This window comes from Caretta caretta, chromosome 18 (assembly GCF_965140235.1).
Source record: "Caretta caretta isolate rCarCar2 chromosome 18, rCarCar1.hap1, whole genome shotgun sequence".
Taxonomy (NCBI): Eukaryota; Metazoa; Chordata; order Testudines; family Cheloniidae; genus Caretta; species Caretta caretta.
The window spans coordinates 2,243,022-2,364,917 of record NC_134223.1 but is presented as its reverse complement, the minus strand read 5'-3'; the positions used below and the strand labels follow the sequence as shown (position 1 = coordinate 2,364,917).

General features: G+C 50.1%; 1 protein-coding gene across 14 annotated transcripts; it reads right to left on the bottom strand.

The window, feature by feature from the left end:
- Positions 1 to 209: 209 nt before the first annotated feature.
- ZNF362 (zinc finger protein 362) lies at positions 210 to 51,431 on the bottom strand. Of its 14 annotated transcripts, XM_075121200.1 has the most exons (11): positions 50,191 to 50,516; positions 48,513 to 48,597; positions 42,638 to 42,856; positions 28,596 to 28,717; positions 12,078 to 12,141; positions 11,001 to 11,247; positions 10,094 to 10,409; positions 8,929 to 9,153; positions 5,849 to 5,927; positions 5,184 to 5,342; positions 210 to 4,623 (listed from the first exon to the last, which is right to left on the bottom strand). In XM_075121200.1, the coding sequence occupies exons 5-11, from the start codon at positions 12,138 to 12,140 to the stop codon at positions 4,507 to 4,509; spliced, it is 1,206 nt and encodes a 401-aa protein (XP_074977301.1). In that variant the 5' UTR covers position 12,141; positions 28,596 to 28,717; positions 42,638 to 42,856; positions 48,513 to 48,597; positions 50,191 to 50,516; the 3' UTR covers positions 210 to 4,506. The 14 variants fall into 14 exon arrangements, with proteins under 14 accessions (XP_074977301.1, XP_074977298.1, XP_074977292.1 ...); XM_075121197.1 differs by lacking the exon at positions 28,596 to 28,717 and having other exon boundaries at positions 50,191 to 50,515; XM_075121190.1 differs by lacking the exons at positions 28,596 to 28,717; positions 42,638 to 42,856 and adding an exon at positions 4,786 to 4,885 and having other exon boundaries at positions 4,499 to 4,623; positions 50,191 to 50,526.
- Positions 51,432 to 121,896: the final 70,465 nt, after the last annotated feature.

Below are 121,896 nucleotides of genomic sequence, written 5' to 3'. Positions count from 1 at the left end.
TTCAGGAGCGGCCCAGTTTCATCATCTCCATTTTACACATGGGGAAATTGATTTGGAGGCAAAATGACTCTGCCAGGGTCATACAGCACAGAGGAGAGAACCCAGGAGCTCTGATTTCCACTGCTGTACTCTGGCCCCAACTGGGTCTCCACCCAGTTACCACCCTGACTATCTCAGAACAAACCAGCCTCACAGCTGCCAGGCCTTCAGAAGTTTGCATGTACAGTTTATTTTGTTTCACAACAGAAATACAAAGAGAAAAATTGTTTTGAATTTTTTTAAACTTTTTTTCTTTTAAACATAATGCAAACTTTCGATATGGAAGCCGCAGCCTCCTCATGTCTTTCTGTTAACCACAATGCGAGACAGAGAGAAGGGGGAGGGAGAATCCTTTTTTTTTTTTCCTTTTTCTTTTTTAATAAGGTAATAACTAGATCTAGAGACACGTGGCCTGGATTTTCATATAGAAAAAAAAAGAAAAAAAAAAAGATGTGTTAACAGTATGTATAAGAGGCATATTTACACAGTATTAACATGCTGACAAAAAGGTTACAATATTGAATATCGTACAACATCAATTCAGAAACAAAGGTCAGGGCAGAGGGCAGGGTAAAAAGAGAATCAAATTAATAAACAGAGTAGGCAATAAACAAACAACCTGGTAAAACAATGATATAGTTAAGGCTTAAAAAGTGTATAAAAATAACACAGTTAATATCCAAAACGGAACCAAAGAGTACATAATATATGAGTTTTTGTCTAGTCTTTTTTGGAGGGCTGAGGGACGTGGGGCATTCTTCCTTCTCTATACATAGGTGTTATGTGTGCACACACACACACGCGCACACACATATAACTCCATGTATCCATCCATCCATCCGCAGGCATGGGCATGGCTTTCCAAACAGGGAGGCTGGCAAGGAGCTGGGCAAGTCCATCTACTTGCTGCTTTAATACCATATTGAATTGGTTTCACCCAACAGGAAGGGATCTGTGGTTTGCTGCTGGGAGGGGAGAGGGATGGGATAGATCCACTCTGCTTTTTTAAATCTCTCGTGGTTGGGAGGGTTTCTGTTCTGGCAGTGAAAGGCTTCAGCGGCCACAGGCGGCTGTATCACCTCCTGCTTGGGAGGATGTTCTCTCTGGCAATGCACAGCGCCTCCTGCTGGGAGAAGCTGGGTTAGTGTGTGAGCAGCCAGCCAGTGCTTCCAGCTGGAGCAGTGGTGAGCTCTCCATCAGTCCCAGCTCCTACCTAGACCCTACCGTGGCCCTGCTGAGCTGAGCTAGCTCCGAGCTCCCGCCCAAGGAACGCTGCCGTCATTGACTCTGGCTGGGCCAGGCCCCTCCAAAGCTGCTGCATTGGAGGTATTTACACATGGTGAATAATTCTTCCTGCTGCATTTGCTTCTTGGTGACAGGTACGTGGGGTTCTGCAGGGCAGAGAGGCAGATCCACAGCACCCTCGGCTAGGGGAATCCCCCTCCAGTCCATCTGGCCAGAGAGCAAGCTCTGCAGCTCCCAAAACAGCTCAGTGCCCCCAAAGGCCAGAGATCAAGCTGGTGCCCCAGCTGTCCCGAGGGAATCACATGGAGGGCAGCGGGATCCATGCCTGCGGTACCTCTCCTGTACCCAGTGGGGTGACCCCAGGGAAGGGAAGGGCCTCATGTCTCACGTTGCTGGATTTCTCCCTCCTAAGCTTGCTCCAAGGTCCCTGCCATGGGACTGCACTGCTGGGGGGCTGATTTCCAGGAGGTGCCAGGGGAGGTGGGGAAGGAACGCCGCTCCGGGAATACAGACCTCTCTGCGTTTCTCCCATCGCTCGTCTGACCAGGCACATGGTCCCAGGACAGAGCGAGCCAACCCCCTCAGGCACTGCCAGTCCCTGCTACTGGGCATAGCCCCCTGGGCACACAGGCTTTCCTCTTCCCCTTTAGTGCTTTAGTTTGCTCGGGAGGGAGCTGGTTTGTTACCTGCATCCCAGGAGGGCTCACGGTCTGATCCTGCCCCACTAACCTCTGGAAGAGCTTTGTCATGGCAGCAGAATCAGACCCCAACAGATCAGAATTTCAGATCCAAGCGGTGCTAATGTCCCAGCTCACCTCTGATGCCAGCAACAGGGAGCAGGGGCAACACAGGCTGTCCCCTGCACTCTCCTGCTCATCTCCCCAGGTCCTGCAGAGCCCTACCGTGCTCAATACAGCCATTTGCAAGTGACCCTCAAATCTAATTCTAACCGGCCCTGTTTCACACAGCACAAGCCAAAGCCCAAACCACGGTGCCGGCTGCGCCCAGGTAGGGTCAGCCAAGTTCAGAACAAGTGACTTGTGCTGACAGGTGCAGCTGGGTCAGAAATGGAGCCAGTCACAGGCCCTCGTGTGCACAGGGCGAATGGGAGCTGTGCCCCGCCAGCAGCTGTTCCAGTGAGCACCAGGCCAGCCCCCAGGCGCATCTGCAGGCTGGCGTGGGAGTCCCTGCCCCAGGCAGCTGTCTCCCAGCTGTTACTGTGCCAGCCAACAGGTGCTCTGCAGGTGGGCTCATTACCATCCTGCAGACACGGCAGGTGCCACAGCAACCGACTGCTCCAAAGCCCCAGGGCACGGAGTCAGCACTAGCCTCGCCGCAGGGTTCAGGGACCCAGCGAGAGGCAGGGACCGGCACCAGACGAGGTTTCTATGTGAACCCTGTGAAGGTGCAGAAAGCGCTTGCCAGTGCCCTGCTGGGAACCTGGAGGGAGGAGCAGAGTTAAGGGAACCCTTAGCTGGGAGGGCCAGAGCTGGCGTGTAGGAGCCCGTTGTACTGCACTGCGCAGGGGATGGTAGCTGGGGGTCTGGAGGGAGCTTTCCCATGGGGCGGACTCCCCTCTCCCACATGCAACACTGCCTGGGGCCCAGCCCCTTGATAAGCAAGCACAGGATCCAGGAGGTGATGGTGAGAGAGGAGACCCCAGGCTGCCGCTACTCTGGAAACCCTGGCAGGCTGTGTGGTGCCCCGGCTTCCGGAGCAGCAGCCCTAGATGCCCACAGTGGGGAAGAGAGATTGAAAAGTAAAATCCATGCCAAAGAGCATAACCTGCAGCAAGCCCCCTGCACCCATCTCTCACACTCGCTCTTCTGTAGCGAACGCCCCTTCATAGCTCAGGACAATCCCTAGTTAGCACCAGATGGACTCGGGGGGAGGTCGCAGATCGTGGGCAGCTGAGGCTCCCAACACCCCCCCCCCCTCCCTCCCCAGATCCTCAGCACCATGACCAAAGTGCTCCTCCACTCCCATACACCATGGCTGGCTTAGCAGAGCTGGAGTCTGGAAAGGGGAGCCCCACAGCTGGGCCTATATCTGAACTAGCCACAGTCTGCCTGACTCCTGCCCCAATCCTATAGACTACAGCTCCCAGCAGGCAATGTGCTTTCCCGATCTGGCGGGATACTGCTTAGCTCACACTAGAGCACGGCATGCTGGGACCCGTGGTCTTCATGGGCTGCATCTCTGGATTCCACAGAGGCATGACCAGCCCTGCTCTCCATGAACTTGGCCAGCCCCAGCTGTGTCCCTGTCGTAGGCTGAGCGCCTCCTCCGGCAGCCACCACACTTACCCCCGCTGGGCACAGCCCCAGCAGCGATGCCTCGCGCCGCCGGGAAATGTGCACGGACCACGGCGTGGCCGCAGGGACAGCCAGTCCTGCGCAGCTCCAGCCGGGACAAATGAAACAAACAAAAGGAAACAACCAAAATGTCCCAACGAGGTTAGACAAAGTGGCAGAGGGACGAGCCCCAGTGGGGAACAGCGACGTCTGTGGAACAAAGGTCTCCCTCTTGCAGCTGCTGCTCCAGCACCTGTCCCTGCACCAGCAGATCCCACCTCTCCAGCCAGCAGGTTAAGCCATTCCCTGCTCAGCCGGCCTCACGCTGGCTCCCAATGGAGAGTCCCGGAGGGGCAGCAGATACCAAGCGCCAGGCTGGGTACGTCCCAGAGTCTCATCCTGAGGCTGAAGGAGCCCGAGCACCAGGCCCTAGATCCTGCCTGCCACGCCATCCAGCGCTTCTCTGTCCAGTTTGGGTTTTCGGTTTTAGCAGCACCAACTTCTTGGCCAATATATATATCTCTCTCTCTCTCTACTTGTATCCAAAAGAGAGCAGAAAGGAGTACGGAGGATGGGGCAGAAAGAAGGGAAAAAAGAAAGAAAATGAAGGAACCAAACAGAGATTCAAAGTGCTCTGAAATAGTCTTTGGATGTCACCAAAACTGTGGACGAGTCCCTGGCTCTCCCGGCAGGGTGCTGGGGGTGGGGCCAGGGCCGAGGGGTGTTTTCCAAACATTAATTCATTCATTAATTTCTCCCAAAAGATGAGGGTCTTCACAGTCGCTCCCCGTGACTCGGCAGGCGCGGGCACTCGGTGGCGGTGCTGGGGGGTGGTGGTCCGTGTGATCGTCTCCAAGCTGCCCCCTGGCGATCCGGAACTGGGGGGAGGAGAGCTGCGCAGGGTAGGGGTGGGCAAGGAAGCCCCAGATTAGATGAGTGAGATCCGCACTGGGATGCTGGGTGACTCCGTCCTTTGAGGCGAGTGCTGGCTCACTAGGTGTTCCACCACGGTGTGTTTGGACATGTGCTTCATCAAATACGTCTCCTGCGGGGAAAGAGAACCGGGAGCAGGGTGAGCGCTGCAGCTAGGAGGGTTGGGCCCACTGCCTGCCTCCAGTGGGGATGGAACTGACCCGTCCCCGGCACCCTCTGTGCCCAGAAGGGAGCCCCCACCCCATGCCCCCACCCGGAATCCATCCTCATTCACCTGACTGGGAGAGCTACAGGACAACTCAGAGGTGACAAGCTGATTGGCTCTCCCAAGGGATCTGCCTCCACCTGGCGGGAAGAAGCCCAGGCTTCAGGCTCTAGCCAATAGAAAACAATTTTCTCTTACCAGGTGGTTTGCGAGTGGCTGAAGCCTGATCCCTGCAGCACCGTAAGAGCCTCCCTCCCAGTGCTGGGATGACTGCTGCGCTAAGGAGCTCCTCACCCAATGAGTACCTGGCTGTGGGCAGAGAGACCCTCCCTTTCTCATCCCGCATGGCTGAGTTGGCGCAGGCTGGGGGCATGAGCCGTCTCTGGAACAAACCCTGCCAGTGGCACCGCAGGCCCCATCCCTGCCTTGGCTGGTGCTTGGCCCCCCACGCCTCCTGCCACACTCACCGAGGTGTAGGCCCTCCCACACATGCTGCAGCAGTAGGCCTTGGCGTGTTTGATAGCGTGTGCGGAGAGGTGGATCTGCAGCGATGCCGAGTCTGAGTACGCCCGGTAGCAGTTCGGACACTTGTAGGGCTTATCCTTGTTGTGCTGTCGCTGGTGTGACTGTGAGGGCGGGGAGGAGGCACGGGCAGCGTTACGTAGCACAATCCATGGCAGCTCTTGGGCCGTGCCCGCCCCCCCATGCCCAGTGGCTGGGGGACCACGAGGTTAGACAAACGCAGCCCTTTGTCACACCAATGGCAGACCAGACACCCCTGTGGGACAGGGGCCAACGACTATCGATCCCCACAGCCCCCTGCCTGGCTCAGGGCATCGGCGCCACCTCCCCCAGTCCTAGGTCCCCAGACACTGAAGCTGTTCCCTGGAATCACATCCATTGGGTTGGAAGAGATGTCTCCCCCTTCACTTCAACTACCCAGCTCCATGACCTAGGCCAGGGGTTTACTCCTCTTCCCCTTCCCCCATCAGCCTCTTAGTTTCTGCTCCCCACCCCCATCAAGAGCTCTCTGCCCCACTCCATCCTGCAACCACTTGTGTCTCCCCACTCCAAGGGCTCGGCCCCCCGTGGGCTGACCCCACTGGGCTGGGCACCCAGCCAGGGCACTGACCTGGAGGTTGGAGAGCTGCGTGAAAGCCTTTTCACAGCCAGGGTGTGGGCACTTGTAGGGTCTGTCGCCAGTGTGAATTCTGCAACACAGCAACAGGCATGTCAACCCAGGCCCTGCCTAGAATGGGATCAACCCCCCTGCCCTACTCTACCGTGGGGATGCACTGGCCCTCTAAGGCCCCAGCACACACAGGGTACCTGGACAGCCCCCTTCTCTCCTGCCCCACTCAGTGAGCAAGGTGGCTCTGTCCCCCAAAAGGGCTGCGTCTGTTAGCATGCTGGATTCCAGCCCTGTGAGAGCCACAAACACAAAAGCAGGAGCCAGCCCCCTCCCGCAATGGGGTGGAGCCGGACCACCCCAGCTGCAGGGCAGTGGGCCCCCAGCATGCTGTCTAGCCAACGCCAGCTTGGGGCAAGCCTCCCCTTGCCTCCCCTGGAGTTAGAACCCGAATGTCCCGTTCGCACAAACTCCCTCACTCAGGTCCAGTGGTGCTTTTAGCTCAAGCTGGCTGGCCCGAGACGTGCACCACTTGTCACCTCCCCTGCTGTGGGGCCACAGACTAGTGCCACTCTGCCACGGCCTTCCCACCATGCTCCCCCGTTCCCGGGGGGCAGATCAGTTCTTCCTCAATCCCCTGGGAAATACCGACAGAGCCGCCCAGCCCCTCAACGTGAACGCCCGGGGCTGTGCCCCCAGAAGTCCTAGCACCTCACACCGGCGCGGGCAGGGCCAGCGCAGGCCTGGCAGCGGGGAGCTCTGACACAGCCTGGCCGTGCCCACTGGAACCGGGCTCTCTCGAGAGGAGGCCCACGCTAACTCCGTGGTGAAGACAGGCGCTGCAAAAGTGTTGGCACCACCTGGCAGTTTAGTTATTTCCTGATCAGCAAGATCATGGCCTCTGACTTGTTCAGCCCGGAGGGAGGGCAGAGCTGCCACCTCTGAGTACAAAAACCCAGGACAACCGGGATGCTCCTGGGCCCATTAGACTGGCCAGGTACTGAGCACCCTGACAGATCTCCCAGTACAGCTACCTCAAAAGAGGGACGATCCTGGGCAAACCTGGACAGGTGGCACCCTTAAGGGAAAGAGGGAGGGAGGTTTATAGGGCCAGTCCAAGGAGGCAGGCAGAGGATGGCTGGCCTGTCCCAAGGGCTCACAGGAGGCAATTGTCCCTCTGGCTTCATTCCACTCAGGCGCCCAGAGTAGAGGGGCCAGCCTGCTCCTTCATGTTTGATGCTAGGGGGCAGTGCAGGAACCCAGGGGCAAAGGGAGAGGAAGCCAAGGGTGGGAATAGGAGTCAAACCCTGTATCATTCTAGGGGTCCTGAGGTGGCCAGAGAAACGCTCTCCCAGTCAGGCCCAATCGGAAAGCCTGGGCTAGATAGCAGCCTTCAACTACCTGAAGGGGGGTTCCAAAGAGGATGAAGCTCGGCTGTTCTCAGTGGTGGCAGATGACAGAACAAGAAGCAGTGGTCTCAAGTTGCAGTAGGGGAGGTCTAGGTTGGATATTAGGAAAAACTATTTCACTAGGAGGGTGGTGAAGCACTGGGATGGGTTACCTAGGGAGGTGGTGGAATCTCCATCCTTAAGAGGTTTTTAAAACCCGGCTTGACAAAGCCCTGGCTGAGATGATTTAGTTGGGGTTGGTCCTGCTTTGAGCAGGGGGTTGGACTTGATGACCTCCTGAGGTCTCTTCCAACCCTAAACTTCTATGATTCTAGATTCCACAGCTCCATGCAACAGGATGGCTGGGCACCTGTTCACAGGCAAAATCTGGCACCTGGCATGAGACACCAGGGGCACGTGCCACACACCCTCTGCATGCAAACACTGGTGCAAGGGGTGCAGACCTATCACCACTGAGCCAGGTCTCATAGGTTCTGGTGAATTTTTACATGGCTCTCGGGGAGCTCAAGGCTGGACACACCTCAGTGGTACAGATGAAGTGGGGGGCTACCAGCAGCTGGCTCCTGACAGGACAGCAGTGGCATACCCAGGCTGTGCTTATCCCAGTGCATTCTGGGACTCCTGAGGCTGCTATCCCATAGTTAGGGCCCTACCAAATTCACAGCCATGAAAAAACGTGTCACGGCTTGTGAAACCTGGTCTCCCCCTGTGAAATCTGGTCTATTGGGTGCTTTCACCCTCTACTCTACAGATTTCACAGGGGAGACCAGAGTTTCTCAAATTGGAGGTCCTGACACAAAAGCAGGGTTGCCAACCTTCCAGGATTGTCCTGGACTCTCCAAGAATTAAAGATAATATCGTGTGATGAAACCTCCAGGAATTCATCCAACCAAAGCTGGTAACCCTACCCAAAAGCGAGCTGCAGGGGGGGTTGCACAGTTATTTTAGAGGGGTCACGGTATTGCCACCCTTACTTCTGTGCTACCAGCCAGAGAGTGGGTGGCTGTTGGCCACGTGCCCAGCTCTGAAGGCAGCGCCCCACCAATACCAAACCACGTCACCTTTTCTTCTGTGCTGCTGCTGGCTCTGCCTTCAGACTGGGCTCCCGGCCAACAGCCACCACTCTCCAGTTGCCCAGCTCTGAAGGCAGCACCAGTGCAGAAGTAAAGGTAACCATATGAACCCCCCCTACAATAACCTTGTGACCCCCCACAACTCCTTTTTGGGTCAGGCCCCTTACAAGTAGAACACCCTGAAATTTCAGGTTTAAATAGCTGAAATCTTGAAATTTACGATTTTTAAAATCCAATGACCGTGAAATTGACCAAAAAGGACCATGAATTTGGTCCCTCCCCTACCCATAGTGCCCGGCGCTGTTGATGGGTGAAGGTGGCTAGGGGTAATCTCCCCATACAAAGCACTGCACTGTGGGACCATCGGGGGGACAGAGGAATGGTGAGGCTACAGCTTCCCAGCTGCTCTGGGACAAAGGCTGTGGGACAAAGCAGTTCAGCCAGACAGGAGTTACAGGCTTGGTCCAGCTGTCAGAGGCCTGTTTGCTCTGGGATGCCACGGGGCAAGCGGGTGGCACCTGCTCAGAGCCAGCCAGGCATTGGCCATTGCAACGCTCCCCAGTCAGCTGGGCCCCGTTCCCTGGGCAGCCCCACCCCTCACCTGGTGTGCTGCTGGAGATGGGAGAGCTGGCGGAAGGATTTCTCACAGTAGGAGCAGTGATACGGCTTCACGCCCAGGTGGATGCGCAGGTGCTGGGCCAGGTAGGAGGCGTTGGCGAAGGATTTGGAGCAGTGCGGGCACTTGTGGGGTTTGGCCTCTGTGTGTGACTTGGAGTGGATCTGCATCTCCGACTTGGTGAAGAAGGTAAGGGGGCAGACTTTACACCTGGGAAGGGACAGCGAGAGGGGCCCAGGGGCATCAGCAAAGGAATGGCAAGCAGCACGCCCCCCCGCCAGGCCCTGCACCTTGGAGACATGCTGCCAGCTCTAGGACGGCATGCCCTGCAGTGCTACAGGGACCGGGGTCTGAGAACAGTGCGGGACATGAGGCCATTGCAGCCCCGGCCTGCCCTGGGAGTAACTCCGGCCTGGCTGCCATGGGCCAGATCCACCGAACAGGCCTGGCTTCCTACCCAAGACTTGTCCCATTCCCTGGTGATGGGCACACACTGTTCTGTAGGCTGCGCGGAGCAAGGGGAAAGTCCATGGGAAGCCAGTGTGGTGGGGCAGGGCAGCCAGTCTCTGATGGGTCCCACAGCAGCATCATGGCTGCAGAAGCTAACAATGCAGAGACTGAGGACAGCTGGAGGGGGAGCACAACTTCCGCTCACCAGCACTGGGTCAGTAGCCAAGGGGACCATCTGACCTTTCAGTCCGCACAACTGTCCCCCACAAGACAGGCAACTGTGAGCGCCACATTCCACGGATGGGGAAACTGAGGCACAGAAAAGGGAAGCGACTTGCCCAAGGTCACCCAGGGAATCAGTGTCAGAACCAGGAACAGAAGGAACCCAGTCACCCTGATTCCCACCCCCCTCCTAAGGATGGGACTAGGACACAGGAGTCCTGGGTGCCAGTCCTGTGCTCATGCCCCACTCTGGCACAGAGGGTGGTGCATGGAGGGTGGGGCCACACCTCAGTAGAGGCCTGGCCAAACGAAGGCCATAGGGTGGCACCCGAACAGAAAGGGGCTGTTCCCATGCCAGGTGCCCCTCCTTCAGCAGAGGGAAGGGAGCAGCCAGCAGAGCCAAGCTGGTGTGGGGGCTGCCCGCCAGCCCAGGGCTCCTGGGGCTGAAGAAGTGGCACTTTGCTGTGTATGTTCCAACCTGTAGGTTTTGCCCTCTTTAGCGGTCTCGCCTGAGGCCAGGATGGGGTAGGGCACCACGAGGACGGGTGGCCCCGACGGGTTCTCCGCCTTGATCTTCTTCCGCCCTCGCTCTGACTTGGGCGCCCCCAGCAGGCTGTGGCCCTGGATTGTCTTGATGGAGTCCAGGAGTGGGGGGCTGGTGATCCCTGAGATGAGGGTGGGCGAGGAAGCGATGAGTCTGCTCTGGCTGGTGGAGGTTGGGGTGGAGGGGGTGCTGGTACCAGTGCTGGATTCCGAGGTGCTGACCGCGGGGGCACGGGAGGCCAGCCCCAGGCCTGAGAGGTAAAGGGGGAGGGTGGGGGGTCACTGGCACGCAGCTCAGCAGGGATGGAGCTCGCCCTTCTCCCCCAGGGGCCAGCCATCTTTCGGATACTAAGCTCCCATCTCAGGGAGCTCCCCGGACAGGCGTGGCTTCCCCGATACAGTTGATCCCACTTAGGGGACCCAAGCCATGGGGGGGGGGGCTGACCCATTGCCCCCCCAAAACTCCCAGCCCCTGATAATGGAGGCAGGAGGGGACCCCCTGCAGCTGCAACATAGCACACGGGGGTTCCATGTGGCAGAAACATAGCACTGAGAGGTTCCGTACCCCGTCGGCAGAAAGGGCAGCGGGTGAAACAGATCGTCCTGCCAAGGGGGTGAGCATGGCCTAAGAGTTGGGGGGCAGAGCCAGCCTCTGCCTAGGGATCCTGCCAGGTAATCTGGGTTCCCTCAAACACAGGGGGCCCCGCTCCTCTGGAGTCCTGTCCCTTCCTGCCTGGGCAGAGATGCACATCCCTACCCCTCTAACCCTGCTCGGAAGCCCCTTCCCTTCCCTTCCCTCCCCCCCCACGCTGCTCCCCACGGTGCTGCTGGGCTGTGGTTACCTGTGACCGTGCTGGTGGCCGGCCGGGCATGCAGGGCCACGTCAGGCTGGGGGACGGCCTGTGGGTGCAGCCCTGGGACCTGCTGCAGTTTGGGGAGGGACATGATGGACTGGCTGCTCTCCGCAGGCGAGGGGGGCACCAGCAGGGGCTGCTGGGAGGACACCGAGGTTGGGGGCAGGTGAGGGGGCCGGATCTTCTCTGCCATCAGCTGCTCCTTGATTTTATTGATCAGAACCAAGTTGTCCAGCTGGGACGAGGAAAGCAAGATGCACATGTCACTGCCAGAGGCACGGGAGCATGGCAGGTACTGGCCTCACAGGGAAACTGCCAGCCCCGGCACAGCACAGGCGAGGGGACACTAGCTCCCACCCCCCAACTGTGCCACTGTTCTGGGGCATGGCCCCCCCTCTGCAAATCCACATGTGGAGAGGGGAAGGGTGCTCCCACCCGCGGCCCCACCTCTGCGACTGCTTGGGGGAAAGAGAGCCAGACTCTTGCTGGAGCTGCATGCGTCCCAACATGCAGTGGGGCCCCCAGCACTGGCAGATCCTACGCCAGCATGTGGCCCTGAGCTTCCACCCACCCACCAAGCTAGCTGGCACACTGTTCTGCGCTGGGATGCCTGCCAAAGGCTGCCCCTCGCCCAGCCAGCCACAGCTGGGGTACCTGCCATAGACGCTGCAGACGGAGCAGAGGCAATAGCTCATCTAATGCACTCTCTCGCGCGCACCCCACCCCCCGGAGCTCAGGGCCGGATGGTCCCTTCTCGTCTACCCCTGAGCCTCGCAAAGGGGCTTCCTTCCCTGGCTCCCCAGCCCAACAGCTCCGTGGGTCCTGAAACATGGTCTCTCATCGCCACTTGCCACAGGACTTTAGCAACCTTAAACTCTCCCCAGGGGTCAGTCCCTCCCGGCCGTGGCCCTGCCCACTGCTCTTCCCGGGGTCTCGGCTGGCCCTGCCACAGCCCCCAACAGCCACTACCTGGGATCGTGCTGCTCTGCAGCCGGACCTCACCCACGACTGCAAAAAGCTGCCCCTCCTCGCTTCTCTTGCTGCAGGGTAGGGAGGGGGTCTTACCTGGCTGGGCATGGTGGGAGGGGGCGGCCAGAAGTAGGGGTTGTTAAAGCGAGGCTCCGCCATTCTGCAAGGAGGCAAACAGAGAGAGGGTCACAGTGTGGCACTTGCTGCTGGGCTCCGTTACCCCCTCCACAGCTCAGTAGGTGCCACACAGCAAGGCCTGGCTAGGTCACGCACCCACCCACTCCCTGCCAGGCCCAGCCTCCTCCCCATGCAGGACAGATGGTGCCAGAGCTGGAACTTTGACATGACATGAGTTTTATCCAGAGCCTGCTCCCGGACACCGCTACGGGCCTGGGACCGACTCCATGGGGCAGGGGCACACGCAGTGGGTTTATTCAACACATCTGTGCATGGTTTATCCTCTCCTGCTCCGCACACCAGGCCCACGCCCCGGCCCATCTCGTCAGGCTCAGTGCATGAAATCAGTGTCGGGGCCTCTGCTTCAGGGCAGCCCCTCTGTCCCCTGTAGGCAGCAGGTGACAATGTGGGGGTCCTGCCCCCAGGTGCCAGCTGACAGCAGCAGAAGGCTGCCCCTCCTGCCCCAGGAAGGGCGATGGCCCGGTTGTGTTGGTCTTTTATGAAAGGGCCTGTGAGGCAGAAGGGTGCCCCTCTCCCCCACCAGCATGGCCCTGGGGTTCAGTGTAGTCGCCATCTCGGGCAGCAGGGCTCCCACAGCCATAAGGATTCCCCCTTCACTCCCTAGAGACCACCCTCTGGTCCCTTCACTGGAGCCATCCACCTCCAGCTCAAGGGCCTGGGAGACAAGGGACGCTGCCTGGCTGGGGTGAGCTGCAGCACCCCCAGGCCTGGCAATCAAACCCAGATCCTGATGGAGCAGGAGGGTGCTAAGGAGCAGCTGCTCTAGGATCCTTTTGGCTGGAAAGATAGTGGCAACAACACAACATTTGAGGGTCGAAGGCAAAGCAGGGCCAGGTGGGAGGAGTCCCCAAGGGGTCAGAGTGGGATGAGGACGGCACCCCTAAGCCCCATGCAGGAAAGCCCTGTGGCTCTCAGGGGGTAACCAAGATGGAGGGTGCCTTCCCCAGACCATCCCTGCACAGAGAGTGTGGGATGATGAAGGATCACAACAGACCTGGAAGACAACGAATCAGTAACAGCCCACACCACCTCATACCCCTTCATGGCTCAGCAGGAACCCACTGCCCCACAGATCTCACCAGCTCCTCTCAGTAGAGAAGCAGAGACTAGTTAGGGCCCATCTAATCCAGCACGGGGGGGGGGGGGTGGGAGGAGGGAGAGAGAGAAGAGTCCCCTGCAATCGGCTCCCTGGGCTTTGTGCAATGGAATGGCAGAGCCCCCAGCGAACAGGTTCCCAGAATGTCCCCAGGGAGACGATGGTGCAGCCGAATAGCTCCGACATGCCCATTTAGGAGGAACACGACCCCTCTCCTCACAGCACAGACCCCTAACGTTCTTCCCACTCCCTCAGCAGGATGGATTTCCATGGGGCTGGCCCTGCACTTCTTCTCTGTCCCGCTGTCTACCCATGGCTAACACAGCTAGCCTAGCCCTGAGGTTACGCGCATCCCATTCCTCAACAGCAACATTCGGGCCCCTAACTCACCTCTGGTCATTGCAACTGAGAGAGCACAAGGGTGGCCACGGCATGTGTTTTTCTTTAATCCTGCACCCCATCTCTGCACTACACTGATCCCCCCGGCAGGGAATGAGGAGCCAGACAGGTGGGCCTACATCCTACCCCAACCACCAGCTGGAACAATCATTCCTTCTCCCTCCTTGGGTTTTACACCCACAAACACCTGTGCAGGGTCACCATGGCCATCTCTCTCCAGGCGATGCTCAGTTGAGTCGTCAAGCAAGAGATCTCTTAGCAGCTCTCCCTCCTTACCAGGGAGTCCCTCTGGGGATACAGGAAGGGAGGATTTCACAGGCCTAGCCCCGAACGCTATCTACGCTCACCCTTGCACATTCTGCCTCAAAACCTCACTGACAGCTCTGTTCGCACGTGACCTCTGCTTTTAGGTGCCTTGACTCGGCATTGCCTGACATGAGACACCCTGAGCCGGATTTCTAGCACTTACAGCTCTCATTGACAACATCTGAAGATGTGGGTGCTCAGCGCACTTGCAAGTCCGGCCATAAGTGTCTCAAGCTGGGACCAGAAATCAAGGCAGGCACCCAAAAATCAGAAGCTACTTGAAAACGTGGTTCTTCACGTCCATACCTTGTAAGGCTGAAGGGCCACAAAGCTGGAGAATTAATGCAAATGCCACTGTCTAATTTGCATAGTTGATGAATATGCATTTCTTCATTTACTTGCAGATCAGAAATTAACTGAGTTATAATTTTTCAGGATCATAACACACCACCCACTGCCTGTCTGCCCTGAGCTATTACTCTCTCTCCCCTTCTCAGTCGTAAGTTCCTCCCTGCAAGGAGGCAGCCATGGGAGTGACCTGATACCCGCATGGAGACGGCTGTGGGCCCAAGCGGCACCTGGACACCTTGTGGCAACTGAAGGTGGATCAAAAAATGACACGAGTAAATAAATAAAATCTGGGCTGTCTGATGAGATGTTTGCATGATTGTTGGCAACATTAACAATAGGATCATGGCCCCTGCTATACATATTTGTTGAGATAACTGGCTCTGTGGATACAGGGAAAGCGGTGGATGTGCTATATCTTGACTTTAGCAAAGCTTTTGATACAGTCTCCCACAGTATTCTTGCCAGCAAGTTAAAGAAGTATGGACTGGATGAATGGACGATAAGGTGGATAGAAAGCTGGCTAGATCGTCGGGCTCAGCAGGTAGTGATCAATGGCCCCATGTCTAGTTGGCAGCCGGTATCAAGCGGAGTGCCCCAAGGGTCGGTCCTGGGGCCGGTTTTGTTCAACATCTTCATTAATGATCTGGATGATGGGATGAATTGCACCCTCAACAAGTTCATGGATGACACTAAGATGGGGGAATACGCTGGAGGGTAGGGATAGGGTCCAGAGTGACCTAGACAAATTGGAGGATTGGGCCAAAAGAAATCTGATGAGGTTCAACAAGGACAAGTGCAGAATCCAATGCACCGCTACAGGCTGGGGATTGACTGGCTAAGCGGCCATTTGGCAGAAAAGGACCTGGGCATTACAGTGGATGAGAAGCTGGATATGAGTCAACAGTGTGCCCTTGCTATCAAGAAGACTAATGGCATACTGGGCTGCATTAGTAGGAGCATTGCCAGTAGATCGAGGAAAGTGATTATTCCCCTCTATTTGGCACTGGGGAGGCCACATCTGGAGTATTGCGTCCAGTTTTGGTCCCCCCACTGCAGAAGGGATGTGGACAAATTGGAGACAGTCCAGCAGAGGGCAATTAAAATGATCAGGGGACTGTGGCACATGATTTATGAGGAGAGGCTGAGGGAACTGGGATTGTTTAGTCTGCGGAAGAGAAGAATGAGGGGGGATTTGATAGCAGCTTTCAATTACCTGAAGAGGGGTACCAAAGAGGATGGAGCTAGGCTGTTCTCAGTGGTGGCAGATGACAGAAAAAGAAGCAGTGGTCTCAAGTTGCAGTAGGGGAGATCTAGGTTGGATATCAGGAAAAACTATTTCACTAGGAGGGTGGTGAAACACTGGAATGGGTTACCTAGGGAGGTGGTGGAATCTCCTTCCTTAGAGGTTTTTAAGGCCCAGCTTGACAAAGCCCTGGCTGGGATGATTTAGTTGGGGATTGGTCCTGGTTTGAGCAGGAGGTTGGACTAGATGACCTCCTGAGGTCTCTTCCATCCCTGATATTCTATGATTCCTGTGAGGACGTGAGAAATCTTGGCTTTCACAAGATTTCAGGGAAGCAAAGTACAGTGAGTGAAACTCCTACGTGCCATGCCCAGGAGACATGGGAAGGGCCACTAAAATACAAGCTCAGAGACCATGAGTTCTAGCCCCAGCTCCTCCGCTGCCTGCTGTTGCAAGTTCTGTGCCCTTTCTTCACCCTTATTCTGAACCCAGCTCTCATAACATCATTCACCCATTTTACAGGCCAGGCTGACACTAAAAAGTTGTGCTTGCAGAGCTACATTGGCTAGTCACACCCCTAGGTGACACATGCTGGCAGAGCCCCCAGTGCAGCTAAGCCAACAGGAGAAAGTGCTTCTGTTGACACATCCTTCGGGGAGGTAGAGTTACTTCCGGGCAGAAAAGCTCCTTCTGTTGACATTGCAGGGGTCATGCTGACATGGGCCCTGTAGTGTAGACATGGCAACAGATAACTGAGCTCAAGGGCTTGTTTTCACTCCCCTTCTGCCCCACTGCCCCGTACACACACAAAACCCCTTCGTGAGTATGAAAGCACTTTTAACTCCAGTTGGCTGGCCCATCAGGGTCTGGGCTATCGCGGGAGTTAGCACAACCGCACTGCTGCTAATCCAATCACTCTGGGCAAGCTGTGTGCGACTTCACAGCGTGGCCTCTCTCCCTTGAGCTCCGTTAACTTGAGCAGCATTAACTCATGTGTAGATCATGCAAGTGAACTGTTAAGACCTGGTGTAAGAACCTGCCCACTTCAGGCAGAGCTAGGAACAGAATCAGGGCTCTTCTGTAACACAGCCAAGTCTCCTCCACTTTGCCACGTAGGATCTGTCTGCTCTGCAGAGTTAGGGCATGTCTACACTACAATTTTAAGTTGACCTACGTTAGGTGATATCCACACTACCCTTCTTCTGTTGGTGGTTCCACTGACTGAAGAGGGGCAGCGTGGGGTGCTGAGCACCAACGCTCCATGCCAGGAGCCCAGCTGCCTCCGAGCTTCTTGCCCCCCACCCCCGGCTTGGAGCGGTGGGGCGTTGTGGAGCTGTGCAATTGACAAGTCAGCCAACAGCTCATGTAGGGAACACAGTGTCTCACCCTAACTACACCAACATAAGCCCTTCGCCTCTCATGGAGGAGGAGTTACTATGTTGGGGTAGGAGCAGCAAAGAGTCCTGTGGCACCTTATAGACTAAGAGATTCATAGATTCACAGATATTTAGGTCAGAAGGGACCATCATGATCATCTAGTCTGACCTCCTGCACAACGCAGGCCACAGAATTTCACCCACCACTCCTGCAAAAAACCTCACACCTATATCTGTGCTATTTAAGTCCTCAAATCATAGTTTAAAGACTTCAAGGAACAGAGAATCCTCCAGCAAGTGACCCGTGCCCCATGCTACAGAGGAAGGCGAAAAACCTCCAGGGCCTCTTCCAATCTGCCCTGGAGGAAAATTCCTTCCCGTCCCCAAATACGGCGATCAGCTAAACCCTGAGCAAGGTTCAGAGATGTATTGGAGCATAAGCTTTCGTGGGTGAATACCCACTTCGTCGGATGCACGGCACAGGATTCTTTGCTGCTTTTACAGATCCAGACTAACACGGCTACCCCTCTGATACTATGTCGGTGTACTAAAGCACTTACATTGGCAGGAGCATGGCTGTAGTGTAGACACTGACATAGTTAGGTTGACATATATATATTGACCTAACTCTGTAGTGCAGACCAAGCCTTATCCTGGCTTCTTACCAAGATGCTTGCCTGCCCCGCCCCACCCCACCCCCCAAATCCCTCTGGCCTGAGTGTGGCATTGCTTTCACCCCAGGCTAGCTGGCCCAGCTTGGGGGAAGGGTTAGAACCCAGGTTCCGCTAACACTGGTAACCTACCCACTTTGTGACGAGGATGCCGCAGAGGTGCTGCCAGTCCTCCAATGCCTTCCCACCATGCCCCTCACATGCCAGGACAGAGAAGTTCTCCCACAACTCACAGGGAAAGAATCACAGAACGGCTCAGGTTGCTGCAGTACAAACCACCATGTGGATGTTCCCCTGACATGCTAGTGACACACACAGGGAGTGCAGCATCCGTGAGGACATGGTAAGCCAGGTAGGGTTTTGCAGCGCAGCTGCTCACACCTGGGCTACGCCAACCCAAGTGCCAATCATATGGGATAATTGCAGTGAAGACAGACCCATAGACTGTTAGAAGGAACATGGCAAATTAGAGGCTTCTGAAACCCACAGTAACAAAGGGCAGCTTCGTGTTACTCTCTAGCCACTTGTCCACGTAGATGTTTGTGACTCCAATACTACATCGCTGCTAGCTTCAGTGGTACAGCTCCCATGTTTGCACTCAGAGCTCCTAAGCTCAGTCCCACAAGTAACCCAGCTGGGGAGTGTTGTGACATTTGGCTCTGCTGTCTGGAATCACTCAACTGCCGTCCGCTCCCAGAGCCAGGAATCCTGCTGCCCACGTGAGCCATTGCCAGCTCACACACCTGTAACCCACCAGCATGTATGGGCCAGTCCACGCAAGGGGAACAACACACCTTCCCAAGCAGTTACTTCTAGAGCTAACGGGAAACAGGTCTGTGCTGTGGATCTGTAGAGTGTGGGTTTAAACCCTGTTGATGACCCACTATGGAGGAGAAAAAATATATTTACCTGGGAAGCTGGCTTAGCTGTGGGAAGAATTTTATATGGCAAAGCACTGCTTTCAGCAGTGAATTTGGATGGTCTATTAAAAGGTGTTTCACTATTGCATTTGTTTGTTATCAGTGGGAGCTGTCCCTTTCAGAACCAGCTGGAGACAGAGCAGAGAGGTGGGAGATGTTTCCTGTGCCCAGAGCGGAGCAGACCCTGCCTGTGACAGGGCCACAAAAGGGCAGAACCTGATTTAATACATTCATCTTCCCACCAAGCAGCCTCATCCCCCAAGGTGTAACGTGGGTGCTTACGGGCACTGGATCCCTCAGGGCTCTAAGAGCCCTGGGCCTGTAGGTCACCAGTGCGAACCCAGGCTGGGCCCAGCCAATGGCTGTTTGGGGAGGATCCGTTCCAGCTCCTACATCCCAAACTCACCATCATGCTTTGCACTGGACTGCAAGCTCTTTGGGGCAGGGTCTGTCTCCTATAAGGTGGCCATTCACCCAGAGACTCCGGTACCTCTGGGAATGGTGTAAGCCTGCCCCTGCCAAGACCCTACCCAGGTGACCACGGATGCACAGTGCGTGCGAGGTCACGCTATGTGGGGGTAGGGCAGCAAACTCTTAAAAATGGCACCCACCTCCTGTGCAGTGGGACCTCACACGCAGGCCACATGGAGGGGAGGGGCATTTTTCACTGCTCCACTCCTGCCAGCGTGACCATGTGTGCAAGGTCCCGCCAGCTGGGGTGGAGAGGCACGCTCTTTAAAATGGCGTCCCCTGTCGGACGCCTCAGGTCCAATTCTGTGCAAGTACTGGACTCTGCAAAAGCAGGACTGCCCGAGAGGCTTGCCTGGCATCTTCCTGTATGTCCGTGCAGTGCCTAGCACAAAGGGCCCAGTCTCAGCAGGGCCGCATGGGAGTGCCTCATTTACTACGAATGTAAGAGAATCGGCAGCCCTGGCCCCGTGGCACACACCCGTTACTCGGTGCCTGGGAGAGCATGCCAGAATCAGGAGCATCCCTGGAAATTGGGCATTGCATGTCACCAAGTCACCCACTGACACTCCCAGAGAGTCACATTTTAGCTCCACCCACAAATAATTCTCTAAGCCCCATCCTCAAGGGATGGCTTCAGCAAGTGGGAGGAAAGAGCAGCAGCCTTTAAACTGGTTGCTGGAGTAAAATGCAGTGTTATTGCAAGTAAACTACATAGGAGAGTAGCTAAGAATCCTGCCTAGCGACCTAAAGGAAAGCTGATGTCCTATCCCGGACCTAAATCCAAGGACACGGAACAATGGCAGCTTGTTCTAAGAACTGGGATCACTTCATAACTTTCCAAGCAGTTAATACTGATATTCCAGCTGGGGTAGGATTAAAAACCATAAACTCAGGGCTTGTCTACACTTAAAACGCTACAGCGGTGCCTCTGTAGTTCTTCAGTGTAGACATACCTACACCGACAGGAGGGATTCTCCCATCGGCATAGGGAATCCACCTCCCCTAGAGGAAGAATTCTTCCACTGACCTATTGCTGTCCTCATGGGGACTTAGGTTGGCTTAACTAAGCCGCTCAGGGTGTGGATTTTTCACTTCCCCGCCTGATGTAGTTAACGAATCTAATTTTCTAGCCTCCGTTTCAAGGCTGTTTGCTGCAAATGCCACGATATCACATATGGGTTGAACGTGACATGATAGGACAGAGGAATCAGCAACACTGGTGATCCATCCAGGACAAAATAAATAAATAAAAATAAATAAATAAAATCAAATCCATTTGCCCTGAATGAAAAGATAAAAATTGAGCTTTGTAAAATGCAAAAGCTTGGGGCTGTACAAAATCCAAATAACCTACATCTCGGGTTCATTCTAGGGCTGTAACTGAAAAGCCAAACATAAGTGCAGATATGCTCTGAGCCGTATGATTTAAATAAAGACATAAATGGAAACGTAATCCACTGAAAACTGTTCAAGGAGCAGCAGCTAAACTCTCTCAAGAAAAAAACGCAACATTCTCAGTATTAGATGCATGATATGCATTTTGGCAAGAGGAGTCAGATGAATCAAGCACTAAGCTAGTGACTTGTAATATGTCATTTGGATATTAGAAGTTGCAGTGAATTCGCCCCGTAGGTATTAGTTCTGCTCCTGTAGTATTTCAAAGTGTTACGGCACAGATTTTTCAAGGATTACAAGGTGCTCAAGTTATAAAGTGAATAATGTTTTAATTTAGTCTGGGCAATGAAAGACTTGGGCAAGTTTGGCAGACAGTGAGGGAGACACACCAAAACTCAAAAACCCTTTCAAAACCCAAAAACCAAAGTCCAACTGAAATTTACCTCAATGGCTGATCCAGATAAACTGAAATGCCTCATCTCTCAATGTCAAGTGGAGGCAAAAATTTATGGGGATGATAAATTATTTGGAAAAATTCATTCCAAATCTATCATTGGCTAATAAAAACCATTTTAGAGGAAGCTCAGAAAAGTGAAAACAACATAATGACTTGACATAAATAGCAGTTTAAAGCCCCACTTCTGTGAAGCTCTTAAACATGGGCTTAACCTTATTAAGCACATGACCAGTCCCACTGAAGTCAATAGGACAATTCACATGGGTAAAAGATAAACATATACATAACCCTTTCCAGGATCAAGGCCTGCATCACTGATTAGTAATCTGCTAGTTTTAAAAGAGCGTTTAATTAAGCCAGTTGCAGCTGCCACTTCTGACAGACCGAATGCAAGCCCCTTATACCAGAACAGTAGCCACTTGCATTTACACTGAGAACCCTAAACAAAGGAGAAGGAAACTGTCCAGATTGAAAAGGAGAGGTTGAGTATTGCGACTGACTGTTTGAAAGTCATGCGCAGATAGGATGGATTAGATTAGCTGCATGGGAAAGGAAACAATACTGTAGAATTGATCACAAGCCATCACAAAGTTTCTTTTGCACTAACTACAATCAAAGACGTGACCTCCATGTGGAATATAAATCAGTCAAGAATTGGATTCCCTTACTAGGGAAGTAAATAGATCAACATCACCTGATGCCAAGACTGATGAACGTGAAAGTCAAGTACGGAGGCATCTGACTATTAGTATTTAAAAAATTAGCAAAAATCTCACATTGAAACAGAATGAGCGTGAATCATCAGTTTGACAAGGAAAGGCCAGCAGCATGAGACCTGAAACTGAAACCACACTGGCCAGTTAGGGAAGGCAACGAAAAAGACTTGACTGTTCCAGAAGCTCTGAGAAAAGATGCTCAGTAAAAAAAACAAACAAAAAACACATTGCCATCATCAAGGTATCGAGAAACGCAAGCGAAGGCCAAGAGAGATTTTGTTCTTGCCTGAAACAATTGCTCAAGTAAGAGACATGCCTGCTTGCTGTAATGCATGTAATCATTTCCCAAGAGCAAAACCAAAACGAGGCAACACAATATCAAAACGCGCCAAAGAGACTGAAGCAAAAGCTGGGGAGAGATTTATTTCAGGTTGGCAAAGTACCCATTTATTCATTACTAGCAAATTCACGGAGACGTCAAACTATCGGACACAAGCAGCACTCAGTGCTTACCCAGATCCCATCACAATCAGCAAGACCTGAAATTACCAACGCCTCTAATTACTGACCCACTCTCAGGCGCAGAATCTCAGGAATTTGCCCTGACCTGCCATCACCTCCTTGCCAGTGTATCCCAGGGTAACGGGACAGCCAAGAGAGTTATCCAGACAGTGAAAATCTCCCTCAAAGAAACTAACCGAGACAGAGGTCTGCGTCCAGCCCTGCTGGAACTCAGAAATATCCAGAGAAAAGGATCTGTTTTACCAGCACACCTGCTATCAGCCAGACAAGGTTTTGCCTCTCATAAGACTGCAGTTGCTCAAAGCTACAAAAAGAACAGACTAGACAAATACGCACTGGAAGGAAAACAAGAGAGACAGAAATTTGCCTAAGACACACACACAAAGCCACTGTCCACACTGCCGTCTGGACATGCAGTCTACCTGGGAACAGCAGGAAGGCAGCAAAAACTGTTACCCTACAGCAGAGACACAATTACAAGCTGTGGAAACAGACTGTCTGTCTGGGCCAGAGAAAGAGAGATTTGTCTGAAATACCCAAGATGTGCAAGATACCTGCTGACACAGGAGAAAAAGGTGATAACTGGATTCCTCAATGATCAGAGGATACAAGAGGCTCTGTATCAGCAACCACAGGAGCACACCAGGTACCGGTATCACCAGGGTTATCACTTGCAAATTATCCAGACTCTCAGGTAGTGCCTCGCTGAAGCCTCACTATTAAAGGGGGCACTCTCAGAAACTGGGTTTGAAAAAAAAAAATACTATCTAGTGAACAGCTTTTCACCTGCACATCTCAGAGCGCTTTCCAAAGGCAGTCAGCATGCCCATCACCACCATTCAGGTGGGGACACTGGCGCACAAAGAGGGGAACTGACTTGCCCAGGTCACCCAGTAAATCAGTGGCAGAGCCAGGACCAGAACCCAGGTCTCTCAAGTCACAATCCTGGGCATTAGCCACGAGGCCATACTGCCTCTCCAGTAGGGGGTGGAAAAAAATCATAGTTGACATTGGGCAACTATCCAGCTGACAGGCTGGATTTTTCCCCAACATTTGCCCCTTGGGTGGAAATCATATCCCCCGACCCCACCCCAGACACTAGGGCCATTAGCTTGTGACTTGGGCACTCCAATCCCACTATGGCTATTTATTGCAAATGGGACTCCCAAGACCCATTATGGATGTTAAAAATGTTGCCAAGAGACCATCCCCGGTAGAAATGACAGTGGGTCACTCCAGCTAATCAGGATGTCTGCCCCCTCTTTCTGAGTGATCTTTCTAATCCATTCACATGGTTTCATTTACCATCTTTACACTGACGACTCAACAGCTGCCTTCCCATTCCTGACTCATCTCCCTCCATCCAGTCCCTGGCTCTTTGACATCTCCGGGATGTCTTGCTGTCAGGTTCAACTTAACATGTCTTTCAGCCCGGCCTCACTCCACTCTCTCCATCACTGTTCAAACCCCACCATCTTCCCTGACTACAGGCCTGAGGGACATCTTCCCCCATCTTCCCCCCAAGCCGTGTCCAAGCCCTGCTGTTTACTGCTCCTCAGCATCTCCATGCTTTCCCACCCAGACAGCCAAACTCAAATTGGAGGATTGGGCCAAAAGAAATCTGATGAGGTTCAACAAGGACAAGTGCAGAGTCCTGCACTAAGAACGGAAGAATCCCATGTACCGCTACAGACTCAGGACCGAATGGCTCGGCAGCAGTTCTGCAGAAACGGACCTAGGGGTGACAGTGGACGAGAAGCTGGATATGAGTCAACAGTGTGGCCTTGTTGCCAGAAAGGCTAATGGCATTTTGGGCTATATAAGTAGGAGCATTGTCAGCAGATCGAGGCACGTGATCATTCCCCTCTATTCAGCATTGGTGAGGCCTCATCTGGAGTACTGTGTCCAGTTTCGAGCCCCATACTACAGCAAGGATGTGGACAAATTGGAGAGAGTCCAGCAGAGGGCAACAAAAATGATTAGGGGACTGGAACACATGACTTATAAGGAGAGGATGAGGGAACTGGGATTATTTAGTCTGTGGAAGAGAAATGGGGGGGGATTTGATAGCTGCTTTCACCTACCTGAAAGGGGGTTCCAAAGAGGATGGATCTAGACTGTTCTCAGTGGTAGCAGATGACAGAATGAGGAGTAATGGTCTCAAGTTGCAGTGGGAGAGGTTTAGGTTGGATATTAGGAAAAACTTTTTCACTAGGAGGATGGTGAAACACTGGAATGCGTTACCTAGGGAGGTGGTGGAATCTCCTTCCTTAGATATTTTTAAGGTCAGGCTTGACAAAACCCTGGCTGGGTTGATTTAGTTGGGGATTGGTCCTGCTTTGAGCAGATGTTGGAATAGATGACCTCCTGAGGTCCCTTCCAACCCTGGTATTCTAGGATTCTATGATAGTCTGAGGCCTCATGGACACCTGTCCTTATCTCCAGTCCATAAAAAATGCTGCTGCTAAAATAACTCTCTTTGCCCATCACACCCCCCATGTCACCCCTTCTGTGAACTCTTCCACTGTGCAGAAGATTCAGGTTTCTTGCCATCATATCAAGGCCCTGCCTAACTCTGCTCTTTTATCTGCCCCCTTCACTCCCCAAGCGATGACAGCCTTGAGTGCCATCTCTCAGCTTTTCCCACCATCTGTTTTTTCACACACTACCCTTATGCCAGAAGTGCCACCCCGATCCATACGACTGTTACCCTCCCCAAAACCCACTTGTGCACAGATGCCTACAATCTCCCAGTAACACTGGCCAGCTTGCAGGGCAGCTGGGCAGAGCTGAAATTAGCTACTTAGTAAGAGAAGGAGAGAAAGTGCTTTCAAATGATTCAGCCCCATTACGGAATGCACAGAGCTCATCCATGGGACCCTTATCACTGTCCTCTGTGCTTCCCTCCTACTGTCTATTAGGAGTCCTGGTTTAAATTAGATTATGTGCCCTTTAGGGCAGGGACTGTGTCTTCATCTGCTTTTGTACCCACACTGCATAATGGGCTTTTGGGTGCTTGGCAATGCAAACAGAAGTGACTGGCCCAAGGCCACACACTGAGCCAGTGGCAGAGGCAGAATTAGAGTACAGGTGCTCCTGGCTCCGAGCCGGGAGAGCTGCAAAGGAGACACCTCTTGTGACATCAAAGGGTGTTCAAATGCTAAGGAAGCCTGGATTTAAAAACACTTTCCAAGAGGTCAATCCCAAGGAAGCAAGGTGCCCTATTTTTGTCCAGCTGGGGACCAACTCTGCATCTTTCCCAGACTCAGTATGCTGCACCCAGCTGGCACAGAACAGATTTCCAGCTGCCCTCATCCATAGCACAAAAGTGCACACCAGAGAGACTGGATCCCAGCATGCATGACTGCCCACAGACCACCCTTCCGGATCACAGACAAGGTGGTTGCAGGCTGCACTGTACAGCTCCCAGGATCTCCGTCTCGGAGCTGCATGTCAGCTATCCCTGTTCTGTTAGGGCACCAAATGCCTGGGATGGCCTGGCGCAGCAGCTTGGCTCTGCGCTGAACTCCGGGAGCAGCTGAGGAACACAATGATTTTCCAGGAATGGCTCAGTAATAAAGCATTCATTTTCCCCAGTGGCTCCTGCATCCTCACTCCAAATCCCAGCCATCAGAGCAACCGTGGCTCTCAACACAGCCCCCTCCAGTCCCATTAATCACTCCCCAGCTCCCACCCGTCTGCTGCGCGACTCACGCATCCAGTCTGTGAGAGATCCTGGCGGACGATGGGGAAGGCTGCGGAGATCCTTTTACTGATTAGCAGATCAGCTGAGGGCACTGCTGAACCTCACGCCAGCAGCCCTGAGAGCTGGGAAATGCGGCTCCTCGTGACAGAGCAGGCACTGGGAGCGGGAAGGGGGAGAGGAACTGGTTGGTGGGGCTATTCGGATTTCATTCCTACAGCACTGTGCTGCCAGGAAAGGTATTTACACTCATCTGCTATTACAACAATGCACCTCTACCGCTACTGACCAGAGCGGCTGGCTCGCGTTTCCTGCAGCCCGGGGGACTCGCGTCTCCACTGCAATGCACTGGTGCCGCCCAGACACCACAGCACCGGGAACACATCTACACAGTCTCAGTGCGGCCAAGAAGAAGTCCACTCCCTCTCTGGGATTTTCCTACGCGGGGTTTTCCCCACTATCATCAAGGATGTCCAAGTAGATTTTGCTCCTGGGCTAGTGAAAGGGCATGGCAGCTCTGCAGGCTGCCTGGTACCTTGCTCCTCCCTGCGCACCTTTCTTCCAAGGATTGAATTAAGTTTCCCAATAAACCCTTAGAAGGTGAGGATAGGCCCATAGGAACTGCCTGAATGGATCCAACCTGGGGTCCATCTAGCCCAGTATCCTGTCTGTGACAGTGTCCACTTCCAGATGCTTCACAGGAAGGTGTAAGAACCCCAGAGGAGCAGACGTGGGATAATCTGCCCCCACGTAACTCTCATCCTGATCTCTAATATTAGAGGTTGGCTTAACCCCTAAAGCATAAGGGTTAATATCTCTTCCACAATTATTGTTGTTGTTGTTGTTAATTATGACAACTCAAGATGTTCTTGTCATCCATATAAATGCCCAATCTCTTGTTTGAATCTTGTTAAGTTCCTGGCCTTTATTTAGTATTACTCTCCTCATTTGAGATGGGGAAACTGAGGCGCAGGGCAGTGAGTCAGTCACACAGTGAGTCAGTAGCGAAGTTAGGAACCCAGGAGCCCTGATTCCTAGTCAGGATGAAATATTATATATACAGAACAACAACTATGGACAATACAACAGCATTTCAAAACAGAAGTTACAAAAAAAAAAAAAAAATTAGTATGAAAACAACATCTCCCTCCAAAGTAATTGTGAAAATAAATATCCAAGAAGAGCCAGATCCTGGGAGGTGCTGAGTCCCCACAGGTGTGCAATATCTGTGTCCTAGCCTGTACCGCACTTAGTCTCAGCTCCTCCACATCAACCTGACTCAAGGCCCAGGGCAGCAGCGGGGGCTGCAGATCTGCTGAGTCACCGCCTACGGTCCCAGAGTCCCTATTTATCGTTGGGAAGAGATTTGTTCCTATGCACGTCTCTTGGCTGCTCTATTCTTACACCGTGCTCCCCGCCGTCGGATCTCAGTGCCAGTGCTAGGGAGAGAAGCCAGCTCTCCGATTTCCCCTCCTGCTTCTCCTCTGCCAAGGACTCCCCAAGCCCGACACATGAGCTGGGGAAGCTGAAAAGCCCAACACAAACCCGGCCAAGAGAGAAAGAAGTAACCCCTGAAATTCAGGCCTGAGAATGCGCCATATCCAGCCTGACTCCACCCCTTCCTAACTGGGGGAGCCCCCTTCTGCCTCTCCAGGCTCTGAAACGATGCGGCTCCCTTGTCCCTCATCCCCCTCAAAGGGGGACCCCTGTATTTTGTAATCAGAAGCAGATCCCTGGCAGGGCATTTAACTAGAGCAGATCCCATTCAGGAGCATGAGGGAGTTCTGAAGTGCCGCACCAACTCAGCCTTGATAGGAAAGCCTTGGGACATGAGCACTTCCTAAAAGGGGGGGGCATGGCCCTGCCCCCTCCATGCCCCGCTCCCCGCAGCTCTCCACAGGTGTCTGGGCTCCCTGGGCCAGGCTCCAGCTTCCAGCCTGGCTGGGGGGCAGGACCTCGGGGGGAAGAGGAAGAGCAGGGGATCAGGCCCGTGGTGAAAAGTGGAAAAGCCATGACCCCTTGGCCCCCTTGTTCCAGCACCCTGGCCCCCAAAGCAAAGAAACATAAAAAGGAGACTCTCAAGAGAAGGACGCAGTCTCCCCGGCTGGCCATGCTTGGGCGAGGGCAGAAGGCAGACAATTAAACTGGGGTGTGCCTTCCCCAGCCCAGGCCTACAGGCTGCTGCAAGTGGTCAGGTTAGCAGGGATCCAGCCTGCTCCCCACAAACCAACAGGCATTCCCCGGGACCAGGATCCAGCCTGCAGGGCACGAGCTGCTTTTCCCCGAGGGACTGGGATCCCATCCACTACCACGCTGGTGGCCAAGACAGGCTTGTTCACCAACTGCAGGGAGCCAAAGCTGGAGTGACAGCCTCTGTGCCCTACCCCCCCAGATGCTGCACAGCTCATCCGGCTGTGGCTTTGCCGACTTCCTCCAGCAACAGAGAGCGACCACATGGGCACTCCAACATCCACGGGTGCCACCTGCTGCCCAAACATCGCGTGGAGAATGAGCAAGAGAGTAAATGTGGCACATACAGGGAAGGGGGAGAACAGATGGATGGATGGATGGATGCACTGAATCAACATGACAAGACTGCCTCAGGTGAGGAGGAGAAGCAGAGAACAGAAGCAGCACAAAGCCCGAGTGAGATGCAGGGCACTGTTTTTAGGGGGTCACAGATGGGAAATCTGGGGGAACATAACTATCTGATTTAATGATGGTTTCTCACACAAGCAAAGAGTGAAAATGTCCCCCAGGTTGGGCCAGGGAGAGGGGGACATTACCAACCTCCAGATCTAATCGCCCCCCTCCAGCCGCTGGAGCTCCCCACTGAAGCCTAGTAAGTGGAAGGCCTATAGCACAGGAAGCTGAAATGTCCCTGGGTCCCTCCTCAGCCCAGGCCGCAGGTTCTGGAAAACAGGAAGTCAGGGCTATGATTAGAAAAGGTTCTTGGAACCAGCCCAGGTTAACAGGGTTGGACAGCAGCTCCTCTCCCCTGAGGAGCAGGTGATGAGCCACACGCCTTTCCTTGTGGCACAAAGAAGCCCTGCACTGCCCCTCACCCAAAGCCAGCCCTCTCCCCTCTCCTGCTACCCAGCCCAGCTTCACAGCTGCTCTGCCCTGTTATTTCTACCATGCTGTGAACATGGTTACACCCATTCCTCTCCAGCACGACTGAAGACACAGATTGGTCATGTGGGGTTTTAATCATGCTCCTGAGCTGTGCTACAGACGTGGGCTGGCAAAATCGCAAGGCTCCTGCATGGCTGATGCAAGGATCACCGGGAAACATGCAAAGGCATCTTTAGCATTTTCATTGCATAAAACACACATCTTTGTATTGGCCAAACTATCCCACACAGCAAAACCACCAACCGCCTCTTGGGGCGCACACACCAGCCCTATTTAAAGGTCAACTGTCAGGTCAAGTTTAGCCCCATAATTTAAGCTTGGTAAGAACAAGCTGCTAAGGAATCCAAGACCTAGAGAAATAGCTCTGCAAAATGGAACAGAAATTCCAATGGATGCAAAGAAAGCTCCCCCTGCAGCACTTGCAACCCAAGCATTGCTGCAGGCTGCTAGCACAGGAAAGCCACAAAGCAAAATCAACTAAACACTGACACTGAACCAAAAGTGACGGAGACCCATCCGTTTTCACTAACTGCCCCACTGAGAGGAGGCACAGAAACACGCACACTAAAAACTACCTGAAGAGTGAAATCCTGGCCCACTGAATTTAATGGGAGTTTTGCCACACACTTCAATGGAACCAGGATTTTACCCTGAACTTTTACATCATTCTTGCAGGTTTGAGAATCTGAAATGCCACCAGCTCAGGGCAGGGAGAGGGCATCCCCTAGGATCCTGTCTGCATGACAACTATAGCCAAAGCAGAGGGATCTGGTTACAACACACAAAATTAGTATAGACGGACCCTATCCACTTCACTGTAACTGGGCTAACACGTTGGGCTGGTTCTGGTTTTAACCCAGTTATGGGTGTCCAGCTACACTGTAACCATCTCCTCTGTCCCACTGGAAAGCTCCTCTCCCTCGATAGTTCCCATGTTCTCAGCCCCATAGTGTTGGGTGACTCCAAGGCACAAACAAATGTTCTCGCTGGGAGGCAGGGAAGGGTTATAGATTCATAGATATTTAGGTCAGAAGGGACCATTATGATCATCTAGTCTGACCTCCTGCACAACGCAGGCCACAGATCATGGTTTTGGTTATCATGGTTTTGCATCTGGAGAGAAGGCACAAAGTGCATTAAGTGACTTGTCCAAGGTCACAGGAAACTTGTGGCTGATCCAGGAACTGGGCTCAGGGGTCCCGAGCGCCAGACAAGTGCTGTAACCACAAGGCAATCCGTCCTTCCCCCACAGTTTTATTCCTGGCATGAGTCCTGCTCCTAGACCAGCAAGTTACAATGGAGTTTAATGGCAAATCCCTCCTGAGAGCTCTCCAGCCCTGGCAGGTCCATGAGGGACAAAGCCAGATTTTGAGCCACAGCCTAAAAGTCCCCTGCGGAGTCCCAGGACACAGAAATCCCAGTGCAAGGAAAGTTCACCCTGAAAATGAAAAGTGGTCGCTGGGCAGCTCCCTCCTTTCCCCTCTGGGCCAGGATATCTGGGCTTGGGCCTGGCACCAGCCCCACAGCGTTGGCAGGAAGCATTGCCCCAGGAGAGAAACAGCGAGTGAGTCCCCTGCCCTGTCCTCTGATAGGCATCCAGGCCCAGCCCTGGAGAGTCTGCCACGAGGCTAGGCCTAGCTCGGAGCCTGGAGCTCACAGGCCCTGCCCTGCCGGGACCTAGCTCAGCCCAGGCCTGGTGCTCTTCATCCACCAAGCAAAACCAACCCGGGAAGTGAGAAGACACAGTCCCCACTCCCTCCGTGGCCCAGTGCCCTGGGCAGGGCCTGCAGGAAACCCGGGAAGGGGGAGTTCAGTCTCCAGGGCTTGGGCAGGCCTCACCCCTTAGTCCCTGTGCAGTGCAGCAAGCCGTACCCAGAGCCAATGCCAGAACCAGCTGCTCCCTACCCACCACCCGCCTGGCGAGTGTCAGCTAGGGCCCCAGCTCCCCAGGGAAAAGGAGTCACGTTCCAAGCAGGATGGGAAAAGCTTCTCAAGCTCCCTTCACCTTGGGTGTTGCCCCACATCCTGTCCCCCGGTTCTCACCATGCCCCCCCCGCTCTTCTCCCCTTTGCACTGCTCTGCACCATGTGCTTCTCCCCACACCCTGCAGCCCCTCCCCACACTGTGCTCCTCCCCCCACTGTCCTGCACCCCACTGCCCTGCACCCTCTCCCCCCCCCACTGTGCTCCTCTCTGCACTGCCCTGCACCCCCTTTCCCCACTGTGCTCCTCTCCCCCCACGGTGCTCCTCCCTATGCTGCCTGCACCCCCCCCCCCATTGTGCTCCTCCCCCCATTGCCCTGCACTCCTTCCCCCCCACTGTGGACCTCCTCCCTCCACTGCCATGCACCCCTCCCTCCACTCTACTTCCCCCTCCCCACTGCTCCAAGCCCCCTCAGCTTGGGGTGTGTCTTGGGCTGTGAGTTCCCTGCACTCTCTGGCCTCCTTTCAAACCATGCCAACTGGCTCCTACCTGCCAAGGGTAGCAGCCTGTCTGCTTCACATCCTGCATTCTTCCCCAGGACCCAGCACACAGAGCCAGTAGCCTGCTGAGCACCTCATTTCACCGCCTGGTGCTGCTTGGGCCACAGGCATCCCAGCAAACCCAGCAGCTGCCAGCCAGCAAGCAAGGTCCCCCCTCCCCGACACTCACAAACCAGGCTAGGGGCAGCTGAGGAGGACAGGGTGACTATTAAACCCCTGTGAGGCAATCACCCAGGAAATGAATTTGGTGGGTCTCAGAAGGTCAGTATGGAACATCTGTCTGCATCCTCGAATCCTACAGCTGTATACAATGCCATGAAACGAGTCACCTGTGTGCTGCAAAGGCCCAGGACCTCTGTAGCTGGGGGCCTGCAGGGCAGGCTTGAGGGCCAGTGTCTCACCATGTGGGGCTCAAAGCAGGACACCTAGGGGGGTCCTGCCCGTTAGAACTGAGGCACACCAGGGGAGCCTTATGTGTGTGGGACTGGAATAGCAGGGGTGCTGCAGATCAGGATGGAGATGCATTGGCTGAGCTTTCTGTGGGGGAGCTATCACAGGGCCTGCTTGTCCTGTCCCTGGCAGCTGTCAGGGTTACTAGACTATCCCTTCCCTGGATCCTACAACTCAGAACCAAGGGAAAGCCCATTTCAGGAACCACCCTCCTAGCCATCAGCTCAGCAGCAAGTCACTGCACCGCCCACCAGTTTCACAAATCTGATTTTTATGAAAGCTTTGGGTGTCCCCCGAGTCAATCAAAAAGATGAGAGATTTACTAGGGCTGCTACTCAGACTGCAGCTGTGCTGTGCAAAATCCCCCACGAGTGAAACATACAAGAACCAAACTGCCTCGTGATCCATTCAGGTTGAGGTACATGGGCTGGATGCCAGGGAAGCGTGTGGACAGAGGGCTGCAGTCTCTAGTGCTGGCACGTCCCACCACCTCTAACCTCACACAATATTGATTTGTAGATGACGTGCCAAGGGCTATCCCAGCTCCACCCAACAAGGCCTGGGAGTTTTCTAGGGCCTGCTGTACTAGTCCTTTAGGGGCAGTGCAAAGGGAGAAGCTTTGGGCTTCTTTATGTATGTCAGCTGGCCAGAGCCCCCTTCAGTTTTCCTCTCCAGCTCATTGGGGCAGGAACTGAGTCCGTTGGTCACTGCCCTTCACCTGGCTCACATCTCCTGGGTTGGGAAATCTCTCTCTTGTTGCCCACCACTTCTCTCTAGGTTGCACTCCACCCACTGGTCACTCCTGGGGGCCCCAATACACCTGTGTACCCCTTGCACAGCAGCAGGCTAATCTCTCCCCACCCCTCATCTCTCCACCCTGGCAGAAGCAGGGATTGGAATCCACAGGGGAAAACAAATGCCCAGTGCTGCCGTACCAGCACCGCAGCAGCCAAACCCTGCTAAAGACACACCCCACAGAGTGGCTGAAGATGAAACCCACTGCTGGGATCCCTTCTCCTTCAGGGGGAAGGGGGTAGAGCAGAGTCGCCCCTACAGCCTACTCTTAAGGCTCTCTCCAGATCAGCTTGAAATTACTCAAGGGATGGGACTCGCATCCCCTCTCTTGGGCAGATGGTTGGGAAGCTTTTCCCAGTAGCCCCCCGGCCCCATGTCCCTTTGCTTGGTTCCCATCTTACCCCTGTTACATCCCCTTTGGGCTGCCTTAAATCAGCCTCCTCCATCATTGGTGCTTGCGCCATCATGGAGCTAGAGGGTCTCACCTCACCTGACATCCCACCTCCAGCCCCACCTGAACCAGCCAGCAAAGATCCACCAAAGAGCCAAACCTGACTCCTCCAGGAAAGAGCAGTTCCAGGCACTCTCACATCCCAGCCACTCAGGGCTAGACCACAGTCCAGCTACCTGGCCCCACAGGACCTCACCATCCCTACACACCCCGGGGGAACGCTGCAGCTGTAAACACTCTGCCCCAGATTATGCCCTTCCTTTTGCTTTATGCACTCGGTCCTGGAACTGCTGAGCACCCACAGAGTGAGGGAGGGATAGCTCAGTGGTTTGAGCATTGGCCTACTAAACCCAGGGTTGTGAGTTCAATCCTTGAGGGGGCCATTTAGGGATCTGGGGTAAAAATTGGGGATTGGTCCCCCTTTGGGCAAGGGGTTGGACCAGATGACCTCCTGAAGTCCCTTCCAACCCTGATATTCTATGACACACTGGAGCCCAAGGGTCCAGCCCTGCTACTGCTGAAATATCAACAGTCCTGAGCTTCTACCGCAGAAGGCAGTAGCAGCTGTGGTTGCTCAGGGCTTCAGAGGCACTTTTCCTAACACTAAGAACATCTGCAAACCTGGCAACATGTGTGGGCCCAGCCCTGCAATCCCAAGTGCAGAGCCCGTACCAAGCCCTGTGCGCTGCTTCACACAGTGCTGAATGCATGTCTGCAGGGTCTGCTCAGCTTCCCCCCATGGCCACCGGGGGCGGCAGGTATCGGGCCCCACAAGGGGGAATCAGTCTTTCTGGGCCAGATCCTGGCTCTGATTTCAATGGCGCTACTCTGAGCTAACACCAGTGTATTTGCACCACTGGGCCTGAGCTTATCAAGTGATTCTCAACAATGCAACAGGAATTGCTTTCAGACCAGGATCACAGAACCAGGCCTACTCATAACTATAATGTTTGCTTGTTGGCCAGGCAACAGCTAAAAATTACTAAGACAAACACCCCCCAACACACACACAGTGTTTTCAGATGCTTAGACATACTGAGTCAGAAATTTTCCCAGGCAATATGATAAACTGCTGCAGAACTTCAGATTCCATTACCAAAATTAATCTTTGTGGTTATGAAGAAAATCTGCCAACTTTGAACCAAATACAACCAATCCAGCCATGTCTGCCTGAGTCTGCAGACAGACTGTCAAGGTTCCTTCCCCACTCTGAACTTTAGGGTACAGATGTGGGGACCTGCATGAAAAACCCCCAAGCTTATTTTTACCAGCTTAGGTTAAAACTTCCCCAAGGTACAAACTATTTTACCTTTTGCCCTTGGACTTTATTGCTGCCACCACCAAGCATCTAACAAATATATAGCAGGGCAAGAGCCCGCTTGGAAACATCTTTCCCCCCAAAATCCTCCCAAACCCTACACCCCCTTTCCTGGGGAAGGCTTGATAAAAATCCTCACTCATTTGCATAGGTGAACACAGACCCAAACCCTTGGATCTTAAAAACAATAAAAAAGCAATCAGGTTCTTAAAAGAAGAATTTTAATTGAAGAAAAAGTAAAAGAATCACCTCTGTAAAATCAGGATGGTAAATACCTTACAGGGTAATCAGATTCAAAACACAGAGAATCCCTCTAGGCAAAACCTTAAGTTACAAAAAGTCACAAAAACAGGAATATATATTCCATTCAGCACAGCTTATTTTATCAGCCATTTAAACAAAATAAAATCTAACGCATATCTAGCTAGATTACTTACTAAGTTCTAAGACTCCATTCCTTTTCTGTTCCTGGCAAAAACAACACACAGACAGAGAAAACCTTTGTTTCTCCCCCCCTCCAGCTTTGAAAGTATCTTGTCTCCTCATTGGTCATTTTGGACAGGTGCCAGCAAGGTTATCCTAGCTTCTTAACCAGTGAAAGGGTTTTTCCTCTGGCCAGGAGGGATTTTAAAGGTGTTTACCCTTCCCTTTATATTTATGACACAGACACAGGGCCATCCTCAGGCATATGCAGCTGCATAGGGCACTGGAAAATTTGGGGCACCATTCCCCTCGCTCGCTGTGGCTGGACTCCTCTGTTCTCCAGCCCCTCCCCCCGCACTGGGTTGGCGGGCTTCTTTCTTCCCCACCCCAACGCCCCCTTTACTCGCTCCTCAGCCAGCCAGCTGAGGGCTCCAGCCTCTGGCTCTGCTGCCCCAGCCCCGGGGAGCCCAGAGCGGCACGGCAGCACGGCCCACTGCTGCCAAAGCAGAGGCCCTCCCTGGACCCTGCCTGCCCCACTTGGTCTCTGGTGGGGACAGCCCAGGGCCAGGACAGGAGGAGAAAAACTTCCCTGTGAGTGGCGGTGGAAAGAGCTGGGCCGAGTGGGGGAGGGAGAAGGGGGGCTTAAAGTGACAGTGCGCTGTCTCTCACACTTCCCTAACACACACTGTCTCTCTCACACACACACACATTCTGCCTCCCACAATCCCCCAACATGGATTGTCCCACAGTCCCCCAACACAGTCACACACACACAGTCTCTCACTGTCTCTATCACGCACTGGCTCTTTCTTACACACACGTACACATACTCTGTCACACACGCACACACTCACTTGTATTATTGTTGTTCTTACTGCTTGGTATTTCCTGCCAAAATGCTCGTGGTGAGCCAGGAGCGGCTAGGGGCTGCAGGAGACCCATGGGCTCTGGCAAGATGCCGCCCCCATGTGACAGCGTGAAGCCGGCCTTGAGCCACCGCTGATGTGTGTCAGCAACGGGGGGGGATTCTGGGGGTCCGCAGGCGGGGCGGTGGCTGTGCCCACTTGACATGCTGGGGTCAGTGCTGCCGGCTGGGGACCGCCTTCCGTGGTACATAGGGCATCAGTTTAATAATACTGCGTAGGGCCCCAAGGACAGCCTGAGGGCCTAGGGCCCCTAAAGATGGCCCTGGACAGATCGCACCAGGGCCTCTACAGTTGCTCAGAACTCTGCCAAGTTACAGCTCAGCGCAAGCTAACCAAAGCTGCAGTTTCCATGCTGCTATTCAGAACTGGGCAGGCAGCTTGGGCAGCTGTGAAACTGACAAAAATCAGGTCAATTTCACCCTGCTTGGGAAGCACAAGGAGTACTAGAGACAGGTAGACACTATACTACCTGCCCTAAGCCACCACCCTATCCTCACAACAGCTAAAAGGGCCTGGAACAGGAGGGTGGCAGGTTAATCCTGTGGCTACTGGGTGTCTGGTAAAATTTCCCAGCCCTCTGCATAAGTGGGCATGAGAGTGGGAGGGAGAGACAGGCAGGATAAATCAGACAGGAGAAGAACAGCAGAGAAACAGTGGGCGTGGGAGGAAAAAAAAAGAGACTTTTAAAAAAAATGAACTGGATCTCACCTTGCTCCCTAGCAGGGGCTAAGTGACCATAATCACTCTGCTTCACTATTGTTTAGCCCACTTGTTTGACTTGTCGTAACTTGAGCGCTGTGGGGCTGGGACCATGTCCTATATTTGCAAACACAGTTAGCCATGGAACTCACTGCTACAAGATATTGTCAAGGTCAGTTGCTTAGAAGGATTCAGAAAGGGATTAGACATTTATAGGGATAAAAGGACAATCAGAGTTAAAACCATAAATACTAAAAGATGCTTTGGAAGGGATACAAACGCTCCTTCCTTGGGGCATGAGCTACTGGGGGTCAGGAGGAAGCTTCCTCTGGGGGTAGGTTAGTCCATAGCTGCTACTGCAGTGTGTCTTCCCTCTGAAGCAGCTGGTGCTGGCCACTCTCAGAGCCAGGCTCCTGGGCTAGGTGGACCCCTGGTCTGACCCAGACTGGTAACTCCAGTGTACCCTGTCTCTGTTCAGCATCCAGCACAATGAGACCTGATCCCAACTGGGCCGCTAGACGCAACCATAACAGAAGCAAGTAAAATTACCGCTAAGGGAGGCAAGAACATGTACAATGTAGAGAAGGGAAAAGGCAGAGGGGGAAACAAGGGAGCAGATCCTGAGTTTCACGAAGGCTGCACAGCCTTTCCTATGCCAACCCCGCTCCTGGGCTCCAGGCAGGAGACATAGCGAAGGAGAGGTAGCCCAGTTACAATTTCCCTATACTTCTGGCAATCTCCAGTTTCCACATTGTCCCCCTGGGGGCACGGGCAGCCAGCGTAATATACAATGGGCAAGCAGAGAGTACTCAGTGGCCACACGATAGGAGCCAGTGCCTCGCTGCTCCGGGCACACCTGGTCAGGGCTCTAAGAAACTGGCCCATAAGGGAGCAGCGGGAGAGAGATGGAAAAGCAGAGAGACCCTGAGGGCACCACTGGAAGATACTCCACAGGAGAGAATGGAGTGAAGCCAGAAGAGGAACAAAGGTGCAAGGGACAAAGGACAGGGGGATGGCCCAGCAGCGCTCTCGTATATTACTCAGCTAATTGCACTGTTATTAGCAAATAATCTACTTGGCAAAATAGGGATTCCATCAGCTCTGCAGCTCATCAATGACATCGCTCATCCCCTGTATTGGGAACACATCGGCCAACTGTTCAACCCGCCCTCCCAGGAGTTATGCTGTGTAACAGGAATTATTAAACAGGGAGCTGATGGCCACTCTTACAGCTCAATGCACAGCCATCCCAAGGCCCGATTCTGCAAACACCTGTGCACCAGAGCAACTAATTACATGAGTTAGCCCCATTTACTTCGATGGGACAGCTCATACAAGGGAAGTTGTGGGATAGACCCTTGTTCCTTTAGCCCTGGTCTACACTATGGGGGGGGCGACCTAAGAGACGCAACTTCAGCTACGCGAAGTTCAGCGTAGGTCGACTAGGTTCAGCTGTGAGGACGGCGGCGAGTCGACCGCTGCCGCCTCTCGCAAGCTGGAGTTCCGGAGTCGAGGGGGAGCGTGTTCGGGGATCGATTTATCGCGTCTAGATGAGACGCGATAAATCAATCCCTGATCGATCGATCACTACCCGCCCATGGCGGGGGGGACAGTGAAGACCTGCCCTTAGGTTGCAGGGTCGTGGCCTCACGGGTACTTTTCACCATGGCTAACAGACTCAGCAGTCAGAGGGGTCATTGCAGCACATGCAGACAGACCTGATCTAGCTAGCCTGGGTACTGACAGCAGCGAAGCCACGGCAGCAGAGGCTGGCTGCCTGGGAAGGTACCCAGGGTCCCACCCTGAAGTCCATGCTGTCACAGCTTCACTGCTATTGGGACTCCCGCGAGCTAGATGAAGGCTGGTTTGGGTATGCCTATACATGCTGCATTCACATCCCCAACTGCAGTGCAGACATACCCTCAGCCTTTGGGTTCATTGGCGGACGTTTTTCAATCCCTGGGCATGACTTTTCAGAAAGGCGTATCAGGAGCTGAAATGGTCTATGCCGTAATTCAGGCAGAAAGACGACATCACCGTTCGGTGGTCAGCAGGGAAGGAAAGCACTGAATGGCATAGTTGATGAATACCTCGCCAGACCCCAAACACATCGCTCACCCTGTCTGCGGAGGGCCCCGATGCACTCCCAGTTATACCAGCATTTAGCTTCACTAACTTGACTCCATATTGTCACACAGAATTAGCCCCAAAATAAGGCACAGAACCACTAGCCCCCCTGTGCTTCATTCCCTATATGTCCTGTCTTATTCCCTGTGCAGGGCTCCTGAGGAATTACCAGCATGCGGTTATGCAATTAAAGCCTGTACCATGATGGGCAGAGTTACAGGAGCAGGGACAACCTTTACAATGACATTTCCTGACTGCTGAGCCCTCACTTTACAACCTTAACATCCCCTGAATAGATTTTCATTCAGTCAATTTCCTAGATCTCAGCCCCCAAAGGACCCTCCTGCCCCAATCCCACCCACCCAAAGAAGTCTACAGTGTGGAAGGATTTGTGAGTGAGCAGCAGGTGATTCTGCTTAGCACAAGATGTGCATTCACCCTCTAAAGACATTTACATTCTGAGAATCGTGGCACAATTCAAAAAGAGGACGATCTTGCTTAAAGTACTAACCTAGGACTCCAAACACCTGGGCACAATTTCTGGCTCTGCCACAGACTGAATGACCTTGGCAAAGTCACTTAGATCCTGATCCATTGAAGTCAATGGGAGCTTTCCCAGGGAGTTCAATGAGCACAGGATCAAGTCTTCAATCTCTTTGGCTTCGCTTTAAACACGAGTTTAAATTCTTTGCGGAATCAGGGCTTTGTGCCTTCACTCCCCATGTACACAATGGGAATAATACTCCTTCCTCTCTCCTTTGCCTATATGGACCATAAACTCATGGGAGCCAAGACCTCCATGTCCTTTATGCAGCACCTAGCACAACAGCGTTTGATCTCAATTGCTGCCTCTAGGTGGCACCGTAATACAAATACGAGCTGCATTTCATTCAGCACACGTTCACATGGTGCTGCCTTATTCCATCCGCACCTTCCAAGAGCGTTCACTCCGCTTTGCAATGCACAGGGCCAAGAGAAGACAACTAAAAAAATTGCCACTCACATGTCATGTGTATTTTCAATGCTTTACAATTGAACTAAATCAAAATGGATTTTCATCACACCTCTGAAAGGCCGAGTCAGACCTAGGAACTCTCCCCCAGTCGAATTTCATTTTTCAATCCCAACCTGCTGATGTGCCAACACTGTTCAGAAATAAACATCATTACAGCCTCTTAAAAATAAGGCTGAAATTGTATAATTTTTCCATGACTCAGAAACAGCTGAACCATTTTTGCCCAAACTTTCAACCACAATAAAAATCACCTTTGGGCAGAGAGTGAATGTCTGAGGACAGCATCAACTCGTCAGAATGGAAAGGCTTACACTACAGGAGCGGCTCTGAATTGCATACTCCCATACTCCCACCGCCATACAATCCCTGCCACACAAGCCTAACATGGAAACTTGTCTCCATCACCAATACCTGCTTCCCCACCTCCACTGATCTATTTCTGTAGGGTGGCTCGGAGGAGTCAAGCTGCAAAAAACTGGCGTGGCTTTGCAGGATCTCTCAAGACAGCTGGTAATGAGCACACCAGTATGTTATCGTGGGGTAACCAGTGAGCTCCAGGCTGCATAGACTGGCTTTTATTATTGTAGGGTTGGTTGTAAACATTGGGGTTGCTGGAAGCTTTTTTTCTTTTTAAGATTAAAATGCAACTTAAAAAAAAATCCACAGAAAGGAAGACACAGCCTTTGCAAACAGAGAAAGACCTTCCAGAAGGGTTGCTGTATGGGCCTGACCCCAGAAGGGGGGTCTCTTTAATAATGCTGCTGCTACGATGGCCAAATCGGTAATGTTTGGAGATCTACAAACCTGCCAAGAAGAATCATCAAAACAGAACAACAATGTCAAGCAATTGATTTCTGTCCCAGCTCTATTTTACAGTATTTCATTTAGAACAGATGGGATTGCCCTCCCTCCCGCCACAGGCTGAAAAGATTGAGACTCAGCTTAGATTTGGGGGGCGGGAGGGGGGGGAGGGAGATGTATATGTGTGTATGTGGGGGGGGGGTCTAGAAGTAAATAAAACAGACGGAAGATATATGAATTCCCTCTCTATATTTCCAGCTAAATATGAAAAATGGAAGCTGACACACAGCAAAAAAAGCCATTAAAATGGAAATGATAAAGGGTGGGAAGCACTGCGGGAGATACCTCCCCCAGGCCGGCGGGAGATGCTGCAGCTCACAGCACCCCCTCGGCCTCTCTCGCCCACACCCAGCACCGCCCCTGGCGGCATCACTCAGGCAGGGCACCCCAGCCACCCGACTGCTCTGAAAAGCCACCCCTGCCACTGGCAGTCAGGAGAGAAGGGCCAAGGCGGCGTCTTTCCACAAGAGAGCCCCAAATGCCTGGCACGGCCAGCACCCAGTGCCACGCACCCTCTGTCTACAACACACGTAGGGGAGCAGGAGGCAGGGAGACACACACGCAGGGCTAGGCCCAGGCCATTAGGCACGCAGAGACAGGCAGAGAGACGCACGCTCACAGGGACGCGCTCAGAGTCAGGCAGGGTCACGCACACACACAAAGCAGACACAGGCATGCACACACTTAGGTATGCATAGCGAGGCATGGACAGGCGTGCGAGCTTCCACCCACGACGGGATCAGCTCCTCACCCTGCCTATTCTCAAGGCAGACACAGCATTGCTGAGACCTCAGTGCACCCTGTAGGACCCTGGGTCTCGCCTCCTCGCTCCCAAGTGGAGTCCCAACCCCGAGCCATCCTCCCGCCCGCAGCCTGCATCTGCTGAGCGGGCTGGACGAGCCGGGCACGGAAGGAAACAGCCCTGCTGCTGGAAAGGCCGAAGCTGGTGCCAAGCAGTTCTTCTTCCGGGGTTGCTGGCTGTCGGCTGCCCCAGGATCCTCCAGAGTGGGAGCAGTGCAGGGCACTAGCCTCATGGAAGCCACAGCCAGGACAGAAGAGAGCCACATTGGGAACTGCCGACGGGGGATTCCTGGGTTCCAGGGACACCTGAGCTGTCCCTCACCCACGGCTCCTGAGTGGGTCATCTATGAGCTCAGCTCCTGCCCCTCCCTACACACAGGGGGAGGGGCCCTGGAGTCCTCACTGCCTGTGAGATGCTCCCAGACAGGAGCCGTGGGCAAGGCAGCCCTCAGGATGCAGGGGAAGGGGCTCCTGAGAGCCAGGCCTGGGGAAGGGAAGCAAGCTGCAGTGTGGGGGGATGTGGCTGCCCCTGCAGAGAGCAAAGCTCAAGCTGGGGCTGGAGACTGCACTCTCTAGCCCGTGGAAGGAGCGGCCCCATCACAAGGGGACAGCATTGCTCCTTAGAGACAGAGGCTGATCTTTTCTGCTGAGCACAGAGGGCAAACTGGGGGCAGGATGCTCGTAGGAATCGCTGGATAAAGAAGCATTCAAGCCCTGAAGTCCAGATAGCATGGATACTTGCCCCAGGCCTGGCACAGGTGGGCATGGGAGATCTCGCCTCCCTATGCCTCACCCAGACACCCACGGGGGCAAGGACACAGATCTGCTCCCAGGTCTTCACTCAGTGACTGGGAGGTAGATAACAGACAGAGCATTGCAGAAAACCAGCCCCTCAGGACAGAGCAACAGCTGGGGAGAGGTAACCTAGGGTAGCCACAGGGAGTTTGGAAGCATTCTGGGTAGCAGGGGGAAAAGGGGCGTGGAAAACAGCACTGATAGGGCCCGGAGTTAGGAGCATGGTTTGCAGGCAGGGCATAAGAGAGGACCCGTGGTGGCCCCAGGCTATGAGGTCTGGGTGGAAGTCATGGATCCAGGGTGGGAGGGGAGTTCAGATAAGGCAGCTGCAGCAGAGGGGACCTGTTGCAACCCCAGGGCAGTGGTGTGAATAAAAGCCCCAAGGCAAGAGAGTGTGGAAAGCAGCTGGCACAAGGGGATCTACACAGCCCCAGGGGAGGGGAGGGGAGGGGATGGAGCCCTGGTAAGGGGTTCAGAAGGCAGCTGCAGCAGAGGGACCTGTCATGGCCCCGCAAAGGGAAGACATTATGTGCACTCGCGTTTCAGTACTCACAGGCTGGCCTCAGAAGCCAGGTGGCCGCAGCTGCCTGGGGAGACGTGTAGATGATGCTCCAGGCTGGCGGAGGTGGACGATCCCTCCTGGCGCAGGCGGGCAAAAGCCCCAGTCCCAGAAGCACACTAGCCTTCACCAATTCCTACCACTGCCGTTAACACAAGCTACACTTCTATCGGGGACTCCTCTACTTTTGCAGCCCCCTGTGTCTCGTCTTTGCTGAAATAAAAAGAAACAAGAGATTCTTTTCATGGAAACTGCAAGGCAGCACATGGCTGCGTATGCTCCTGGCTAGTGGAGTCATCACAGCAGTAGAGGCTGAGACACCAGTACCACTGACCCATCCAGCCACCTCTGGGGTGGAACGTGGCAGCTGATTAACAGCACCCAGTAGCCCTACGCAACAGTTGGGGGCAAGGAAGGAAGAGCCTGTATCTGTTTTAAACTGCAGGGGGATCTAGGGAGGCAGGGAGAAACTATCCCCAGCTGCAGTCTGGCCAGGACACCTGGACTAAACACACCGCTCCTGGGGAAAATGCCATGGGATCTTTAACAGCCAGAAGGAGTCAGAACTTGGGGCTGTCTTTTGCATGGCAGGCTGTGTCAACAGAGCATCCCTGAGCACCATGCAGGAGCTCATCAGCACGGACACAGAGAAGCCAATGTGATTTCCTGTGGCACAGCGCTCCGGAGTCCACACCAGAGCACTGAGAAAGGGGTGAGCCACCGACTGAATTGCTAGTGAGCAGCAACCCCAGGCCACAGCCAGTCCAGGGAAAGAAGGGAGGATGTAAAACCGTAGGGATGGAGGAATGGGATCTGTAGTCCCATTTCCGTGGAGACGTTGAGATGCCCGGCCTGAACAAGCACTGATCCAGCTTCTCTCTGGGACTCGGAACTGGGCTAACTCACTGACAGCAGATCATGCTCATTCAAATGCCACATGCCCAAAGCACCACCCATCAGCTCCCAAAGATGCTCCTGTTTGTTCCCTGCTGTGGGCACAGCAGGGTGAGGAAAAGCCCCGGAAGTCAATAGGAATACCACAAACAAGTGGTCACAAGCAGGCTACCGCCCCAGCCCTCTCCACAGCAGCACTGGGCTCCCGTGACCAGACCCCAGCCAGAGCCATGCCTACCAATACCCCAAAGCAGGTGCCCCCCCCCCCAGCACATTTCTTGCAGCCTTTTCTCTGCGCTCCATCCATCAGCTCAGTCCCTTCTCTCTCCCCACACCACTCACACCCTCCGCAAGTTCTCACCCTATCCGAGAAGAGACTGATCCAGTGGTTACGACAGAGGACTAGATATCAGGAGTCCTAGGTTCCATTCCCAGCTCTCCCACTGACTCACTGCGCAACCATTGGCAAGTCACTGTCCTGCTCTGTGCCTCATTTTCGCCACTGGTAAAATGGGGATAACGATTGTGACCTTACCTCATTGTGGGGCTTCAGCTCTTCACTCCATGTAAAGCACTGGGGGAACCCCAGGAAGAATGGGCTGAATATCACTCTCCTCCCCCCATTCGGAGCTCAGCCCCAGGCAGAAGTGAGTGGGATGGGGAGTGGAGGGAGAATTGGCTTACTCTCCTGAAAGGGATTTGTATCAGAGTTTTAATTTTTCCCAGAGCGCCACGATTTTGGCAGCCAGCATTCAACAAGGCTGTACGATCCTTGCGAACAGACACAGGGAGGAATGGTTCACCTTGGGAGTGAACTGGCCTTCCCAAATTAGCCTTCAGCTATGGTGGCCTTGGCACTGGGAAGCCCTTTCTGCAATGGGAACTCGTGGCCTCCTGAAAGCAGCTGATGAGGAGACACCATGTGGCTCTCTACGGCAATGGCTGTGAAATCACACGAGAGGTCCTCTTCCTACATACACACCAACTCTACTTCTCCCGTGCAGAAGGAATTTATACCAAGGCAGAGACAACAGAAAGAATAACAGCCACGAAAGCAAAAAAAACAACCCCAAAACCAAAAACAGAATCCCAGCCAGAAAACCCGGGAGAACAAGTCTAAAAACCCAGCCTCAAGATCTTACTTTTCGGAAGAAGCAGTCGTGGGGATCCTGCACCAGAAGAATTAAGCCCTGTGTTTCTGCCCTCTGAAGGTGTTTTCATTCCGATTTCCTCTCCTGATCAAAACCGATAAAAGCCCCAAAACAAACTCCCTTCCCCTCTCATGCGCCCACCTCCTCCCTGACAGCTGGGTGCACTCCCAGCCCCCTGGCAATGTAGAGGTCTTCAGCAGCTCCCCTACAAGGGGTAATGGGCCCTGTCACCCACGCACCCACTCCTCCCCTACTTCTGGAGGCCACCACCACCAGTGCACCTACCATATACGATCAGGAAAGCCCCAAAGCTGGAGCCATCTCCTTGTGCCGCCTTGAGCATGTACGTGAGCCTGCTGCCAGCATACTGGCTCCTCAAGCCCTTGCCAGACCTCTCCAGCACCTCTGGGGAGAGTTTTTAAAAACAACCACACACAAGGCAGCTCTTGGGGGGGTCACAGACCAGACTGGAGGCTGACACAACCCTAACAGCCACAGCACAAACACAGGCTAGCGAGAAAACTCACCTGCTGTAGGTGGCCCATCAGGACTAGGACAAGGCAGTGATTTTGTCGGTCTTGGGCACTCCCACGGCCCCCATCACTGCAGTCCCTGAGCACCTCACAAGCATTAGTGGATTTGGTCTCACACCCCCTGTGAGGCAGGGCCAGGCTAATATCACCCGCCCCGCTGAACAGAGGGGAACGTAGGCACAGAGGCTCAAGACCACCCAGGGAGTCTGAGGCAGTGCCAGGACTCAAACTCCTGTCTCTCAAGACTCCGGCTGGCCCCCTCACCGCCAGGCCACGCTCCAGCTCCCCTCTGGCAGGCAGAGGCCCACGTTCTCGGGGTGGTGTGAGGCGCCCAGGCTGGGACAGCTGTGGACGCTGCAGATCAGGACTGAAGGACGCTGGCAGAGCTTGGACAGCATGGCCCACGCTACCCCCATCGCTGATGGTTGTGTTAACCCTGGTTCGCACCAGCAAGGACCCCTCTATTTCCAGAGCTTTAGAAGAGTTGCCCTCTCCCTGTGCACACCTCACAAATCACAGAAACTAAGAGCGCCCTCTTGGGCATGAACCAATCCTTCCCGCTTTGGCTGAGGGAGCCTAGCGCAACAGGGCCCTGATCCTGAATCTGGCTTCCTGTAATACAGGAATGCCTCCACCACCAACCACATGGAACGCATGCCGTGCAGAAGACTGGCTCCCAGTGATCTCCAGAAAGACTTGTGAATCTTACAATGTGGGAGTGACCAGACCCCCTCCCACCCTGTCTGCCCCAGTTCTTCTGCCCTCACAGTTTGTAAGGAGAGAAAACAAACACACATACCGAGGAGCAAAGGGGACATGAGACAATAAGGTACAATTGAGGCGAATGGCCTCCCTTACAACGTGTATATGGAAAATTGGGTCAGCACCAGCACTGGGAAAATGTGACTATCCAGCACAGGGTGAAATGGCCAGGTCTCTGTCCACACTGTTTATTAGGAAAATCAAGGCCCGGGAAAATGCATGCAGCACGATTCCTGCATTTGCTTCAGGCGCGTTTGAAAGATGGGGAAAATCTGCAGCCAGAGGTTGAAGCTGGTTAGTTAGCAGAGCTATGGAGGCACACAGGCAAAGAGCACAGTTCAGGGCTACGATCCTCAGAGCTAAAAGAAAAGGAGTACTTGTGACACCTTAGAGACTAACCAATTTATCCGATGAAGTGAGCTGTAGCTCACGAAAGCTTATGCTCAAATATATTTGTTAGTCTCTAAGGTGCCACAAGTACTCCTTTTCTTTTTGCGAATACAGACTAACACAGCTGCTACTCTGAAACCCATCCTCAGAGCTGGCGCAGCTGTGGGGTTTCTAATGCAGAGACTCAGAGCGCAAGAGAACTGAATGGCGAGGTTTTGTGTTTAAAATCCATTTACCTGCCACATTACACTCTGGGTTGAATTCACCAGTGTCAAAGCATTGGGGTTGGCAGCAGGAGGCATCCAACAGGTGGTGAATAGTTAGGAGAAAGCAAAGGCCTAACTAGACCCTTTCTATCAGCAGACAGAGCAAGGCTGGCAGGGGTGACCTGCAATAGCCACAAGACTCTGCAGCCACTGAGGGGAACCTGAGACACCAACAGGCCCCATCAAGAGTATCAGACTAAAATAAAAGCAAAGCCACAAAGCTCAGAGCATTTGCCCAGCTCCTGAGGTCTGGCGCCTCTGCTCTAGACCCCAAAGTCAGACTTGCATGTCCCCGAACAAGTTCGGTGCATGGCACTGTGGAGGCCCAGTCCACACCGGGCAAGATTTATAGAATGAAAGTGACTTATCCCAGGAGAGATGTTACTGGAATGCTGCGCATTTCCACTCCAGAATGGCAGATCACAAAGCAGGGATCCAAGAACTACTGGGTCCTAATCCCAGCCCTCACACCGACTCCCTCTGGCTGCAGCACCATTTACTACTGGTGTATCTCCACTGGCAACAGCAGAAGCACTGGTACGAACAGGGTAAGGTTGGCTATCACCATACTGTCACGGTCAGACAATACGCCGCTAAGAACACCTGAGCCCTGTCTACACTAGTGTTTCCACCACTACTACTATCAGCAAAGCTGCTCCCCGGTGAGTTAGGATTTATATATTTATAATACAACATGGGTGTGAAACACTACTGGCGCAGAATGGCAGAGCAAGGGTGTAGCACACTCAAGGTGTTACTATTTCTGTGCTACTGTAACAGGAATAAATAACACCACCAGCCCACATCAACAAGGAAGTATAAAAGCTTAGTGGAATCAGAGTGCACAGGCCAAAGGGAAATCTTCATTACAGCGCCCTCTCTGCCAAAGCAAACCCTCCAGTTCAGCCCTGTTCTCTCCCCTCGGGTGCTCCCCGGAAAGTTAACACACACACACAGGCATTTCTATCACACTCCTGAGAAGGCAGAACTCCTGCCTAAGCCCTGAACATAACAACAACAAAGCCATCTAAGAAGTCCACACCACGTTAGCGTCTAGCTCTGGGCACCAGGCCTCGTTAGCAATTTGGATCACCACAAAAACTTCCCTGCATGCAGAGTTTTTGTGCTAATTAGGAAAGCGTCTTTTGGACGCATCGAATTCCCAATGCTCACTGCTGACACAGCAGAAATCAGGACAGTGGGTGAAGTTACAATGCCATGTTATCTAGCAACAGGGTGTGTAGATGCAGCACGGTAGTTTTCCACAGCTGCACAGTGCATAGATAACACCACCAACACTTAGCACTTGTAGAGGCCCTTTTCATCCAAAGAGCTCGAGGCGCTTTACAAAGAGACAAGTATCACTGTACCAGTCTTACACATGGGGAAACTGAGGTCCAGAGAAGTTAAATGACTTGCCCAGGTCCCACAGGAAGTTGGTAGCAGAACTGGGACTAGAACCCACATCCACCGATTCCCAGCTCTGTGACAGACAGACAGACATTATACACACATGCACTTGTGGGTAATGTTTAGATGTGCTGATGGCTAACTTGCAGTTTGATGTACTTCTGCTGTTGAGGAAGGTGTTTTGTTTCATTCCAAATAGTTTTTTCAGACTGTTTTGGGATCAAGATTTGAACAATCCACAGACTTACAATGAAAAGGATTCCTAGAGGGGCTGGATCCAGCAATCAGCAGGAAGCCCTCAATGGACATTCACCAAGGTCCACATGTGGGCGGCTTGGGAAGATCTCCAGCACGGACATGGGGTCTGATTTGTCACAGCCCTACTTTTGAACAGCTTCATGCACTTTGGTGGGTTACTAAGACACACAGAAATCTGTCATTGAGCATAACTCAGTGCGCCCACCTCTGTATGTACTGTCGGTGCTTCCCCTGACATCTGTCCATCTCCAGAGATAGCAGAGCACAGATGTTGCGCGCAAGGTGTTGTTCTATAGGGGACAAGGAGGACAACTTCACACACACCCCAATACACACATCCCCAATACACAGAAAACACCCCCGAAATGAGCCCAGAAAGACACACCTGGGGACTACAGATACTGCCTTCAAACTAACACATCCATGGGAATGCCGCATTCTCTTTAGAGAAAATAAACGAAGGGCCAAATTTCTCCCTGTCGTAGCTCCACAGAAGTCAGAGAAGTTATCCCAGGAACAGGACTGGACTAAACTATTTAGGAATATTTGGACAAAAGCAGAACCAGCCGTAGGGCTGGGGCCAGATTTCATCCACCCCCCTCCAATCTTCTAAATCAGGATTTAAAAAACTTTTGCCTCTTCCCCAAAATGTGACTTTAGTTTAAGCTGACCCATCTGCTATCAGTCACCAGAGCAATAGTAACAGAACAGCTCAAACAGGCAGTTGAGAAATTGTCCTTCACTCCTCCAAGACGGGCAGCAAATAAAAGTGCAAGATTACAATACCATATAAGAAGGATGTGTGCTCTTGACTACACTTGGTACAATACTTCTGAATGAGCAGCTTGTCTAAAAATAAATAATTTATATCCTCGAATACTTCTCTTAGTCTGACTCCCTTTTAAATATTCTAGAACAGACTGTATGTACAATCCAACATGCACTTAAAATTATGCATGTATTATAGTAAGTGCATGTACACACGATGCACATAGCACACGCTAAATACATGTTCACATATGCACAGACCTCTCTAGACAACGGCACGAAAAATTGTGTCAGTTTCTAAAACTGCAGATTCCACACTCTGAAAACACTACATTCCTGCTAAAGTGCAATTGCAAAATATTCCTGGTTAAACATTCCGCTTAGAATATTGCTTTCCATCGAAATTAAAAAAACAAACACTTTTTCATTACCACCCCCCAAAAACTGAATCCCTTTTAACCAACACGCAACATTCACAACAATCTGTTTTTTAAAAAAATAGCTACATTCAGATTCAATTAACTTTTCCATTAAATAATCCAAAGGGAGAAAGAGAAAATACAGAGCAGGGTTTTTCACTGCGTTTTTGTTTTTAAAAGGCTGTTTAAAAAAACTTTTGCATAAGTTAACTTTAAATCTTAACCCCCTTCCACAGAAATGTTTGACTGTTTCCTTTTTTAAAAATCCAATTACATTGTATCCCCCCCGTGCAAGCGAAGATCTTTGCAACAACACAAAAACGCAAAGCAAAGAAAAAAACACCCCTTTAGGTGCCCCTTTTGCCTTTCAGCTGCCTCTCCCACATTCTCAGACAGTTTTATTAAAATTTTCAGACAAAAGAAAAACAAAAATGGCAGCCTGGCTTATTTTTAAAACAGGACAGGGACGCCATATTCTGCAGATCTGCAAAAAAAAGACAGAAATCTGAGGCTTGGCCACTCAAAAACAATCAGGCAGCTCCAAAGTGCAAAGGGAAAGCTCCATTTGCAATCCGTCTATTTGCATTAAGCCCCATGAATCATTGTTTACCGGAGAATTGCACCAAAGGGGTTTTTTGAATAACCCGGCTTTAAAAAAAAAAAAAAAAAAAAAAAAAAAGCAGACACTTCCTATACCAACAATCATGCTCCCTTGGCGAATTGCAATCCAGCCAGCGATCCGTCTGCAAGGAAGAAAATGAGCTCCCCCCTTTAGCTTCCTCTCTTCCTCCTCCTCAACCCGCCCAGGCTTTAGTGCGGGGGAGGGGGCACTGAAAAGACAGAGCCCCCCACGCAGCTGACACTCATCGGGATCAAATGCATGCATCAGATTAAAAAAAAAAGGGAGAGAGAGGGGGAAAAGCCCCTCAAGCCCTCCTCTCGCCGGACTCCAGCAGCCGGAGCCCGAGCCCAGCAGCGCTCGCCGGAGACTGACATGCGATTGCAGTTTGCAAAGGAGACCAAGAGCGACAGAAAACTGCATGCAACTTTTTCTTGCGACCCCATCTTAAAAAAATCCCCCCCCCCTTTGCGGCTCCCCCTCCATGCTCCTTTCTTAGCAGGGAGCCCCCACCCCCGCCACCACGGCTGTCCTGGGGGGAGGGTTGTTGCATACAGACCTTGGTTTGCCTTAACTGCAGGTTTTTTGGATTTTGTTTTGGTTTTTGGCAAATAGACATAAAAAAAGAACCCCCGCCCGCCCCCCGCCCCCAAGCCGCGCTTGGGATGGTCTTTCTGGCTTTGCTGTGTCTGAAAGGCTCAGTTCAAACCTTCCGGGTCGCCTGCCGTTCACTTCTGGGTTCTGCAAGCACCAAAGCCGCGCGGCGCGAGCCGAGGCGGTCGGAAGTGCACGGACCCCCTTTGGGAGGGAGGTTTCGGGGGGTTCTTCTCCTCCTCCCTCTTTGCTGGTGTCTGGGAGCCTCCTCTTCCCCCCCCATCCCTCCTTCCGGAGTCTGGCAGAGAGCTCCCAAAAATGGGCAGACACAATATTCTAGTAAGAGATGGGGGAGGGAGCCTTTGGAAAAGAAAAACGGGGTGGGGGGGGGGGGGAAGCGGCCGCTGCGTGCGAGAGGAGCGGGGGAGACGGGGGGCTGCAGCCGGGCAGTGCCCCGGCAGAGTTTGCAGGGCTGTGGAGGCCGGGCTTGGCTCCCCCTCCCAGTCTCTTGACTCTCCTTGATTATTCCGCCCCCACCCCCCAAAAAAAAAAAAAAAGTTGCCCAGTGTTTCCCTTCCTGGCCCTAGAGCCAAAGCCGACCACACCGGAGCGCTGATCTGTCACCTCACCCAGAGTCTTGGGAAGCCAGGATTGTACACGGTTCTCCATGTCCTCTCCTGATGCACCATGAGAACAGTTCACTTTGCATGACAATAGCCCCTCTTTTCCGCAGCGCTTAAAGTGCTTCACCAAAGTGGGGAAGTGAACACACTCTTTGTGAACACAGCCCTGTTCTTTTTGCGAATACGACTTACACGGCTGCTACTCTGAGACACTCTTTGTGAGGTGTCCTACAGCACCTAGCAGAATGGGGGCCTGGTCCACTGCTAGTACCTGAAATAATCATTCTTATCCCCATTTTTCAGATGGGGAAAATGAGGCACTGAAGCGTTTTCTCCACAGGGAGTCAGTGGCAATGTTGGGAATAGAACCCAGGTGTCCTGCCCCCTATTCCCCAGCTCTATTTGAAAAATGAGAAAATGCTGCCCATTTTAGTCCTGATGAAAGACGCCCTTCCTGGCACTGTCCCAGCTTCTCTTACTGTTTGGAAAGATATAGTCAAAGTAATTTGCATAAATTTTAAAAGTAATTTTCCCTGCACAGTTCTTCATTAGCACCTGCTTGGGAAGTTGGATAGAGAGTTGGGTCCTGGTTCTGCAGAGTCACTCCTGGCAAGCAAAGCCCCATCCACTTTAATTTATGCTTCACATGAGCACAGCCCCCCGCCTCCCCAAGTGCAGTTCCTTATAGGATTGGGGCCACAGACTGAATCAGTTTCTCTCTCTCTCTCCATTTCCATCACTGCAATATCTGTGCACTGTTATTATGAGCATTGTATTGGCTTTGTTATTTAATATTTGTCTAGTGCAAAAAATGTGCTAGTTGCTACAGAAGCAGGTGCTAAGCCAGAAAGTTAAGAATCACAGCAAATTATCTTCAAAGGAGCAAAATTCTGTGCCCATCTGCAGCCACATGCTTCCAAATGGGTTCTTTCCTCTGTAGGCTGCTTTGTTACTGTTCATGGGTGAACTGCTTACTGTCCACATGGGGTAGTATCAGAGGGACATTCTTTGGGGATGGATGGACATGGAGCAGGCAGGGTGGCGTTAATTTATTTTATAAGGTTTAAAGAATTCCTTTGGGAACGACTCTGACCAAAGTAATTATATGCACTTCACTGTGGCAGAGAGAAAGGTAGGTTTCCGTTTGCTTGTTGGAGCATTTTCAGTGTCTGTCTCAGGTTCTCAGCATGCTCACAGCTCCAGCTGTGGGATAGTGGGCTGAGCATGGAATTGGGCATCCAGAAATAATTAAAAAGTGCTGGATAAGCACAAAATATTATTAGAACCCCATTCTGAGTATCCGCTCAGCTGCCACTTGCTACAGAATGTTCTAATCCATGGGGCATTTTATTTTGTCAAAAGATTTTTAAATCGCCTTTAAAATATGGCTATTGATCACTATGCAATGGATATTTTCCATCACATTTCTACTACTCCAGTTCCTCACCCAGTGCTCCAGTCCAGCAATCCCTTCCTCAGGCAAGTGAGGAGTTCAGGGATCAAGTACAACCTTTGTAAGAACAAACCTGCCAGAATCTCAGTGTAAGGCTAAAGAAGACCCTGTTAGACTGTAAATCCTAGAATCATAGGAATGTAGGACTGGAAGGGACCGTGCTAGGTCATCTAGACCAGTCCCCGGCACTGAGGCAGGACTAGGCATTATCTAGATCATCCCTGACAGGTGTTTGTCTAATCTGTTCCTAAAAAACCCCAGTAACGGAGCTTCCACAACCTAAGTAATTTGTTCCAGCGATTAACTATCCTTACTGCTAGGAAATTTTCTCTAACGTCTAACCTATATCTCCCTTGCTGCAATTTAAGCCCATTACTACTTGTCCTATCTTCAGTGGATAAGGAGAACAATTTATCACCCTCCTCTTTATAACAACCTTTTAGGTATTTGAAGACTGGTATCATGTCCCCCTGTTAGTCTTCTCTTCTCCAAACTAAACAAACCCAGTTTTTCAATCTTTCCTCATAGGTCATGTTTTCTCTGCACCTTTAATCATTTTTGTTGCGCTCCTCTGGACTTTCTCCAGTTTGTCCACACCTTTCCCAAACGGTGGTGCCCCAGACTGAACACAGTACTCCAGTTGAGGCGTTATCCGTCCTGAGTGAAGGCATTATTTCTCATGTCTTGCTTACAACCCTCCTGCTAATCCATCCCGGAATGATGTTTGTTGTTTTTTTTTTGCAACAGTAGTACATTGTCCTTTACTTTTGTTGACTCATATTTAGTTTGTAACCCACTGTAACCTCCAGTCCTTTCCTGCAGTACTCCTTCCTAGGCAGCCATTGTCCATTTTGTATTTGTGCAACTGATTATTCCTTCTTTAGTGGAGTACTTTGCATCTGTCCTTATTGGATTTTTATTTATCCTATTTATTTCAGACCATTTCTCCAGTTTGTCAGGATCACTTTGAATTCTAATCCTGTCCTCTAAAGTGCTTACAACCATAGGCGCCAACTCCTACTGGCGTGGGAGGGTGCTCGACCCCCCTCTGCTCCCGGCCCTGCCCCCGGCCCTCCCCCACCCCTTTCCACCCCTGCACCACCCCTATTCCAACCCGTTCCCCAAATCCCCACCCCAGCCCCACCTCCTCCCCTGAGTGCGCCGCGTTCCCGCTCCTCCCCCATCCCTCCCAGAGCTTGTAAAGCCACAAAACAGCTGTTTTGCGGCAGCAAGTGCTGGGAGGAAAGTGGGGATACAGCACGCTCAGAGGAGGAGCTGGGGGGGGGAAGCTTGGCTGCCGGTGGGTGCACTCACCAATTTTTCACGGAGTCAGCGCCTATGCTTACAACCCCACCCAGCTTGGTATCAACCACAAACTTTACAAGTATATCCTCTGTGCCATTATTCAAATCATATATAAAGATATTGCATAGAACCAGACCCAGGACAGATCCCTGTGGGGCCCCACTCATTATGCCCTTCCAGCTTGATTGTGAGCCAGTGATAACTACTCTCTGAGTACAATTTTCCAACCAGTTGTGCACCCACCTTATAGTAGGTTCATCTGGGCTATATTTCCCTAGTTTGCTTCTCCAAAGGTTATATGAGACAGTATCAAAAGCTGTACTAAAGTTGAGATAAATCACATCTACTGCTTCCCCCCATCACAAGGCTTGTTACCACCTCAAAGAAGGATATTAAGTTGGTTTGACATCATTTGTTCTTGACAAATCCATGTGGACTCTTATCACCTTATTATCTTCTAGGTCAGGGGCGGGCAAACTTTTTGGCCTGAGGGCCACATCGGATTTCCAAAATTGTATGGAGGGCTGGTTAGGGGACGCTGTGTCTCCCCAAACAGCCAGGGGTGGCCCAGCCCCTGCCTCCTATCCAACCCCCCCACTTCTTTGTCCCCGATGGCTCCCGCAGGACTCCTGCCCCATCCACCACCCCCTGCTCCCAGACCGCCCCCCGGACTCACCACCCCTGACTGCCCCCTGCCTCCCCATCCAACCCCCCTCATTCCTGACTGCCCCCCCTCCGGGACCCCTGCCCCATCCAACTCCCCTGTTCCCCGCCCTCTGACCGCCCCGACCCCTGACCACACCCTCGAACTCCCCTGCCCGCTATCCAGCCCCCCTGCGCTCTGCCCCCTTACCGCGCCGCCCAGAGCACCAGGTAACTTTGCAACAGCGGCGCGCTAAGACTGCAGGGGAGGTGGAAAGCAGTGGGGGAGGGGCCAGGGGCTAGCCTCCCCAGCCAGGAGCTAAGGGGCTGGGCAGGAGGGTCCCGTGGGCCAGATGTGCCTGCGGGCCGTAGTTTGACCACTTCTAGGTGGTTACAAAGGGATTGTTTGATTATTTGATCCATTACCCTTCTGGGTGCCAAAATTAAGCTAAGGTTTGTAATTCCCTGGGTTGTCCTTATTCCCCCTTTTTATAGGTAGGTACTATATTTGTTCTTTTCCAGTCTTCTGGAATCTCTCCTGTCCTCCTTGAGTTCTCAGAGATGATTGCTAGTGGCTCAGAGATCTCTTCAGCCCAGCCAGTTTCTTAAGTATTCTAGGATATATTTTGTCATGCTCTTCCAACTTGAAGACATCTAACTTGTCTAAGGCCAGGTCTACACTAGACATGGCATGGTTTGGGCATGGCTACACTTGCAGATGTAGAGCGCTTTGAGTTAAACCAGCCCTCGGAGAGCGCAGCAGGGAAAGTGCTGCAGCCTGTCCACACTGACAGCTGCAAGCGCACTGGCGTGGCCACATTTGCGGCACTTGCAGCGGCATTGGGAGCGGTGCATTGTGGGCAGCTATCCCACAGAGCAGCTCTTCCCATTCAGGCGCTGTGGCTTGTGGGAAGGGGGCGGGGAATGCAGGACATTCTGGGTCCTGTCCCAGCGCCCCGTGATGCATCAGTTCGCATCCCAGCAATTCCTGTGCTTCCATCCATATTTGGCACCATCTTTCAACGTTTTTTGTACTGCGCGCTCTGTCTTCCCTTTCGGTCTGTGGGAATGGAGCCCGAACTGCTGGGGAATATGCTGACGAGTCTTGCCAGCACATCAAGTTTGGCAGTCGAGTTACTCCTTAAGATCCAAAGTGACAGTGAGGACTTCGACAATGATATTGACTCGAGTAACGCATATGACACAAGATTGCTTGTGGCATTCATGGACATGCTCACCACCATGGAATGGTGCTTCTGGGCTCGGGAAACAAGCACTGAGTGGCGGGATCACATCGTCATGCAAATCTGGGATGACGAGCAGTGGCTGCAGAACTTTCGGATGAGAAAAGCCACTTTCATGGGACTGTGTGAGGAGCTCGCCCTCACCCTACGGCACAAGGACACAAGATTAAGAGCTGCCGTGATGGTGGAGAAGCGGGTGGTTATTGCAATCTGGAAGCTGGCAACTCCAGACAGCTACCAATCAGTCGCTAAGCAGTTTGGAGTGAGGAAGTTGACCGTTGGAATCGTGTTGATGCAAGTTTGCAGGGCCATTAATCGCATCCTGCTCAGAAGAACCGTGACTCCGGGTAACGTGCATGACATTGTGGCTGGTTTTGCACAAATGGCTTTTCCTAACTGCGGTGGGGCGATAGATATTCCAATTCTGGCACCAGCCCATCTAACCTCAGCGTTCATTAATCGGAAGGGCTATTTCTCTATAGTTCTCCAGGCGCTTGTGGATCGTTGTGGGCATTGCATTGACATAAACACAGGCTGGCCCAGAAAGGTGCATGACGCACGCATCTTTTGGAACACTGACCTGTTCAGGAATCTGCAAGCCAGGACTTTTTTCCCAGACCAGAAGATCACCGTAGGGGAAGTCGAAATGCCCATTGTGATCCTTAGAGACCCTGCTTACCCTTTAATGCCATGGCTCATGAAACCCTACACAGGAAGCCTTGACAGCAGCAAGAAGCGGTTCAACAACAGGCTGAGCCAGTGCAGAATGACTGTGGAGTGTGCTTTTGGCTGTTTAAAGGGCTGCTGGCGCTCTCTGCATGGGAAGCTGGACCTGGCCAATAATAGCATCCCTGCAGTTATATCCGCGTGCTGCATCTCCATAACATTTGTGAAGGGAAGGGTGAAAGATTCACTCAGGCATGGAACTCAGAGGTTCAACACCTGGAGGCTGAATTTGAACAGCCAGAGAGCAGGGCTATTAGAGGGGCCCAGCGCGGGGCTGAAAGGATTAGGGATGCCTTGAGGGAGCAATCTGAGGCTGAAAGACACCAGTAATGTCTGGTGCTCTGCATGGGAGCGAAGTGCAGCGGTTCCAATGTTAGTAGGAATCTGTGTTTGCTACGTATGATACACTGACTTGCAGTGCCTGTTGCTTTCCTGGGCTAAGGTATCTTTTATGTTAGGCAATAATAAAGAATGTTTTCAAAGCAAAAACATCCATTTATTGAAAAGAAACACAGCTGCTTGGGAAACAGAAAGGGCAGGGGGGTGGGGGAACAGTACAATCACAGGTTTGCGTATGTCCCGTTATCATACTCAGCCTTTCTGTCTGGAGTGCCATGCAATGAGTGCTACACTTCAGGATGGCTAAAATGCCTGGTGATGGGGGTTGAGTGCAGTGGGTAAGGGTCATAGTTTTCAGGCCTGGGTGGTGAAGCTACAGGTATTGGAGGCAGCTGGTGGCAATAAGAACCCGGATGTTGGGGAAAGTGGGTTGGAGGTGACATGGGGGCACAAGGGAAAGAGGCCAGCTCTTTGTAGAAAGGGCAGGTCGAAGGGGCAGCACCAGAGCAGCTGTTTGCCTCGCGGGCTTTGCGGTAGGCATTCCGCAGCTCCTTCACTTTAATCCTGCACTGCAGTGTGTCCCGCTCATGGCTCCTTTCCAGCATGTCCCTTGATATCTGCCTGAAGGTAACGTAATTCCTATGGCTGGAGCACAGCTGGAACTGGACAGCTTCCTCCCCCCAAACACTGATGAGGTCCAACACCTCGCCATTGCTCCATACTGGGGATCGGCTGGCGCGTGGAGGCATGGTCACCTGGAAAGATGTGCTGAGAGCACTCCACGCCTGGCTGAGCAAACAGGAAGGGGATTTTCAAAATTCCCAGAGAATTTAAAGGGTGGGTCTGACGGGTGCTCACCTGAGGGCAGGGCAGTAGAGTTCAAAGCAATGACCAGAGTGGCTAGCAGAGGCATTGTGGGACACTTCTGGAGGCCGATCAGAGCGCACTAACAGACCAGGGCATCCTCAGTGGTGCCATGGTGCTCCAGCGGGGGGCACACCAAACATTATTCCACTCACCGAAGTGAAGTACCAGGACCTTTGTAGCCACGGAGTCAGAGCGGTTTACGTGCCTTGCCAGTGTGGACTCATCGTGAGTTAGAGCGCATCAAAGCAGCCCAGGGCGCCCTAACTCCCATGTGAAGCCATGCCCTTAGTTTGACCCAACTATATCGCTCAGGGGTGTGAAAAATCAACACCCCAGAGTGATGTAATTAAGCTGATCCAACCACTGGTGTAGACAGTGCTAGGTTGATAGAATAATTCTTCCCCTGACCTCTCTACTGTCTCATGAGGAGCTGGATTAACTGCAGCAATGGGAGAACCCCTCCCGTAACTGTAGTGAGTGTCTACACTGAAGCACTGCAGTGGCAAAGGTGCAGAGTCTCCAGGGAAGACATAACCTAAGTAATTCTTCACTTGTTCTTTCCCTCTGATCCTACCCCATTCACTATGTGAACTGTCCGGTCACTGCTACCCTTTTGGGTGAGAACGGAAGCCAAAAAGTCATTTAACACTTCGTCCATTGCTGCATTTTCTGTTATTGTCTTTCTCTCCTCATTCAGTAATGGGCCTGCCCTGTCCTTGAATCGTAGAATCATAGACCCAAAGGGTAAGAAGGGACCATAAGGGTCATCTAGTCTGACCCCCCGCCAAGATGCAGGATTTGTTGTGTCTAAACCATCCAAGACAGATGGCTGTCCAGCAAAGGAGCTTCCACAACCTCCCGAGGTGTCTGTTCCATTGGCCAACTGTTCCTACAGTTAGGAAGATTTTCCTGAAATTTAATCGAAATCTGCTCTGCTGTAGTTTGAACCCATTGCCTCTTGTCCTGCCCTCTGTGGCCTTGGCCTTTCTCTTGCTTCTCCTGTGTTTGTAAAATGTTTTCTTGTTACCTTTTATGGCCCTAGCTGGTTTAAGAGGACCCTGAGCCTAGTGTGCATGGGGGGTGTTTTGGTGGCTCCTGTGATGGGTGAGGGCTAAAGGACAGGATGGGCCAGGTCCCATGAGATTTCCAGCCACCACAGGACTTTCAGCATAGGCTTGAGGTCTTGCGGGATTTAGCATGAGAGTTGGCGCCATGAGAGAAGCCTGTGCACAGGGCCACCTCCTGTTTGCTGGTTTCCAGCTGCCTTTCCACCCTCCGTCCCTTATCTAGCAGGCTGTGCTCATCACCACTTTGGGGCTGGGAAGCAATTTTTCCCCATATCCCCAGACTGGCTGGGGCTTTTTGCCTTCCTTGTGGCAAAGCCTAGGGGTTGGGGCAGTCAGAGAGCTGGGTTCTCCCCCTCCCTAAGGGCAAAGTTTGGACCCGTAAGACAGCCATTTAGTTGTCACAACTTATGGCTGAAGCCCAGTGCAGGAACTCAATGATTGAAGCTCCATATCCAAATGTAGCATAGTGGGCATCCTAAGGGCATCTTCTTACGAGAAGTGAGCATCATGTCTAACCTCCTAGGGACAAATGCGATCCAAGGGCTGTAGCAAACCCTGGGGGGTCCACCCCACCGATGTGCTTGATGGTGATGCTGGCTGGGGGGCAAGATCCCCTCTCCCCAGAGCCCATGAAAGGAGGAGGGATGCAAGCAGGTAAGTAGAGGCAGCCAGAGACCCTCCTAGTGTGATGATTAGCTCCTCTGAGTTGGGAGCTGCCAAGAGCTGGCAAAGGATCAGTGGGATGCGAGTAACTGCGCTGAGCTGGCCCCCACAGGAACCTTGGAGGTAATCTGACTAATAGCACTGTGGGCTGGATAATCCCACATTGCGTGTCTTTACCTCCTTCTGCACCATTCTGATTTTGTCCCTACACCCTTGTGTTGGTTTTTAATATTCATCCATTGTGATTTGACTTAGGTTCCCCTTTTTTCATGACTCTTTTTTGACTTTCAGGTCTTTGGAGATCTCCTGGTCAAGCCAGGGTGATCTCTTGCCATACTACCTATCTTTCTGATGGATTTTTTGACAGGGTAGCAAGCCCTGTGGATGTAGGAAGCAGTAGACGTGGTATATCTTGACTTTAGTAAAGTTTTTGATACTGTCTCGCATGACCCTCTCAAACAAACTAGGGAAATACAACCTAGATGGAGCAACTATAAGGTGGGTGCATAACTGGTTGGAAAATCATTCCCAGAGAGCAGTTATCAGTGGTTCACAGTCATGCTGGAAGGTCATAACGAGTGGGGTCCCGGAAGGACCGGTTCTGGTTCTGTTAAATATCTTCATCAATGATTTAGATAATGGCATAGAGAGAGTACACGTATAAAGTTTGCGGACGATACCAAGCTGGGAGGGATTGCATGTGCTTCGGAGGATAGAATTAAAATTCAAAATGATCTGGAGAAATGGTCTGAAATAAATAGGATGAAATTCAATAAGGACAAATGAAAAGTACTCCACATAGGAAGGAACAATCAGTTGCACACATACAAAATGGACAATGACTGCCTAGGAAGGAGTACTGCAGAAAGATCTGGGGGTCATAGTGGAGCACAAGCTAAATATGAGTCAACAGTGAAACACTGTTTAAAACAAAAAAACACCACCCGAACATCATTCTGGGATGTATTAGCAGGAGCGTTGTAAGCAAGACATGAGAAGTAATTCTTCTGCTCTACTCTGCACTGATTAGGCCTCAGCTGGAGTATTGTGTCCAGTTCTGGGCACCACAATTCGGGAAAGATGTGGACAAATTGTAAAGGGTCCAGAGAAGAGCAACAAAAATTATTAAAAGTCTAGAAAACATGACCTATGAGGGAAGATTGAAAAAAAAATGGGTTTGTTTAATCTGGAAGAGAGAAGACTGAGAGGGGACATAAGTTTTCAAGTATGTAAAAGGTTGTTACAAGGAGGAAGAAAAATTGTTTTCTTAACCTCTGAGGACAGGACAAGAAGCAATGGGCTTAAATTGCAGCAAGTGAGGTTTGGGTTGGACATTAGGAAAAACTTCCAACCTGTCAGGGTGGTTAAGCACTGGAATAAATTGCCTAGGGAGGTTGTGGAATCTCCATCTTTGGAGACTTTTAATAGCAGGTTAAACAGACACCTGTCAGGAATGGTCTCGATAATTAGTCCTGCTTTGAGTGCAGGGGACTGGACTAGATGATCTCTCGAGGTCCCTTCCAGTTCTATGATTGGGGTAGTTTGCTCTTGTGCCCATAACATCTCTTTACAAAAATGGCCAACTCTCCTGAAATCTTTTCCCTTAGACTTGCTTCCCATGGGATCTTACCTACCAATTCTCTGAGTTTGCTGAAGTTTGCCTTCTCAAAGTCCAGTGTCTCTGTTCTACTGTTTTCTCTCCTGCCATTCTTTAGAATCATGAATTATGTCATGAGCACTTTCACCCAAGCTGCCTTCCACCTTCAAATTCTCAAGCATTCCCCCTAGATTTGATTCTGACAATTAGAACTTCTCACCTAGTCACTTTTTCCACATCTGTAATAAAAAGTTGTCTCCAATGCATTCCAAGAGCTTGTTGGATAATCTGTGCCCTGCTGTATTATTTTCCCAACAGATGTCAGGAGAGTTGAATTCCCCCGTCTCCACCAAGTATTTTGCATTGGAGGATTGTGTTAGTTGCCTAAAAAGAGCCTCATCCACCCTTTCTTCCTGCTTCGGTGGTCCATAGTAGACCCCTACCATGACCTCACCCTCATTTCTATTCTTTTATCCTTACCCACAAACTTTCAACAGATCTGTCTCCCACTTCTATCTCAGTGGGAGTGTCTATATCTCTAATATAGAAGGCAAAACCTCCTCCTTTCACCCCTTGCCTAGTCCTTCCTAAACAAGCTGTACCCTTCTATACCAGGTTTCAGAGTAGCAGCCGTGTTAGTCTATATTTGCAAAAAGAAAAGGAGGACTTGTGGCACCTTAGAGGCCAACCAGTTTATTTGAGCATAAGCTTTCGTGAGCTACAGTATGCATCCGATGAAGTGAGCTGTAGCTCACGAAAGCTTATGCTCAAATAAATTGGTTAGTCTCTAAGGTGTCACAAGTACTCCTTTTCCTTCTATACCAGTATTCCAGTCATGTGAGTTATCCCACCAAGATTTGGGCAGCCAGGCATTCACCTGCAGGATGTGTCTGTCTCTGACTGGGTCCCTACCCTTAACCAGAATATAGTAAGAAGTTGTTTTTTAAAGGAACACACAATTGACAAATCACACTTTTACCTCCACCCATCCAGCTCTCTCCCAGTCTAGCAGTAGCCACAGGCTCAGCAGGGATCATGCAAGTGCTTTTCAGATCATACTTTTACCTACTCTTATTACAAATTACACTTAATGCCCTGATCCTGCAAAATCCTAGGCATCTGCCTAAGTTTACTCAGGTGAGCAATTCCATTGAGGTCAGTCGGACTACTCCCATGAGGAGTACAGGATATGCATACACTTTTGTTAGCATCAGTGTCAAAGATTTCTGTAAATTCTCTATTTTTTCCAATGCATTTACTTGGTGCATTTGACAGCGCTTCGTGTGTAGTTAGTTTTCACTGTCTGCCCCACAGAGTCAGTTAGACTCTGACCCTGCATTTACATTCCTGCTTACCTTTAGTCATGTGAGTGATATCCCATGTGTATGGCCCCATCCTGCAATCGCTTACACACTTACTTGAGCATATGCATAACAAGTAATTGCAGGGACTTAGTTTCCCATGTTGTCCGTGCAGGTTTCACACAGCAACAGGGAAGGGAAAACATTTCAAAATGTGATTGAGTTTTACAATTCAGGTCTTATCTGCCTGTTTTCTCCGAGAAAACTAAGGAGAACTGTAGAATCACTAGGATTAGGACATTGCAAGTAGCAAGGCAGTATAACCTGGGCATTTGGGAGTTGAAGGGATTTCTGTTCAGACCCTGGGTTTCTGTTAACCAACGTTCAACTCAAATACCTGGCACACAGTTGAGAGGAAAGATCTCTTTTGTTAAAGATTGTGCATCCCCACACCTTCAATGAAGTGCCACGAAAGCTCCCACTTTAGTTCTCTGGCCCTCCAAGGGGACCTGCAGGATAACAGGGATGATGAGAGTTGATGAGCTTGCTATTTCTTAGGGAAAAAATAAGCATAAGGAAAAAATCTTTACAAAATAAACAAACACTTTTGAGGCCTTCTGTATCCATCATAAAGCAAAAAAAAAAAAAAAAAAAAGCTTTTCCACCCTTTTACAAGCAGCCACTTGGTTGTGCCTGTTGAATACGATGAGAGAGGAGAGAGCAAGCTTTTCATAACCATTCTTCATTTCTTCAGGCTCAGAGAGAAAGCCAGCATTTCCCCATCTCTCCCCCACACCCCGAACTATCCAGCTCTCTCCCAGCCTAGCAGTACCTGCAGGCTCCGTGCGGAGCGTGCAAGTGCTTTTCCTAGACCTGGAGTCCCTAGCACAAAGGCAGATCATGCCGTCCCACAGGGGTAAGGGCAGGGGATTGCCCTGCCCTCTCCCTCTGAAAGGCCACAGGGACCATATAGGTCCCCAGGGATCAGCATAACCATGGAGATCTATGGGAGGCTAGGGCCACCTGTGCAGCAACCACGCACCTCTACAGCTCTCCTGGAACCATGCTACCAGGCACTTTTCCATGCAGCTTCAGCTCCTCTGTCCCTCTCAGTAGGAAGCTTGTCCCAGAAGAAATGCAGCCCCAGGGAATGGTCATAGGGCTGAGGGATATGGTGTGCATCCTCTCTGGCTCTGCTCCCCAGCCTACCTAGTCTCCACCTTGTGCCCCATCCTCTGCATAGTGCTGTGCAGGCAGCCGGAGGTTCCTTTTCATGCACAGATTCTGGGGGTTGGGAGGACAATCTGGACTACTGGGCGTGAACATCTGAAACATCTACCATCCTATTCCAGGAGCCACAGTAACATTCATATATCATTTCCCTTTCAAATATTCTGTTATTTTCCATCTCGTTTCTAGGCTCCCAACCTGCTATCACCATACAGTCTTTGGCAGATCCAGTCCATTAAGTGCAAGAGTTAATGGGATAAACCAAAAGCCCTCATCCACCTGCTAGCCTGGAAGAGCTGGAGTGCAGCAGATAGGTGGGTGAAAGGTGTTGGGGCCTTCAAACAATTACTTTTTAGTTAAATCACATGTTTTTTAAAAAGGATAGTTTTAAAGGGGGCTCCAAAGAGGTAGGATACACAAATCTGAAATATCCATATATAGTCACACTGTTTGGGGAATATATATTAAAATTAAACTCACCATTTGAGAAGCATGGGAGCACATTTTGCTGGTCACTTTGCACACTTTGAGCCTCAACACTCCAGAAGTCAGTGTATATTAATTCCCTGAAGCATGCTGCTATATGCTTTTGCATTGACATTAGGGAATCCAAGCTTTAAAACTGACCAAAGGAAGTAACTTTTGCCTACAGCACACAGTTAGCCCATGGAACTCACTGCCACAATATATCATGGTTTAGTAGGATTCATAAAAGGACTGGACCTTTATGTGGTGTGGCAGAGCTCCAACCTTGTCCCTGTGGGTCCCATGCTTCCAGGCAGTTTATGCTAGTTTCAGAGGCTCACTGCAACCCTCCATATAGCCCTTCTCTCTCTAGGGCTAGGGATGAGCCTTGTTCATCAGTAGCCAGTAATGGAGGTTGGTGAGAGAATTCCCCCAGTCTCCGTTACTCCTACAGCCTCATGCCAAAACAGTTTAGCCTCCTGTCCTGACAGGGACCTGTTTTCCCCTCCCAGGAGATGTTTCTGTAGTGGTGGGTTGGGGAGAACCCGGGCCCACCCTCTACTCTGGGTTCTGGCCCAGAGACCCTAATGATAGCAACTGTTAGTAGCCAATCTTTCACTGCCAGAGTTGCTACATTTCCCTGGGCCACTTCCCCACAGCTCTCCTTTTTCTCCCTTCCTAATGACTTGAGGGTGTCTTCATTAACCAATCCTCCAGTCACACTTTCTCTTCTCTGACTCCTCTCTACCTGACTGGAGTGAGCCCTTTTATATTCTCAGAGGGGCCTTAATTAGAGTCAGGTGGTCACATTAGCTTAATGGCCTCACTTGACTCTTTGCAGGTTAATTGGAGTCAGGTGTTCTCATTAGGCTGGAGGAGCCCCTGCTCTGGTCAGTCAGAGAAAGGAATCCTGTTCAGCCAGTGGTCAGTAGATCTGTCTTCGGCTCCTCTGCTGAACTTACTGGCCTGGAGGGAGGAGGGAGATGGCTGCTCTTGTGGCTGGGCCTTGGGTCCTTGCTGCTGCTCCAGACACCCCCCCCCCTCCCTTCTCTGCTACCTGGATGCTGGCGGCCGCTGGAACCCCCGTCCCCACCCTTGGTTGCTGCTGCTCCAGTTACAGCCCCTTGGAGTGGGGCCTGCTGGCCCCGCTCCCCGGAGGAGGGGAGTGAGGGACCCTAGCCCTGGCCGTTGCTGCTGTGGACACCACCATCACCACCACCTCTGAGGGGTCCTTTCTACCTGCCTGGCCACCAGGCTGCTGCCCGGGAGCTGCTGGAGCCCCGGGGAGGAGAAGAAGAGGACCATCCACTCCTGGGGGAGCGCACAGGGACTCTGCAGACCACTGTGGAGGGGGCCTTAAGGCTGAGTAACTTTTGAACTGTGCTCTTGTGGTGGGGGTTTTGACTGTGTTTGTGGGGACATAGGGGGTGTGGTGTGGAGCCTGCCCCCCAGTCCATCTGTGTCCCCCCCCCCCCACCACCGTCGGCGCTGCCCCTCCACCACCCCCAGTGGACACTTACCATCTGCCTCAAGCTCCTGCCTCTGGGACTCTGCTGCTTGCTTGGCCTGCCGCCCCCTTTCACCACCTTTTTGGGCCTGAAGCAGCAGCCAGCCCACACTGACTCTTTGCAAGCGCACGTGGGCGCATGTGCCCCCCCCCGGACTGACCCCCTTCAGCAAGCCCCCAGCTTTGTCCCTTGCTACCTGCCCCATTTGCCCTTTGCAGCCTTTTGCCACCCCTTTTACCCTAGCACCTCGCTAGCTTCAGTCTGTTTGCCCCGCCCCTGCCTCTGAAGCTGGCCCCTTGGTTCCCTGTCCTACCTCCAGCCTGGTTCTCCCCCTCCCCGCGTGGTACCCCTGCCCTCATTGGCCCCTAACTTAGTGCGCCCATGCCCCCTCCCATACGCTTATGCCCTTCCGCTGTTTCAGTTTGCCCCTATCTCACTGCACCCCCCTAATGTTGTCATGACCCCCCTCCCCTAGTGCAGCTAGAGGAGCTGGATTTCTATCCTGAGTCGGTGACTGCCCCCCAGAAGCCCTTGATAGCCCCCCTGTCCAGCCCACCCCTTTTGACGCCCTCCTCCTCTCCCTGCAGCCTATGGGGGAGGAGTGGTTGACCTGCCTCTCCTTTCCCCCTCCTCTCTCTGGTGTTTTCCTCTCCCTCCCCACTCATTATGGCAGGGGACAGGGCGGGTGGGGCCCCTCCAGCAGCCCCGGCTGCCCCTCCCCCAGCTGCCCCTCCATCACCCCCCACCCCAAGCCTCTACCTCAACCGCTGCTGCCAAACAACCTGCCACTGCTCCCGCTGGGGCGCCCGCCGCGGCGGGCACCGGGGTGACCTTCCTGCTGCCACGTCCCTCCCCCCCTCAGATTTTGGGGGAGCCCCCCCAGCCGGCAGGAAGGGCCAGGGTAAGAAGAAGGGGAAGGGCCCCGCTAAAAAGACTAGGCCCTCCATGGCAGGGACTACCCCCATGACCCGCTGTTCCCTCCACCAGCTCTGCGGGTGTCCCTCCCCCGGCCCCCAGGGCCTACGCCCAGGTGGCAGCAGCCCCCCCGCCTGCCGCTCCGTCATCTCTCCCGCCCGCCGCCTCCGCTACCATCTATAGCGGCCAGGGACCCTTCCCCATCATGACCAGGAAGTACGGCGTCCGTTGCCTCCTGTTGCCAGCCTCGCCCCACGTGGAGACCTACGTGCGGGCGTTGGCGAGGGTGGTGGGGCCCACGGCCATTGTGGCGGCCTCCAAAATGTATGGCAAGGTCGTCGTCTTCTTAGCATCGGAGGCTGCTGCCCAGGAGGCAGTGGAGAGGGGCCTGGCGGTGGAGGGCGTGTTCGTCCCCCTGGAGCCGCTAGAGGACCTGGGCGCCCTCCTGGTCCTGACCTCCGTCCCTCCCTTTCTTCCCAATGCCGCCCTGTTACCTGCCCTCTCCACCCTGGGGAAACCCATCTCCATTATCAGCCCTCTCCCATTGGGCTGCAAAGACCCCGCCCTCCGTCATGTCCTCTCGTTCCGCCGGCAAGTGCAGCTTCAACTGCAGGGCACTGGCCCCGTCATAGCTGGCGCCCCTAACTGCCCGGTGCCCAGAGCCGCCCCTCCTCCTCCTCAGTCCACCAGTGCTCCCGCTCGGGCCCAGACGTTGCTTCCCCCAGTGTGCCCAGACGAGCGGGAGAGCCCCGCCTCTGCTGCCTGCAATCCGGCGGGGCCCCTAGAGGAGGATGCGGCAGGGATACTGCCAAGCATGGGAGAGCCCCTGCCTCAGGGGGAATCTTCCCTCCCTCATGCCACCCCACCGCTGCCTCCCACGGTCCCTGAGCCATCGCACCTGCCCCCAAACCCGACCTCTGTTAGCCAGCCCCCAGATGATGCCATGGAGGGCTGGGCCCTAGTCCAGGGGAAGCGGGGCAAGCAGAAGGCTCGAGCTCCGCTCCTTTCCACCAATGCGGAAGCCCCCCGAAGACCAGAAAGAGGGGCACCGATGCCGAGCCTTCTGCCTTGCCCACGGGTGCGTTCCATCCCCCGGTACCGGCTGGGGAAGACGTGGCAGCACAGGAGGGCAGTACCACACCTCCATTGGAGTCCCTTCCCTCCAAGGCCCCCGATGGAGCCCCTCCTGCCCCGTTCACATCTGGACCCCTGTGAGCCCCAAGGCGAGCGTCGCTTCGGGCACTGGCGGGGAGAACTCTGGAAGGAGAGTTCCCTTCCGTCTACGAGAAGATTGAGGCCCTGGGTCTGACCCTGGTCACCCAGGGGGAGGATGACCCTCTGCCAGCAGGCCTGGATCTGAGAGACCTCACCCCGGCCCCCCCTTCTCCATGCTCCCTCCCCCGAACCGCTGCTTCTGCTCCTGCCTCTGAGGGTTCCCTGGGCTCCTCCATCTGCCCGGCCGCGGGTGGCACCCTGCTGTCGGCCGCCGAGCCCACTGAGGCGACTGCCGGTGCCGTGCGGCTGGTACCTGAGCCCCACGGCCTGTTCCTCGTGGGCGTGGGGCAACCGACCTCCTTCCCGGGCAGGGACCCTACTGAAGGCTGTCCACCTTTCGATGCCACGGCTACTACCCCGGCTATGGAGCCAGAGCCCGGCATCACAGAGGGCCCCCTTCCCACCCCCCAGATTCCTGAGCGTGACCGAGAGGGGCCATTTCCCAGTGGCCTGGCTACTGGGGCCCAGGATCCTGCCTCTGCCCCTCTCCCTGATTCTGCTCCCGACCCCTGCCCTGCTCCTACTCTAGAGCCCTGCCCCTGATTCCAACCCCATCCCTATCCCCTCCACCTCCTGTGATGCCATTGCCACCCCTGGGGCCGTCATCTCGTCACTCCCAGATGATAACCCCCAGGGAGGAGCCTCTGTATTTCCCTGTCCTGACTCACCAGGGGCTGCTATCTTCCCTCTGCCGCCCCCAATTGAGCCGGGGTTTGAGGGGGGCCATGTGGCACCAGCCCATCAGGCGCCACATCGGGGGTCCGCCCCTTGTCTGCCCATCTCAGTGGGTCATGGGGCTGTGTCCGTGGTCCCCCTGGAGGAAAGCCGGGTGCTAGTGACCCTGGCCCCCTATAAGCTGCAAGAGGAGCTGCGGGAGTTCCTTGAAGACGTCCGTGGCTCCTGTAACAAGGTGCAGCTCACTCTCCAGCAATGGGGAGACTTCCATCAAATCCTCCGGGCCGCGAAGGCCCTCATGGGGGAGGGTAAAAGGACTGGGAAGCAGGCCGCTCGGGCCTACCAGTGGGTCCACTTCTTCCATGACTCCTTACTCACCCACAGGGTAGGTCATGGATTGTTGCGTGGCCCAATGGGGGCCACGAGTGTCCCTGCCGGCGAGGATCTCCCCCCACCCCCGCCCAGCCCTCCTCATGGTACCGCTCATCATAGAAACATTGAACACCTGGGGCTGTAGGATGGGTCTCCGCAGGTGTCAGGTGCTCTCCTTCCTTTGGGGCGGGGGGTACTCTGTGGTTTTCCTGCAGGAGACCCATACAGATCCAGCTGCCAAAGACAGCTGGTGGCTGGAATGGGGGAACAGGGTCTACTTTAGCCATCTCACAGTTCGTACGGCTGGAGTGGCGACCCTGTTCTCCCCTGACCTACGGCCCGAGGTGCTGGGGGTCGCCGAGGCTGTGCCGGGCCGCCTGCTGCACCTTCGGGTCCGTTTGGAGGGGCTCATGGTCAATCTTGTCAATGTCTATGCCCCAACATCGGTCCTAGAGCGGCTGCATTTCTTTCAGCAGGCATACGCCTTCCTCGGCAGTTTGGATCCTCACAAGTGCCTGGTCCTGGGCGGGGATTTTAATATGATCCTCGAGGAGCGGGACCACTCGGGGACCAAGCAGTGCCCGGTTGCCGCAGACATCCTCCGGGAGATAGTCGACCATCACTCCCTGGTGGATGTCTGGCGTGACCACCCGGACAACATCTTGATGTTCACCTTTGTCCGGGTGGAAGCCCATCAGTCCCACCACTCCCAGTTGGACTGCATTTATTTAGCACGCTTCCACCTTTCACGAGCCCACTCCTCCAGCATCTGGCTGTCCCCATTCTCTGACCATCATTTAGCCACCATGATTGCCTCTCTCTGCTCAGAGAGGCCGGGGCCGGCCTACATCCGATCATGTCAAAGAACTATGACGTGATCGGAATAACAGAGACTTGGTGGGATAACTCACATGACTGGAGTACTGTCATGGATGGTTATAAACTGTTCAGGAAGGACAGGCAGGGCAGAAAAGGTGGGGGAGTAGCACTGTATGTAAGGGAGCAGTATGACTGCTCAGAGCTCCGGTACGAAACTGCAGAAAAACCTGAGTATCTCTGGATTAAGTTTAGAAGTGTGTGCAACAAGAGTGATGTAGTGGTGGGAGTCTGCTATAGACCACCGGACCAGGGGGATGAGGTAGATGAGGCTTTCTTCCGGCAGCTCACGGAAGCTACTGGATCGCATGCCCTGATTCTCATGGGTGACTTTAATTTTCCTGATATCTGCTGGGAGAGCAATACAGCGGTGCATAGACAATCCAGGAAGTTTTTGGAAAGCGTAGGGGACAATTTCCTGGCGCAAGTGCTAGAGGAGCCAACTAGGGGGGGCGCTTTTCTTGACCTGCTGCTCACAAACCGGGTAGAATTAGTGGGGGAAGCAAAAGTGGATGGGAATCTGGGAGGCAGTGACCATGAGTTGGTTGAGTTCAGGATCCTGACACAGGGAAGAAAGGTAAGCAGCACGATACGGACCCTGGACTTCAGGAAAGCAGACTTCGACTCCCTCAGGGAACGGATGGCCAGGATCCCCTGGGGGACTAACTTGAAGGGGAAAGGAGTCCAGGAGAGCTGGCTGTATTTCAAGGAATCCCTGTTGAGGTTACAGGGACAAACCATCCCGATGAGTCGAAAGAATAGTAAATATGGCAGGCGACCAGCTTGGCTTAATGGTGAAATCTTAGCGGATCTTAAACATAAAAAAGAAGCTTACAAGAAGTGGAAGGTTGGACATATGACCAGGGAAGAGTATAAAAATATTGCTCGGGCATGTAGGAATGTTATCAGGAGGGCCAAATCGCACCTGGAGCTGCAGCTAGCCAGAGATGTCAAGAGTAACAAGAAGGGTTTCTTCAGGTATGTTGGCAACAAGAAGAAAGCCAAGGAATGTGTGGGCCCCTTACTGAATGAGGGAGGCAAACTAGTGACAGAGGATGTGGAAAAAGCTAATGCTTTTTTTGCCTCTGTTTTCACTAACAAGGTCAGCTCCCAGACTGCTACGCTGGGCATCACAAAATGGGGAAGAGATGGCCAGCCCTCTGTGGAGATAGAGGTGGTTAGGGACTATTTAGAAAAGCTGGACGTGCACAAGTCCATGGGGCCGGACGAGTTGCATCCGAGAGTGCTGAAGGAACTGGCGGCTGTGATTGCAGAGCCATTGGCCATTATCTTTGAAAACTCGTGGCGAACCGGGGAAGTCCCGGATGACTGGAAAAAGGCTAATGTAGTGCCAATCTTTAAAAAAGGGAAGAAGGAGGATCCTGGGAACTACAGGCCAGTCAGCCTCACCTCAGTCCCTGGAAAAATCATGGAGCAGGTCCTCAAAGAATCAATCCTGAAGCACTTGCATGAGAGGAAAGTGATCAGGAACAGTCAGCATGGATTCACCAAGGGAAGGTCATGTTTGACTAATCTAATCGCCTTCTATGATGAGATTACTGGTTCTGTGGATGAAGGGAAAGCAGTGGATGTATTGTTTCTTGACTTTAGCAAAGCTTTTGACACAGTCTCCCACAGTATTCTTGTCAGCAAGTTAAGGAAGTATGGGCTGGATGAATGCACTACAAGGTGGGTAGAAAGCTGGCTAGATTGTCGGGCTCAACGGGTAGTTATCAATGGCTCCATGTCTAGTTGGCAGCCGGTATCAAGTGGAGTGCCCCAAGGGTCGGTCCTGGGGCCGGTTTTGTTCAATATCTTCATAAATGATCTGGAGGATGGTGTGGATTGCACTCTCAGCAAATTTGCGGATGATACTAAACTGGGAGGAGTGGTAGATACGCTGGAGGGGAGGGATAGGATACAGAAGGACCTAGACAAATTGGAGGATTGGGCCAAAAGAAATCTGATGAGGTTCAATAAGGATAAGTGCAGGGTCCTGCACTTAGGACGGAAGAACCCAATGCACAGCTACAGACTAGGGACCGAATGGCTCGGCAGCAGTTCTGCGGAAAAGGACCTAGGGGTGACAGTGGACGAGAAGCTGGATATGAGTCAGCAGTGTGCCCTTGTTGCCAAGAAGGCCAATGGCATTTTGGGATGTATAAGTAGGGGCATAGCGAGCAGATCGAGGGATGTGATCGTTCCCCTCTATTCGACATTGGTGAGGCCTCATCTGGAGTACTGTGTCCAGTTTTGGGCCCCACACTTCAAGAAGGATGTGGATAAATTGGAGAGAGTCCAGCGAAGGGCAACCAAAATGATTAGGGGTCTGGAACACATGAGTTATGAGGAGAGGCTGAGGGAGCTGGGATTGTTTAGCCTGCAGAAGAGAAGAATGAGGGGGGATTTGATAGCTGCTTTCAACTACCTGAAAGGGGGTTCCAAAGAGGATCGCTCTAGACTGTTCTCAATGGTATCAGATGACAGAACGAGGAGTAATGGTCTCAAGCTGCAGTGGGGGAGGTTTAGATTGGATATTAGGAAAAACTTTTTCACTAAGAAGGTGGTGAAACACTGGAATGCGTTACCTAGGGAGGTGGTAGAATCTCCTACAGGAGGTCTTAGAGCTGGAGAGGTGTCTGGCCACCAGCCCTGAGGATCCGCCCCTCTGCGGAGCATGCCGGGAGAAGCGGGAGGAGCTCCAGGCCCTCAAAGATCATCGGGCCCGACGCGCCTTTGTTCAATCCTGCATCAGTCTCCTTCGGGAGATGGATCATGGCTGCCGCTTCTTCTATGCCCTGGAGAAAAGGAGGGGGGCCAAGAAGCACATAACCTGCCTTCTGGCAGAGGACGGAACCCCTCTCATGGATCTGGTGGAGATGTGCGGGAGGGCGAGAACCTTCTACGCAAGCCTTTTCTCCCCAGATCCGACTGATCCTAACACTTGCAGAGTGCTCTGGGAGGAGTTTCCTACGGTCAGCGTGGGTGACCGAGACCAGCTAGAGCTGCCTCTCACTCGGGCCAAGTTCTCAGAAGCCCTCCGTCGCATCCCCACCAATAAATCTCCGGGCATGGACGGGCTGACCATGGAGTTCTACCACGTGTTCTGGACGTCCTCAGCCTAGACCTAGTCACCGTCTGGGCCGAGTCTTTGCAGAGCAGGGTCCTCTCTCTTTCGTGCAGGCAAGCCGTGCTCACCTTATTGCCAAAGAAGGGGGACCTCTGCGATTTACGAAATTGGCGTCCCCTATTGCTCCTCAGCACGGACTACAAAGTCATAGCAAAAGCCATCTTGCTGTGGCTAGGGTCCGTGCTGGTGGACATGGTCCACGCAGACCTACACCGTCCCGGGCCACAGCATCCTTGACAACCTGTATCTGGTCCGGGACCTCTTGGAACTCTGGTGTAGGGATGGTCTGTTGTTCACCCTCCTGTCCTTGGATCAGGAGAAGGCATTGGACAGGGTGGACCATGGGTATCTCCTGAGCACTCTGCGAGCATTTGGCTTTGGACCCCAGTTTGTGGGTTTTTTCTGGGTGCTGTACACCTCCGCAGAGTGTCTGGTCAGGCTCAACTAGACCCTGACCGAACCAGTCAGCTTCGGGTGAGGAGTACGGCAGGGGTGCCCCCTCTCGGGCCAACTGTACGCTCTGGCAATTGAGTCTTTCCTCTGTCTCCTCCGTAGGAGGTTGATGGGGTTGGTGCTGCGGGAGCCGGAGCTGCGGCTGGTCCTGTCGGCATATGCCGAAGACTTGCTCCTCATGGTCCAGGACCCAGCTGACTTGGCGCGGGTGGAGGCTTGCCAGGCCATCTATTCAGCAGCCTCCTCCACACGATTTAGAGGGCAGGGTCGTAGAGCGGCTCCAGAAATGGACAGGACTACTCCGGTGCCTCTCCCTTTGAGGGAGAGCGCTGGTGTGCTTAATCAACTAGTCCTGTCCATGCTCTGGTACCGGCTCAACCGTCTCAGGGAAAGTCCTGGCCCCGGGTTTCCTGGCCAACCTCCAGACATCGATTCTGGAGTTCTTTTGGTCCTGACTGTACTGGGTCCCTGCAGGGGTTCTCCATCTACCCCTGGAGGAGGGAGGGCAGGGCCTGAAGTGTCTGCACACTCAGGTCCATATCTTCCGCCTCCAGGCCCTGCAGAGGCTCCTTTTTGGTGCAGGTAGTCCGGCGTGGAGCGTACTGGCACATGTCTTCCTGCACCGCTTCTGAGGGCTCCGCTATGACCAGCAGCTCCTTTATCTCCATCCGAGAGGTCTTCTGCGAGACCTCTCCGGGCTGCCGGTCTTCTACCTCCGGACCTGGAAACTGGACCTCCTCCAGACCTGGAAACTGTTCACAGCGACCAGGTCCATGGCGGCCACCATGGGGGGCAGATCTCCTTGCGGAGCCCCTGCTACACAACCCCCAGCTCCGTGTGCAGCTGGCAGAGTCCCCCTTGGTGCGCCAGAGGTTGGTCCTGGCAGAAGTCACCAGAGTTGGAGACCTCCTGGACTACGACCGGGGAGACTGGCTGGATCCCCTAATGTTCGATCAGCGCATGGGGCTCTCCAGGCCTCGTACTCCCCGGCGTGTACTTCAGGAGGTGAGGGCCGCTTTGCCACCTGCTGCTCGGGTTTACCTCGACTGGGTCCTAAGAGAGGGTGTGCCCTGCCCACCCCCCACCCCAGGCCCTCCGGACCTTTTGATCAGGCCCCTGCCCCGTGGACCCAGTGCTTAACCACCCTGACACTTAAGTTTTTCCTAATGTCCAACCTAAACCATCCTTGCTGTAATTTAAGCCCATTGCTTGTTGTCCTATCCTCAGAAGTTAAGAAGAACAATTTTTCTCCCTCCTCCTTGTAACAGCCTTTTACATACTTGACAACTGTAATCATGTCCCCTCTCAGTCTTCTCTTCTCCAGGCTAAACAAACCCAATTTTTTCAATCTTCCCTCATTGGTCATGTTTTCTAGACCTTTAATCATTTTTGTTGCTCTTCTCTAGTCTTTCTCCAATATGTCCACATCTTTCGTGAAATGTGGCATCCAGAACTGGACACAATACTCCAGTTGAGGCCTAATCAGCGCAGAGTAGACTGGGTTAGGGGACTGGAACACATGAGTTCTGAGGAGAGGCTGAGGGAACTGGGATTGTTTAGTCTGCAGAAGAGAAAAATGAGGGGGGATTTGATAGCTGCTTTCAACTACCTGAAAGGGGGTTCCAAAGAGGATGGATCTAGACTGTTCTCAGTGGTAACTGATGACAGAACAAGGAGTAATGGTCTCAAGTTGCAGTGTGGAGGCTTAGGTTGGATGTTAAGAAAATCTTTTTTACTAGGAGGGTGGTGAAACACTGGAATGTGTTACCTAGGGAGGTGGTGGAATCTCCTTCCTTAGAAGTTTTTAAGGTCAGGCTTGACAAAGCCGTGGCTAGGATGATTTAGTTGGGGACTAGTCCTGCTTTGAGCCCGAGGTTGGACTAGATGACCTCTTGAGGTCCCTTCCAACCCTGATATTCTATGACTAAGAATTACTTCTCGTGTCTTGCTTACAACACTCCTGCTAACACATCCCAGAATGATGTTTGCTTTTTTTGCAACAGTGTTACACTGACTCATATTTAGTTTGTGATCCACTATGACCCCCAGATCCCTTTCTGCAGTACTCTTTCCTAGGCAGTCATTGTCCATTTTGTATGTGTGCAACTGATTGTTCCTTCCTACATGGAGTACTTTTCATTTGTCCTTAATGAATTTCATCCTATTTACTTCAGACTATTTCTCCAGTTTGTCCAGAACATTTTGAATTTTAATCCTATCCTCCAAAGCACGTGCAACCCCTCCCAGCTTGGTATCATACACAAACTTCATAAGTGTACTCTCTCTATGCCATTATCTAAATCATTGATGAAGACATTGAACAGAGCTGGACCCAGAACTGATCCCTGCAGAACCCCATTCGTTATGCCCTTCCAGCATGACTGTGAACCACTGATAACTACTCTCTGGGTAGTTATGCACAGTGCATAGTTTCCAACCAGTTATGCACCCACCTTATAGTTACTCCATCTAGGTTGTATTTCCCTCATTTATTTATGAGAAGGTCATGCGAGACAGTATCAAAAGCCTTACTAAAGTGAAAATATACCATATCTACTGCTTCCCACTGATCCACAAGGCTTGTTATCCTGTCAAAGAAAGCTATCAGGTTGGTTTGATACGATTTGTTCTTGACAAATCCATGCTGACTGTTACTGATCACCTCATTATCTTCTAGATGTTTGCCAATTGATTTCTTAATTATTTGCTCCATTATTTTACTGTGTACAGAAGTTAAGATGACTAGTCTGTAATTCCCCGGGTTGTCCTTATTTCCCTTTTTATAGATGGCACTAGATTTGCCCTTTTCCAGTCTTCTGGAATGTCTCCCTTTGACGTTGCACTACATATGTTTGTTTATAAGTGTGGATATGATGTAACTGGAACATGCTTTATGCAAAAATTCTCTTATAAGGTATCATTACAAAGCTTCTGATCTACTGAATGTGTTCATCTTATTTGTATGTATGTATCATTTATCATCTAAAACTAGAAATCAGAAGTATAACTCTGAGTTCCTATTGTAATTATGCAAAGTGTGGGCCATTAATGGTGGCTTAGAATCTTGATGACTCCCATTGTCTGGGACAAAAAGAAAAGTAGTACTTGTGGCACCTTAGAGACTAACCAATTTATTTGAGCATAAGCTTTCGTGAGCTACAGCTGAATGCATCCAATGAAGTGAGCTGTAGCTCACGAAATCTTATGCTCAAATAAATTGGTTAGTCTCTAAGGTGCCACAAGTACTACTTTTCTTTTTGTGAATACAGACTAACACGGCTGCTGCTCTGAAAATTGTCTGGGACAATTGACTGTAGATGTCTCTGTTTACCTGCAAGTCTCCACTGTATACATGTGGGCCAGTCCTCGAGGAATGGAGGGGGCTCACAGGACATGTGATCATGTCACCTGAACTGGAATCCATCTTTAACCTGGTGCTTTTCCATTTAGAAGGAGGTGTGGGAACCCAGGGACATAAAAGGGACAAAGGATTCCCGCCTTCTGCCAAACTATAAAAGGGGGTGGAACAGAGCAAAGGGTCCCAGTCATATGGAATCCTCTGCTTTCCACCTAAGATGCCTGCTGGAACTAACAAGGTCTGTATCAGGGGAAAGGATTGGGCTCAGACTAGGAAGGAGTCTAGTCTGTGAAAGAAGCTTATTGGAACATCTATGAGGGTGAGATTTACTTGCACTCAGTTTCTTAATATATTAGGCTTAGACTGGCGTGTTTTTGTTTTATTTTGCTTGGTAACTTATTTGTTCTGTCTGTTATTACTTGCAACCACTTAAATCCTACTTTTTATACTTAATAAAATCACTTTTGTTTATTAATTAACCCAGAGTAAGTGATTGATACCTGGGGGAGCAAACAGCTGTGCATATCTCTCTGTGTTATAGAAAGCGGACAATTTATGAGTTTACCCTGTATAAGCTTTATACAGAGTAAAACAAATTTATTTGAGGTTTGGATCCCATTGGGAACTGGTTGCTGAAGATAGGGGGACCTGCCGAGCAGCTTTTGGTTAAAATCTGCAGCTTTGGGGGCATGGACCGGACCTAGGTCTGTGTTTGCAGCTGGCTAGCATGTCTGACTCAACAAGGCAGGGTTGTGGAGTCTCAAGCTGACAGGGAAAATGGACTCGGAGGCAAATTCAGCACATCAGCATCATCCGATGAAGTGAGCTGTAGCTCATGAAAGCTCATGCTCAAATAAATTGGTTAGTCTCTAAGGTGCCACAAGTACTCCTTTTCTTTTTGTGAATACAGACTAACACGGCTGTTACTGTGAAACCTGTCAGCACATCAGGTGACAGTCCCAAGGAGGGGGTCTCTGTGACCGAACCCGTCACACTCCCGTCTTCCATGACTTTTCAAAGATAATCACTCATGGCTGAGATACCTCAGTCAGCTCCTTGAGTATTCTAGGATACATTTTCATTAGGCCCTGGTGATTTCAAGACTTGTCTAAGTAATTTTTGACTTGTTCTTTCCCTATTTTAGACTCTGATCCTACCTGATTTTCACTAGCATTCATTATGTTAGATGTCCAATCGCCACCAACCTTCCCGGTGAAAAATGAAACAAAGAAGTCATTAAGCACCACTGCCATTTCCACATTTTCTGTTATTGTCTTCCCCCTCATTGAGTAATGGGCCTACTCTGTCATGTGCTCCAGCCCCATGATCTTTTTTGTTGTCCTTCGCTGGACTCTTTCCAATTTTTCCCACATCCTTCTTGTAGTGTGGAGCCCAAAACTGGACACAGTACTCCAGATGAGGCCTCACCAATGTAGAATAGAGGGGAATGATCACGTCCCTTGATCTGCTGGCAATGCTCCTACTTATACAGCCCAAAATGCTGTTAGCCTTCTTGGCAACAAGGGCACACTGACTCATACCCAGATTCTCATCCACTGTACCCCTAGGTCCTTTTCTGCAGAACTCCTGCCTAGCCATTCGGTCCCTAGTCTGTAGCAGTGCATGGGATTGTTCTATCCTAAGTGCAGGGCACTTATAATTACGGGGCTGGAGCACATGATTTATGAGGAGAGGCTGAGGGAACTGGGATTGTTTAGTCTGCGGAAGAGAAGAATGAGGGGGGATTTGATAGCTGCTTTCAACTACTTGGATATTAGGAAAAACTTTTTCACTAAGAGGGTGGTGAAACACTGGAATGCGTTACCTAGGGAGGTGGTAGAATCTCCTTCCTTAGAGGTTTTTAAGGTCAGGCTTGACAAAGCCCTGGCTGGGATGATTTAACTGGGATTTGGTCCTGCTTCGAGCAGGGGGTTGGACTAGATGACCTTCTGGGGTCCCTTCCAACCCTTATATTCTATGATTCTATGATACTTGAAAGGCGGTTCCAAAGAGGATGGATCTAGATTGTCATCAGCTACCACTGAGAACAGAACAAGGAGTAATGGTCTCAAATTGCAGTGGGAGAGGTTTAGGTTGGATATTAGGAAAAACTTTTTCACTAGGAGGGTGGTGAAGCACTGGAATGGATTATCTAGGGAGGTGGTGGAATCTCTTTCCTTAGAGATTTTTAAGGTCAGGCTTAACAAAGCCCTGTCTGGGATAATTTAGTTGCGGTTGGTCCTACTTTGAGCAGGGGATTGGACTAGATAAGCTCCTGAGGTCCCTTCCAACCCTGATATTCTATGTCCTTGGTCTTCCTGTTGCTTCTAATGTATTTGTAGAATGTTTTCTTGTTACCCTTTTATGTCCCTAGCTAGTTTGATCTCATTTTGTGTCTTGACCTTTCTAATTTTGTCCCTACATACTTGTGTTGTTTGTTTATATTCATCCTTTGGAATTTGACTGAGTTTCCACCTTTTGTAGGACTCTTTTTTGAGTTTTAGATCATTGAAGATCTCCTGGTTAAGTTTGGGTGGTCTCTTGCCATACTTCCTATCTTTCATACACAGAGGGATAGTTTGCTCTTGTACCCTTAATAATGTCTCTTTGAAAAACTGCCTTCAATTGTTTTTCCCCTTAGATTTGCTTCCCATGGGATTTTACCTACCAACTCTCTGAGTTTGCTAAAGTCTGCCTCTTGAAACCCATTGTCTTTAATGTGCTGTTCTCCCTCCTACCCTTCCTTAGAATCATGAACCAGCCTCCCCCCAGTAGCTTTCTCCACCTTCTGAAATAGAAAATTGTCTCTGATACATTCCAAGAATTTGTTGGACAATCTGTGCCCTGCTGGGTTATTTTCCCAACAGATGTCTGGGGAGTCGAAGTCCCCCATCACCACCAAGTCCTGTGCTTTGGATGATTTTGTTAGTTGTTTAAAAAAAGTCTCATCCACTTCTTGTTCCTGCTTAGCTGGTCTGTAGTAGACCCTGACCAGGACATCACCCCCCCCCCCCTTTTAAACCCCTTTTATCCTGACCCAGCGACTTTCAGCAAGTCTGCCTCTTATTTCTATCTCAAGCTCAGTCCAAGTGTATACATTTTCAATATATAAGGCAACACTTCCTCCCTTTTTCCCCTGCCTGTCCTTCCTGAGCAAGTTGTACCCTTCTCTACCAATATTCCAGTCATGAGTATTATCCCACCAAGTCTCCGTGATGCCAACTATGTCATAGTTGTGTTTATTTACTAGCATTTCAAGTTCTTCCTGTTTATTCCACATACTTCTCGCATTAGTATACAGATATCTAAGATACTGATTTAATTTCCCCCCACTCTCAGTTCTGTCTTGTCTCTCCCTTATTTCTGTTATAACAGCCCATGCTCCCCCCAGATTCTGACCCTTCACCCAGGTCTCCATGTTTTTGACTTACCTGTGGGCTTTGGTCATCTGACCCCATCAAACCTAGTCTAATATCTATTCTACAGACAGGAAACTGAGGCACAGAGTAAGTGACTTGCCTACAGTCACACAAGAAGCTGCCTCTCCCAGGTCCTAAGCTCGTGTCCTCACCACTGGGCCATGCTTCTTTTCCTGTTGGATAAACCCAGCATCCATCTGAGAGTCAGGCAGAACCCTCTCCTCCACGATGTTGTTCAGTAAAACTCCATTACTGGGCTTCTTGCACCTTCCTGTGAAGCAGCCAGCACTGGCCAGCGTCAGAGACCCACCACTCCAATCCCAGATGGTGTCTTCGATGTTCCTAACGCTGCCTCCCAGTGGCTGTGGTGGTGTCCTGGGGATGCACCTCAGATTGTATCTGCTCCTCTTCGCTTAATCACAAGGTGTATGATTTTCAGGGTTGTTGAGTGACTGAGAGTTTGTGGCCCCATGGTCCCTGAGGTGTGTCTGAAACCTACCCATGGTCTGTCCTACTGCCCCTCTCCCGGCAAGGCTGAGTGCCCCGTCAGAGAGGAGGACGGTTGCCTGAGACACTGCTGGAACTAGGAGTTGAGTTTTCCCTCTCGCAGAGCAGCTGGCCTCAGACATTGTGGAGCCCTCAGACATCTTGCCATTTAAAGGCATGCAGTGGCAGAGTCCCTGCCAAGGAGAATGGGCTGGAAGTGGCTGGGCCACTGTCAGCCAGAGGTGTCAATCTGAGGAGGTTGGACTGTGTTTGCCAATGGGCCTTATTTCCTGGTCTCCCCTTGTTCGGGGATCCTCCTCGCTGCCTGCCAGCAGCAAAGGAGCATGATGTGTGTCCAGGCTATTTAGGCCTTAGATCAGAGCCTTGGCTCCCAGGTCTTCACATACTGATGGTGAATTACGATGAGCAGCATAGACTGCAGTCCCTTAGGCTGAGTGTTTCAGCATTTATCTTGGCTAGTGCCCACACACCTGGGTGATAGGCACATTAAAACTTGGGTCAGATACTACAGAGACAGAGTGAAAGACTCTGGGATATGGTAAATCAGATAGGAAGACCTTGTTGAGAGAGAGACAGATTGGACACAATACTGAATATAGAAAGATTGCATTAGCTAACAGACTGCAAGGAGAGGGGACAGGTGGATAGATAAATTAGGATATAGTGAGATGCCAACATTCAGTAAAAAGGAAAGTCAGCCGGAGAGACTCTTTTGGGGGAACATGAGACCAGCAGTTTTAAGAGTCACCACTGATGAGCTGGAGTGCGATAGATTACGTGTTCCAGTGGGTCCAGCGATGTTAATTCTATTGCTGCTTCACTCCATGTTCATGCCTATTGGAATGAACTATTCCATTAAAGTACATCTTTGCCAGTGCCATAGCCTGTGTGGAGGATGCTCTTTCACTCCCACCAGTGGACTTGTGACTTAGGAGCCTCTTAGTGCCAACTGGCAATGGGCACAGATGGGTGCTGGGGGTTACAGGGAACTTCTGAGTCTGGCATGTACATTCTAGTTTGCCAAAGGGTGAACTGTGAGATCTCAGGTGAAAGCTGGTATCCCACTGGTCATCAGTATCATTGCAAAACACACATACAAATGTTGTGTGAGGAGTTACGTATATACACTGAAAATTGTGTTCTTAAAGTCTGTACCTTGGGCCTGGTCACCTGCAAAGTGGGAAAAAAAAAAATTTGTCTCAGACAAGAGATGCTTATCTATCTGGCTGTTTACATTTAAATTATGTATTGTGTGTTTCACAGGGTGTCTCCTCTCACCAGTCTGAACCTAATGCTAATGAAAGATTGTAGAAAAACTTCAAAGAGAGAAAAGTAACAAGAAGAAGCAAATGGTGGTGGTGGAGATGAGGTGCACATCACAGGTTTGCTCTACTATTTTGGGGGATAAAGATGACACCCTGGCATCCCTCACCTAGGCAGTAAATGGACAGCAAATTTGCCTCCTGAAAGTGGGATCTCAACCAGGCTTGGCTGAGAACACTGGAGAGATCTTTGGGTGAGATGAGTTTCTTTAGACAAGAGGATAACACACTTTCTAGACTAAACGTAACTAATGAGTTATGATTTTCTTTCATATGGAACCATTTGTTTCCAATATTCTTACTCACTGTTACCTGAATGTCTGTTCTGTGGTAATTAACATATCCTTATTTTCACAACAAATATGTCTCAGTACTGTGGTGTTTGTTGCCCCAGAATGGAGGGGTGTTGTTAGCCCAGATTTTCATCAAGCTAATTGCAACCATATTGTGTGCATTCAGCTGCCATAAATTAATAAAATAGAACACCACCTAGTTAAGGGTTAACTTGAACAAACAGGGCTTCTGAGGCAAGATCAAATGCTAGCTGCAGGTTTGCAGTTTCTGCTAATCCGAATTGGAGGAAGGGAGAAAAGAGTCAATAAATTGAGACTAAAAGAAAATAAGTGGATAGAGAGGTTGAGTTCGAGCTCCTTTGATTTAGAAGCTTCTTATGACTAAGACTGTTAGGAATGTTTGTTGATAAGTAGTTTATTGAAGTGGGAAGAGGTGATGACCCAGTAGGAGTCACTATGAGCTGTATGTTTTGTAAAAGTTAGTTATAAAAAGACTGGACGGGGTGGCCAACCAGTGGCTCCGGAGCCCCATGCAGCTCTTCAGAAGTTAATATGCGGCTCCTTGACTAGGCACCGGCTCTGGGGCTGGAGCTACAGGCACCAACTTTCCAATGTGCTGGCAGGTGCTCACTGCTCAACCCCTGGCTCTGCCGCAGGCCCTGCCCCCACTCCACACTTCCTGCCCCCTCCCCTGGGCCTGCCGTTCCCCAGAGCCTCCTGCATGCCACGAAACAGCTGATCGGGAGGTGTGGGGAGTGCTGCCGGTGGGTGGGAGGTGCTGGGAGTGAATGGGGAGGGAGCTGATGCGAGGGCTGCTGATGTATTACTGTGGCTCTTTGGCCATGTACATTGGTAACTTCTGGCTCCTTCTCAGGCTCAGGTTGGCCACCCCTGGACTAGACAATAGAGTGTACTTGGAGCAGTTTTCTGAAGTGATCCTGAGAGACTTTTCTGACCCCATACTCCCCAGCAGGGAAGTGACCGGCCATCGCAGAGCTACTGTGAACTGCTGTGAACTACTCAACACCATCTCAAATTCTAGGTAATGATTTGGGATGTTCTAAACCAATTGCTTATGTCTAAGTGTGCTTAAATCTAATAAACTGATGGTTTTAGATAATGCAAGTAAGCATGGCTTTTATCTTTCATCAGCCGGAAGCGCTGTGTTCCTATGATTTATTCCTGGCACTGCCTGTGGTGAGACCCTTGAGTTGCCCTACTCTGGGCTCTGAAAGCCTGGGTCACAGTGTTAAGCAAAGTGCTGGACCTGAGCTGAATCTCACAAGCTGGGTGTTCCGCTTCCTTGGGAACAGTGGCCTGGTGGTTCTGGGAGCGTCTGCGCCTAAGGGGTTGGAAGCTGTGGGGCAGTCGGGGCTGCTGTGCATCTGTCACGGCCTGCACAGAGAGAGCGAGACCTGTGCAGGCCTGGAAGGTAGGGCTGGTGCTGCCAGAGGCTGGGGGCTTCAGGGAGCTGCTGGTACAGACAAGATTTTCTCACTCTCGGGGCAGGTGCTGGTGGTCACAGACCCCTCTGCCCATAGCCCACAGGCTATATTGCCTTTCCTGCAGCCAAGTCATAGGGTATGTCTACACTATAAAATTAGGTCGAATTTATAGAAGTCGGTTTTTTAGAAATCATTTTTATATATTCGAGTGTGTTTGTCCCCACAGAAAATGCTCTAAGTGCATTAACTCGGCGGAGTGCTTCCACAGAACCGAGGCAAGCGTCGACTTCTGGAGTGTTGCACTGTGGGTAGCTATCCCACAGTTCCCGCAGTCTCCGCTGCCCATTGGAATTCTGGGGTGACAGCCCAATGCCTGATGGGGCTAAAACATTGTCGCGGGTGGTTCTGGGTACATATCGTCAGGCCCCCGTTCCCTCCCTCTATGAAAGCAGCAGCAGACAATCATTCTGCGCCTTTTTTCTGTGCAGACGCCATACCAAGGCAAGCATGGAGGCCACTCAGCTCACTTTGGCAATTAGGAGCACATTAAAGCACATTAAACACCAAACAGGAAATGAGATTCAAAGGTTTGCGGTTCTTTTCCTGTCTACCTGGCCAGTGCATCTGAGTTGAGCGCTGTCCAGAGCGGTCACAGTGGAGCACTCTGGGATAGCTCCTGGAGGCCAATACCGTCGAATTGTGTCCACAGTACCCCAAATTCGACCCGGCAAGGCCGATTTAAGCGCTAATCCACTTGTCAGGGGTGGAGTAAGGAAATCGATTTTAAGAGCCCTTTAAGTCGAAAAAAAGGGCTTCATCCTGTGGATGGGTTTACATCGATTTAACGCTGCTAAATTCGACCTAAAGTCCTAGTGTAGACCAAGACATAGACTCATAGAATATTAGACAGAACCAAAACCTCTATTTGATTAATATTTATATGGCACTAGAACAGATGGGCCCCAAACAAGACTCAGGCCTCACTGCCAGACAAGACAGACCCAGCGTGGGAGGGGAAGCAGAGGCAAAATGACTCATCCAAGATCACATGGCAGGTCAGTAACCTAGCCCTGGTTCCTGATTCCCAAGCCAGTTCTTTATCTGGATGTGCTGCCTCCCATGCAAACATTGCACCTATGCGAAGAAAACCTGATGAAGGAGCCCCAGGGCAGCACTATCAGATAGAATCTGCAGCTAGATGGACAGTCAATAGCTCTAAGAGGTGTAAACTGCTCATTTCCCTACCTAATCTAATCTATTTTAAATTTCTCTGTGGCACCCATTGCAGTCCTTTCTATGCTCATATGAGGTGTGTGTTGACTCTGAAGCCTTATGGTGACAATATAAATGTCAGCACTATTAATTATTTTATCCCCAAGCTTTTTAGCAAAAAACACCTGGCTCCTCAGTGCTGGTGGATGAAGCTTGGGATTGTGGGCAGAACTGGAATAGCATGCTACCGATTTTTTTCAAGTTGACATGAGCCTGAGAAGGAGCGACCAACTCAACATCACAGGGCCTAATAACATCAGCCACACTATCAGAGACTCGTTCACCTGCACATCCACCAATGTGATATATGCCATCATGTGCCAGCAATGCCCCTCTGCCATGTACATTGGTCAAACTGGACAGTCTCTACGTAAAAGAATAAATGGCACAAATCAGATGTCAAGAATTATAACATTCATAAACCAGTCGGAGAACACTTCAATCTCTCTGGTCACGCAATCACAGACATGAAGGTCGCTATCTTAAAACAAAAAAACTTCAAATCCAGACTCCAGCGAGAAACTGCTGAATTGGAATTCATTTGCAAATTGGATACTATTAATTTAGGCTTAAATAGAGACTGGGAGTGGCTAAGTCATTATGCAAGGTAGCCTGTTTCCTCTTGTTTTTTCCTACCCCCCCACCCCGATGTTCTGGTTTAACTTGGATTTAAACTTGGAGAGTGGTCAGTTTAGATGAGCTATTGCCAGCAGGAGAGTGAGTTTGTGTGTGTATGGGGGTGGGGGGGATGTGAGAAAACCTGGATCTATGCAGGAAATAGCCCGACTTGATTATGTAAAGAGTTGTCACTTTGGATGGGCTAGCACCAGCAGGAGAGTGAATTTGTGTGTGGGGGGGTGGAGGGTGAGAAAACCTGGATTTGTGCTGGAAATGGCCCACCTGTTGATCACTTTAGATAAGCTATTACCAGCAGGACAGTGGGGTGGGAGGAGGTATTGTTTCATATTCTCTGTGTGTATATAAAGTCTGCTGCAGTTTCCACGGTATGCATCTGATGAAGTGAGCTGTAGCTCACGAAAGCTCATGCTCAAATAAATTGGTTAGTCTCTAAGGTGCCACAAGTACTCCTTCTCTTTTTGCGAATACAGACTAACACGGCTGTTCCTCTGAAACAATTCAACAGGCACATCCCTGGGTGGTAGATGGGGAATGTCTTGCAGATGCAAGATAGCTGCAAATATCCAATAAGCAGCTGAAGAGCATCTCTCAGCAGGGTGTGAGGGTAGCTGATGGCACAGTTACCTCTCTAAAATGCTACTGAGGCCCTATGAGGGGGATATCAAGGCAAATACAAACTGCCAGATGGGGTTTGGTAGCCTCAGTAAGCAGCTCACATTGGAGAAGAGAAACTCCAATTTCAAACCAAGGGTATCAGGCCTGTACAGCTGATCCGTAAAGCTCACCCAATAGATATGCTCATGTGAACTGATTCCCTGCAAGTGATGCACAAAAGCCTTGTCTGACAGTTGTAACAGGGCAAGGACCACTACAGTTGAAGGAGCTAGTGAATGGACTAAGCTGAGATGCGGCCATTGGAACATAGCAGCTCTGACTGGAAGAAGCTTGGAACTATGTGAGGTCTTAAAGAGAAGAGGTCTCCCTGGGAGCATTATCCCCTCCCTGGGTCTGGGAGACTGGTTCGCCGCCCTCAACATGAAGGACGTGTACTTCCACATAGCGACTTGTCCCGCACACCAGCGCTTCCTACGCTTCGTGTGCAACCACAAGCATTACCAATTCACGGTCCTACCATTCAGCTTCTCAACAGACCCTCAAGTGTTCACCAAGTGCAAGTCAGTCATGGCTGCTTTTCTCCATCAGAGACAGGTGCAGGTATACCCCTACCTCGACGACTGGCTGCTCAGGGGCTGCATCAGGGGGCAGGTGCAGTCCCAAATCCATTTGGTCAGGTGCACGTTCGAGCGACGGAGTCTCCTCCTCAACTTGGGGAAGTCGATCTTGGAACCGACCCAAAAAATAGAATTCATGGGGGCAGTGTTAGACTCAGTTTAGGCATGAGCTCTTCTCACAGAGACCTGATTCTGAGCCATCACGGACATAATTCAAAGCCTACAGTAATTCCCAACCACAACAGCAAGGAGGTGCCTGAGTCTCTTTAGCCACACTTGCACTTATGTGACCTGACATGCCAGGCTGCGGCTCAGACCGCTGCAGGCATGGCTCACCTCGGTCTACCACCCAGGGTGCGACAGCTTGAATTCAGTGGTCACGGTGCCATGGCAGGTCCTCACATCCCTCCACTGGTGGCTCAACCCTCAGCCTTCCCTGTCCCTGGTTACAGACACATCCGCTGTGGGATGGGGGGCGTATCTGGGAGACTTCCAGACACAGGTCGCAGATGAGCTCTCCCTCCATATCAACATCAGGGAGCTGAGGGCAGTGTGCCTTGCTTGACAGGCCTTCCACACCCGACTGCAAGGCCAGTACATGGCAGTTCTAACAGACAACACCACCACCATGTTTTATGTCAACAATCAGGGTGGAGCCCATTCCTCTTCCCCTATGTCAGGAGGCCCTTCGGCTGTGGGAGTTCTGTATAGCCCACTCCATTAACCTGGAAGCATCCTTTCTACCAGGAGTTCAGAACACACTGGCAAACCGTCTAAGCAGGTCCTTCCACACTCACGAGTGGTCCATCCGGCCAGATGTCATACCTCTCATTTCCCAAAGGTGGGGGTTTCCCCAGGTTGACCTGTTTGCCACCCACCACAACAGGAAGTGCCCAATGTTCTGCTCTTTCCAGGGTCACAGCCCAGGCTCTCTCATAGATGCATTCCTGCTACCCTGGAGAAGTCACCTGCTCTATGCCTTTCCCCTGTTCCCTCTTGTGCACAAGGTCCTGCTCAAGGCCTGCAGGGAAGGGGCAGAGATAATTCTGGTGGCCCCAACGTGGCTTTGGCAACACTGGTACACCACGCTACTGGAGCTGTTGGTGGACACACCCGTCACATTGCCTCTCCTCCCCTTACTCACTAAAGACCACGGTCACCTCTGTCACCCCAACTTGTGGTCCCTCCACTTCATGGCCTGGAAGCTTCATGGGTGAATCCCATGCAACTTCTGTGCTCAGAACAAGTAAGGGAGGCCCTCCTCGGCAGCAGGAAGCCCTCTACTAGAGCCACATATCTGGCAAAGTGGAAGAGATTCTCGAGTTGGTGTGACCAGTGTCACCCCCGTGCTCCAGGCGCTGGTACCTCTCATCTTAGAGTACCTCCTTTGTCTGAAACAGCAAGGCCTGGTGGCATCCTCCATAAGGGTGGCACCTTGCTGCTATCTCGATCTTCCACCCAGGAGTTTCAGGTTGATCTGTCTTCGCTAACCCTATGCTTGGTCGCTTCCTCAAAGGTCTGGACTGCCTATATCCCCAGATCAGGTAGCCTGTCCCTGAGTGGGACCTTAACCTGGTCCTCTCCAGGCTCATGGGGCCCCCTGGCGACTTGAGCCACTGGCGACTTTCTCCCTTCTGTATCTGTCATGGAAGACAGCTTTCCGGGTCGCCATTACTTCAGCGAGGATGGTGTCTGAGCTAAAGGCCCTCACCTTGGAACCGCCTTACACAGTTTTCCACAGGGATAAGGTGCAACTCAGGCTGCACCCGGCCTTTCTCCTTAAGGTGGTGTCGCATTTCCACACCAGCCAGGACATTTTCCAACCCGTCTTTTACCCTAAGCCTCATGCCAGTAACCAGGAGCTGCAGCTGCACTCTCTCGATGTTCAGTGAGCACTAGCTTTCTACATCGAGTGCACTAAGCCATTCAGGAAGTCGAACCAGCTGTTCATAGTGGTGGCAGGGGTCCCGGTCTCACCTCAAAGAATAGCCTCCTAGATCACATCATGCATCTGCATGTGCTATGAGCTGCCCAAAGTACCAGCCCCGGCTCTTACAGCACACTCTGAGGCCCCAGGCCTTGTCAGCAGCATTCTTGGCCCAGGTCTCAATCCAAGAAATCTGCAGGGCAGCAACTTGGTCCTCGGTGCATACCTTCACCTCTCACTGCGCCGTTGTCTGGCACACCAGAGATGATGCGGCTTTTGGCAAAGCAGTGCTACAATCAGCGTTTCCTTCACTCCAATCCCACTGTGACGTTCCCATGGTGTTATCTGTACCGGTGATCTGCTAGATCACTCCAATCCTCGACTCTCAGAGCCAGCCTTACCATGCTCTGGTGTGAGAACCCCCACTCCTGGGCTGTTCACACACAGCCTCTGGCGTGTAAGCTGCTCCTTGGATTGTGCAACCGAATGACACTAGCCAATATCTCTGGTCTCAGACACAACCCTAGGAACCTCCCTCTTGCAGTGTCCAGTTATGCCCACTGGACGCTGCAAGCTTATGAGTTCATCAGTTTAACAAAGAAATTGATATCCCCCAGGCTTGTTATCCCAAGGGGAGTCTCTGACATGCTTCAAACCAAATGCACTGCTTCAGGTAAAATAAATTTATTAACTACAAAAGATTGACTTATAATCACTTAAAATCTAAGCACAAGAAGTCAGATTCGGTCAAATGAAAGAAAGCAAAATGCATTCTAAGTTGATCTTAACGCTTTCAGTGCCCTTACAAACTTAGATGCCTCTCACCACAGGCTGGCTGGTTGCCCTTCAGCCAGGCTGTCCCCTTTGATCAGCGCGTCAGCCGCTTGGTGGTGGTGTCTGTAGATGGAAATGGAAGAGAGTGGACATGGCAAATATCTCTTTTGTATCATATTCTTTCTTCCCTCTTAGCTTTCCCGCCCCCCACCTTCAAAGTCAGGTGACCATTATCTCATCGTAGTCCCAAACTGACCAAGGGAAGGGGGATGACTCACTCGAGAGTCCACCAGACCCTTTCTTGCTTTCTAGGCCAGTGTCCATTTTTCCTGTGAGGCTGGGCTGGGTTTGTCACATACCTGCCTTGATGAAGTGTGAACTGCCCCTCTGCTCCTGGAGAGTTTTGGCTGGGTTGGTTTACACCATGAGGACACAGTTTCAGCCTCATGACCATATATATGAAATTACAACCTATAACTTCACTGTAACAACAATGCTCAGTGCATCATGAGCCTTCTGAAAACACCCAACATGACAAACTTTGCATTGGATACCACACAATCATATTAAAAGGATGAACATGGGGGTGTAACGTGTTCCCCGAAGGCACAGAGTGTCACACCCACCGCCTAAGTAAGGCTTGGGAGTCACCTGATTGGAGTCTGTTAAAAGCTAAATCCCCACTCTGGCACTTCGAGTGCAGAAGGTGGGAGCCTGCAAGGATTCAAAAAATTAATACTGGCCACTCCTGGTTTATAGTAAACTCCCAAGGTTACAGCTTTTCTCTGACCTTGGATGGGTAGATGCTGCCACCACCCAAGTGCAAAACCCCTTTGAGAACCCAGGAAGGCGCACTTGGGAATTCCTTCCTGTGGGATACCCTCAAGCCTTTTCACCCCTCCTCCAGCAAAGAGCTGAGAAAGAAAAAACAAAGGAAATCAGCTGTTGCTACCAGCTAATTAAACAACATGTGCACAAACCTCTTAGGACAGAAAAATCCAATCCTGTTCTTTAAAAAGGTAAAAGTTATTAAAACAAAAAGAAAATACATCTGGAAACTCAGGCTATTGCTAGATTTAAAAAAAGAGAATCTACAAGGATTAAGCACCAAGAATAACTTTCTTGAGGTTCAGTTTAAAGGTTGCAAGCAAAACAAAAGCCCCTGGGGTTAGCACAGAGAAGTCCACAAGCCAAAAAAATAAAAAGAGATAAACCTAATTGCGTCTTCCTAGACATTTCCTGATCTACTTACCTATCTGGGGTTTTAAATGAGTAGTTTTTTACAGCATAGTTGCTACCCTGTTTCCTCTCTCCGGGAGAACAACCACAGACAGACAAAAGGGGAGTCTTGTTTCAATAAAAGTTCTAGCCTTCCCATTGGCTCTTTTGGCTAGGTGCCCACTCACTTCCTTTTACCTATCCATAGCAGTGAGACTTTTAACCCTTTACAGGTAGAGCAATTAGAGAACAGCTACTAAGAGGGATTTTATAGCTAACTGGCTGGCTGGGTCCATAAAAGGGAGCTACCCCCCCTACCCTTCATTTATCACACACCCCAAATCACAAACGGTGCTGGCCACCTTATCCACCTTATCATCCATTCATCCAGCCCATACTTCTTTAACTTGCTGGCAAGAATACTGTGGGAGACAGTGTCAAAAGCTTTGCTAAAGTCAAGGAACAACACGTCCATTTTCCATTTACAGGTATTTACAGGTATTTTTGAGATCTATCATTTAGCCCATTTCTAATCAATTTAATCTGTGCTGCATTGGTTTTGCTAATTTTTTCATCAGAATGTGGGACAAAGTTAAGTCTTACAGAAGTCTAAATATATTATGTCAGAGGATTTCTTTGTCGACCAAACTTGTAATCTGAAAAAAACAAAAGAAAACAGTAACAAGTTTGACAAGATCCATTTCCATAAAACCATGTTGATTGGTATTAATTATGCTTCCATCCTTAAATTCTTTACTGATTATATCCCATATCAGCCTTTCCATGATTTTGCTGTGGATCAATGTCATGCTAACTGGCCTATAGTGATTGGGCCATCCTATTTACCCTTCTTAAATATTGACACAACATTAGCTTTTTTCTAATCCTCTGGACCTTCCCCAGATTTGTTTAAATATCAACATCAATGGCTCAAGGAATACTCCTCAGCCAGTTCTGAGTGCAAGTTCTCTGACACTGCTGATTTTAAAATGTTTAACTTTAGCAGTGGCTGTTTAACATCCTAACTAGTTATTGTTAGAATAGAACTTATGTCATTATCACTGTAAATTATGAATACATCATCTAGTTTCTTTCCAAGTACAGCTTAGAAATATTTATTGAACGCTTCTGCCTCTTATGCATTGTTATTGACAGTTTTACCTTTTCTACCTGGTAACAGTCCTGTATGATTGCTAGGATTTCCTTTGTACCTGATCTACTTTTTAAAACATCATTTTTATTGTCCCCAGCCCTATGACAGTGTACACACCAGCCTGTTAGACTGGCTGTGGACTCACCCTCCACTGGGAATTAAACACTTGTAATTAAGCACTTGTAATAAAACAAGAATAATGTTTTTACCAAAGCACAGAGATCTCAGTGACACAAAGCAAGAATAAAAGAGACAGGTCTGGTTACAAACACAACAGAACATGCTTTCTAGTGACTAAAACTTAATTGTACCATCTTCCCATCTTTGCATAAGCAGGTTTCTTACTTACATTAAGTTACCAACATCTCTTGCCTTACTGGCCAAGAGAAGCCAGCTTTCATGGGCTCAATGATGGATAACTAAAATGTCCTTTTTGCTTACTTTATATTACTAAAGTTCATCATCTCTGCCTTGAGAACCAGGAACACTGGTCCTGGGTGCAGATTCTGTCCTCCCAGTATGATTGTTAAATGGTCTTCTCCCCTGCTCATTTAGTTTGATGGCTTTGTTTACCTTATATGTAAATGTACTTTCACATAGACCACAATCAACCTGTGGAACTCATTGCCAGGGGATGTTGTGAAGGCCAAAAGTATAACTGGGTTAAAAAAGAATTAGCTACGTTCATGGAGGATAGATCCATGAATGGCTATTAGTCGAGATGGTCGGGGTGCAACCCCATGCTCTGGGTGTCCCTAAACTGCTGACCTACACCCAGAAGCTGGGGCTGGACAAAAGGGGATGGATCACTCAATTTCCCCGTTTATTCTCTCTGAAGCACCTGGCACTGGCCACTGCCAAAAGACAGGATACTGGGCTACATGAACCATTGGTCTGACCCAGTATGGCCGGTCTTATGTTCTTAGTGTTCTCGGCCCTGTAACCAAGCCAGTCAGACAGATAAAAATTTCTTTTCCTTTGCTAGGGCAATCTGGTTTTATGCTCTGCCTTCCAAACATGTTTCAAGCACATATTTTCAGCACATACGTATAACCTTTTTTACACAGTCTGTACATACATCACATAATGATTTTTGGGATCAGTGTGTCACCAATTTACATATGATACCTTACGTAACACCTCTGAGGGGTATATTATGATAACAGTTGTGGCAACGAGTGCATCAAGCCTGATGTGAGTGACAATATAGTGGGGCCCTCTGCCAGTTGGTGTTGAGGGGCTGCCAGGGTCTCATCAGCTGTGACTAAAAGGAGGAATATGGGAGATAACAGCCAGAGCAGAGCAAAAGCAGAACTTCATATTAGAGTTGGGTGAAATTCTTTGTGCAAAGAGTGATTTCACCAACATATGCAGGTTCAGGTTGATCGAATGATCGAAACTATTTGTGAATTCAGGTCCAACTTGGCTAATAGTTCAGAAAAAAAATTTAAATTTATTTTTGACTGAAACTATTTACATGTTTCACTTCAGCATTTCTGAAATGAAATGTTTTGATTTTTTCATTTTGGAAAGATGTTTCATTTTGGAATTTACTTAAATTTAATTTAAAAAAAACCACTAAAAATGCTTAAAATCCCCCCAAACACAAAATAACCCCCCCAATCATATTGTTTGACCCCAGATCATTTTCTTTTCAGATTTTCATTTGTCAAGAAAAACTGAACAATTTTTGTTTAGCTGAACCCAAAACTAATTTTTTTTTGGTTTGACCACCAATTTGAAAAATCTGTTATTTGCTGAGCTCTATTCATTATACTAGCCAAGCACAAGTGTAACCCACCCTGGCACAATATGGGGGGCTTTGTGCCTCTCAAGTGGTTGATTCACAGCTGAGGATAACAACCTACTACAGCTGCCAGCTACTTGTTCATCTCAAGAGGAAGAGGTGCATACATTTAGCAACCAAGTTCCCAGGTTCAAGTGCTGCTGACAACCCAAGAGGCAAGTTATATATGCATGTGACAGTATGTGAGGGATCAGAACTGATCAAGGGTTTGCATTATTTTAGTGGCCAGAGGCCTGTGAGGAAAATAAAATACTTTTAGACAGAGATGCTCCTTTGGCTCAAGTAGCAGAAATCTGTATTTGCTTTTTGAGGAAAGTTGCAAGTTCTATTCTTAATGCTACACATACCTGGTCTGCCTTCAGCAGTGGACTAGGAGTAGTTCTCCAGCGCAACAATCAGATTGTAAAATCCTATGATTTTAATTTTACATGTGCGAAAAAAAATCATTTAAAAATGTATTAATGAAACCTTAAGGATTAGACTTTAATTGCACAAGTCAGATATTCAGAAGGATGATTTCCACAGAACTATTACATTTCTTCCTGTCTAAGTGTATCATTTGTTACATAAACCTACAGCACTGAGCTCTGGGCAATCAACAAACAATGCAATGCAAAAATGTTAGTGTTGATGTAATAGTAAGGGTTAGAAATCAAGTGCTCAATTGGTAGGATACTGAAAAATTAAACTGCCTGATTTTCAGTTGTGCCGAATCTCCATTGATTGCAGTCTGAGCAGTGGGAGCTTTGCAAATCATGTCTTGTGCTTTTATCTCAGTCCTGTTGCACATCCTGAATATTTGATGGCACAGATTAAATAAGAAGCAGTAAGGCATTAAGGTTTATATTTAACAAGGAAAACAGTAATAGAAAATGCTGCTAATGTGTGACATGGCTGAGTTAATGTTATGGTAGAAACCTTAGCTTTAGGCATTTCCTGCCTTTTGAGTGCTTGGTTTGGAATGGGAGAAGGGAGAGATGTCAGAGACTCCATATGTCCTCTAGGGACTTCGCTATTGCTGTTGATTTTACATGGAAGGTACCTGGTGATGGGCAGCAGTATTAAACCTTAAGATCTCTGCCTGTCTGTTCAGGGTTTGCTATACCTCTAAGTGTCTGTCAACCTTAAAAATGCATTAATGTCACTTTCACATTTAATTTCTCCATTTTCTTGTGTTTGTTTTGTGGGGCGGGGAAGTGGGACTAAAACTTGCAAGATCCCTCTGCTTTGCTGATGCTAAGTGCCACCCCAGCCCTACTAACTCACTTTGAGCTCACGCTGGCCAACACTACCTAGCATAGCCGCAGGATTCAATGGGATCCCTCCAGAGGGGCTGGAACAAGGCAAAATGAATAGTGACAAAAATGCTGGCTTTAGACATTCATGAACTAGGTCTGTCAATTAATCACAGTTAACTCATGTGATTAACTCAAATTAATAACGCTTAAAAAATTAATCGCAGTTTTAATCACACTGTTAAACAATAGAATACCAATTGAAGTTTATTAAATATTTTGGATGTTTCTTTTTATATAGTAATTCTGTGTTGTAATTGAAATCAAATTGTATATTTTTATTACAAATATTTGCACTGTAAAAATTAACAAAAGAAATAGTATTTCAATTCACCCCATACAAGTACGTAGTGCGATCTTTGTTGTGAAAGTGCAGCTTACAAATGTAGATTTTTTTTGTTATATAACTGCACTCAAAAACAAAATATAAATCTTCAGAGCCTTCAAGTCCACTCAGTCCTACTTCTTGTTCAGCCAATCACTAAGACAAACAAGTTTGTTTAATTTTAAGGTAGGTAATGCTGCCCTCTTCTTATTTACAATGTCACCAGAAGGTGAGAACAGGCGTTTGCATGGCACTTTTGTAGCCAGCATTGCAAAGTATTTACATGCCAGATATGCTAAACATTTGTATGCCTCTTCACGCTTCTGACACCATTCCATGCTGATGACGCTCATTAAAAAATAATGCACTAATTAAATTTGTGGCTAAACTCCTTGGGAGAATTGTATGTCCCCTGCTCTATTTTACACACATTCTGCCATATATTTCATGTTATAGCAGTCTTGGATGATGACCTAGCATGTTGTTCATTTTAAGAACACTTTCACTGCAGATTTGACAAAAAGCAAAGAAGGTACCAATGTGACATTTCTAAAGTTACCTACCGCACTTGACCCAAGGTTTAAGAATCTGAAGTGTCTTCCAAAATCTGAGAGGGATGAGGTGTGGAGCATGCTTTCAGAAGTCTTAAAAGGGGAACACTCCAATGCAGAAAGTACAGAACCCAAACCACCAAAAAAGAAAATCAAGCTTCTGCTTGTGGCATCTGATTCAGATGATGAAAATGAACATGCATTGGTTCACAATGCTTTGGATTCTTAGCAAGCAGAACCCATCATCAGCATGGATGCATGTCCCCTGAAATGATGGTTGAAGCATGAAGGGAAATATGAATCTTTAGTGCATATGGCACGTAAATATCTTGCAATGCCGGCTACAACAATGCTATGTGAATGCCTGTTCTCACTTTCAGGTGACATTGTAAATAAGAAGCGAGCAGCATTATGTCCCGCAAATGTAAACAAACTTGTCTGAGCAATTGGCTGAACAAGAAGTAAGACTGAGTGGACTTGCAGACTCTAAACTTTTAGATTTTTTTATTTTTGAATGCTGCGGTTCCCAGCCAATGGAAGCTGCAGAGCTAGCACTTAGGGCGGGGGCAGCGCATGGAGCCACCTGCTATGCCTCCACCTAGGAGCAGCCGGGACAGGTCGCTGCTTGTGGGGAGCTGCCCAAAGTGAGCACCCCCTGGATCTGGCACTGTCCTAAGATCCAAGGGTTTGGGTCTGTGGTCACCTATGCAAATTAGTGAGGATTTTTACCAAACCTTCCCCAGGAAGTGGGGTGCAAGGGTTGGGAGGATTTTGGGGGGGAAAGATGTGTCCAAACTATGTTTCCCAGTAAACCCAGATAAAGTTTGGTGGTGGCAGTGGAAATCCAAAGGCAAAGGGTAAAATTAATTTGTACCTTGGGGAAGTTTTAACCTAAGCCGCTAGAAGTAAGCTTAGGAGGTTTTCATGCACGTCCCCACATCTGTACCCTAGAGTTCAGAGTGGGGAAGGAACCTTGGCACCTACAAATCATTTGTTTCTCCTGGGCCACATCTTTAAAGGAATTTCTGCAGACTGATTTTGTAAAACACCTTTCCTGGCATTGATTACATGGTTATTAGCGATAATGAAAGCCAAACTCACAGTTAGCTTATCCATGATCTTGGCCATCCAGACTCTTGCTCAAATTCCAGAGGGTCAATTTTCAAACCCATTGTAACTATGCCTTTGTTGGTCACAACTGAGAATAGCTATTTCTCAGCAGTTTGTCCTGAATTTGGGCAGACACTCCCCAAACTAGTTGTTGTTCTCCCATGAGATATAGCAAACCAGCAACAAAAGTAAACTTCTGTTTCACCACACTAGCTAACAAGAAGTCAGGTAAGCAATTTCCTTTGATATTCTAGTCCTTGTATCACCACCAAAAACACTGAATTTAAAGATGAGTGGTTCCTCATCAAACAAAAGATTCTTCTGATCCCAGAGGACTAGCCACACACCCAAGTCAATATATAACTCAGATCTTAACCAAAAACACACTGTTGCCAATTCTTTAGTATCTAAAATCTAAAGGTTTTTTTTAAAAAAGAAAGATGAGAGTTAAAATTGGTTAAAAATTAAATACATACAATAATTGCAAAGTTCTTGGTTCAGGTTTGTAGCAGTTATGGAATAAAATGCTAGCTTAAGTCAAGTCTCTGGTTGCTTCCAGTCATTGGAAGGACCTCAGTCCCTCGGTTAGAATGCTCCAGTTAGTGTAAGTCCATAGTCCAGAGGCTGGAGCAGGAAAGAGGCAGGAGCAGAATAGAGGTGGAGGTGTTTCCAGTGCCTTCTATAGCTTCTGCCATATGGAGGGAAACCCATAGTTTCAAACAAAGCCCTCAGCACAGCTAGTGGAAGATCACAGGTGACCAGATGGGGTTTGGAGTCACATGGGCAAGTCACATATCCATGTATGATTTCACCTAGTCATAGTGGAAGTCATTACCTATACCCCAAACAGCACATCCTACACAGGAAAGTCCATTCATTGTAGGTGGGTATCTTCCATTGTGAGTTAAATGTTCCTTGATGAGCCACTTAATTTGAATAGTTCCTCCAAGATGTGCTGGATAATGCCTTGTGGGTGTTACCCCAAGAGCAAACATTTGAAATCCAGTATTGGCTCTATACTCATAACTTCAAATACAAAAATGATACATGCATACCAATAGCATAATCGTATTCAGCAAATCATAACCTTTTCATAGACACCCTACTTGATAACCTTGGTACAAGATTTGTTGCAAATATATAACAGTGGTTGCAACAATGATCTATATGGTCATATTTTAATCAGACATAGAGGCTGAATAACTTGCTTATTTCAAACCAGTTGCCTACAAATCATTTGTTTCTCCTGGGCCACATCTTTAAAGGGAATTTCCACAGACTGAATTTGTAAGACACCTTTCCTCGCACTGATTACACGCTTATTAGCCATAATTAAATCCAAACGCATAATTAGCTCATCCATGATCTTGGCCATCCAGACTCTTGCTCAAATTCCAGAGGGTCAATTTTCAAAGCCAGTTTTCCTCATTTTTTGATAGGTGCTTGTTCCCCAGTCATTGTCCAATTAGGTGGTTCAGTTTTAGATTACCTATTCCCTTACAATAGTCTTGTCTGGTCTAGTAATGGTTGTGTTTGAGCCAGCGTTCGCTGTTCCTGTGCATTTTGCAACTCTTATTACACATTCAAAAGCCAAACTCCCATTATTGTTGTTTAACTGCCAAGATCTAAACCAAAACTAATCCTTGTGCCTCCAAGCTTTGCCCCTTCAGCTTGGTATCCCGGTTTCCTAAATTGGGTGAGGGACTTTAATTAGATACCTGTGGTGCTTTGTTATGAATTTTAAGGCAAGTCAAGACAAACTTTCTTTTCTCACCATTTTTTTCATATTAACTGAACTGCGTCCCTTAATTTTTGCATTATCACCAACTCCTCTTGTTTTATAAAATGAATGTAACAATTTCTCCAGTTGCTCAACTTCCAGCCATTGGCTCTTGTTATACTTTTGTCTGCTAGGTTGAAGAACTCCTTATTATCAAATGTCTATTCCCCATATAGGTACTTGTAGGCTGAGATCAAGTCACCCTGTGACATTGCACCCTCATATTATTCCTAGTTATATGATTATGATATAATTATGACATAATTATGATGTGTTTTGTACAAGATATGTCTTGTCAGGTGTCTATGGCAAAGTTAAGATTTGCTAAATATGATTCTTATTTGTGTGCATGTATCATTTTTGTATCTGAAGTTATGAATCATAGAAGATTAGGGTTGGAAGGGACCTCAGGAGGTCATCTAGTCCAACCCGCTGCTCAAAGCAGAACCAACCCCAACTAAATCAACCCCAACTGAATACTGACTACGTATCTGTATTTCAAATGTGGTTACACCTGGGTAGCACCCACTAGGCAAAAAGCTTCCAGTCTAGACAGCTGATTGTGAAGGGCCTGTTCAGGGTAATGGGCCATTAAGAAAAACAATAGGCCTTAGGAGAAGCTTATCTCCCACCTGGTGAGCCTTTCTGAGAATGCTCCAGACAGCCTGTAAGTAATGGGTGCTATGACTCAGCAAGGGCATGTGACCAGATCACATGACACTGAACCCCATTTTGATACCTGTATTTTTTCACAAACTGGATGGGAACTGTTTTTGAAAGAAAGGGTTCTTGTCATATGTTAAAACTATGTAAGGTGGGGTGTGCCATCATCTAAGGGCCTCACTCCCCACACGAGGGAGAACTACTGGAAACACTTGAGGAATAAAGACTGAACTGGGAGAAGTGCTGGTCCCAGGCTAAAGGGATTTTTAGCCTGTGTATAGAAACCTGGTGGACTGCTTGTATCGTCAGCCAGGGCGAGCGATTGCTAATTCATACCCAATCTTTCTAGTATTTTAGGCTTAGTTTGTGGTATTTTTTTATTTGCTAGATAATCTGCTTTGATCTGTTTGCTATGACTTAAAATCTACCTTTTGTATTTAATAAACTTGTTTTTTGCTTTATCGAAACCAGTGTGCCATTAAGTGAAGTGTCTGGGGAAAATCTCGGCTTGGTTAACGCAAGTTTGTTGCATATTCCTCTCCACATTGAGGGAGAGGTGAACTGGATAATAAATTCATACTGGTTGGGGTTTCATCAGGGCAGAAAGGTCCTAGGTCCTCTGGGGTCCTAGGCTGGAGAGCTGGGGGTTATTTTGGCTGTGGCCTCTATATTTTTGGTGCATGCAGTTGCTCATCAGTCTGCATGCAACTGCAGCTGGGTGTGTCCCTTCCTGTGCAAATGCGGGTGGGAGTGTAAGACTGGGAGTTGTCTACATCTTGTCACAGCAACACAATGTAAAAGGAAACCCAGGCTGGTAAGTCAGAGGGCTCAGTGGTACGCCAGTTCCAGGTGGCATCCCAGGGGGAACCCATAACACACCCCTTTACAGTCTCTTTGATAATCTAAATGGATTGAGTTCTTTGAGTCAATTATTATAAGGCATTTTTTTCAGTGCTTAATTTGTAATGAATGAGGTGGTGGGGCTCCAGCAATGAGGCGGGGCTCAAGCAATCTTTTTACTTTCATAACTGACGTGGCAAGCCCAGAGGTGCTGGGGCTGTGAACTGCCAAGCCTAGAGGGGCCGGGGCACAGCCCTAGCAAGCCCTGGCACAAATTAAGCACTGATTTTTTGCAATCTTTTAATCATTCTCTTGGCTATTCTCTGACTCCTCTCCATTTTTTCTATATCCTTCTTGAATTGTGGATGCCAGAACTGGGCACAAACTCCCAGTAGTGATCACATCAGCAGTGCCAAATACAGAGGTAATATCGCTGCCCCGTGCCTCCCGATGATCACTTCTTTACTCATCCAGAGAGTGCATTAGCCTTTGTAGGGTCATGGTTTCCAGCTTATTCTTTAAAAAAATGAAAGCTGAGATTCTCACTTAATCCCATGACTCCAGGAGCTGAGGCTTTTAAGAGAAACACCAAATACTGCAAGAGTCATGATAGTAGTGAGGTAGCTGGCAACGCTGCCTGCAAATCGACAGTCTCAAAAGTGGCTGCTCATCTTCGATGCTTCCCGTTTTCGGGTCCCACTTTGTGATACCAGCAATCTGATTTTCAAAGGCACTGAGCATCTTCTGCTCCCATTGAACAGTGCCATTAGATGTACAAAGCCTCAGTACATTGGTGCTCTTCATCTTCCCAGCACTTTGCAAATATTAACTAGCACTAATTAATGCTAATTAACAGCAAATGGTCCTCTATTTGGGGGTGGAGTGGGTGAAGAGATAATTAACATACTGTCACTTTTTATCAGAGAGAATTTAATCACCCGCCCCACAGCTTCAAACCAGCAGCTCCACCCATCACAGTGGTTCCAGCACACATTTAAAAATGGCACACTGCCACCCATGCACTTTGAAAGGGGCTTTGCACATTCCAGGGATTAATTTCATTTTTGTGCAGCTGCAGGAATCTGCATAACCACACACGTGTATGGACATGCGAATGGGCACACACAGCCACGCACACACATGGACACATGCATTCACAGAAGGCAGGCATCACACACATCAGCTCTCATGCACATACATCAATGCTCTTGCACACACACATTTTCAAATGTGGGAGACGGACTGGAAGAAAACTTTGTAGGGGGTTTTATTTGCAAGTTTCTTGCAGCCACAAATCCATTGATAGCCAAAGCCCTCAGACAAGCTCTCCCTGCTATAATATACATCGTTCTGGGATGTATTAGCAGGAGTGTTGTAAGCAAGACATGAGAAGTAATTCTTCTGCTCTACTCTGCGCTGATTAGGCCTCAAGTGGAGTATTGTGTCCAGTTCTGGGCACCACATTTCAGGATGGATGTGGACAAATTGGAGAAAGTCTAGAGAAGAGCAACAAAAATGATTAAAGGTCTAGAAAACATGACCTATGAGGGAAGATTGAAAGAAAATTGGCTTTGTTTAGGCTGGAGAAGAGAAGACTGAGAGGGGACATAACAGTTTTCAAGTACATAAAAGGTTGTTACAAGGAGGAGGGAGGAAAATTGTTCTTGTTAACCTCTGAGGATAGTACAAGAAGCATTAGGCTTAAATTGCAGCAAGGGCGGTTTAGGTTGGACATTAGGAAAAACTTCCTAATTATCAGGGTGGTGAAGCACTGGAAGAAATTGCCGAGAGAGGTTGTGGAATCTCCATCATTGGAGATTTTTAAGAGCAGGTAGCACAAACCATGAGCGATGTTCCCTCTAATTTTTGACAGGCCATGTGCGCAAAAAATTTCTTCTGTGCAAATTGTTGTGCGCGCAGGGTTTCGCCGCGTGTGTGGGGTTTAGGATCTGTGTGCACGCACACATGCGGACAGCTTAGAGGGAACATGAGTGCAGGGGACTGGAAGAGATGACCTTTTGAGGTCCCTTCCAGTCACTAGAATGAAGCCTTGCACACTTTTCTCTCCCTTTATTTTTCCTTTCTTCTTGTGTGACATTAGGGCAGATTCTGTTCTGAGTTATGCTGATGTAAATCCAGAGTAACTTCTTTAAGGTAAATGGAGTTACTCTGGATTTACACTTGTATAAATCAGACCCACTAATTTGTCTGAAGGGGGAAGGGGAGGAATAGAGACCAGCCCATCAGATGGTAACAACTTTCAGTCTCTTCCATGCCCATTGTTTTTACTTCTGCCACCCATGCACTTTAGCTGGCTCTTTCCGCACAGGTTCACAGATGCTGTCAATGAAAGGGTTACATAGAATTTAAGGCCAGAAGGGACCACCAGATCATCTGGTTTGACATGTATATCACAGCCCAGTAATTAACACCCAGCCACCCTGACAACATGCTCAGCAACCTGAACTAAACCAAAGTATCACAGCCCTCAGGAGATTTGCCTATTGTGTGCCACAGGCAGAGAACAGGAGGGACCAAAGTGCACCAATGTGCAAGGACCTGCAATGGCCAGAAATTGGTTCACAAATCAAGAGAAAAAGAGCCAAAATGTGACAGAAATAGAACTAACCACAAACCTCAGTGACTTTATCTACGCTGGCGACATTTTACAACCATTTCCCCCATTGGTACCACTGGGTCAGCTGTGTCCGTGTGAGCACTTCTGGGAGCTATAATGCATGACCCATCCAGGTGGATTATGCTACTGCTCACACCAGGGGAGCTGAATCAGGGCAGCAATGGTAGAATGTGTTTTATGCATTTCCTCACTGTAGGGAGAGACCTAGAGAGGGACACAAGAAGAACCAGCATGATGCAGGAATTACTTGGTGAAATGCTACGGATGGCCTAGGCGATCCCAGTCTATCGAAGAGAGGTATATGCCCCCCATTATCACAGCATCGGAGCAGCTCAGAATCTTGAATGTGTCACACAGCTCCCTTGTGTGTGTCAGGGAAGAGCTGGCGTCCCTGTGATAGACAGATGGAGAACTGAGAGTAAGAGACTTGCCCAAGGGCACATGGGAAACCTATGACAGAGGAGGGAATTGAACCAGTATTGTACTAGTGCCCTAACTGCTTGACCATCCTTTTTGTCCCTTTTACCCTTAAAATAGGCACTCTGGTCTCAAAATCCATGCATGGGACTTCCTTCCCGATCTCAGACCTGTCAAATTAAAGTGCACTGATGTCTTTGTTCCCTGTTGGCTTGTCTCTGCCCTGGAAACGGGAGCTGGGGGAAGCTGTTTTCTCCAGACTCCTATCTCAGTTAAACAGGTGCAGCTGCAGGGACTCTAAGAAAAGGCTGCTCCCACCAGATTCCCAGACCAGAGAGCTTCAGTGGAAGGAGCACTGTTCAAAACAAGTCTGGCCCCAGAAGCTCCCATGTGCTTCTGTGAGGGGGGGAGCACAATGTCTCAGCGACTCGTCTGGTCTACTTTCTGCATTCCACTGGACAGGAGACAAGTTGGCTGGGAAGTGCCTATGCAAACAGCTACACACACTGTAGAGCTGTGGTTCTCAACCCGGGGTACACGTACCCCTGGGGGTACACAGATCTTCCAGGGGGTACATCAGCTCATCTAGATATTAGCCTAGTTTTACAACAGGCTACATAAAAAGCACTAGTGAAGTCAGTACAAACTAAAATTCCATGCAATGACTTGTCTATACTGCCGTATGAGTATATATTCAGAGTATATACATTGAAATGTAAGTACAATATTTATATCCCAGTAGATTTATTTTATAATTACAGTAAAAGCTGTTTTATCCAGCCTGTTGGGAGAAATGGGGGAGTGCCAGTAAGTGAAAAATGCCAGTTAATTAAGAGGGCGGGAATTTGGGTCCAGGGTGGGTGGGTGGGTATGTGTGTGTGGAGCTGGGGGTTAGGGAGTGGGAGGGGGTGCAGGGCGTGGGCTCTAGGAGGGAGTTTGGGTGCGGGGGGTGAGGAGCTGGGGGTTGGGGCATGGGCGATCCAAAAAAGATGGCATCACCAAACTCCATGTGGACTATAGAAAACTAAATGAAGTCACTTTAAAAGATTTGTGTTCATTACCACAAATAGGTGATACCCTGGGTGCTGTAGCAGGTTCAATCTGGCTTTCCACACTGGCACTTAAAAGTGGGTATTGGCAACTGGAAATGGATCCAAATCAGAGGGATAAAACTGCTTTCTCAGCAGGACAAGGCCTGTGGCAATTTAAAGTGATGGCTTTTGGCTCATGTAAGGCAGTGGTTCTCAAGGAGGGGTTCATGTACCCCTGGGGGTACACAGAGGTCTTTTGAGGGTACATCAACTCATCTAGATATTTACCTAGTTTTACAACAGGCTACATAAAAAGCACTAGCAAAGTCGGTACAAACTAAAATTTCGTACAGACAATGACTGGTTTATACTGCTCTATACACCATACTCTGAAATGTCCGTACAATATTTATATTCCAATGTATTTATTTTATAATTATATGATAAAAAGGAGAGTCAGCAATTTGTCAGTAATAGTGTGCTGTGACACCTTTGTATTTTTATGTCTGATTTTGTAAGCAAGTAGTTCTTAAGTGAGATGTAACTTGGGGGTACACAAGACAAATCAGACTCCTGAAAGGGGTACAGTAGTCTGGAAAGGTTGAGGACCACTGGTGTAATGCACTGGCCACCTTTGAGAGGCTAATGGAGAGGGTATTACAAGGCATGACCCTCTCAGCCTCTTTGTTATACCTAGATCATATTCTGGTGCACACTAAAATAATGTGACCTGGAATCGGTACATTTCCAAGTGGTCTGTGTTCCAGTTAAGGCTGCCAATCTGAAACTCAACCCAAAAAGATGTGCCTTGTTTCAAAAAAAGAGATAATCTGCTTGGGCACACAATTAGTGAGGGGGGAAATGTCCATGACAAAACGGAAATCAAGGCTGCATGGAGTTGGCAAACTCCCCAGACACTCCCAGATGGGCTAAGTTTAATAGGGCTCTGCTCCTGTTACAGAAGGTTCATTTGTGGGTTTATCAGTATTGCAAAACCTCTGCATAGGTGGGGTGACAAAGGGAAACTATTTCAGTGGTCAGCACAGTGTGATGTAGCATTTTCAGAGTTGAAAAACGCCCTTGTCACTGCTCCTGTCTTAGCCCTGGTCTACACTACAAGTTTAGGTTGGATTTAGCAATGTTAGATCGGTTTAGCCCTGTACCCATCCACACTACAAAGCCATTTTTTCCGACTTTAAGGGCTCTTAAAACCGGTTTCTGTACTCCTCCCAGACTAGTGGATTAGCACTGAAATCGATCTTGCTGGGTTCAATTTGGGATAGTGTGGATGCAATTTGACGGTATTGGCCTCTGGGAGCTATCCCAGAGTGCTCCTCTGTGACCGCTCTGGACAATGCTCTCAACTCAGATGCACTGGCCAGGTAAACAGGAAAAGCCCCGCGATCTTTTGAATTTCATTTCCTATTTGGTGAGCGTGGCGAGCTGATCAGCACAGGTGATCATGCAGAGCTCTTCAGCACAGGTGACCATGCAGTCCCAGAATCGCAAAAGAGCTCCAGCATGGACTGAACGGGAGGTACTGTATCTGATTGCTGTATGGGAAGATGAATCCGTGCTATCAGAACTCCATTCCAAAAGACAAAATGCCAAAATATTTGAAAAAATCTCCAAGGGCATGAAGAACAGAGGCTATAACAGGGACCCACAGCAGTGTCGCGTGAAACTTAAGGAGCTCAGGCAAGCCTACCGAAAAACTAGAGAGGCAAATGGCCGCTCTGGGTCAGAGCCCCAGACATGCTGCTTCTATGATGAGCTGCGTGCCATTCAAGGGGGTGCCCTTACCACTGCCCCAGCCCTGTGCATGGACTCCATCAATGGACTCTCACCCAACAGGGATGCGGATTTTGGGGATGAGGAAGATGATGAGGAGGAGGAGGTTGAAGCACAGCAAGCAAGCGGAGAAACCTTTTTCCCTGACAGCCAAGAACTGTTTCTCACCCTGGATCTAGTACCCTCCCAACCCACCGAAGGCGGGCTCCCAGACCTAGAAGGCGGAGAAGGGACCTCTGGTGAATGCACCTTTGTAAATATAATACACGGTTTAAAAGCAAGCGTGTTTAATGATTAATTGCCCTGAAGACTTGGGATGCATTCGCGGCCAGTACAGCTACTGGAAAAGTCTGTAAATGTGTCTGGGGATGGAGCGGAAATCCTCCAGGGACATCTCAACGAAGCTCTCCTGGATGTACTCCCAAAGCCTTTGCAAAAGGTTTCTGGGGAGGGCAGCCTTATTCCGTCCTCCATGGTAAGACACTTTACCATGGCAGGCCAGCAGCACACAGTCTGGAATCATTGCATAACAAAGCATGGCAGCGTATGGTCCCAGTGTTTGCTGGTATTCAAGCAACATCCGTTCTTTATCTCTCTGTTATCCTCAGGAGAGTGACATCAGGAGAGTGATATTAGTTGGGTTTGTGCTGCATGTTAACCCGAAAACTGCAGCCCCTCCTTTTAAAGGGCCAACCCAACAGGTGTTTGGTATGGGAAATGAGGGCACTGCTGTTTGAAACCATTCCCACATGTTAGGAAGGTTAATGAAGCCAAAAGACTGGCTTACCATGTCTGCCTGCAAGCCGAACTCTGTTGCCCGCCGGCCCTGCGTGTGTGATCTCTCACACCATACCAGCAGGTCCTCAATATAAAAGGCAAAATGTGACCTTGTAAAGAAAGCACATGTGCTATGTAATGTTAACAGCTTGGTTCACCATGAAAGAGTCTACCCATTGTTCTCTAAAATGTTTCTTTTTAAAGACTAATCTCCCTTTTTTCTCTCCCGCAGCTGCAAATGTTTCATCGCTGCACGTATCATCTCCATCCCAGAGGCTGTCAAAGATTAGAAGCCAAAAAAAACGCACTCGTGATGAAATGTTCTCTGAGCTCATACAGGCCTCCCATGCTGAAAGAGCCCAGCACAATGCGTTGAGGGAGACAATGTCAGAGTTCAGGAAAGCACAAAATGAACGCGAGGACAGGAGGGATGAGTGAGAGGAGAGCTGGCATCAGCATGATGAGACGAGGCAGGATGCAATGCTGAGGCTACTGGAAGATCAAACTGATATGCTTCGGTGTATGGTTGAGATGCAGGAAAGGCAGCAGGAGCACAGACCGCCACGGCAGCCCCTGTGTAACCAACCGCCCTCCTCCCCAAGTTCCATAGCCTCCTCACCCAGATGCCCAAGCACCAAGTACCCAATGAGTCCACCCCAGAGGACTGCCCAAGCAACAGAAGGCTGGCATTCAATAAGTTTTGAAGTGCAGTGTTGCCTTGTCCTTCCCTCCTCCCCTCTTCCCCTACACCACCCGGTGCTTCCCTCCTCCCCCACCCCTCCCGGGTTACCTTGGCAGTTATCCCCCCATTTCTGTGATGAATTAATAAAGAATGCATGAATTTGAAACAACAATCATAGAATCATAGAATATCAGGGTTGGAAGGAACCTCAGGAGGTCATCTAGTCCAGCCCCCTGCTCAAAGCAGGACCAATCCCCAACTAAATCATCCCAGCCAGGGCTTTGTCAAGCCTGACCTTAAAAATATCTAAGGAAGGAGATTCCACCACTTCCCTAGGTAACGCATTCCAGTATTTCACCACCTTCCTAGTGAAAAAGTTTTTCCTAATATCCAACCTAAACCTCCCACACTGCAACTTGAGACCATTACTCCTTGTTCTGTCATGAGCTACCACTGAGAACAGTCTAGATCCATCCTCTTTGGAACCCCCTTTCAGGTAGTTGAAAGCAGCTATCAAAACCCCCCTCATTCTTCTCTTCCGCAGACTAAACAATCCCAGTTCCCTCAGCCTCTCCTCATAAGTCATGTGTTCCAGTCCCCTAATCATTTTTCTTGCCCTCCGCTGGACGTTTTCCAATTTTTCCACATCCTTCTTGTAGTGTGGGACCCAAAACTGGACACACTACTCCAGATGAGGCCTCGCCAATGTCGAATAGAGGGGAACAATCACGTCCCTCAATCTGCTGGCAATGCCCCTACGTATACATCCCAAAATGTCATTGGCCTTCTTGGCAACAAGGGCACACTGCTGACTCATATCCAGCTTCTCATCCACTGTAACCCCTAGCTCCTTTTCTGCATAACTGCTGCTGAGCCATTCGGTCCCTAGTCTGTAGCGGTCCATGGGGTTCTTCCATCCTAAGTGCAGGACTCTGCACTTGTCCTTGTTGAACCTCATCAGATTTCTTTTGGCTCAATCCTGTAATTTGTCTAGGGCCCTCTGTATCCTATCCCTACCCTCCAGCCTATCTACCTCTCCTCCCAGTTTAGTGTCATCTGCAAACTTGCTGAGAGTGCAATCCACACCATCCTCCAGATAATTTATGAAGATATTGAACAAAACCAGCCCCAGGACCGACCCTTGGGGCACTCCACTTGATACCAGCTGCCAACTAGACATGGAGCCATTGATCACCACCCGTTGAGCCTGACAATCTAGCCAACTTTCTATCCACCTTATAGTCCACTCATCCAGCCCATACTTCTTTCACTTGCTGGCAAGAATACTGTGGGAGACCGTGTCAAAAGCTTTGCTAAAGTCAAGGAACAACACGTCCACCACTTTCTCCTCATCCACAGAGCCAGTTATCTCATCATAGAAGGCGATTAGATTAGTCAGGCATGACTTGCCCTTGGTGAATCCATGCTGACTGTTCCTGATCACTTTCCTCTCCTCTAAGTGCTTCAGAATTGATTCCTTGAGGACCTGCTCCATGATTTTTCCAGGGACTAGGTGAGGCTGACTGGCCTGTAGTTCCCAGGATCCTCCTTCTTCCCTTTTTTAAAGATGGACACTACATTAACCTTTTTCCAGTCGTCCGGGACTTCCCCCGATTGCCATGAGTTTTCAAAGATAATGGTTCCAAAGAGGATGGCTCTAGACTGTTCTCAATGGTATCAGATGACAGAACGAGGAGTAATGGTCTCAAGCTGCAGTGGGGGAGGTTTAGATTGGATATTAGGAAAAACTTTTTCACTAAGAGGGTGGTGAAACACTGGAATGCGTTACCTAGGGAGGTGGTAGAATCTCCTTCCTTAGAGGTTTTTAAGGTCAGGCTTGACAAAGCCCTGGCTGGGATGATTTAACTGGGAATTGGTCCTGCTTCGAGCAGGGGGTTGGACTAGATGACCTTCTGGGGTCCCTTCCAACCCTTATATTCTATGATTCTATGATTCTATGGCCAATGGCTCTGCAATCACATCCACCAACTCCTTTAGCACTCTCGGATGCAGCATATCCAGCCCCATGGACTTGTGCTCGTCCAGCTTTTCTAAATAGTCCCGAACCACTTCTTTCTCCACAGAGGGCTGGTCACCTCCTCCCCATGCTGTGCTGCCCAGTGCAGTAGTCTGGGAGCTGACCTTGTTCATGAACACAGAGGCAAAAAAAGCATTGAGTACATTAGCTTTTTCCACATCCTCTGTCACTAGGTTGCCTCCCTCATTCAGTCAGGGGCCCACACTTTCCTTGACTTTCTTCTTCTTGTTAACATACCTGAAGAAACCCTTCTTGTTACTCTTAACATCTCTTGCTAGCTGCAACTCCAGGTGTGATTTGGCCTTCCTGATTTCACTCCTGCATGCCCGAGCAATATTTTTATACTCTTCACTGGTCATTTGTCTAATCTTCCACTTCTTGTAAGCTTCTTTTTTGTGTTTAAGATCAGCAAGGATTTCACTGTGAAGCCAAGCTGGTCGCCTGCCATATTTACTATTCTTTCTACACATCGGGATGGTTTGTCCCTGTAACCTCAATAAAGATTCTTTAAAATACAGCCGGCTCTCCTGGACTCCTTTCCCCCTCATGATATTCTCCCAGGGGATCTTGCCCATCAGTTCCCTGAGGGAGTCAAAGTCTGCTTTTCTGAAGTCCAGGGTCCGTATTCTGCTGCTCTTCTTTCTTCCCTGTGTCAAGATCCTGAACTCAACCATCTCCTGGTCACTGCCTCCCAGTTTCCCATCCACTTTAGCTTCCCCTACTAATTCTTCCCGGTTTGTGAGCAGCAGGTCAAGAAGAGCTCTGCCCCTAGTTGGTTCCTCCAGTACTTGCACCAGGAAATTGTCCCCTACCATTTCCAAAAACTTCTTGGATTGTCTGTGCACCGCTGTATTGCTCTCCCAGCAGATATCAGGGTGATTGAAGTCTCCCATTAGAACCAGGGCGTGCGATCTAGTAACTTCCGTGAGTTGCCGGAAGAAAGCCTCAGTCACTTCATTCCCCTGGTCCGGTGGTCTATAGCAGACTCCCAGAATGACATCACCCTTGTTGCTCACACTTCTAAACTTAATCCAGAGACTCTCAGGTTTTTCTGAAGTTTCATACTTGAGCTCTGAACAGTCATACTGCTCCCTTACATACAGTGCAACTCCCCCACCTTTTCTGCCCTGCCTGCCAATGACTTTATTGGCTCTGCAAGCGGTGCTCAAAGCGGGAGGGGAGGGCGGTTGGCTTACAGGGAAGTAGAGTGAACCAAGGGGGCGGGTTTTCATCAATAAACAAACAGAACTTTCACACCGTAGCTTGGTCAGCCATGAAACTGGTTTTCAAAGCTTCTCTGATGCGCAGCGCGCCCTGCTGTCCTCTTCTAACCGCCCTGGTGTCTGGCTGCGCATAATCAGCGGCCAGGCGATTTGCCTCAACCTTCCACCCCACCACAAATGTCTCCCCCTTACTCTCACAGATATCATGGAGCACACAGCAAGCAGTAATAACGATGGGAATATTGATTTCGCATAGGTCTAGCTGAGTCAGTAAACTGCGCCAGCGCGCTTTTAAATGTCCAAATGCACATTCTACCGCCATTCTGCACTTGCTCAGCCTATAGTTGAACAGCTCCTGACTACTGTCCAGGCTGCCTGTGTACGGCTTCTTAAGCCATGGTATTAAGGGGTAGGCTGAGTACCCAAGGATAACTATAGGCATTTCAACATCCCCAATGGTTATTTTCTGGTCTGGAAAGTAAGTCCCTTGCTGAATCTCCATTAGACAAAACTTAAGAGAATGACCTGAGTCACTCCCATTTATGTGCAGGCGCCCCTGACAGACTTTACCGAGGTCTGCCAGGAGCACTCATGTCCGCCCAGGTACCCCTGACAGACCTCACTGAGATCTGCCAGGAGCATCCATGTCTTCCCAGGCTCCCCGACCAACCTGACTGATGCTGGCCAAGAGCATCCAGGAGATACTGCTGCCACAAGGCAAGGAGCTGCTGCTGTGTAGCAATGCAGTCCCACATCTGCCAGCACCCAGGGGATGTACGGTGATGGTGAGCTGAGCAGGCTCTATGCTTGCCCTGGTATGGCATCTGCACGGGTAACCCAGGAAAAAAGGCATGAAATGATTGTCTGCTGTTGCTTTCATGGAGGGAGGGAGGTGGGGGGGCCTGACCACATGTACCCAGAACCACCCACGACAATGTTTTTTGCCCCATCAGGCATTGGGATCTCAACCCAGAATTCCAATGGGTGGCGGAGACTGTGGGAACTGTGGGATAGCAACCCACAGTGCAACACTCCGGAAGCCTATGCTAGCCTCGGTACTGTGGACACGCTCCTCTGACTTAATGGTCTTAAGTGGGGATACACACAATCGACTGTATAAAATCACTTTCTAAACATTTGACTTCTATAAATTTTACCTAATTTTGTAGTGTAGACATACCCTTATAGCCAACCTGTGTTTCAAAACCCCTTTCATATTGGACATGATGCTGGTGCTTACGCCTTGGGGGCAGTACTGACACAAGACATAAGGGCTTATTACAGCAAAAGTCTAATTTCTCTATATAGAGATTATTGCACAACCCAAAAGTAACTCCTAGCAGTGATTAAATCTATAGAACATTTTCACCACTAGCAGTATGGGAGAAAGTCTGTAGTCACGACAGACCACGCATCCCTGAAATGGCTCTTAGAGTCAGGAATCCTGAGGGGCAACTTGCGAGGTGGTTAGAAAAACTGCACTGTTATGATTTCACAGTAACCCACAGGCTGGGAACAATTTCCCATGGTAGTGATGATGCCTTGTCCAGATGGTTCCGTTGGGAGGCTAATTGCTAGCGGTTAGAGAGCTTATTCCTTCACTCTCCCACTTCCCTGGTCCTTCTCGCATGAACAGAGAGCAACAATACCCGAAGTCCGACGGTGCAAACAATTCGATGTTTATTGGGGTGAACTTATTGGTGCAAACAATTCGATGTTTATTGGGGTGAACAAGAAGCTTGGCAACATGTGACCTCCAGAAGAGGTAAGCGGAATGTCCGGGTTCCAGTAACACAGACACAGGTAACTAACCGCTTTCATGTTCTCTCCACAGGTATCGTTGCGGAGAGTGGACCAGATGATATGTCTGGGGCGAGAAAGCAGAAGGAGACTCCGCTGGTTGGAAGGCATGAGATGCGCTGTCCTGAGGTTGGGAGTTCCACGACCACCACTCCCAAGAGGAGAAGGCGGGTGGTGGTGGTCGGGGACTCTCTCCTCCGGGGGACTGAGTCATCTATCTGCCGCCCTGACCGGGAAAACCGAGAAGTCTGCTGCTTGCCGGGGGCTAAGATTCGCGATGTGACGGAGAGACTGCCGAGACTCATCAAGCCCTCGGATCGCTACCCCTTCCTGCTTCTCCACGTGGGCACCAATGATACTGCCAAGAATGACCTTGAGCGGATCACTGCGGACTATGTGGCTCTAGGAAGAAGGATAAAGGAGTTGGAGGTGCAAGTGGTGTTCTCGTCCATCCTCCCCATGGAAGGAAAAGGCCTAGGTAGGGAGCGTCGAATCGTGGAAGTCAACGAATGGCTACGCAGGTGGTGTCGGAGAGAAGGCTTTGGATTCTTCGACCATGGGATGGTGTTCCAAGAAGGAGTGCTAGGCAGAGACGGGCTCCACTTAACGAAGAGAGGGAAGAGCATCTTCGCGAGCAGGCTGGCTAACCTAGTGAGGAGGGCTTTAAACTAGGTTCACCGGTGGAAGGAGACCAAAGCCCTGAGGTAAGTGGGAAAGCGGGATACCGGGAGGAAGCACAGGCAGGAATGTCTGTGAGGGGAGGGCTCCTGCCTCATACTGGGAATGAGGGGCGATCAACAGGTTATCTCAAGTGCTTATATACAAATGCACAAAGCCTTGGAAACAAGCAGGGAGAACTGGAGGTCCTGGTGATGTCAAGGAACTATGACGTGATTGGAATAACAGAGACTTGGTGGGATAACTCACATGACTGGAGTACTGTCATGGATGGTTATAAACTGTTCAAGAAGGACAGGCAGGGCAGAAAAGGTGGGGGAGTAGCACTGTATGTAAGGGAGCAGTATGACTGCTCAGAGCTCCGGTACAAAACTGCAGAAAAACCTGAGTGTCTCTGGATTAAGTTTAGAAGTGTGTGCAACAAGAGTGATGTAGTGGTGGGAGTCTGCTATAGACCACCGGACCAGGGGGATGAGGTAGATGAGGCTTTCTTCCGGCAGCTCACGGAAGCTACTGGATCGCATGCCCTGATTCTCATGGGTGACTTTAATTTTCCTGATATCTGCTGGGAGAGCAATACAGCGGTGCATAGACAATCCAGGAAGTTTTTGGAAAGCGTAGGGGACAATTTCCTGGCGCAAGTGCTCGAGGAGCCAACTAGGGGGGGCGCTTTTCTTGACCTGCTGCTCACAAACCGGGTAGAATTAGTGGGGGAAGCAAAAGTGGATGGGAATCTGGGAGGCAGTGACCATGAGTTGGTTGAGTTCAGGATCCTGACGCAGGGAAGAAAGGTAAGCAGCACGATACGGACCCTGGACTTCAGGAAAGCAGACTTCGACTCCCTCAGGGAACGGATGGCCAGGATCCCCTGGGGGACTAACTTGAAGGGGAAAGGAGTCCAGGAGAGCTGGCTGTATTTCAAGGAATCCCTGTTGAGGTTACAGGGACAAACCATCCTGATGAGTCGAAAGAATAGTAAATATGGCAGGCGACCAGCTTGGCTTAACGGTGAAATCTTAGCGGATCTTAAACATAAAAAAGAAGCTTACAAGAAGTGGAAGGTTGGACATATGACCAGGGAAGAGTATAAAAATATTGCTCGGGCATGTAGGAATGTTATCAGGAGGGCCAAATCGCACCTGGAGCTGCAGCTAGCCAGAGATGTCAAGAGTAACAAGAAGGGTTTCTTCAGGTATGTTGGCAACAAGAAGAAAGCCAAGGAATGTGTGGGCCCCTTACTGAATGAGGGAGGCAAACTAGTGACAGAGGATGTGGAAAAAGCTAATGTACTCAATGCTTTTTTTGCCTCTGTTTTCACTAACAAGGTCAGCTCCCAGACTGCTACGCTGGGCATCACAAAATGGGGAAGAGATGGCCAGCCCTCTGTGGAGATAGAGGTGGTTAGGGACTTTTTAGAAAAGCTGGACGTGCACAAGTCCATGGGGCCGGACGAGTTGCATCCGAGAGTGCTGAAGGAACTGGCGGCTGTGATTGCAGAGCCATTGGCCATTATCTTTGAAAACTCGTGGCGAACCGGGGAAGTCCCGGATGACTGGAAAAAGGCTAATGTAGTGCCAATCTTTAAAAAAGGGAAGAAGGAGGATCCTGGGAACTACAGGCCAGTCAGCCTCACTTCAGTCCCTGGAAAAATCATGGAGCAGGTCCTCAAAGAATCAATCCTGAAGCACTTAGAGGAGAGGAAAGTGATCAGGAACAGCCAGCATGGATTCACCAAGGGAAGGTCATGCCTGACTAATCTAATCGCCTTCTATGATGAGATTACTGGTTCTGTGGATGAAGGGAAAGCAGTGGATGTATTGTTTCTTGACTTTAGCAAAGCTTTTGACACGGTCTCCCACAGTATTCTTGTCAGCAAGTTAAGGAAGTATGGGCTGGATGAATGCACTACAAGGTGGGTAGAAAGCTGGCTAGATTGTCGGGCTCAACGGGTAGTGATCAATGGCTCCATGTCTAGTTGGCAGCCGGTATCAAGTGGAGTGCCCCAAGGGTCGGTCCTGGGGCCGGTTTTGTTCAATATCTTCATAAATGATCTGGAGGATGGTGTGGATTGCACTCTCAGCAAATTTGCGGATGATACTAAACTGGGAGGAGTGGTAGATACGCTGGAGGGGAGGGATAGGATACAGAAGGACCTAGACAAATTGGAGGATTGGGCCAAAAGAAATCTGATGAGGTTCAATAAGGATAAGTGCAGGGTCCTGCACTTAGGACGGAAGAACCCAATGCACAGCTACAGACTAGGGACCGAATGGCTAGGCAGCAGTTCTGCGGAAAAGGAGCTAGGGGTGACAGTGGACGAGAAGCTGGATATGAGTCAGCAGTGTGCCCTTGTTGCCAAGAAGGCCAATGGCATTTTGGGATGTATAAGTAGGGGCATAGCGAGCAGATCGAGGGACGTGATCGTTCCCCTCTATTCAACATTAGTGAGGCCTCATCTGGAGTACTGTGTCCAGTTTTGGGCCCCACACTTCAAGAAGGATGTGGATAAATTGGAGAGAGTCCAGCGAAGGGCAACCAAAATGATTAGGGGTCTGGAACACATGAGTTATGAGGAGAGGCTGAGGGAGCTGGGATTGTTTAGCCTGCAGAAGAGAAGAATGAGGGGGGGGGGGGATTTGATAGCTGTTTTCAACTACCTGAAAGGGGGTTCCAAAGAGGATGGCTCTAGACTGTTCTCAATGGTATCAGATGACAGAACGAGGAGTAATGGTCTCAAGCTGCAGTGGGGGAGGTTTAGATTGGATATTAGGAAAAACTTTTTCACTAAGAGGGTGGTGAAACACTGGAATGCGTTACCTAGGGAGGTGGTAGAATCTCCTTCCTTAGAGGTTTTTAAGGTCAGGCTTGACAAAGCCCTGGCTGGGATGATTTAACTGGGAATTGGTCCTGCTTCGAGCAGGGGGTTGGACTAGATGACCTTCAGGGGTCCCTTCCAACCCTTATATTCTATGATTCTATGATTCTATTCTATGAACTTCCAGCAAGCTTAAATACAAGTTCCTTTTTCCTTATTTTCGAATCCCAACTTACTTCCTGTTTGCCCCTAATTTATATAGTAATATTCTTAGCTATACCTTAACTAATCATTCTACTGAAATTTAACTAACCAATCCTAACATATTGTAACATGATTAGCTAACCAATTATATCCCACCACCTTAATTAGTTTACACCCAGCAAAATTAATTATACAGCAGACAGAAACAATCACAGAACCAGACAGAGACCATGCCAGTAAGCAATAGCAAAGTGGGAACTATAATGACAAAACAATACAGAAGTGAGGATTTCACAACTACATCTATAAAGACATAAGAGTTTCCCAGCTGTGTCTATTGATAAGTGATTTCTTACCAGACAGAAAACTATCAACCTCAATTTCCTTTTACATCTTCTAGGCACTTCCCTTTCTCTGGAGGTGATAGGCACTATCAGGACAGGATTGTATTCCTAACAGCCCAATAGCACCTTCTTTCAATGTGACTAGTTCGGAATGTGAGGATGTGACCAGTCGCTTCCTAGCTTATGGCTGCCTCTGTCTCTTAGCCAAAGGCCTTAGCCTAAGAACAGGGCCTCAGACTGTCACAGTAAGAGAAGGACCTTACACTGGCAGACAGTGATTTTGATTCTTTCTTTTATACCTCTAACTAGCCAAGTGATAAGAATACACCTAAATTCTTAAAGTACAGGCCTTTACAGACATGCCTGAATATCTATATCCTAACACTCCACCCCCCCCCCCTTTTTTTCTTTCTTTTGGGATCCTCCTGCCCAGGTATCCCTAGAAAAGCATAGGACATATGATGACACACTTTCTGATGGGGCCAGGCATCAAGGTGGAAGGTGTCGATGCTCCAGCTGTCTCACTGCCCCTAGTGTAGTACCATGCCCTGCACCTTCTCTCGTACGGGCATACCACACCTATTCCAATTAGTGTTCCAGACTTCCCACTATAGTGGGCCCGAGAAGGTTGGGTCCGGGTTGTCTAGTAGACTTGGGGGGGGCTTACTACATTACTTATAGGTTATAATTAATGGCTGTTCTCTAGGGGGTTGTGCCCCCCTTGATCTTTTCCATATGCAATGTAACACACATATAGTTAACAATACACCAGCTGCTATGGTAATCCACAGCAACACCCAGAGTCCTGACCTCTGCAGTATGGTCCAACATCCTGGCCACCACCAAAAACACTGCTTCTTCTCCTTTGATAAGGTTAAAATTTTGTCAGCGCCATCCTGTAGTGTTTCAGAGTAACAGCCGTGTTAGTCTGTCTTCACAAAAAGAAAAGGAGTACTTGTGGCACCTTAGAGACTAACCAATTTATTTGAGCATGAGCTTTCATGAGCTACAGCTCACTTCATCGGATGCATACCGTGGTAGTGTGTATTGTAAGTGTGTCCAACTGTTGGTGCTTGCAGCAAGTTGCTCTTGTAATCTTTGTGTACTTTTGTCCATATTGTGTGTCCATTGAATATCCACAGTGAAATTTGGTATTGTCCAAACCAATTCAACTACTTGGTACGGTATGGGGTAGTAGGTGCTGGTTCGATTGTTTACAACGATTAAGTCCACTGATCCATTGGTGCACCACAGTCCAGGTGGCAGTGTATAGAAGTTCATAATATTGTCATACACTGGAAGGATTTTACCTCCTAGTGTTATATTGCAGGATTGCACACATTCCCAACAGAATACACCGTACCCCATATACATTACCCCTAAATGCCCCCCTGTTGCAATAGGCCATTGATCCTGCTCCTCCATAGTCATAGGAGAGGGGCACATCCATATTCCTCCTCTGGATATACAACTGCTTAATGTGATGACAGTCCAATTTACCCCATTCCATCCCCCCCACCTATTCCCTAGTGGCTCCCAACGTGCTCCCCCTTCCCTACTTACTCCCATAGGGTTCAAGGGAACCACCTTATTTTCATTTCCTTCCTTCCTTCCTGCCCTAAGTAGAAGAACAAGGAATTGGCCACTTGAGGGAATGAGTGTGCTCAGAAAAGGATGGCTGGCTCTCTTCCCACCCCCACCCCCACACTTTACAGAAGTGCAAATGTTTCTAGTTCAGCCACTGGAAGAGTGTCAGTGGGGTTGCAGAAACAGACGACAGAGCAACTAACAGCTTCCCAAAGAGAGAATTCTGATATTAAAATAGTGTGTCATTGGGAAAAAATCAGCTGGTAAACACAGCCACCCCGGAATGCACTATCTCCTTAAAATGCCACAGCAAAGCTTTCTGGTCACAGTGGGAGAGCTTAGACTTGAAAGATGTAATAATCATAGAATCATAGGACTGGAAGAGACCTAGGATTGCCAACCCTCATGGTTTCACCGGAAGTCTCCTGGAATCAGGCTCTATCTCCCTGGGGCTACTGAAGACAAACCGAGAGATTTTAGGTGCTAAAAGTCCGGCGGTGCAGCAGGGCTAAGGCAGGCTCCCTGTCTGCCCTGGCTCTGTGCTCCATGTCTAGTTGGCAGCTGGTATCAAGCGGAGTACCCGAAGGGTCGGTCCTGGGACCAGTTTTGTTCAGTTTTTTCATTAATGATCTGGAGCATGGCGTGGATTGCACCCTCAGCAAGTTTGCAGATGACACTAAACTGGGAGGAGTGGTAGATACGCTGGAGGGTAAGGATAGGATACAGCAGGACATAGACAAATTGGAGGATTGGGCCAAAAGAAATCTGATGAGGTTCCCTATTCCCTAGTGGCTCCCAACGTGCTCCCCCTTCCCTACTTACTCCCATAGGGTTCAAGGGAACCACCTTATTTTCATTTCCTTCCTTCCTTCCTGCCCTAAGTAGAAGAACAAGGAATTGGCCACTTGAGGGAATGAGTGTGCTCAGAAAAGGATGGCTGGCTCTCTTCCCACCCCCACCCCCACACTTTACAGAAGTGCAAATGTACAAGAACAAGTACAGAGTCCTGCACTTAGGACGGAAGAATCCCATGCACTGCTACAGACTAGGGATCGAATGGCTAGGCAGCAGTTCTGCAGAAAAGGACCAAGGGATTAGAGTGGACAAAAAGCAGAATATGAGTCAACAGTGTGCCCTTGTTGCCAAGAAGGCTAACGGCATTTTGGGTTGTATAAGTAGGAGTATTGCCAGCAGATCGAGGGACGTGATCTTTCCCCTCTATTCAGCATTGGTGAGGCCTCATCTGCAGTACTGTGTCCAGTTTCGGGCCCCACACTACAAGAAGGATTTGGAAAAATTGGAGAGAGTCCAGTGGAGGGCAAGAAAAATGATTAGGGGACTGGAACACATGACTTATGAGGAGAGGCTGAGGGAACTGGGATTGTTTAGTCTGTGGAAAAGAAGAATGAGGGGGGATTTGATAGCTGCTTTCAGCTACCTGAAGGGGGGTTCCAAAGAGGATGGAGGTCGGCTGTTCTCAGTGGTAGCAGATGACAGAACAAGGAGTAAATGGTCTCAAGTAGCAGTGGGGGAGGTCTAGGTTGTCTGTTAGGGTGGTGAAGCATTGGAATGGGTTACCTAGGGAGGTGGTGGAATCTCCTTCCTTTGAAGTTTTTAAGGTCAGGCTTGACAAAGCCCTGGCTGGGATGATTTACTTGGTGTTGGTCCTGCTTTGAGCAGGGGATTGGACTAGATGACCTCCTGAGGTCCCTTCCAGCCCTGATAGTCTATGATTCTATGATATTCTAATGGCCCATGCTCCCCCCAGATTCCAACCCTTCTCCCAGGTCTCCATGTTTTTGACTTACCTGTGGGCTGTTGTCTCCTGCCCCCATTGAACCTAGTTTAAAGCCCTCCTCACTAGTTTAGCCAGTCTGTATGCTGTTCTTCTTCCTCACTAGGTAACCCCATCTCTCCTCAGCAGTCCTTCTTCCTGGAACAACAGCCCTGGTCAAGAAAGCCAAAGCCCTTCTGGCGACAGCTCCAGGATGCGTCTGTCTCTGCCTGGGCACCTACCCTTGACTGGAAAAATAGGTGTGATGCTTCTCCGGGCACCTTCTTACCAACTGCCTCCAGCATGAGGGAGTCTTGCCTGTACTAGCTGGACACCCTAACACAGCCAGCCTGTCAGCCTCCCAAGCACTTTTCTCTGGGCTACTGTCTTTGCCTTGTAGGTTGGCAATAGATGCACCCCAGCTCTTAAGTCCCTTCAAAGTGTTCCTCTGTGATATCCAGCCCCTGATCATTGGATACCCACAGAAATCCCAGATCCTCTGTTCCCAGAAGACCAGTGTGCCCCAGTTTACCAGTTTTACATTAGCCCGCTGCTCCTGTAATATGCACCGCACTAGAGTTCAATTATAAAACAAAAGGAAATGTATTTAGGAAAGAAAGAGATTCAAATAAAAAACAGTGTGAGAGATGGCAGCAAATGGTTACATATCAAACAGCATCATAACATGCTTTCTAGACACTAAACTTAACTAACAAGACATTCTCCTATCGCCTACAATATAGCTTACCCCACATTCTTTCCCAGCGTTTTCAACCAGTTTGGTTGAGACCCCGTCTCATAATGCCAAGCCTGCTGACAGCTTCTCCTCACAGATTAAAGGATGCCAGTGTATCTTTCTGCACCCCCAAATATACCAGAACAGATCTTTGATGTTCATCGCAAGATAGAGTTCTGTCCCCCCACTGTTGATTACCTCTTACCTCTTAGTATCCTTCTGAAATCTCCACCAGCTCTGACTTAGAACGCCAATAGACTCCTATTGGATGACACACACTACACAGTGGTTCACTATGGCAGTAAATATCTCCCACCACCCATCTGAAGAAGTTTGTCTCAAGACACGTTGCCTTTGAATGACCTGATTTTAACTACAGACCTAGAGAAAATCATATTTGGTATATATATGTAACTCCTCCCATATTCTCCATACATACATCTCACAGTGATTATGATGACCAGTGTGACACAGGCTTTCATTAGAGACCTTACATGACATTCTTTTAATGAACCAGGGAATCCCTATACCTACGTACTCCAGTGCCATCCAGAGGTTCTTGGATCACTATAAGAGATGAGGAAAAACAGTGAGTGATCATAGAATCATAGGGTAAGAAGGGTCATCTAGTCTAACCTCCTCCCCAGATGAAGGATTTGTTGTCTACTCTAAAACCATCCAATACAGCCTCCTTTTAAAAACCTCCAATGAAGGAGCTTCCACAACCTCGCAAGGCAGTCTTTTCTATAGTCCTACTGTTCGTTGTTCTTGTGATTTAATCCATATCTGCCACGCTGTAGTTTGAATGCATTGCCTCTTGTCCTGCCCTTTGTGGCAAGTGAGAACAACTTTCCCCCATCTTTTTTATGGCAGCCTTTCAAGTATCTGAAGACCACTATCATGTCTCCCCTTAATCTCCTCTTTGCCAAACTAAACAGACCCAGTCCTTCAGCCTTTGCTCGTATGGCTTGCATTCCATTCCTTTGACCATCTTTGCC

What these genes read in the sequence shown, in the direction of transcription:
- ZNF362 (XM_075121190.1), bottom strand. Translation starts at nt 50,380, where the DNA reads ATGCATGCATTTGATCCCGATGAGTGTCAGCTGCGTGGGGGGCTCTGT. An exon ending in GGCCACCAGCACGGTCACAG is followed by an intron (nt 10,410 to 11,000) that starts GTAACCACAGCC and finishes TTTACCTCTCAG; the next exon opens with GCCTGGGGCTGGCCTCCCGT. An exon ending in GTGGGAGGGCCTACACCTCG is followed by an intron (nt 4,886 to 5,183) that starts GTGAGTGTGGCA and finishes TCTATTGGCTAG; the next exon opens with AGCCTGAAGCCTGGGCTTCT.